The sequence below is a fragment of the Pelobates fuscus genome, chromosome 5 (genome assembly GCF_036172605.1).
Source record: "Pelobates fuscus isolate aPelFus1 chromosome 5, aPelFus1.pri, whole genome shotgun sequence".
In the NCBI taxonomy this organism is placed as follows: Eukaryota; Metazoa; Chordata; class Amphibia; order Anura; family Pelobatidae; genus Pelobates; species Pelobates fuscus.
In genome coordinates this window covers 209143330-209270913 of record NC_086321.1, presented here as the reverse complement: position 1 = coordinate 209270913, position 127584 = coordinate 209143330, and the positions used below count along the sequence as shown (strand labels likewise).

Genomic DNA, 127584 nt, shown 5'->3' with positions numbered 1-127584 from the left:
ACAAACTCATTTTCCTGGCATGTTATAGTATGCATTGAATCAGTGAATGATGATGCAAAGCATTGAGACACTGAATGTCAGTGCTGCACTGACCCAAGAAGTACCTCTATTTGCTATCTGAGTGACTAAAGGTGTTCCTAAGCAGCAATGTAAGCACTGCTTATTCTCTAAAAGAAAAGCAGTGTTACATTAAAAAGCTTGCAGCAACAGGCTATAGACACCAGAACCACTACATTAAGTATTAGTTGTTCTGGTGACTATAGTGTCCCTTTAATTTAAAAAAAACAAAAACTATTTTCTTTCAAAATTTTACAAAAGGATCACTAAAATATAAAATAATTTGTCCATTAAGTTATGTTAATACCTTAATAGACAACTGGAATGCAACAAATACTGAATCTCAATAAAAAGTACAGGAAATAATTATAGTGTATTTTCTCCTATTTTCAAACGACTTAATACTTAGTGCCTGTCTGCACTCTTGAGCCTGTTCTCTGCTTGGCCACCAAACTGAGCAGAGGAGTGAATGATTGGCAACTGATATTCTCTCTTACCACCCCATTGTAAATACTGTACGGTACAATCATAGGCACCAAAAACTTTTCAATTCCCATCTATACTCAGTACAGTGGCTGAGCAGAGAAAGGAGAGGACAGAGTGGACAGGTGCATTGGAGCAGCAAAAACTACTTGCAGTTGTTTTGAGGGAAGAGAGTCCCTTTAATTTATTAATAAGCATTTAAAAAAAAATAGGTAACAAACTTGTTTGTTTTTTTTTTTTTTTGCTTTGCATCTTTCTTTCTTTCAAGCACACAATGAAAGAGACATAATACATAACCATTTATTGCTATACATTAAAGGTGTGCCATAAGGAATAAAGCCTGCAGTAGGTTATGTTTCCAGTATGTCGTTAGAGCTCAAGGTCAAACCGCTAGAAAACCGTTTGACAGATAACTGATTGAAATAAGCAATTTTAGAAAGGGGGTTTATAACTTATTTTGTGGTGTTTTGCAATTTATAGCTGACCTCTAGGTATTCCAAACTTTTGTGGAATGATTTCTAGCAGTTTTAGTGTGTGTTGTGATGAGAGCCTGAGTGACATCACAGAAGGGAGGCGGGGCTGGAGCTGGCTGGCTGAAATAACTGACATTTTTTAAATGTAATGCTGCTCCTGAAGGAGAGTGGTGAAGTACAAGTTCATTTTATTAAGACACGGAGGCTCCTATTACGCTGCACTCTTTCTTTATTTCCCTCAGCAGCAAACAAAAACTTTAACAATGGAATCAACACAGGAAACAGTCAGTAACAGTCAGTATCTTCCATGGCAACCAACAGCCAATCAGGTTCCACTCTCCAGCATAATAGGCGGTATTCCCTAAACTATTTACTCTTTCTTTGCTGCTCCCTCAGTTAAGTACACTAATCCCATGGTTTCTTAACCGTGGGATTGATATTTTATATATTTATATATATACTTATATATTTATAGTATTATTGTCTTATAGCGTGTTCGGGCACGCGTATCATTCGGTACTTTTTGCCATTCGTTGGTTTTCTATAGCTTTTCTGTTTCCCCGCGAATCCGAATCCATGTCCGGTACTTTTCACCGTTCGTGTTCTTCACATAAACAGTTAATTCACACAAGTCTGCGCATGCAATTCATTTCTTTCAGACGTTCTTTCACTTCACAGGAGTCTAATAGACTTTTCATGCGAATGAGCGGTTGTTTCGTGGAATTTTGCGTGCTTTTTTCTTGATAGTCTTGCCACTTCCTGTTTCACCTTGTTGGAGTTTAGTAGTTTTGGTGAACGGACGACTCTTTTGCTCTCTCTGCGCTTGTTTCAAATTGTGAGTTTAATTGTGTGTATTTTCAGCTTTTTCTCCCTTTCTGGGTTACTCAATCCTATATTCAGGTTATTTTATTGCTTAGTTTTATTACAATAAATTCCTTCATTATGCAGTCTGACAGGGATTTAACTTTGCCCTCTAACCCGGGGGGAAGGGAGTCTGTCCCCTGATTTCTCTGCATCTGCAGACATACAGACGCTCTTCTACGCCTCAGTCTCTAGGTCCATTACGCAGGCTATGGTATCTGCTATGGGCGCTGTGTCAACTTCTCTGTCGCATACTATTACCCAGGCTTTCTTACAGGCCCAACAGTCTGCGCAGCAGACGGTTATGTCAACTGCATCTACTCTGACACCGGTCTCTCAAGGCTGTAAAGCTACGTCCAAGAACAAACATTCCTCCAAAACTGTATTGACTGACAGTCTGCCTGCTGTCACAGATGGCGCGCAACCACCACCGCGCAAAAGAGCCACCAGCCGGGCAAAATGGCTAGACTATGGAAGCGGACAAGAGCCCAGCTTGGGGGGGCGTGGTTTGCAGCCGGAGCAAGATGGACATCTCCAAGTGAAGCTCCGCTGGGACCACGAGGCCAATAGCTAATTTTAGCACATAAGCACAAAACTAACCTGAGGAATATTCAGGGGAGCCGACATGGAGAAACGGGCTCTGAAGAAACAGCCGAAAAAGCCGGCGGAACAGGGCACCACTGTCTCCGAAATGTTTGCGGCCTCCCGCGCCATGAGATCCACTCCTCAAGATGGCAGACGGGAGAGCCCGCGAGCGCCGCGCTCACCTCCCAGCCCTGGCGTGGCGGCAGCGTCGGAGGTCTCAGACACGAGTGCTGCACAGATCTTGGCAAATTTGGCGGAGGTACGCTGTTACTTAGCCACCGACATCGCGAGAAATACCAAGGAAGTTAAAGCGGAAATTCAGGCCTTGGGCGCGAGGACGGCTGAGCTTGAAACGCGGGTGGAGTCCACGGTAGTGACTCATAACACTGCTACAGCTCATATTAACAGGTTGTCCTCGAGGCTAACTATGGTGGAGACCACCCTGGATGACATGGGGAATAGATCCCGCAGGAACAATATTCGGCTGCGGGGTCAGCCTGAGAGGGAAGGAGAAGGATCCCTGACGGGGGTGGTTACAGCGATTTTGAAGCCACTTCTCCCTGAGGTACCTGAACCCCAATGGCACATTGAAAGGGCCCATAGAGCACTTAGGCAGAAACGGGCTGAAGATAAACGCCCTAGGGACATTATCATTAAATTCCTGTTCTTCCAAACGAAAGAAGCCCTCATGAGGCGCAGCCGTGAGGGCCCAATTAAATATGGAGATGTCGAACTTACTTTGTTCCAGGATTTGACACCGGCGACCCTTCAGAAACGGAGACAATGGCGGCCGGTGACGGAGCTTCTGCAGAAGCACAGGGTGCGGTACGCATGGGCTTTTCGGCTGCTCGCGTTCCAGGGCGGGCGCACTAAAACCCTGCACGCAGATGGCGATCCGGTGGGGTTCCTACGGAACTTGGGGATCCAGGACACCATTGAGATGACAGTGCTCCCCCTGGCGGTCGAGGAGCTCCAATCCCTCCCGGGTGATTGAGGCCCATGTGGGTTAGCAGGCGGAGTGGCGATCCCGGTTGCAATGGGAGCTGGGTCGGGTTTGTACTTTCAAATTGGGCGGGCAGATGCGGGGGCCAGTTCTAACCAGGGGTGATCCCGATGGGCGGGGAACTGGTGTTTCTCTGTGGGGGGGTGATTGAGAATGCTCTCAGGACAAGCGGGTGGGGTGCTCCAGGGGTATAAGTACCCATCTTGGGCGGGCTAGGGATGAGAGGCCCCGTTACCTGTTTTGGGAGGAGAGGTTCCGCGGAAGAGAGGGGCTTGAGGGTCTCTAGATACCACAATGTTCGTTTTTCTTTTTCTGGGGGGGGGGGCTTCGGTGTAAGGTGTGGAGATCCCTCGACGCGCAGGAATCAGTCCCACCGGGCAGCCCCCACATTTGAGGGCTTGAGGGGTTCGTGCAGACTGAGACTCGTTTTTTCTTTTTTTTTTCTTTTTGCATCTAGTTATTTATGTGTGATTATCTCTGTTCACTGTATTACCGTGTGTTTTTTGCTCAAATTGTGGGGGTTGGGCTGGGGATGGTTAAGGAGCTAATGTTGGTGACATTGCGCGCAGAAGCCCGCATCCTAGCCGTAACATAGCAGGCACACCCTTCGAGGGATTCCCTGTAGGCTTAGCCGCGCATTCTATCACTGAGGATGGTGGTTTGAGGGGTCTCGTCCCGAGGAGGGCGCGGGTCGAGGTGGGGGAGCAGGGGCTGGGGACTGTCCCTTTCGTTTTAGTTTTAATCTGGAGTTTATTTTTCGATTTTCATGGGGGGGGGGGGGGTGATTGTGTTTAAGCGTGCCAACTACCAGTTTGACTGCACAGTGAAATCTAACTGGGATTCCTTGTCATATTGTTAACAGGATGTTTGAAATCAGTTAGTATAAGAGGATGGTGTAAAACATTATAAAAAAAAAAAAGAAACAAAAAAGGGGAAAAAAAACAAAAGAAAAAAAGAGAAAAAAAATCCCCGAAATGGGAAAAAAAAAAATATGTATTTTAATACAACCCGAGCATGTAGCAAATGGTTGTAGGTTATGTGCCTTTATATTATATATTATATGATATGAATGATCGCACTTTGTTAAGCTGCTACTGCCGCCTTCTTTGCGGGTTATAGCCATACAGGTTATAGTGCTTATCCTTTTCGTTTTAGTTGGCACTGGAATAGTGCCCACATTGGCTGGTCCATGTCCCCTTCACCCCAGGGCTTTCTCTTTAGGTACTGGGGGTCAGGGCCGGCCTTAGGCATTTGGGCGCCCTGTGCAAAAAATCTTCACAGCGCCCCCCCTTCCCGTCCCCCCCTCCCCCACTCCTTACCCCTTCCCACACACCCTGTCACACACACACATGCAGACAGTCCCACACACACACGCGCAGACAGTCACACACACACGCGCAGACAGTCACACACACACGCGCAGACAGTCACACACACACACACAGGCAAACAGACACACACACAGGCAGACAGCCACACACACACACAGTCAGACACACACACTCACTAACAGACAAACACACTCACAGACACACACTAACAGACACAGACACACACTAACAGACACACACTAACATACATACACACACACACTAACATACATACACACACACACTAACAGACACAGACTAACATACACAGACACACACTAACAGACACAGGCACACACTAACATACACAGACACACACTAACATACACACACACACTAACATACACACACACACTAACAGACACACACACTAACATACACACACACTAACACACAGACACACACTAACAGACACACACTAACAGACACACACACTAACAGACACACACACTAACAGACACACACACTCACCCACATTAACACATTTTTTTACATTTATTTAGACCCCCCCCCCAGCCTCCTTACCTTTGGGAATGCTGGGGGGGGTCATCTTTTTTCCCTGGTGGTCCAGTGGCTGCTGGGCGGTCGGGCGGCGCTGCTAGGCTGTCTGCTGGGCGGGCGGCGAGGGAGCACTTCCCCTGAGCTGACTGCTCAGCTCCCTCGCGCGCCGCACAGTGAGGCTGGGAGGCGGAGCCCGAATATGACGTCATATTCCGGCTCCCAGTCTCACTCTGCGGCGCGCGAGGGAGCTGAGCATACAGCTCAGGGGGAGTGCTCCCTCGCCAGCCGCCCGCCAGCGCCGCCCGACCGCCCAGCAGCCCGGCATGTCTGTTAGCCGCAAGGCTAACAATACATTTGCCTTGGGCATTTGGGGGCGGCTTTTTTTGCCGCCCCCTGGAAAATGCCGCCCAAGGCAAATGTCTTGTTAGCCTTGCGGCTAACAGACATGCCGTGTGAGCTATGCGGCCGCAGGGCGCCCCCTGCACCATGGCGCCCTGTGCGGCCGCACAGCTCGCACACCCCTAAGGCCGGCCCTGCTGGGGGTGACAGGACATTTACCCCAATCGTGCCTGGCTACAGGTAAGACCAGGCGATTTTTGTACAAAGTTATTTCTTCTCTATCTCTCTTCTATCTTCTTTCCCCTCTATTCTTTCTCCTTTTCACCTTTCTTTCCTCCTTTCCTCTTCTGGGGGGGGCAGGAGGGGGCAGCCCGACACTACAAGCTGACCGGACGTGACGAAAGGTATTTATATTGCGGTGCACCACGGACTGACGCATGCCCATTAAACTAGTATCTCTTAATGTGAGGGATTTGAACGCTCCCAAGAAAAGGCGGCTTATGTTTAGAGAACTTAAACGTCTAAATCCGGATATGGCATTCATACAAGAGACGCACCTGCCAAGATCGGCCAAGTTCGCCCTTAGGGACCACACTTATAACACCACTTACGAATCGAGAGCCCTTAACAAGAGGAATGGTGTTGCCATCCTCATACATCGTAGATGCCTGATCAGAATTAGCAGGGTAAGTACTGACTCAGGGGGGCGCTACGTATTGCTGACGGGCACCTTGTATTCGCACGTGATCCATATTCTCAATATGTACGCTCCCAACGATCCATCCAAAGAATTTTGGGCGGACCTCACCAGCACTGTTAACGCACTCCCGAACGGTATGGTGATAGTGGGTGGCGATTTTAATGCAGCTCCATCCCCGGCAGTTGATAGGGGGCCTTGTAGAGGAATTCCCCGGTCCCACAGGAGAGGCGGACAAGACAAATTATTACATACATTCATGCAACAGTCGGGCCTTATAGACATCTGGAGAGCCCAACATCCGGACACGAACGACTACGCATTTTATTTGCAGCCCCACGACACGTATTCCAGGATCGACTTATTTTTGGTTAACCCCCCCGACTGTTTCTAGAGTTTCGGAATCCGCAGTGGGATCCATAACTTGGTCGGATCATGCGGATGTCTCTATTACTTTAGATAAGCTGAGTGCGGCGACGCCGTGGTCATAGCGGCTAAATAGCTCGCTACTACAAGACTTGAGATAGTTGAGACTGTTCGTAGGGAATTAAATGAATACTTTCTCAGGGAAGCAGCGTCGGAGGTATCCAAAGCCATAATATGGGCAGCGAACAAGTCTGTCATTAGAGGTATACTCATTAGAGAAGCGACATTTAAGAAACGTCGAAAATCTAAATTATTGGCGTCTCAGTTGGAAGCTTTGAGAACGGCGGAACAGAGACATAAGTCAGACCCCTCACGTACCAATTTGAAGACAGTACAAGATTTGAGGCATAATATACGTGAAACGCTCCTAGATGACACCACGAGAGCTATCTTGTGGTCTCGGCGGACCTTCTACGAGAAGGCCAATCAAATGGATACCTTGTTGGCAAGATCCCTTAGACCACGTCAACGGAACACGCATATCACGAAGATCAAGGATGCAACGGGTGTATACCAGATGAATCCCACTGATATCGCCAAAGTATTTTCTGGGTTTTACACTGAACTATACAACCACTCGAGAGGTGAAGACACAGACCCACAAATACAAATGGACGGGATACTGGGTTTCCTCTCTAGGATCCCTCTCCCGAAATTGAGCGAGGTAGATGTGGCAACACTCGGGAATCAGATTTCAGCGGAGGAAATCGATGCAGCGATCTCGACCCTGAAGAGCAATAAGGCACCTGGCCCGGATGGTTTTGACGGAAGCTACTATAAGACGTTTACGGAGGAACTCGTGCCCCACCTTGAATTGTGGTTCAACGACCTCCAGGATGGGGGGATCACAGATCGAGATATGTCACTAGCGGATATAGTCTTGTTGCCCAAACCCGGGAAAGATGACTCCTTCCCGGAGAACTTTCGCCCAATATCTTTAATTAATCATGATTCCAAGATCTTGGCTAAGGTGTTAGCGATTAGACTGAACCCGATTCTCACTAGCCTGGTCCATCCAGACCAGGTGGGCTTCGTACCGGGTAGGCAGTTATTCGAAAATACGCGACGCAACATCGATCTTATAGGGAGACAAACTAGACTGTAAACCCCGACGCTGATGCTATCGCTAGACTCCGAGAAAGCGTTTGATAGAGTCAAATGGCCATATTTATTTGAAACATTACACCACTTCGGCATGCCGGACAGGTTTATCACGACAATCAAAGCCTTATATTCTAACGTCAGGGCACAGGTTAGGATAACGGGAGCGCAATCTATCCCTTTCCCATTGAGCAACGGTACAAGGCAGGGTTGCCCTCTCTCACCGTTGCTGTTCATACTATCATTGGAACCCCTCATGCAAAAGATACGCACCACCCCTGAGATCAAGGAATCACGATAGGGGGACAGGAGTACGTTGTCTCGGGATTTGCTGATGATATACTACTGTCATTGACGGATCCGCTGGAGTCTATGGCAGCTCTGACGGGGATATTGGCAGAGTATGGCACGGTGGCCGGATACAGGGTCAATCTACACAAATCAAGCGCGCTCCTAATAGGGATGAGCAGTGCAGATGCGACGCATATAGGGAAGACGTTTAATGTCCACATGGCGAGAGACCATATTAAATACTTGGGCATTTGGTTGACAGCGGATACCTCCCTATTGCACCAACAGAACTATGTACCACTGATAAGGCAATTAATGCGTGACATGGAGACGTGGGTAGATAAACCGATCTCGTGGATCGGGAGGATACATTCGGTGAAAATGAATATACTGCCCCGGATACTTTTCCTCTTCCAAGCTCTCCCGATCCACTTGACCAAATCAGGCCATCGGCAAGTTTATCTGGCAGAATAGGAAACATAGGATATCATGGAATATACTCTACAGAGCTAAAGATAGAGGGGGACTGGGGCTACCGAATCTTTACTATTACTATGTGGCGGCCCAGCTGGCCCAAAGAGCACTATGGCATACGCCTCCTGATGAGAGGCGATGGGTGGATTTGGAGTCCTCTTTACTAGGACCGGATCTCCCCCAATATCTAATATGGACCCCTCGAGAATTTAGATCTCTAGACAGGGTTCCTTGCCAAGCGGTACAGACCTCTCTCAAGGTCTGGGACGCAAATGCCCTTAAATATGGTCTGACATCTTCCCCGTCTCCAATGACTCCGTTCTTGAGAAATAGAGATTTCCCCCCGGGTATGCAAGCTAGGAACTTCAGGGGATTGGAAAACGCAGGACTGCAGAGACTATATCAACTGTATGACAACGACTCCATGGTCTCATTTGAGGAATTGAATAGTAGGACCCCACTGAGACCTTTTGACTACTTTCGCTATATTCAGCTTAGAGACTACGCCCGAGATGTTAAGATCAAACAGGCGGCCCAAATGGCCTCATCTCCTGTTTATACGCCCATCTGAGTACACACACCTCAGAATGGGGAAATATTAAGTACACTGATCAGTGGGAAGCAGACCTGAACGAGGTGTTGGAGGGGGTTGAGTGGCAGAGCATATGGGAGGCGGCGGCGGCGGCATCTTCAGTGTTCGTGACCCTACAGGAACAATTGTATAAGACCCTTTTTCTGTGGTACACCACCCCGGTGACGCTGTGCCGCACGGGTAAAAACCCGACGGACGTATGCTGGAGGGGTTGTGGTCAGAAGGGTACGTATATTCATATGTGGTGGGAATATCCGGTTGTGCAGACATACTGGAAGAGGTTCGCAACATTGTTGCGAGACGTGTTCGGCAGGGAAGTGAAGCTAGACCCGTGGGTGTTCCTGCTGTCAAGATCCGTGGAGGATTGGACAAGGACGGAACAAACCCTCCTCCACAAAATAACCCTCGCCGCAAGACGTGCCCTAGCGCCGCTCTGGCTACAGAGTGACGCTCCTACAATAGCAATCACAAAACATAAAATAAAGGACACTTTTTTGATGGACAAATTGACAGCTCAGGTCAGGGGGACCACGAAGAAGTTTGAAAAGATTTGGGACCCTTGGATCAATAGCACAGCCAACGACTAAAGACACAACTTGAACCGAACACATACACCATAAAATCGCAGCACTAAAGACACTGAAGAGATTAGTATTAAACCGCCCCACACGAACCCCATTTCTCTTTGAGGTTGCTCAAGGGGATGCTTCGGATGGATAGTCAGTGAGGCAGTGCAATCCTTGCACCACTTCCCGCTCGGTAGCACACACTGGACCACTTGCTCCCCCGCCCCCCTCTCCCACCCCTCTTTTTCCATCCTTCCCACACTTGTCCCTAACTACTTTTCTTTACGTCTTAGGACCCTCAAGAAAGCTTATTTTTTCTCTCTGATTTTCCATCTTTTGAACTATCTTTCATTGCATTTATAACTGTACGATCGTGCATACAGGGACTATAAAGGGTTTGCAGTACAGCTGGGGAAGCAAATGCGATTATCCATGGTACTCTTAATTGCTCTTAGTACAAATCAAAACATGATAGTTCTTTGTTTTATCTATTACCGTAAAAACACCATGTGGGACGTATTGTGATACTTAAAACATTTCAGCACACTTGGAAATTGCAGGCAAAAACGTATTGTATGATTACAGATTCTGTAATATGTAACAAATTGGGATGTGCGTTTGTACGGATACCGTTATGTACAGGGCACTGCTGCGTCTATGCCTAATTCTACATTGTATTCATATTGTTGTGTGCTATGTATCAGTTGTCCTGCTTTGGGAAAAATAAAGAATAAAAAAAAAAAAGAGCCCAGCTTGATTCGTCGGAGTCAGATCTCAGTGACATTGAGGAGGAAATGGACGAGTCTGAAAGGGACGCCTCAGATGGTCAGTCCGAATCAGACTCCAACGGTGCGATTGGAGAGGCATCCGCCTCCTCTCTCAGCACTTTCCCTGCTGCGATGTCAGGGGGCCAGGTAAGTCTGTCGGGGTCTGGTGACAATTCCAGAATCCTGGATCCTCGGGGTTTACCCTTTTTTGAGACATCCGGGTTCAGCGGAATGGTGTCCTTCTGACCATGTGGCAAAATATATAGCTTCCAGAGTTTGTAAGCCATTGGATAAGGCTACTCTGAATAAATTATGGGCAGAATGCCCCCGTCCCACTGTCCCAGATGACACGTGTAAAATGCCTATTGTTGACCCCAAAATTGTCCAATTTCTAGGGAAAACTGGGTGGAAGCCTAGAAAGGGTTTTCTCTAACTAACTGTCAAGACCGGGTCTTGGACATTTTGGGCCTGCGGCAAAAATCTTCGATGCGGTCAAAGACGACCGGGATCTGGATAGGGATTTCATCCATGGTTGGATCCAAAGAATAATTTGTCTACTGGGCAAGATAAACTCAGCGCTGGCTACCAAGCGCCGCAAGTCCATCTTTCTGAAAATTGAGCCAAAGCTAGTTAATATAGCTCTTTATGAGCCAGGTGCCCAGGCTAAAGGGCTATTATTTGGTGACTCCTTTGTAAAAGAGTTGGTACCCTTCATGGCGTTAGATAAAGCCCATAGCAACATGCGCAAAATCTTTCACCAAAAGATTTTTGCTGGGGCCGGAAGAGGAATGAGCCATCTGTCCGGCCGTTTACAGAGAGGGTCATATAGGCAGAACCGAAGTTCCTATTCGGGACGAGCTGGCTTTCAGGAGCAAAAAACAGCACCAGCGTTCTTCCCACAAAGAGACAGACCTTGGGTCGCTAGGGGCATGCGAGGAGCTCCTTCTGGACGACGACCTTATGGTAAATGTCTACTCTCCCCTTTCTTCCCTTCGGGTTGTGTGGGGCAGATTCATACATTTTTCTCATGTGTCGTCGCATCTGACGTCAGATCAAGGGTCCTTTAAGCTGTAACAGATTATTGCATAGATTTTGTGTCGCACCCGATCCAAATCTCCCCTCCCAGAGATTGTTTTTTCCCAGGAAGATACTCTCCTTGTATCCAAGTAAATTCATGAATTGATGCGCAAACAAGCCATCACAGAGATCCCAAACCATACACCAGATATGTCAGCAATCTCTTCCTGGCAGATGGGTGAGACCAGTCATAAATATCTTCGGAACAACCCCAGACCTGATCAAAGAATTGGACGCGAGCTTACACGGATGGGGTGTGCATTGTTGAGATACCTCCACTGGAGGCAGATGGTCAAACCTAGAAGCAACGCTGCATATCAATTGCCTGGAACTTCTGGCCGGATCCTTTGCTGTACGCAGCCTATCTCCGACTCATTCTCAATGCACAATTCTAGTGAAGATGGACAATGTTTCCCCAGTCAGATACATCAACCATCTAGGATGCACAAAATCCAAAGTTCTGACGAACATGGCACGCAATTTCTGTCAATTTTGTCTTATGCACAACATCTCGGTGAAAGCGGAAAATATTCCCGGCCTCTCCAACACCACAGCGGATTGGTTTTCCAGACATCTCAAGGACTTCAGCGATTGGCATCTGGACCCCTTGACATTCAAGAAAATTGCGGACACTTGGGGACTTCTGGGAATAAATCTTTTTGCTTCTTGTTTGAACGTTTGAACGCTCAACTCCCAAGTTTTTTCAGCTGGAGACCAGATTCTATGGCTCTAGCAACGAACGCCTTCTCTCAAGATTAAGCCATGGAGACGAACTATGCATTTGCACTGATTCCTTGTTGCCTTCTTCAACTGTGTCGCCAACAGGGCACGTTGGTACTTGTGACCCCCCCTATGGCCATCACAACCATGGTTCCCTCATCTATTGGAAATGGCGATAGACTTTCCCCGCCTTCTCACATCGTACGATTCTCTCCTCCCGGATCAGGATGGCCAATTTCACACGTTAATCCTCCAGGGTCTCCTTCGACTTATGGCTTGGCTGATTTCAGGGGACCTTGGTCAGTCGAGGGCGTTCCGCAATCAACTCTCAAACTTCTCGAGAATGCATGGGCACCCAGCACGAGACAAGCTTATAAATCTGCTTGAAATGCATGGAATGGTTCGTGCTTGGAAGAAATCTGGATCCCTTATCGGCTCCTTTGACATCCATCTTGCATTTTTTTTAACTCTGTACGGCTTTGCTCCGGAATCCTATGAGACCTCAATTATCTATCTCTTTCCGCAAACCACAACTTCCAGTATCCTCTCCTTCTCTGGCCAGATGGGTCAAATGGATTATGACATTGGCCGACATTGATACTTCCGTATTCTCTCCACATTCTGTGCGAGGAGTTATGGCCTCTAAAGCTTCTACGGTAGGATGCCAACTAGACAATATTTTACGAGATGCCAATTGGACATCGGAATATACATTTCAAGACTTTTATTTTAAGCTGATTCAACATGTCAGGGTATTTATATCGGCAGACATTTTGTGCTATGATAGAAATCAAAAGTGTATATTCTGAGTCACTCTGAACAGACCAGACTCCATTTTGTTATTTTCAAGTTAACAAAGAGACACGAAATTTCTATCCTTTCTGTAAAACTAACCACTTGCCAGAGCTAAAGGAATGTATAGTATAAACAAACCAAGTGATAAGAGACTGTCTAAAATGCTAATGCTAATAAATTCCAAACCCCGACATTTGTGACAGAGAGGATTCAATTATTTAATTTTACTTTCTATATTCACAAGATTCCCATTGTATTGAAGAGGTCAAAATTAGTTTACGAACTGTCATATTAGAAATTACAGTAGGAATTGGAGACACATAGTCTGAGGAAAATTCAAGGAAAGGCTCTTGGTCTATCACACAGAAGACAAAGGGAAGAGAGGGAAATGCAGAGAAAGTCGGAAGCAGACTAAGTAAGAAGCAAGCAGAGCCAGAGCGAGAAAGAAACATTCCTTAATACTTGGCTACCTGAGAACATCTGGTGAGAATATCTATTTAACTAGTAAATATACTGGCCTCATTTAATTAATCTAATTTAATTAAAACATTTCCAATAGCATGATATTTGACTGGATAAATCACAATCAGATTTCAATATTTAGAAATCTTAGTTAAATAAGAAGTACATTATTAAACTTTCTATTCTGCAGATAGAAACAATAATTCTGTATTTATGTGACATATCACATGTTAGCATGTCGTGATATTTATCCAAGTGTATTGATTTGCTCTAAAATAAGATAGAGTATCTGTTTAGGCAAATTAAAATTCAGCTTGTAGAACATGGTAGATTTATTTTATTGGATAGGTCCAGGAAGTGACTAATGAACTGTTTTAAATGTTATTTTATTTAAAATTACATAAGAATAGATCTTAAATGCCTAGAGGAGGTCTAGCCAGCATTGAAAGGGTTATTCTAACTGTCAGCTAAACTTTTACAACTTTACGCTGCACTCTGAGGAATTCTGTTCTCTGTGTGAAACTTTTTCTTTTTCTCTGTGAAGCTCATCATAAATCTTCTTGACAGCTAATGTTATAGATCCTAAGCTGTGTTAACCGTTGGAAAATATATTACCATATTGTATTGCATATTCATGTTATACTGAAATTCCATTGATTATTGTCACGCATGTTACTTATTATTATTTAAAATGTCACAATAAATTCTATTTTTATAACAAATTGTGATTTTATTTATATGAAATACATTTCACTCACACGATAACGATCTTTGGGATCTGAGAATTGAAATAGTGGGCAATTCTCAACTGTTTACTATTATTATCCCATAAATATCCCCACAAACATTTTGCTGGAATGGTTATTTCACAGCTTTAAACCAGCATCATAGGAGCCTCTGTGTCTTAATAAAATGGCCAGATTTTACTATTTACATGACGTAAAGTCATGATTTTATTAATGACATGGAGGCGAGTATTATCCCTCCCATCCTTCCCTGGATGGTGGTGTAATCTGGGTAAGTTTTGATTCGAGCTTGTTCAATATTAAGGTGATTTAGGTTTGAACGTCTCATGTCTGTATCCATCTCCAACAATATGTTGACTGAATACAATTTTAAATCAGATATTGCCTATTCATTTACACAATGTTATTTTATGCATGAATCCAGTTTTATATTTGGGTATTACCATATTCTACTCTCTCCTACAGCTTGACTTGGAAACCCGTTTGCTGTTGGCATGATTCTCTTATTGGAGTTCCTTTTTCCGTTGGATAGTTGTTCGTGTTCAGGATCGCAAGAAAGAGGAAATAGTTTAGGAAATACCGCCTATTATGCTGGAGAGTGGAACCTGATTGGATGTTGGTTGCCATGGAAGATATGTTACTGACTGTTTCCTGTGTTGATTTCATTGTTAAAGTTTTTCTTTACTGCTAAGGGAAATAAAGAAAGAGGGCAGCATAATACTCACCCCTGTGTCTTTAATAAAATCATGACTTTACATCATGTAAATAGTAAAATCTGGTAATTTTATAACCTGACAGGAGGCTTCATATTTTACATGACTTTCTTTACTTATGACTCCAGCAGCACAAGTCAATCATCAAACTTCAACCAATCAAAAACAAGTAACATATTCCATATAAAGTCCTGTCACCCATAGCTCCTCCTCTTTCTTTGCTGCTCCTGCTGTGCACAGGTCAGAATACTTGGTTCTTTTGATAATTTTTTTTTTTTTTTTTGTAAATCTTTCTTTTATTATGGCATATGCGTTATGGGGTACAGAATGGGAAAAGGGAGGCATTGCAGGGTAACACGAGTTATTGATAGCAAAATGGTGTGCAATACACCCCTAAGAAAGACTGCCATATATTTAGGTTTTTTTTGTGAAACATAAACATAACAATACAAGCTTGGTTGATAAAATAAAAATAAAAATAAGTGTTGCTAAACAGTGCTAGATCAACTACACCGATGTAGTCCCAATGTACCAACATGTCTTACAATGTAGTAGTAGCTAGTTAGTACGATGCAGAAAGAAGGCACAATTATAAAAATAACAGGCTAGTAAGCGTTGCTTATAGAACATAATATGCTAGAGTAATTAAGTAGAACGAGTACAACTTTACTTTTTCTCCTATGCGGGGCTGCTTCATTCTATGTTAAAGTAATTCGTTTTATCCAAGTAGTTGTGTAAGGCAAGGTAGTAGGTAGCGATCATGCAGGCTATGTTCAGCGCTGAAAACCTATAGATTAGTATGCAGGAGGGTTACGTTTAGGGCTCGGTATTGCGACTGGCAGTACGTTCTAGGAATAAGCTTATAGGTAAGTACTATGAGATCCACTTAGCCTAACTAATAAGGAGCAGATAATATAGTAAGACATACATAGCATATTTACGCTGGGCAGTTTGATAGGTCTCATTATGTTGGTATCTAATTAGTTTGCCTATGCGTGTCTAGCATGCATAGAAATCAGGCTTCATTATAGATAATATCTAGGCAAAAATAATTACACAGTGGTATTTTCACAGGCTTAAACGTGTAGCTATGGTTGAACGCAAGCTATGTTGTGATCTACAGACATGTATAACTAGCAAAAAGCTTAGCTAGGTCATACATTTTTAGAGAATAAAGTAAAGTATTGCAATACTATAGAGTCTTTTGAACCGCTATTTTAGTGCTGGCAGGCTTGGGTTTGACTGCACGTCCTTAAGGGGACATGGGTACCTTGCACGAGGGTATGTAGCACGGTCAGCCAATACCTCGGCTTGGCAGGTCCATGTCTTCCTCGGGATTTCCAGCAGCCAAGGTGATGCCGTGTTGGTTTCTCCTCCAACCTCTGGCCCATGTGTGGGTAATTGTTGTTAATCCGCAGGCTTGGGTGCTCTGTAGTGCCATGCCCTTCCCTTGACTGGCGTATGTGTGTGCTTGCAGTGGCCCGCTTTGGCTGCGGCGGGAGTGTCTCTGTGTGTGCAGCTGTTGTTGGGGGGCAATACCCCTGGGGGCCTTCACCCCGGGTGGGCGATCGGTTTGGTGGGTACGCATGGGCAGCATAGTGAATCCGTCAGCTCGGGCTCTCTGTCTCTGGGCCGGGTTTCTTTGTGGCAAGGGATAGCCTGTGTTCTTGCTGCGACGTCGCCGCAAGCAGCGGTGGATTCTCATCCTGCGTGGCGGTTGTCGGGTTGGTAGCTTGGGGGCTGTGTGGCTCTGTACGACACAGGGCGCCCCTTTCCTCCGCTCCCATCTCCTTTCCCGCATCCCGCCCGCCTGCGCTGTGGTACCTTACTCTTTTCACCGTGGGGGTATTGCAGCTCGCTTGGCTCCGGCAGGGTGTGCTGCGCTGCCTGAGGTACTTGCAGCTGTTCATTCAAGGCATGCCAGAACCGGGCAAAAGCGGCCTCTATGCGTCGCATGTCCTCACTGTGGGATTCAGTTTCGGGCATGCAGTATGGCTCACTTGGTGTGCAGGTCGCCGCCATTTTGGGTGCCCCATGTGCTTGGCTGCCATTGTGCTGTGTTGTAGCTGGCTCTGTGCTCTGCCTGTGACTGCCACTCCTGATGCCTGTTGTGGACCCAGATGACCCCCTTCGGTCCAGGGGGGGGGGGGTAGATGGCAACCCCGAGGGGTCCGTGACCGGGCCAGTCAGCGCAGGGAGCGGCCGTCTCCCCGCTGCTCGACCTCCAATAGGCCTCAGGGTATGTGGACGGGTCCCTGGGGGGTTACAGGCTCGGTTTTGGTGTCGGGTGATTCCCCCGGGTGTCCCTGTCATTGTAGCTGTCCTCCGGTGGGCGATTGTGCTGGTTTTTCGGGGAATTACCCCCAAAAAGTGTTGAGTAGAGCGGGAGCTGAGGTTCAGCACAACCGCTCAGTCTGGCTGCCAGGCTCCGCTCCCCCTCTTTTGATAATTTTACCTCATTTTATTTACTATTGTTATTAGAGTTTCTGTTTTATATTTAGTATTTCTACACCCTTCTACTCCCTCCCCTTCCTTTATCCCCTATTACATGCCTATGTTTAGCTGTTTTCTCTTACCCAGAGACAGTTTATTCTATACTGGCCTGAGCCTCTGGCTTTGCTGGCCTCTGTACATACTCCCCCTTTACTCGCGTGTTGGGGCTTTATTGCCAAGATCGCTGCGTTTCTGCTGTCCTGCCTTACAGGTTCTGTGGCCGATATTGATTTTTTTTAGAGCCGATACCAATAATCTGTGAACTTTCAGGCCAATAGCTGATAACTTGCCGATACCGATATTCTGTACAGTTACCATTTTGAAAAAAATAAACTATTTCTACACAAATCTGTTAACTGAACATGTTTATTATTTTGTATTTTTTTTATTACGGTAGTTGCACAAAATATACATGCCAGTCAGAATTGTTTATGTTTTCAAGAATATATGTGTGTGTATTCGATGCAGTGAGAGTATTTGATTAGTGAATACAGTGTATGTTTGTGTAGTGGATGCAGTGTGTGTGTTTGTGTAGTGTGTATGTAATGAATGCAGTGTGTGTGTTTGTGTAATGTGTATATAGTGAATGCAGTGTGTGCTTGTGTAGTGTGTGTATATAATTAATGCAGAGTGTGTGTGTTTGTGTAGTGTGTGTTTAGTGAATGCAGTGTGTAGTGTGTGTATATAATGAATGCAGAGTGTGTGTGTTTGTGTAGTGTGTGTGTATAGTGAATGCAGTGTGTTTGTGTAGTGGGTGTATATAATGAATGCAGAGTTTTTTGTATTTGTGTAGTGAATGTTTGTGTAGGTATGTAATGTGTGTAAAATGGGGGGGGGGCATTTTTATTTTTTTACATTTTGTTTTAGCTCCCCCTACCTGCTTCTTACCTGGCCAGGAAGGGGGATATGGCATTCCCTGGGGGGCCCGTGGCGGTCCTGGGAGGCCCAGCACACTCTTACTTACCTTCCCAGTCAGCTCCACTGACTTACTCTCGTTGCCTGCGTGCTGCGCGGAGTGTTGCCAGGGTAACCCGTGGCAACGCTCTGACAGCCGCGGGACTTGCAAGTTTTAGACAGGGGAGCTGAAGTGAGCTGCTGGGAATGTAGTTAAGAGTGTGCTGGGACCCCCAGGACCACCGCGGCACCCCAGGACCGACGTGGGCCCCCCAGGACCCTGATGGCGGCCCTGGTCTGCATTATCGGCAAGATCGGCATCTTTATTGGCTGAAAATACAGAATATCGGCCGATAATATTGTCCAGACTGATAATCAGTTGACCCCTAATATATATATATATATCTGTCCAAGAGATGACCCTCCTTTTAAAATTGGGTTTACCACCCAGGCATTATAAACCCACGGAGGGACTGTCATAGGGGTGACCCCCCTTATTGGTACCATATCTATACTGCATGATACAACAATACTGTCAACATTATCTTCATGATGCAATTGGGGTGAACCATTCCTAATTCCATATGCATACTCTAGGAGGGTGACCCCCTCAGTGGGACTGACCCCACATTATTGGAGCATAACAAAGGTGAATCCTTAATACGATTTTGAGACTTCTAGCGTCTCCCAATTTTAACAGGGCAAAAATCCATATCAAACTTGACTGCTAACCCTGGTCACATAGAGGGTGACCCCCTTTTTTGGCTGACTACCAATACTGCCTCACTCACATTAGTCCTTGGTTGCCTGATACCCTGGGTGAACCCCAGTTGTACTTGTAGGCTCTTGCTGTGTGTTTAAACACGCGTACTACTGTACCTGAACCTACTCTGTCTTCCACAGACTGGAAGATATCACTAATACAACATCATGAGTGACTCAAATCAGTGTCCCACTCAAGACTTTCAGTTTATGATCAATGCTGCAGTAGCAGCCTCAGTGGAAAAAGACACCTCCAAGATGCTAGTACAAGGTCCCCCAGAGGAAATGGGTCATGATGCTCCACTTGCCACTGAAATCATGGGTTCTGAGACCTCTAAAGACCAGGCACCCATGCCCAAACAACACTTGAAGGGCACCAACATGGGCCCTCAGAAATCTAAAAGCAGGCCCCTCTGAAACGAATCCGACAAGTGGAGATTCAGGATCTAGTTTCATTGCCGTCTTCGGATGAGAAAGGCTCTCTCCCTCCACCCTCACTAGCGGTAGTTGATGAATGGAGAGCAAATGATTCACCCTTAAGAGGAGGAAGAGGGCAGGATAATCCACAATCGGAAATCCCAACCTGTCTGAGAAATAGTGATGTCGCGAACATAACATTTTCAGTTCGCGAACGGCGAACGCGAATTTCCGCAAATGTTCGCGAACGGGCGAACCGAGCGAACCGCCATAGACTTCAATGGGCAGGCGAATTTTAAAACCCACAGGGACTCTTTTTGGCCACAATAGTGATGGAAAAGTTGTTTCAAGGGGACTAACACCTGGACTGTGGCATGCCGGAGGGGGATCCATGGCAAAACTCCCATGGAAAATTACATAGTTGATGCAGAGTCTGGTTTTAATCCATAAAGGGCATAAATCACCTAACATTCCTAAATTGTTTGCAATAACGTGCTTTAAAACATCAGGTATGATGTTGTATCGATCAGGTAGTGTAAGGGTTACGCCCGCTTCACAGTGACAGACCAAACTCCCCGTTTAACGCACCGCAGACAACCGCAAACAGTCCATTTGCACAAACGCAAACTCCCCATTTGCACAAGGTTGGATAGCAAGCTAGCCATGTCCCGTTACTTGTCCTCACTGATGTCATGGAAGGTCTCTTCCTCCACCCAGCCACGTACAACACCAAGGGTCCCCGAAAGGTGACAACAAGCCCCTTGGGACGCCTGCTGTGTTTGGTCTTCAACCTCCTCAAAGCCACCTTCCTCCTCTGACTCCTCTTCTTCAGACTCCTCTCTCTGTGTTGCTTCTCTCTGCGTTATTATAAGGTGTGTTAAGTAGTACTATTCCTATCAGTTGGTCCTCCTACTTCAAATTTGGGGCACTGCGCGTGTAATCTAATGTGCCACCAGATAGGAGTGGTGTGTTAAGTAGTCCCCCTCATCAGGCCTTTTTTAGTCAAATGTATTGCCCACTGTCAGTCCCTTCGGGATCCATCCCTCAATCATCTTAATAAAGGTGAGGTAATCTAGACTTTTTTGACCTAGGCGACTTCTCTTCTCAGTGACAATACCTCCTGCTGCACTGAAGGTCCTTTCTGACAGGACACTTGAAGTGGGGCAGGCCAGAAGTTCTATCGAAAATTGGGATAGCTCAGGCCACAGGTCAAGCCTGCACACCCAGTAGTCAAGGGGTTCATCGCTCCTCAGAGTGTCGATATCTGCAGTTAAGGCAAGGTAGTCTGCTACCTGTCGGCCGAGTCGTTCTCTGAGGGTGGACCCCGAAGGGCTGTGGTGATGCGTAGGACTTAAAAAGCTCTGCATGTCCTCCATCAACAACACGTCTGTAAAGCGTCCTGTCCTTGCCGGCGTGGTTGTAGGAGGAGGAGGATTACTTTCACCTCTTCCCCTGTTAGATTCCCGTTGTGCTGTGACATCACCCTTATACGCTGTGTAAAGCATACTTTTTAATTTATTTTGGAACTGCTGCATCCTTTCCGACTTGCGGTAATTTGGTAAAATTTAAGGCACTTTCTGCTTATACCGGGGGTCTAGTAGCGTGGACACCCAGGTCGTTCTCCTTCAGCTTTTTTATACGAGGGTCCCTCAACAGGCACGACAGCATGAAAGACCCCATTTGCACAAGGTTGGATGCCGAGCTACTCATGTCCCGTTCCTCGTCCTCAGTGATCTCACTGAAGGTATGTTCTTCCCCCCAGCCACGTACAACACCACGGGTACCAGATAGGTGACAACGAGCACCCTGGGATGCCTGTTGTGGTTGGTCTTCCTCCCCCTCCTCAAAGCCACATTCCTCCTCTGACTCCTCTTCCTCACAATCCTCTTCCAGCGTTGCCGCAGGTCCAGCAAGCGATGCTGATAAGGCTGTTTCTGGTGGTGATGGTGACCCCAACTCTTCCTCTTCATGATCATCTACGGCCTGATCCAGCACTCTTCGCAGGGCACGCTCCAGGAAGAAAACAAATGGTATGATGTCGCTGATGGTGCCTTCGGTGCGACTGACTAGGTTTGTCACCTCCTCAATAGGACGCATGAGCCTACAGGCATTGCGCATGAGCGTCCAGTAACGTGGCAAAAAAATTCCCAGTTTCGCAGAGGCTGTCCTAGCACCCCGGTCATACAAATACTCGTTAACGGCTTTTTCTTGTTGGAGCAGGCAGTCGAACATTAGGAGTGTTGAATTCCAACGTGTCGGGCTGTCGCAAATCAAGCGCCTCACTGGCATGTTGTTTCGCCGCTGGATATCTGAAAAGTGCGCCATGGCCGTGTAGGAACACCTGAAATGGCCACACACCTTCCTGGCCTGCTTCAGGATGTCCTGTAAGCCTGGGTACTTAAGCACAAAGCATTGTACGATCAGATTACACACATGTGCCATGCACGGCACATGTGTCAACTTGCCCAAATTCAATGCCGCCAACAAATTTCTTCCATTGTCACAAACCACTTGGCCGATCTCCAGTTGGTGCGGAGTCAGCCACTGAGCCACCTGTGCGTTCAGGGCGGACAGGAGTGCTGGTCCGGTGTGACTCTCTGCTTTCAGGCAAGTCAACCCCAAGACGGCGTGACACTGCCGTATCTGGGATGTGGAATAGTACCTGGGGAGCTGGGGGTGTGCCGTTGATGTGGAGCAAGACGCAGCAGCAGAAGAGGACTCAGCCGAGGCGGTTATGGAAGAGGATGGAGTAGGAGGAGTAGAGGAGGTGGCAGCAGGCCTGCCTGCAAGTCGTGGCGGTGTCACCAACTCCTCTGCAGAGCCACGCATTCCATGCTTGGCATCCGTCAGCAGGTTTACCCAATGCGCAGTGTAGGTGATATACCTGCCCTGACCATGCTTTGCAGACCAGGTATCAGTGGTCAGATGGACCCTTGCCCCAACACTGTGTGCCAGACATGCCATTACTTTCTTTTGCACAATCGAGTACAGGTTGGGGATTGCCTTTTGTGCAAAGAAATTTCGGCCGGGTACCTTCCACTGCGGGTTCCCAATAGCTACAAATTTTTGGAACACCTCAGACTCCACCAGCTTGTATGGTAAAAGCTGGCGGGCTAAGAGTTCAGTCAAGCCAGCTGTCAGACGCCGGGCAAGGGGGTGACTTTGTGACTTTGGCTTCTTACGCTCAAACATGTCCTTGACAGACACCTGACTGTGGGCAGATGAGCAGGAACTGCTCAAGGCGAGAGACGGAGTGGCGGATGGTTGAGAGGGGGCAAGGAGGACAGCAGGGGTTGACGTGGCTGAAGATGCTGGATCAGGAGGAGGATGGCGGCTTTGAGTTTGTGTGCTGCTTGTACTCATGTGTTGATCCCATAGGCGTTTGTGATGTGCGATCATGTGCCTTCACAAAGCAGTTGTACCTAGGTGGGTGTTGGACTTCCCACGACTCAGTTTCTTTTGGCACAGGTTGCAAATGGCATCGCTGTTGTCAGAGGCAGACACACAAAAAAAAATGCCACACTGCTGAGCTCTGCAATGACGGCATTCTGGTGGTGGCAACAGCATGCGTTGATTGGCATGCTGTCTGGCTGACCCCGGGTGCCGATGCATGCTGTCTGACTCTGCCACTAGCTCCTTGCGACGACCTCCCCCTGCTTCCAACTCGTCTCCTCCTCCTCCTCTCTGTCTCCCCATCTGAACTTTCCCCCTGTTCTTCTTCTCTTCTAGTGGGCACCCACGTGACATCCACGGATGCATCGTCATCATCAACCGCTTCACTTGTATCTGACAACTCAGCAAAGGAAGCAGCAGCGGGTACAACATCATCATCATCACACCGTACGTCCATGTGTGTAATGCTGCCTGCCTGAGATATATCCCTGTTATCTACATCCTCTGGCAATAATGGTTGCGCATCACTCATTTCTTCAAACGGATGTGTAAATAACTCCTCTGACATACCAAGTGAAGCGGCTGTGGTGCTAGTGTTGGTGGTGGCGGCAGGCTGGTGAGTGGCATCTTGAGAGGTGCCCGAAGCTAAGCTGGAGGAGGATGGTGCGTCAAGGTTCCGAGCGGAAGCTGTAGAAGATTGGGTGTCCTGTGTTAGCCAGTCAACTATGTCCTCAGAACTTTTCAAGTTCAGGGTATGTGGCCTCTGAAAACTGGGCATTATTCTAGGGCAAAAGGGAATCACAGCACCACGACCATGATGGCCCCTGCGGGGTGGCCTGCCTCTGCCTGTCATTTTTTTGGATTAGTGGTACTATGCGTGCAAGCTACTGTGCGACAAGATATGAGTGGCACTGTGCAGTGGCAGAGGTTGGCAGAGTACACGCTGTAGGCCTGACACACCCGCTTGAAGATAACTAACTGCTATTCAATCTATTACAGTGAAAAACTTTTTTCTTTTTAAAGGCACGCTATAGAGACACCAGATATGAGTGGCAAAGTACACTGGCAGAGGTTGGCAGAGTACACGCTGAATGCCTGACACCCAGTCGCTTGCAGACAACTAACTGCTATTAGCTTACAGTGAAAAACTTTTTTCTTTTTAAAGGCATGCTATAGAGACACCACATATGAGTGGCAAAGTGCACTGGCAGAGTACACGCTGAAGGCCTGACACCAGACGCTTGCAGACACTAACTGCTATTCAATCTATTACAGTGAAAAAAAAGTTTTGTTTTTAAATGCAAGCTTAAGCTATTGTGACACCAGATATGAGTGGTGGCACTGGGCAAGTGGGCACAGTATCCACTGTGAGCCTGACACAGAAGCTGGCAGGCAACTGCAATTACATTACACACAAAAAAAAGCATACTGATGTTATAGCCCTAAAAAGGGCTTTTTGGACACTGTAGTGGACACTGAATACCCTAGCCTAGCTATTAATTTCCCTATCAAATGAGCAGCAGCTACACTTTCCCTCCTCTATCTAAGAATGCAGCTTCAGAATGAATCTAAAATGGATGCTGTACAGGAGGTGGGAGGGTCTGGAAGGGAGGGTCTGCTGCTAATTTGCTGGAATGTGTCTTCTGACCGTGAGGCACAGGGTCAAAGTTTACTCAATGATGACGAATAGGGGGCGGATCGAACCGCGCATGTGTTCGCCCGCGGTGGCGAACACGCTGGCGAACAGTTCGGTACATCACTAATATTGGGGTGTTCTTTGGCAGTAATACATAACAGGAGCTGAGAATCCATGCCTAAAGTACAATGTGTGTGAAAAATAACACAAAAAAATTACTTCCCAAAAGGTTGGCAAAGACCGGTGGTAGAATTAGTGCATGGAAAGTGTTAAAATACCACCATTTGAGGGGCGGGGCCGGATCGCCGAGCTGGATGGATGCATGTTCACTCAGCTCCTGCGAGTTACCAAACTTTAACCTCTAAAACCATGCTTTTAAAACCTCCATAACGACCACCAGCAACAGTCCTCAGTGCTGTTTGGAAACTGGATCCAGGGTGAGGCTGGCTTCTCAAGCTGCAGTCCCCTGGAGGAGAGGGCCTTGATATCCCGATTGGGGCCTACTCTGGCGGTGAGTGGGGCGGACGACTGCTGCTCCACTATCCCGCTTCACAGAGCCCAGCCAAAGGCCCAAAGCCGTGTGGACCGAACCCTGTCCCCCCCTCCCCCTGTGGACCGGTGGGGGTGATCCCGGTCCTTACCCCGAGGATCAGATCGCTGCAACAGGGCACAAGCCCAACAACACTACCACCATGCAGCAAAGCCTGGGAGCCTCAATTAAAATGGTGAATGCCATGTGGGCCGAAGCTAGAGAGACGAAAAACTCTCCCCCCGAGCCTGCAGCAAACAACATAGCCTTTAGGCACATTCTGATCCGAAGCTTGCCACTGCGAAATACAAGTACCCACCATGATGCCCAGACAAGACGCCTCCCCAGCCAGTTGCAACGCAAGAACGTGGCTCCACAACATGGGCAAGCCCAAAGCACAAGGGTGGACTGGAGGCACAGCGGTCCAGAGAGCTCAACACAGCAAAAGCCACTGACACCCAGCAATCTCCAACTTACCCTCCGGTTACAACGGGAAGCAGGTCTCTCGAACAAGGTACAGCACTATGCTCCTGGGATCACAGGGGCCGACAAAGCCCCCAACGACATACTCTCAAAGATAGACAGACACTTCTCTAACCTCTGGCGGAAGCTAGAGCGCCTCATACTCCAGCCCGCTCTGCCACACGAAGCTGCCTACCTACCCAAGCGCTCCCCACTCAAGCACACATCTTCTGCGACACGAAAACTAACGGGGCGGCGGAATAGGAGACGCACAGTGCTGAGCCTCAAAATGGTGTTGAAGAAATCATCCAAGCGCACACAAGCAAGACTGCAACTGCAACCAGGAGAGCCGAGCAGCAATATACACAAGACACAAGCCCCAACTCACCGGATCACATCGTCGCAAGCTGACATGCAGTGCAACTCCTCACTCTGGGACTACGTGGTACCCCCTGCTGGCATAGGCTGAGACTGGCCCTGGGACTAATCGGTGAGGGGTAAACCCTAGGATACACACAGCAGCCGTAGTGTTATGTGCAGTCATTTAATATTTATACCAATGTACCCAACATAGAGGAATCTTACTTAGTAGCCTCTTTGCCCACTGGCCCACACCATGGGGCTCCTACCAGAAGTAATAAGCCTGTCATGCCTCTCAGGATTTTCTTTTCCTAGTATTGCTACATATACTGCTTGCGTGTTTATTCTGCTCTTGCCTTACTTCTTACTAATTATTTTGTAAATTATAAACTCGGGGGAAAGCTCAAAGGAAACCCCGCTAGCTCAGAAATACAGCTACTGTATATTTCTTTATGTTAGCCTTAATAAAAGCGACTATGGGTGCCAAGCTTAGTTTAACTACCCAATAACCGCACTCGTCACTGGCACCTTGAGATAGTACATCACGTATCCCCTCTGCCGCTCACCTAACTAGTAACCATAGTTTACAGGTGCACACCGGCTTGACATTAGCTGACTAACTATGCCTGTTAACTTTAACTTGATGCATATGCACAGGGAGGCTTCACACCTTACTTTGATGTAGCATGTATGCCTAACTTTGATCTAGCATGTACACACATGTAGACTACAAGATCGAGGCCTACCTAGCATGTTATTATCTCTTTTGTTCTGACGTTTATAAAAATTATAATTTTTCTATTTGTTAGTTTACTAACTCCTATCTACTATTTGATTGTATTTTTTTACTCTTGTTTTATATTACTCCTTTGGTTATTACAGCTTGGGTAAGTGGATACCTTTTTATATTTTTACTATTGGGTTCCACTTCCTTATAACCAGGAGTTTGTTGATTATTTTATCTTTAAATAAATATATATTTTTTTTTTACCACGGAATTTTTTCCATTTACTGTTTGGAATTTTGTCAGCCTGAATTGGCACCCTTGAGCCTGCTATACAGAGCCTGGTACGGCTCTGTTAAATGTGAGTGGTAGTCCATCTTTATTCAGTGTTTATTTGTATTATACAGTATACACTATGTTATGTTATGTATTTATATTTTGTAGATAACCTTTTGCCATCCTTCAACGTTCAGGTTGTATTTTATGGTTGTTTACTGCCACTTCACCTTTTTTTGGGGCTATCCCTTTTCATGTGGTTTTGATATACACTTTTTATTTACACTTACTAACTCCTTTGTCTAGCATATCTCATTAACCTGCTCATGCTCACTCAACCTAGACATCCCTGACTAATATATTAGAAACTGCATTTAACATAAAAAAATGTGCAAGAAATCTAAATGCCATGACGATGTCAATATATGTATACTGCATGTGTTTGGTCCGCTGTTGTGGCGTGACAAGCCTGTTATGTTCATTATTTGCACAATAAAATACAGAATAAAAAAATAAAAAAAAACACCATTTGAAATACCCTAGGGCCTAGGGTGTCTTCTTTTCAAAAATATATATATGGTTTGATGGGGGTAAATCACAATGGCCTGCTTCAAAAATGTCCCAAATAGGACATGGGTGCATGATGACCAGCTGCGAAAATTCCAAATTGGAAAACTGGAATGCGCACCCTCCAAATAAGGTCTTTTAGCCCCCAGAGAACCCAACACACTTATATATGGGGGTATCACTGTACTCAGGAGATGTTGCTGAACAGATATTGGGGTGTTCTTCGGAATTAACCCTTAAAGTTTTCCGTACATGTATTCTTAAATTTCTATGTGTGTCAAAAAAATAATCAATTATTATTATTTTTTTTAAATTTGGCATAGATTGGTGGTAAAATGGTTTCATGAAAAGAGCATGAAAATAGTCAAATACCCCAAATTTTATACCTTAGGTTGTCTTCTTTTGAAAAATATATACATGTGAAGGGTTATTCAGGGATTCCTAACAGATTCATTAATTTTGAAAAAAGTGGTTTGGAAATAGCAAAGTGCTACTTGTACTTATTGCCCTATAACTTTCCAAAAAAAGATAAGAACATATTGGGTATTTCTAAACTCAGGACAAAATTTAGAAACTATTTAGCATGGGTGTTTTTTGGCGGTTGTAGATACATAACAGATTTTGGGGGTCAATTGTGTTTTTTTTAAATTTTTTCATCATATTTTATAATTTTTTTATAGTAAATTATATGATATGATGAAAATAATGGTATCATTAGAAAGACCATTTAATGGCGAGAAAAACAGTATATAATATGTGTGGTTACAGTAAATGAGTAAGAGGAAAATTACAGCTAAACACAAACACCGCAGAAAATGTAAAAACAGCCCTGGTCCCAAACAGTAAAAAAATTGTGGTCTGGTCACTAAGGGGTTAATTGTAGATCTAAAAGACTCATCTGTGTCTTCTTTAACAAAAAAATCTACAATACAAATATAACATATAGTGTAATACACTCTAAACACCATTTAATAAAAAGGTGGACTTTTGCACTCACACATGTTGGTAGTTAGCAGGCAGAACAAATAAATTATTTAATTTAATACATTTTAATTAATTTTTTTTGGTCAAAGAAGGTCAAGCGTAAGACATATAGTCCCTACTTTGTCTTATATTTTAATGAAAACGAGATCAGATAGAAAGAAAAGAAGAACAGATTCTGAGGGAAGAGGAAACAATAGGAGACAGGTATGCATGTGCAAGTTTAAATCCACATCTAGTGTGTCTTACTGACAGCCACTAGAGGCAGTACTGCTGTAATACACAGTTACGTGACGCAGAAACCCAAAGGAAAGCATTCAGTACAATACTTTACGGGGAAGCATGAATGCACACATTGCACTCTCCGAGCATGCACACTCTCTTTGAAGAGCATTGGAATGGACCATCGCAGAGGAGGCCATGTTGTGGGAGGTGAAGAAGTGAGCGGCTCTGAGGTAAGTTTCCCGGCACAAGCTCCAAAAATCACTCAGAAGAATTCCACTATAATGATAGTGGTGTAAAAGTATGACCTCATCAATAGAACTAAGCATTCCGCAATAGATGTTTAGCCCCCCCCCAAAAAGTCAAATATGATGGAGATGGTGAAGGAAGAAAATGCCTGGTGCATAAAATTGCAAAATACAACACAAAATATCAAACAAAGCAACTCATGATAACAAGGTTAACACGACTTATAGACAATTTCCAATGTATTATTTATTATTTAATAATAATAATTCAATGGTATAAATTCAAGAGAATACAAATACAAAATGAGAAGTCCTGCGCTAAAGCAGCAAGGACTACAACACACATCAGCCCCAATATATAGTAAAAACCAAAGAAAAGAAAATGTTACTTGCGCTTTTTCCTTAATCCCTATGTATATTTAGACAAATGGAGGTCATTTAGTTGCTCCAATGGCCATTGGAGGGATGCCCGCCTGCCAACGTCAAGGCAGACCCCCCTAAGCGGGTCCTAACACTGACCCTTCAGCCTGCTTCCTTGAGCTTCTGGCAAAGATATCTCTAATGAGACAGAAAGGGGTATTTTTTATATACACCCCTTTACTTATTAACCCTTAATAGGGAACACATGGGATGGGTAGCAGCATTGTAACCAGGCTGTGTGATACAAAGTAAATACAAATACAAAATGAGAAGTCCTGCGCTAAAGCAGCAAGGACTACAACACACATCAGCCCCAATATATAGTAAAAACCAAAGAAAAGAAAATGTTACTTGCGCTTTTTCCTTAATCCCTATGTATATTTAGACAAATGGAGGTCATTTAGTTGCTCCAATGGCCATTGGAGGGATGCCCGCCTGCCAACGTCAAGGCAGACCCCCCTAAGCGGGTCCTAACACTGACCCTTCAGCCTGCTTCCTTGAGCTTCTGGCAAAGATATCTCTAATGAGACAGAAAGGGGTATTTTTTATATACACCCCTTTACTTATTAACCCTTAATAGGGAACACATGGGATGGGTAGCAGCATTGTAACCAGGCTGTGTGATACAAAGTAAATACAAATACAAAATGAGAAGTCCTGCGCTAAAGCAGCAAGGACTACAACACACATCAGCCCCAATATATAGTAAAAACCAAAGAAAAGAAAATGTTACTTGCCCTTTTTCCTTAATCCCTATGTATATTTAGACAAATGGAGGTCATTTAGTTGCTCCAATGGCCATTGGAGGGATGCCCGCCTGCCAACGTCAAGACAGACCCCCCTAAGCGGGTCCTAACACTGACCCTTCAGCCTGCTTCCTTGAGCTTCTGGCAAAGATATCTCTAATGAGACAGAAAGGGGTATTTTTTATATACACCCCTTTACTTATTAACCCTTAATAGGGAACACATGGGATGGGTAGCAGCATTGTAACCAGGCTGTGTGATACAAAGTAAATACAAATACAAAATGAGAAGTCCTGCGCTAAAGCAGCAAGGACTACAACACACATCAGCCCCAATATATAGTAAAAACCAAAGAAAAGAAAATGTTACTTGCGCTTTTTCCTTAATCCCTATGTATATTTAGACAAATGGAGGTCATTTAGTTGCTCCAATGGCCATTGGAGGGATGCCCGCCTGCCAACGTCAAGGCAGACCCCCCTAAGCGGGTCCTAACACTGACCCTTCAGCCTGCTTCCTTGAGCTTCTGGCAAAGATATCTCTAATGAGACAGAAAGGGGTATTTTTTATATACACCCCTTTACTTATTAACCCTTAATAGGGAACACATGGGATGGGTAGCAGCATTGTAACCAGGCTGTGTGATACAAAGTAAATACAAATACAAAATGAGAAGTCCTGCGCTAAAGCAGCAAGGACTACAACACACATCAGCCCCAATATATAGTAAAAACCAAAGAAAAGAAAATGTTACTTGCGCTTTTTCCTTAATCCCTATGTATATTTAGACAAATGGAGGTCATTTAGTTGCTCCAATGGCCATTGGAGGGATGCCCGCCTGCCAACGTCAAGGCAGACCCCCCTAAGCGGGTCCTAGTAACATTTTCTTTTCTTTGGTTTTTACTATATATTGGGGCTGATGTGTGTTGTAGTCCTTGCTGCTTTAGCGCAGGACTTCTCATTTTGTATTTGTATTTACTTTGTATCACACAGCCTGGTTACAATGCTGCTACCCATCCCATGTGTTCCCTATTAAGGGTTAATAAGTAAAGGGGTGTATATAAAAAATACCCCTTTCTGTCTCATTAGAGATATCTTTGCCAGAAGCTCAAGGAAGCAGGCTGAAGGGTCAGTGTTAGGACCCGCTTAGGGGGGTCTGCCTTGACGTTGGCAGGCGGGCATCCCTCCAATGGCCATTGGAGCAACTAAATGACCTCCATTTGTCTAAATATACATAGGGATTAAGGAAAAAGCGCAAGTAACATTTTCTTTTCTTTGGTTTTTACTATATATTGGGGCTGATGTGTGTTGTAGTCCTTGCTGCTTTAGCGCAGGACTTCTCATTTTGTATTTGTATTTACTTTGTATCACACAGCCTGGTTACAATGCTGCTACCCATCCCATGTGTTCCCTATTAAGGGTTAATAAGTAAAGGGGTGTATATAAAAAATACCCCTTTCTGTCTCATTAGAGATATCTTTGCCAGAAGCTCAAGGAAGCAGGCTGAAGGGTCAGTGTTAGGACCCGCTTAGGGGGGTCTGCCTTGACGTTGGCAGGCGGGCATCCCTCCAATGGCCATTGGAGCAACTAAATGACCTCCATTTGTCTAAATATACATAGGGATTAAGGAAAAAGCGCAAGTAACATTTTCTTTTCTTTGGTTTTTACTATATATTGGGGCTGATGTGTGTTGTAGTCCTTGCTGCTTTAGCGCAGGACTTCTCATTTTGTATTTGTATTTACTTTGTATCACACAGCCTGGTTACAATGCTGCTACCCATCCCATGTGTTCCCTATTAAGGGTTAATAAGTAAAGGGGTGTATATAAAAAATACCCCTTTCTGTCTCATTAGAGATATCTTTGCCAGAAGCTCAAGGAAGCAGGCTGAAGGGTCAGTGTTAGGACCCGCTTAGGGGGGTCTGCCTTGACGTTGGCAGGCGGGCATCCCTCCAATGGCCATTGGAGCAACTAAATGACCTCCATTTGTCTAAATATACATAGGGATTAAGGAAAAAGCGCAAGTAACATTTTCTTTTCTTTGGTTTTTACTATATATTGGGGCTGATGTGTGTTGTAGTCCTTGCTGCTTTAGCGCAGGACTTCTCATTTTGTATTTGTATTTACTTTGTATCACACAGCCTGGTTACAATGCTGCTACCCATCCCATGTGTTCCCTATTAAGGGTTAATAAGTAAAGGGGTGTATATAAAAAATACCCCTTTCTGTCTCATTAGAGATATCTTTGCCAGAAGCTCAAGGAAGCAGGCTGAAGGGTCAGTGTTAGGATCCGCTTAGGGGGGTCTGCCTTGACGTTGGCAGGCGGGCATCCCTCCAATGGCCATTGGAGCAACTAAATGACCTCCATTTGTCTAAATATACATAGGGATTAAGGAAAAAGCGCAAGTAACATTTTCTTTTCTTTGGTTTTTACTATATATTGGGGCTGATGTGTGTTGTAGTCCTTGCTGCTTTAGCGCAGGACTTCTCATTTTGTATTTGTATTTACTTTGTATCACACAGCCTGGTTACAATGCTGCTACCCATCCCATGTGTTCCCTATTAAGGGTTAATAAGTAAAGGGGTGTATATAAAAAATACCCCTTTCTGTCTCATTAGAGATATCTTTGCCAGAAGCTCAAGGAAGCAGGCTGAAGGGTCAGTGTTAGGACCCGCTTAGGGGGGTCTGCCTTGACGTTGGCAGGCGGGCATCCCTCCAATGGCCATTGGAGCAACTAAATGACCTCCATTTGTCTAAATATACATAGGGATTAAGGAAAAAGCACAAGTAACATTTTCTTTTCTTTGGTTTTTACTATATATTGGGGCTGATGTGTGTTGTAGTCCTTGCTGCTTTAGCGCAGGACTTCTCATTTTGTATTTGTATTTACTTTGTATCACACAGCCTGGTTACAATGCTGCTACCTGTGGCGAAACCGACCTCGCCACGTGTCCTTGGAGGGGGCTGATTGCCCGCCTCTTGCCTTTGGACTATGGACCAGACTTTATGGGAATGTGATAGCCATACCATGGAGCCTATTCATATAATGAAAGACTATGGGAAAGACTTTAGCTCCATGGCAATTGTACTGTGTGAGTAGGATCTGCGCGCTATTCGGTAGTTTTGTGCGTGCAGATCCCAGCTATCTGGGGATAGGTGAAATGTCTGTGTGTTATGTGTAAATGTGACTTTATGTATTTTAAAGTGTTTTATGTTGTTTTGCAACCATGTGGTTAATGGAGTCTGCCTTTAGTCCTGGGTAATTGGATTACTTCTCCAATTAACTCCAGGGCAGAAGGGAGGAAACCAGGGTGCATTGTGGGGATGTTTTTCTGCCAGCCAGAAAGGAACAAAAGATACTTTTAGTAACTTTTGAACGCCTGGTCGGATTCATGCCATTTTTTAATATGTTGTTCCCCTGAATGGATTGATTGTGGATATGTATTTTTATGTGAATGTGATGTATGGTTTTAAAGTTATGAAAGTTGTGTAAAAGTATATTTTACACTGTATGCATAATGGGATTATGTGTCACACTAAGGGGAGGGGATGTGTGGGAGGTAACATCTATGTCATAGGTTCTTTTATGCCTCCCCCTGGGTGTGGCCTGTATGTGTGAGTGGAAATAAAAGCCAGGCTGGATGAGCCAGTCCAGAGTTCCTGTTTTACCCTCAAAGTGATGTGTCGTCTCATTATTGGGGGTAAGGATTTATTGCATGCTGTTCCAGTTGACTGCTAGGAGTACAAGCCTATTCGTATGGTTCCTATTCAATGGTCTACAGCATTCATATGCTTGGGAGAATTTAAAGGTTTCTCGGATTCGGTGATTGTGGTGTCTGCCAGAGTGCTTGGAGTCCTCAGGAAGCACTAGGAGCATCCATTAACGGAGGTACCAAGTCGGGGTGCCAGGTGATCCGTTACATTGGTGGCAGCGGTGGGACGGCGTCCTAGTGCGAGGTAAAGCAGCTCGGAGACACAGTACGTTTGGATTTACAAATTGAGGGCAACGCTAGCAGTCGTGCAGCGCCCCTGGGAGCAGACTAGTATGGAAGGTTCTGGCTCTGGAGATGATTGGCTGGCCGAGGTGAGGCAGCGAGTGGCCGAGTATGGGGATGATATACCCATGGAGACACGCCGGGTGATCTGGAACCAGGTCATGGCCGAGCGAAACACAAGGCTGGACCGAGAATTCCGGTTGGCGAAAGAGAGGAAGTATGCTCAGCAGCAGGAGCGTTACAGCAGCCGAGTAGAGGCTGCATCCGAGGAGGTTAGGCGTCTTTCCCTGAGGCGGCGGGAGGAACCCGAAGTGGGGGTCCTCATAGACTGGTCCTGTGAGGAACCACAACAGGCAGGTAGAGATGGGACCAAGGTCTCTCCACCGGGCCCACCGGGATGCTGGGCAGCCGGCCCAGATCCCCAGCAGCAGCCAGAGTTGCCAGGTGGGGAAGCAGGTGGCCCTTACTCACAAATGTTGAGGGGCCTCACGGATTGGTCCTGGGAAGACCCACAGATGGCAGATGGAGATGGGACTGCGGTCTCTCTACCGGCCCTACAGGGATGCTGGGCAGTCGGCCCAGATCCCCAGCGGCAGTGTGCGTTACAGGGAGTTGAAGGTGCCGTTCTTGCTCCCCAGCGGCAGTCTACGGTGCAGGGAGAGGAGCCTGTTATCCCCTCTCCCCAGTGGCTGAAGGTGTGTAAGGGAGAGGAGTTTGTTATTCCCTCTCCCCAGCGGCAGCGCAGCTCACCAAGGGGAGACAGTAAGCCCCTCACCAGCGCAGATGGGACCGTGGTCTCTGCGCCCTGCCTACAGGGAGTACAGAGGGTCAGCCCTGCTCCCCAGCGGCTGAAAGTGTGTAAGGGAGAGGAGTTTGTTACCCCCTCTCCCCAGCGGCAGCTTAGCACACCAAGGGGAGACAGTAAGCCCCACACCAGCGCAGATGGGACCGTGGTCTCTGTGCCCAAGTTACAGGGAGCTGAAGGGGCCGTCCTCCCTCCCCAGCGGCAGTGTGATTTGTTGGGAATTGGGAGCCCAGTCTCCATTCCCCAGCGGCAGAGTATCCAGCAGGGAATGGAGAGCCCAGCCCCCTTTTCCCCACAGCAGGACTCTGTGCTGGGAGAAGAGACAGTCGGTCTCCCTCCGCAGAGACGGGAAGTATGTATGGGAGAGGAGATTGTTACCACCTCTCCCCAGCGGCGGATCATTAATGTACAGGGAATAGAGAGCCCAGTCTCCATTCCCCAGCGGCAGAGTGCTCTAATGGGAGAGGAGCTGGTTACCACCTCTCCCCAGCGGCAGCTTAATGTACCAGGGGGAGACTGTAAGCCCCACACCTGTGCAGATGGGACCGTGGTCTCTGCACTTCCAGCACAGGGGGTAGGGACGGTCGGTCCTGCCCCCCCACAACAGGGCTGTTTAGCCAAAGGGGAGACAGTCTGTCTCCAGCAGCAGAGCTGTGTAACTAAAGGGGAGACAGTCGGTCTCCAGCAGCAGAGCTGTGTAACTCAAGGGGAGACAGTCGGTCTCCAGCAGCAGAGCGGTGTATTTAAAGGGGAGACAGTCGGTCTCCAGCAACCAGGCTCCAACCAGACTACTCCCGTGGTAGTGCTGGCAACAGGACAGAGTACCGCTGGTCTCTGCCCCCTCAGCAACCTACCAAGGCAGCCTACCAGTCCCCCACACAGCCGTGGTGAGGCACCTGAACCTGGACAAGATTCTCCCTCACCCAGGTGTAGTAACTGTTTATTGTGGGTGGGCTGCTCTGCTGTTTCTGTCTTGTGGGTGGGCTGCTGGACTAACAAGGGCACTGACCGGCAGGAGGTCAAGTACCCTGTTAGTCTGGGGGGTAAAGGGGAGAAGTGTGGCGAAACCGACCTCGCCACGTGTCCTTGGAGGGGGCTGATTGCCCGCCTCTTGCCTTTGGACTATGGACCAGACTTTATGGGAATGTGATAGCCATACCATGGAGCCTATTCATATAATGAAAGACTATGGGAAAGACTTTAGCTCCATGGCAATTGTACTGTGTGAGTAGGATCTGCGCGCTATTCGGTAGTTTTGTGCGTGCAGATCCCAGCTATCTGGGGATAGGTGAAATGTCTGTGTGTTATGTGTAAATGTGACTTTATGTATTTTAAAGTGTTTTATGTTGTTTTGCAACCATGTGGTTAATGGAGTCTGCCTTTAGTCCTGGGTAATTGGATTACTTCTCCAATTAACTCCAGGGCAGAAGGGAGGAAACCAGGGTGCATTGTGGGGATGTTTTTCTGCCAGCCAGAAAGGAACAAAAGATACTTTTAGTAACTTTTGAACGCCTGGTCGGATTCATGCCATTTTTTAATATGTTGTTCCCCTGAATGGATTGATTGTGGATATGTATTTTTATGTGAATGTGATGTATGGTTTTAAAGTTATGAAAGTTGTGTAAAAGTATATTTTACACTGTATGCATAATGGGATTATGTGTCACACTAAGGGGAGGGGATGTGTGGGAGGTAACATCTATGTCATAGGTTCTTTTATGCCTCCCCCTGGGTGTGGCCTGTATGTGTGAGTGGAAATAAAAGCCAGGCTGGATGAGCCAGTCCAGAGTTCCTGTTTTACCCTCAAAGTGATGTGTCGTCTCATTATTGGGGGTAAGGATTTATTGCATGCTGTTCCAGTTGACTGCTAGGAGTACAAGCCTATTCGTATGGTTCCTATTCAATGGTCTACAGCATTCATATGCTTGGGAGAATTTAAAGGTTTCTCGGATTCGGTGATTGTGGTGTCTGCCAGAGTGCTTGGAGTCCTCAGGAAGCACTAGGAGCATCCATTAACGGAGGTACCAAGTCGGGGTGCCAGGTGATCCGTTACACTACCCATCCCATGTGTTCCCTATTAAGGGTTAATAAGTAAAGGGGTGTATATAAAAAATACCCCTTTCTGTCTCATTAGAGATATCTTTGCCAGAAGCTCAAGGAAGCAGGCTGAAGGGTCAGTGTTAGGACCCGCTTAGGGGGGTCTGCCTTGACGTTGGCAGGCGGGCATCCCTCCAATGGCCATTGGAGCAACTAAATGACCTCCATTTGTCTAAATATACATAGGGATTAAGGAAAAAGCGCAAGTAACATTTTCTTTTCTTTGGTTTTTACTATATATTGGGGCTGATGTGTGTTGTAGTCCTTGCTGCTTTAGCGCAGGACTTCTCATTTTGTATTTGTATTTACTTTGTATCACACAGCCTGGTTACAATGCTGCTACCCATCCCATGTGTTCCCTATTAAGGGTTAATAAGTAAAGGGGTGTATATAAAAAATACCCCTTTCTGTCTCATTAGAGATATCTTTGCCAGAAGCTCAAGGAAGCAGGCTGAAGGGTCAGTGTTAGGACCCGCTTAGGGGGGTCTGCCTTGACGTTGGCAGGCGGGCATCCCTCCAATGGCCATTGGAGCAACTAAATGACCTCCATTTGTCTAAATATACATAGGGATTAAGGAAAAAGCGCAAGTAACATTTTCTTTTCTTTGGTTTTTACTATATATTGGGGCTGATGTGTGTTGTAGTCCTTGCTGCTTTAGCGCAGGACTTCTCATTTTGTATTTGTATTTACTTTGTATCACACAGCCTGGTTACAATGCTGCTACCCATCCCATGTGTTCCCTATTAAGGGTTAATAAGTAAAGGGGTGTATATAAAAAATACCCCTTTCTGTCTCATTAGAGATATCTTTGCCAGAAGCTCAAGGAAGCAGGCTGAAGGGTCAGTGTTAGGACCCGCTTAGGGGGGTCTGCCTTGACGTTGGCAGGCGGGCATCCCTCCAATGGCCATTGGAGCAACTAAATGACCTCCATTTGTCTAAATATACATAGGGATTAAGGAAAAAGCGCAAGTAACATTTTCTTTTCTTTGGTTTTTACTATATATTGGGGCTGATGTGTGTTGTAGTCCTTGCTGCTTTAGCGCAGGACTTCTCATTTTGTATTTGTATTTACTTTGTATCACACAGCCTGGTTACAATGCTGCTACCCATCCCATGTGTTCCCTATTAAGGGTTAATAAGTAAAGGGGTGTATATAAAAAAATACCCCTTTCTGTCTCATTAGAGATATCTTTGCCAGAAGCTCAAGGAAGCAGGCTGAAGGGTCAGTGTTAGGACCCGCTTAGGGGGGTCTGCCTTGACGTTGGCAGGCGGGCATCCCTCCAATGGCCATTGGAGCAACTAAATGACCTCCATTTGTCTAAATATACATAGGGATTAAGGAAAAGGCGCAAGTAACATTTTCTTTTCTTTGGTTTTTACTATATATTGGGGCTGATGTGTGTTGTAGTCCTTGCTGCTTTAGCGCAGGACTTCTCATTTTGTATTTGTATTTACTTTGTATCACACAGCCTGGTTACAATGCTGCTACCCATCCCATGTGTTCCCTATTAAGGGTTAATAAGTAAAGGGGTGTATATAAAAAATACCCCTTTCTGTCTCATTAGAGATATCTTTGCCAGAAGCTCAAGGAAGCAGGCTGAAGGGTCAGTGTTAGGACCCGCTTAGGGGGGTCTGCCTTGACGTTGGCAGGCGGGCATAAATTCAAGAGAACTGACAGTTCCCCATAAACCCTCTTTATCACACTATATGGCCAAACCTATGTGTACACGTTTGAAGGTACTGCCCCAATAAAAAAAGATAAAGTTCTGTATTACCGGACCTTAAGGTACGGAGCAGAGAATATAGTCCTAACATAGAACAGGGGTAATAATCGAGCACACAAAGTCAAGGTCAGGTATTCCAGATGTAAGAATAGTCAAAATAACTGAGCTAAGTCAAACCAGAAAGACACACACAATACTATAATGTACTCTCAGGCAACTAAGACGATGGAAGGGTAAGGAAGTGATGTCAGAGAAGGACTTACATCGGCATAGGTGTGTGGTGATTGTTTGGGGAACATTTACGACAATTAGATTTATTAAATATATATGTGTTCAGCACACAAGAGAATTGGGCCACCATCACTATAAAATCAGGATGGAAGCAAGTGCCACGTAATACTATCATTGTTCATGCCCCGTAGCACGTGCATTCAGTTTTGGCCGAATGCCGGGTCACTGCATTGAACAGAGGAGGTTTGGCATCAGCTGAGGAAAGAGGAGCGACGAGAGCAGAGAGGAGGTGTTACAGTAAAATCCCCTGCAGGAACGCCTACCAGAAGGGCAAAAATGGAATCTGGCATGGAAAGCACAGACAAGAAAATGGGAATCCACTATGTGTTGGACCTAATACTCCTCCGGACCATGGACCAATACAGGAGGAGGATGAAACGGGTCTAGTGTATCTATTTCATACGGCTTAAGGAGTGAGGTGTGGAATTGGTTTGCGAAGGCTATTCCAACGCATAAAAAACAGGATTTAACTTTTGTAATATCCTTCACCGACCAATGTAATTTGGGGCGAAAAACGCGAAGGTGGGTATGATGTGTGGATAACCATAACCTATACCAACTTTATAGAATGGAGCTGGACTATGTGGTTGATTGGCGAATGCCTTTTGATTAAGAACAGCCTTCTCTAAGATGGCTTGAACCTTTCTCCACGTCTTGCATTGTAGACATATGCTCTTCCAAGACAGGTATTCCCTTGTTGGAGCTGGAAGCAAGTTAGGATGTTGACCATTAGTGACAAAGAAAATACTATGACCAGAGGCAAAATGTTTGGCATTATTTCTGGCAAATTATACCTAAGGAAGTAGGTCTGTCCAGTTGTCTTGTTGAGATGTAAAACGACGACGATACTGATTAAGGCTTTGGTTAGTATATTCAGCAGTGCCATTAGATTAATGATGATAGGCAGAGGAAAAGGCAAGTTCGAGACTCATCTCCTTGCAAAAGCCCCTGCAGAACTTAGAGATAAACTGTGAACCCCTATCAAATACTGTAACATCAGGCATGCCATGGAGTCTAATTATTTATGAAAATGTGTGCCAGTTCAACATAGAATGGCAATTTCTTTAGAGGTATAATATGTGCCATTTTAGAGACACAGTCCACCACAATCAAAATCACTTTAAAATCCTTAGAATTGGGTAAGTCGACAATTAATTCCATGGACAATTAAGACCAAAGAACTGGTGGTACAAGAAGGGTGGTATAGGAATGTAGAAGACCACAAAGGGTACCAGATGGGATCATTTGGCTTGGGAGCTAATCTTGCAGGATTGGACATAAGCCTTAACATCCTTCCTATGGGCAAACACTATTTTGGAGACCAGTTTCTTTGGTTTAGACATACTCAGCCAAGTTACTTTCATGATACACACACATTTTCTCTTAGATTAGGGGGTATGTAATATTTTCCCAGAGGCATATCCCTAGGGGCCTTAGGCTGGGCTTCCTGGATGTTTTCCAAATGCAGAGAAAAGAGTGTTGTTCTCGTGAAAGCGATGACCTTTTCTAAAGGTACAATAGGCTTGATCTCTTCCTCTTTTTTATCAAGGCTTTCAAACCACCCAGACAAGGAATCTGACTTGGTGTTGATATTTCCAGGAAAATATGTAAAATAATTGAATCAGGAAAAGGAAGGGGGACCAATGTGCCTATCTAGAAGATAGTCTCTTGGTGTCACTCATGTAGGACACTTCTTGTAGGCTGAATGAATCAAGATGGGAACTGTCAATCCTTCTAATAAGTGACACCATTTAATACTATAGCCAACAGTTCCTGGTTACCAATATCGTAGTTTCTTTCTGCTGTACTCAACTTGTGAAAAAAGAAACCACACAGATGTAATGGTACATCTGGTGATGCCCTCTGATAAATAACATCCCCAACACCAAACTTAGAGGCATCTACTTCTAAAATAAAAGGCCTAGAAGGATCTGGATAAACCAAAAACAGGGCCTGATGCAAAAGCAGCTTTTAAAAGACAAAAAGAAGCCTTAGCCAGTCAATGTGATCCGCTCCTTTCTTAGTTATAGTGATGATAGGGGATATGATCTGAGAAAAGGTCTTGATAAATTGCCTAAAATAGTTTGCGAAACCAATGAACCTTTGTATAGCTTTCAAATCAAGAGGGACCAGTCACTCTCAGGATAGAGAGTTTATTTGGGTCCATCTGAAATGCTTTGGCTGAAATACTGTAACCCGAGAAGTGAAAAATGGTTTGATCAAACACTTCTCTAATTTGCAATACAATACTTTGGCAAAAAGAATGGTTCTAACATGTTTGTGATGTGTGTAGATCAGGCAAGTATCAGTATATCGTCTTGGTAGACTAAACAAAGGTATGTAAGTAATCCTTCAATACATCATTAATAAGGTCTTGGAAGGCAGCCGGAGAATTCCACAACCCAAAAAGCATTATTGTGTATTTGTAGTGGTCACTTTAGATGTTGAACTCTGTATTCCATTTGTCTCCCTCCTTAATACGGACTAGGTTGTACACTCCACAAAGATACAATTTAGTAAGAATGGTAAATTCTCTGAGTCTACCAAAGAGTTTGGTTATCAAGGATACATGTTTTTAATGGTGATTTTAATGAACCTCCTATAAATCAACACATGGAAAAATGTAAGCTTTTTTTAAAAACAAAGAAGCAGCCAGTTCCTGTTGTAGAGGAAGAGTGCATGATAAATCCTCTCTGTAGGGATTCCTGGATGTGTTCTTCCGTGGTTTGATTTTCCTTCTGAGATAAAGGGTACACTCTCCTCCTAAGTGGCATAGTAACTGTCTTATGACACTATTGTAAGCCTCTACCTTATCAAACACTTTCTTAAGGGCTGCATATTGAGGAGGAACAACAGTAGACAGAGGTTTGGCTCACATGCATCTACAAGAAGGACTCCAATGAACCACCTGTCTTTCCCTCTAATCAAGGGTTGGGTTATGTTTAAATAACCAAGAAACACCAAGAACCATAGAAAATGACAGAGGAAATAACCTGGAATGTTGTCTCTTCTTTATGCTATATGCCTACTGCTAGATTAACTGAGTTTGGTGGGTTACTAGCGGAACTGGTAATAATCTACAATCTATGGCCTCAATGGCCAATGGTGTTTCTTTCTCTTCAGGGGGAAGAGAAATCGATGAAGCCTGGTCAATAAAGTTGTCAGCAGATCCAGAATCAATGAAGGCCATAGTACGATGACTAAAGATACTCAAGCACAGTCACTAAAAGGAGGAACGTATATGGAGCTGGTTTAAGGGACAAAGACATTACATCCAAGGCAGGTCCATTGAATGAACTTGGGTACGGGAGTTTTCCGTACGGGTAGGGAAGTCGTTACACAAATGTCCCTTCTTCGATAGGTCTGCCTCAGACAGTTTTGTAGTGCCTAACTGTATAGGTTCATGAGCAGGAATAGGATGCAAAACTTGCTGACCTGGAGGACCGTGCGAGACGCAATAACATCCACGTTAGAGGAGTGCTTGAGAACATCCCACCGACAGAACTACCAACCAATATCAGAGGCCTCCTCCACACATACGTACCTGAAATCCCAGCTGACATGCTCCTGGTGGACCAAATGCATCGAGTTCCACGGCCCAGACAAAACCTTAGACCATATCACTACTGAACACAGACATAAAACTGTTCCCAAATATTTTTGCCAACAGGTTAGCAAACATAATTCCAATTATAGTACATTGATGACCAAGTTGGATTTGTGAGAGGCCGGCAGGGGGCGGACGGGACCCAAAAGTTGCTAGATCTGATGCACTGCCTCTGGGGAGGGCAGCGTGTTCCTCTCCCTGGACGCAGAAAAGGCCTTTGATAGGCTAAACTGGTCCTTCCTCCTCGAGGTGCTAAAAATGTTTTATTTCCCGCTGCAATTCCTCACAGCAGTAAGAAAACCCTACACACACACACGCACACACCTCTGCCAGGGTCACCACAAGTGGGTTCATCTCTGACCCACTAGCCATCTCCAATGGATCATGCCAAGGATGCCCACTGTCTCCCCTACTATATATCCTGGCATTGGAACCCCTGACCACTCTAGTCCGCAACCACCCACACATAGAAGGAATAAGGGTAAAACAAGAAGAATACAAACTCACACTATTTGCTGACGATATACTATTCACACTATCCAACCCAAAGATCTCCCTGCAACTGTTCACAGCCATCTTAGAACCCTATAGTAAATGTTCCCATCATAAATTGAATGTGACCAAAACGCAAGCCATGAGTCTCAACCTCCCCAGTATAATGGTGAGGGACCTGAAGTCCCAATTCCAATATGATTGGAGGACCGTTAAAAAAAAATGTATCTCCTGGACCGGCCGAGTAGCCGCAGTAAAAAAGGTGATTCTCCCGAAATACCAATACCTATTTAGGACCCTCCCCATAAGGGTACAACCCTCCTACTTCACAGAAAACCAAACACTACTGAATCAATTTATTTGGGCACACAAGAAGCCCAGAGTAGTCATAACCACGATGTACAGACGTCATACGAGAAGAGGCATGAACCTCCCTAATATACAACAGTACTATAGAGCAGCCAACATTTACCCCATTATCATAGTGCAAACTCAAGAGAGACACCCACAATGGGTAGCACTAGAATCTGGCACAGCTCCAGGGCATCATTTTCTATCGCTCATGTGGACCCCTCCACTCCTCAGACCTAAAGATACAAAGATGTTACCTAGTACAGCCTTAACAAAGCATATCTGGGAGGCCCACAGAGCCACACTATGTAGGACGAAAGCATACTCCCCAGCGATGACGATTATCACATTACAGCTGCTAATTCCAGATTTCAACTCCCGTTTATGGGAAAGACATCACACAACTAATGCAGAGACAGACAATCATACCTTCCACCAGCTACAAAAAGATTATAACTTCCCAAACACAGCTGAGTTCTCATACTTTCAAGTAAGGGCATGGTTACTCAAACACTATGTACCAACTATGAAAAATGTAAGTGAGCTGCGGCTGACTGCCTTCGAACGGGTAATGACAACACAACTGCCAGCTAAGAAAATAATCTTGCCACTATATACAAGCCTAACTAAGGACGCAAATATCAAAACGCTGCCATTTATTTGAGCTTGGGAGCGCGAGCTTAACCTCAACCTCCCTGACAAAACATGGGATCGGCTATTCGCCACCCACAAAAAACTAACCCAATGCTCATCCCGCATAAAACTCTCTAAAAAGCTGCTATATCGATGGTACCTAGTGCCAAAGCGACTACACAGAATACACCCAACGGTATCTGACCAATGCTGGAGATGCCTAAATGATCTAGGAGACATGCTTCACACTTGGTGGGGATGCGCAAAACTATCAAAATACTGGCAAGAGGTGACCAAACTAATGACCTCGGTAACGGGAATCACCATGCCACATAGCCCTGAAACCTTTCTATTACATAAATACCCTCCAATAATTGCAAAAACAATGGAATACTTCACATACCAAATAAATATAGCGGCACTAACACTAATTAGCAGAAAGTGGCGCAACACTGAGCCCCCAACAATACAAGAATGCATTCACCTAGTGAATCACAATAAGACTTCTGAATATGCAGCAAGAATAGCAGCGAACCAACAGTCCAACGTGTGGAGAATAGCCTGGGGAAAATGGTCTGAGGCGATGAAAGCCAACACACCACCCACCAAGGACCCAAACCCATCTGAAGTGTCGACAGCCGCGCTCACATAGGTAAACCGTGTAAGGAATGGACTTATAACTGTGGTATATGTTAAACGGATAAGGTATGTGGGGAATAGGACGGCACTAGGCATCTCCTACCAAAGACTTTGGCCACCACTGAGCTTTGGATCAGGCCTTAATCTAAACAGAAACATAAACAAGCCTGGCCTCCTTAACCCCACTGAAGTGCCCACACAGGCACGGGTCAGGTATACGGCCAGGGAACACGGGCCACACACACGCGACAGATGCACCATAAACCACAAATGGAACGGGTACAGAAGAACTCAGCCCCTAAGAGTTCTATGGTCCAGGGAACCTTTCCCCCCACCCCCCAAAGGTTTAGTTCGAAAAATTTACAACATGTAGTTGACAACTAAATTGTGCAAATAGGTTTGTGTCCTAAGCATCAAAGATGTCTAAGATTATTGTTTTAAAATTGCTGCAATCTAAAATGTCTTTGTCAATGTCACAGTCATGCATGTCTGTGAACAAAAATTGCTCAATAAAAAAAAAAATATTTCAGGCACTTCTCTAGCAGGGACTTCATCTTCCAAGGATTCAATTAAACCTTCAGGGAAGACTGCAGTCAGGGCATGACATCCAAGTTCATTATGAATACTATTTTAGGAATTTAGTGTAATCAAGTGTACTCCCACCTGATTCAGAAAGCCCCTCCATAAAGAGGGATCCCTAGAGTAACAAGGAGGCAGAGTTAAATGCACTGAAGGAGTAGGGTGAGGTGAAGGTGAAACCAGGGCAGCAGCCTGTTCTCTGACCTCACAAGCTTCTGGTTGGAGACAAGCCATTCTAGTTAGTTTGCAAAGCTTGTGCAAACCGATCCAGTCTATGATCAAAATCCTACACCTTAGCCTCACATGTTGCTATTTGTTGGCCCAAGTATGCAGATTCCATGGTCCTGTTGGAATTTCCAGGTACTACCCCAACACTAAGCAAATTCTTTCCACAATATTTTGTGGATTGTGTCTGTAGGAATTTAAGGACAGAACTCTCCTAGATTTGCAGTTTGGCTTAACTCTCCAGTAAGGGTAACATAAGGCATAGGGTATGGCATGATATAACTGTGATGTCAGTCAATACCAATGTGTGAGGGACAAGGTAATGTGATATTTGTTCCAATAGATGTACATATCTCTCAGATCTAAATCACTAGAGTAGAGAAAAAGGGCAGTCAAAAAATATAAATAATTTCCATTATTCTGAAAAATACTACTGAGATCTCGAATGCTACAGTTGTGATCTTAAGCTTTGAATAGTTAAAACTGGATAACCCACAGACCAAAGCTCAGGCAGGAACAATCAACTGCAGTTAAAATCTCATTAAATTAATTGCAATCACTTTTCAAGCACAAAGATCAAAGAAAGTCTATGTGAACATTGTTAATTATAGAGCACTCTATGAGCAATTTTAATATTAAGACTTCAGTGCTTCACCCACTTGAGATAATTCTCCCATTTTTATAACCTCCTAGTCATGTCAAGTAAGCCAAGCCTAACAAATCTCTCGCCTCATTTTGGAGATTTTGCAAACAAGAAAAAAAAAATTTAATTGAGATGTTGGGTGGGAGTAGATATTCAAAATTAAAAACATAAAAAAAAGCCTTGATGAAGAGGCAACACATATACCAAGGCAATTCATTTCATGATTTAATTTGTATTATGTTCCTTTATTTAAAATATTTATAAAGGTTACGGACTGTAATTATTGTGCAAAAACCATTATTTGAGCTTCACGGATATCAAACATGAATGACATGTCATGATTTTGTTCTGCAGTGCCTCTGTAGCAATAATTAATGTTTAGCATATAAAGTAAAATAAAATAAGCTATAAATGGCTTTCACGTTTACTTTAAACTGTAGGGAATAAAAAACACGTATGCAAATGGAAGAATATGTTTTATTTAACATGAAAAACTAACAAAGTATGGCATTTCAACAGCAGTACTTAAACTCTGCAGAAAAGTTAGCGCTTTTAGAAAATGCTCCTTTAGCTCTTCAGGCAACTTGGAAGTTCAAGATCACCTGCCATGATCAGATTCAGAACACCTTTTACCTTTTTTACCACCCTAAGAATAATAAAAAAAAATAAAAAAAAATTAATAAGGTTCTAGACTTTACATTGCAGATCTCTCAATTGCATTTTTTATTTATTTATATTTTTATTGATTTTTACATAAGCAGAAACATAGATACATTATATTACAATAAGTAACATTTAAATACGTACAAACTAACAATACAGACTTATATCGTTTGAGTTTAAACACCTTATATTACAATAAATAACAATTACACACAGACTAACTACAGACTGAGTTTCTCTACCTCAAAGTGAAATGGTGTTAAAAAAAAAACTTATTTTGTCATTAACTTATTACTACCATAAAATCGAGAATAGTATAATAGGTAGTGACCCTCATAATTTGATGATTAATTAAGTAAGCTGATATTAATCCAATTTTACTCAAATACTAAGTGCAAATTACTCATTAACTTATTTCATGTAGTGTCTTAATTAATAAATATACCTACAATTCACAGAATAACGAAAACAGACAAAAACAAATTAAAAAAAAAATCGATTATATATAGATATAAGTAGGTTAGGGTATCGTGTGTGCCATAGGTACATTTTTGTAAGAATGGGCTCGCTGTGTCTGTTTTGATGTTGTTTAGTAAAGTTGGTTATGAGACACCATTTCAATTGTAAATTAATGACTTAAAGAACCACTATAGGCACCCAGACCACTTCAGCTCAATGAAGTGGTCTGGGTGCCAAGGTCCCTCTAGAGTTAACCCTGCCTGCCCTTCAGAGAAACTGCTATGTTTACATTAGGGTTAATCCAGCCTCTAGTAGCTGTCTCTTTGACAGCCGCTAGAGGCGCTTCTTACTGTGATTTTCTTGCCGCGCATGCGCATTCAGCCGATGACGTCCAAAGGAGGAGGAGAGTCCCCAGCGCCGAGGGAGTCTGGCGCTGGAGAAAGGTAAGTGTTTAACCCCTTCCTCCAACTTCAGCACAGCTGGAGGGGGCCATGAGGGTGGGGGCACCCTCAGAGCACTATAGTGGTCCTTTAATTTGTTTGAATGTATAATTCCCATATAGTTTGCCTATAATTCAATGCTCATGTTGTAGTATTTGTGCCATTTAACCCAAATTTTGTTATATTTCATAATGTTTCCATTATTAAAGTAACCTGCTTTTTCCATTTTTCCTTGGTGATTTATTTGGGTTGTAATTTCGATAAAGGTGGTTTTTTTTTCGCTCTTCCAATATCTTGCAATACAGATCTTTGTTGCCATCAAAATGTGAATTAGCAGAAATTTTTCAGAATTTAATGGACATTTAAGATTCATATGAAACAAACTTTTCAGGAGTCAATTGCAATACTTCTAATTTAAAATCTTTAAACTCTTTAATCCAATTCAATTTTGGACAGTCAGATATGTTTAATCGTTCCAAGATCTTTATTGCATCTCCAGCATTGATTGGAGTATTGAGCTTTAAATTTACATAATCTTATGGGAACTAAATACCACCTGTTAAGAATTTTCTAAAAATTTTCCAACATATTTGTACAATGTACCGATTTAATAAGATATCCAATGGATTCAATCCAGGTTTGATGAGAAAAATAAATATCAAGGTCCTCTCTTCCCATCTTAAAATAGTTTTAATTTTTTTCTACATGGGTAGATTTGTTAATAACCTGTCTAAGCTTAGAAGAATTGTGTCTATAGGGGAATGGTCCACTAGTTGAATTTTGTTTTATAAACTTAAGTATGTGAATTTTTCATTATCAGATAGACCGTATTTCTGTTGCATATCCAAATAGGTAATGGGAGATATATTGGAGCCCAATTGACCAATTTTAATTATGCCTTTTATTAGCCAGTTAGTTATGTCAAGATATTTTATAAATAATTGAACCACTTCAAATGAAGCTTTGCAAGAAATTTGATCTTGAGCAAAGAATAACTTCTTAATAGGATCAAAAGATTTGAGAAATGGTCGCATTATCAAACCTTAAATTCTTAAAATTTTTACTATTCAGCCCCCCCCCCCCAAAAAAGGATTCATATATTTTAACATTTTTCTTCTTGATCTGATACCACATTTTTTTTTCTTGAGAGTTTATGTTTCCCCATTCTATTATGAATCAGCTGAATATTGGGAAAGGACAGACCCTCCCTCACGCATGTGCGCTATCATTATCTATTGGGTTATTCTTGCTTTTTTTTTTCTCCGCCCATACAAAGGAATGAAATAGTTGGTCAAAAAGGTTCAATATTTTGTTAGGGACTTTTAATGGTATCGTGTGAAAGAGGTACTCTATTTTAGGTATAAGATAAGCATTTAATCTACCTACCTATCCAGGATATGATTGTGTTGCTTAATTTTTTTATTTGATCTTTTAAATACATAAGAAGTTTAAAGTAGTTTAAGTTTATTCATGTATTTATATCAACGTTAATTAGGGTTCCCAGGTATTGTATTGACTGAATATCCCAATTGCACCTATATGTTGTCTTAAGTAAATCTTCTTGGGTTTGGGAACGATTACAGTGTATTGAGTTTTTTTAAAATTAATTTTATAATTGGAGAAACTACTATATTCGTCTATACATTCTATAGCTGAAGGAATGGAGATCTCCAGGTGGGTAAAGATATGAATTATGTAATCCGCAAACAGTGTTAACATGAGGTCAGCATTATCATTTGCAGTATTTAAAATTAATTATATATTAAATAGAAATGTGTCAGTGTTATTTACTAAACTCCAAATTTTACCAAAATAAATTTGAATGTCAAAACAGATGCTAGAATAGATGTGACTATAACAGAGTTGGAGATCACCTCAATTTTGCCATTTCAATTTAATATACTACATTTGGCTAATAACTCTGTATGTGTTTGTAATCCGTTAAAGGACCACTATAGTGCCAGGAAAACATACTCGTTTTCCTGGCACTATAGTGCCCTGAGGGTGCCCCCACCCTCAGGGACCCCCTCCCGCCCGGCTCTGGGGAGAGGAAAGGGTTAAAACGTACCTTTATTCCAGCGTCGGGCGGGGAGCTCTCCTCCTCCTCCTCTCCGCCTCCGATCCTCCCTTTCGGCTGAATGCGCATGCGCAGCAAGAGCTGCGCGCGCATTCAGCCGGTCGCATAGGAAAGCATTTACAATGCTTTCCTATGGACACTTGCGTGCTCTCACTGTGATTTTCACAGTGAGAATCACGCAAGCCCCTCTAGCGGCTGTCAATGAGACAGCCACTAGAGGATTTAGAGGCTGGCTTAACCCTTATATAAACATAGCAGTTTATCTGAAACTGCTACGTTTATATAAAAAAGGGTTAAACCTAGCTGGACGTGGCACCCAGACCACTTCATTAAGCTGAAGTGGTCTGGGTGCCTAGAGTGGTCCTTTAATGATGACATGATATGCTTATGTTTGATTTAGCATTGCTTTGGTTTTGCTGTGCTGCACAATCAGAGCTGGATACACAATATGGTATCTAAATATTTTTTATTTCAAACCTCTCCAATGTTTTTTTTTTGTTTTGTTTTTTTACATATTCTACACATGAAAATAAAATGACTTAATTTTACCTGGTATTTTACTAGCTCTGCTTGTAAAACCTTCACTTTAGATCGTTCTTGTTCCAATGCAACATGCAGTGCTGTCACCTAGAATTGAATAACGGATTAGATTAAACTACTTTACTTTTTTTTTTTAGTTTCTTTGCATCAAATAATATATATGGCTTCAAATGTCAAAATAAAATTATGGGTAGCGGTTTTAAAGGGTACAGTGATTTGAAGTCGTCACTTCAAATCACTGCAGTGGTCATGGTGGTTGGAGTAACCCTCTAAATGATAGATTTGGATATTCATATATTTTCTCTCTACTATCAAATTACATTTTGTACAGTTGTATTACATTTGTAGGCTAAAAGAGCCCATGGTGTGTAAAGAAAACAACACGTACTGTATAAATTACATGCTTCTTTCTCCCTCCACTATATCTAGCCTGCCTAAAATTTAAGGCAGGCCAAGAATCTATTAGTGACAAATTCTTACTGCTTCTTGCAGTTGAATGCTTCTATCAATCTGGAAAGAAATGTATCTCTCACTATATGAGCAATGGGATCTTTCAACTTATGTTTTTATTTAATTTTTTAATTTTTTTTAGTGCAGCTAATCTAGATATGAACAGAATGATGCAAGCAGAGTTTAATGCACACACTAGAAACCTACCGAATATATTTTGTATTATTATTTTGTCAATTGCCATTTCAATCTATTTTCTAATACTCTGTCAAAAATATGGGTTACTTCCAACATGGAGTGTCTATTTAAATAATTAAACAGTACTATAGTCGTTTAATGAGAGAATGTCTAAACAATTCATACCTGGGAGGTCAATTCATTTTTAATAGAGAGCAATTCATCCACCTGCAGAAGTATTTCTGCTTTGTCTTTCACTGGAAATGAGAAACAAGAATTATTAATAGGATAGCATTTAAAGCACAGTGCAGAACGATAAGAAAAACACTTCTACATATACTCACTTTCACCTTCTTGCAACATTTTAAGAAGCTGTGCATTTCGTGCTTTCACTTCTTTGTATTTTACCTTTGAAGGTAGCAAATATGATAGAATGTTAAACAGGCTAATAAAAATAATCCACCCCCCCCCCCCCTCAACCTCCAAAAACAACACACACTTCAGAAGATATTCACACCCCTTAATGACAAAGAAAAAAAACAAACGAAAAAAAATGATTTTTGAAAACTGAAATATCATATTGACCTTAGTATTTAGACCCCTTGCCATGACACTTGAAATGTAGCTTCGGATCACCTTTTAGAATGTTTTACATTTTGATTGGAGTCCATCTGTTGCAAATTCAATTGTTTTGATATAATTCGTAAAGGTACACACCTATCTATACAAGGTCTCACAGCTGTGTATCCATATCATAGCAAAAACCAAGCCATGAGGTCAAAAGAACTGCATTCAGACACAGGATTCTATCAAGCCACAGATCTGGGAAAGGCTACAAAAACACATTTGTTGCACTGTGTTATTATTCCTGACACTATAGTGTTCCTTTAAGGCTCTGAATACTTTTACGTCAATGTGATATTTCAGTTTTGTTCTGTTTCATATACTTGCAGTGTGGTGTCATGGGATTTCAAGTATGCATTGATGTGAAAAAAAATTAAGCAATTGTAGCATAATGCTGTAACATTTTTTAAAAGAAAATTAATATTTTTTTTTCAAATGTCAGAATTTACAATATGTACAGATCGTGATTGCCATTACCTCCCACTGAGAAATAACAAGCCTTAGCTGCTGTATGTCTGTGTCTTTCTTCTCTATTTCAAGTTTTAGCAACTCTGTTTTTCCATCTTTGAGTACAGGTTCCTAAGTGAAGAAAAAAAGCAAAGAATAAAGGAAACATCAGCACATTTAATACAAAACGTTCGGAAAAACATTAAATTCTCAATGACTTTCATCCTCATAAATCCAAATGATTGACGGAGGTCTTGTGCAGGAAGAAAATGAATATAAAATCTAAAGCTTTCAAGATTGTTTATGTATATTAAAGGATTTTCTCTTGCCTCATTTTGTAACAGTGATATGCACACGTGTGCCTACTCTACAGTTCTTCCTAATTTCCAGAAGTATCTTCAGCAGGGTTTCATTTCCTCACACCAGTAGATTCTATTGAAGCATCATTTACTGGAGTGATTAATGCAAAATAAATAAATAAATAAATACAAAACAAAATAAGACCAATATACTCTGCTGCACCATGAATTATTTATTACTGGTGTTTATAAAGCGCTAACATAGTCTGCAGCGCTGTACAATTAGGGGAGAACGTACGATATACACAGACAAATACAAAAGGTAGAGAGGGCCCTGCCGGTAAGCAGAGATCTAGCCATTAAAGCTCTGTAAGCTTTAGCTAGATAGCCCGTGAGCTTACAATCTAAAGGGGCCTCGAGTGCGCTCATGCTTACTTAAGCATTTACAAATTGCCATATTTGTGTTTACCAAAACAAGTGAGTGTGTTTAAATCAGAATTTTGATAAAAATAACTCAACACCACCTCAAACACGAGAGCATGTCTTAAACTTGCTATAGTGAAGTAATGCATCATACAAACAATTATTGTGAAATAAAAATAAAACACCACTGCCATATTTAAAAAAAACTTTGGTGGTCCTTTAGTAGAGCTAGATTACTGTACTAGCCCTTTTAAAATAAAAACACAGTTTTTACACAACTTTTATCCAGCACTGGGCAATCTCACTGCTACAGTCTCTTCCCCACTTCTGAGATCTGTCTGGATGATATCTATCGGCAGAAGCATTGAGGACCTACTGAGCAAGGGCAGATGCTTCTCATAAGCATTCAAAGAGTTCTCCAGAATGCTGTGCGTGATTACACTAAGTGTGAAGACTTTAAATCTTTTTTTTTCCCACAGTGCCTGTAGTGGAGTGTTTATGGCAGAACTGGTGCTCAGAGTGTCCCCTTTAGAACAATAACAAACCACTGGAATTATTTCTCTAGTTGTTAACACACAATACTATGAAACGTTTGGATACCTTTGTATCCACAGAGAACACTACTCTCTCGTGGGTTTGAAAGAAGGTACAGTCTGAATAGTGACATTACAAGTTATTGCTCTAAGATAATCAAAGAGACTGTGTGCAATAATAGAGATATAGAACGTAACAAATGATCCTTCTATATTATTATTTGTATTATTTTAAACAAGTCTAACTTCACAGCATTATGCACTAATATGGTATATTTTAGTACAGCCAATGGCTGTCAGACAGATAGAGAAAGTATTAGGACGAACTGGAGGACGAAGAACAAGAATGCTATTTTTTTAGACATTAGCAGTAGTAGTATAGTGTGTGTTCATAATAGCCACAGCATTGCTACCAGGGGAAAATAATATTACAAGTCATTTAGCCCTACAGCAGATAGAGCATTGATCAGAACATCTGTAATTACTTTAGTAGTATAGATATGCAATAACATACCGCAATGTGTTCTGAAGAAATAGAGTTTCCAGCTGAATCGTGGAAGAAGTTTTGTTCTTTTCTTTTTTCCTTCAAAATTATTTTGCTCACATCTTCTTCCAACTTATTGAAAAATCCACGGTCTTGAGGTAACACAGGAGAAGATTTTGTATCCTGGAAAGAAAGGAACACTTTTATGGACTATAAATGACTAAATTAAATTTACACAAAATATATATATTTTTTTTTAAATCGGGGGTGGGCACGTATATATCTTGAGCTATTATTAAACAATACAATACAACTACCATACAGCACAACATGCATCATGACATGGCTTCCAATATCATTTCTATGCAGATGACACGCACATTTACCTGTCCTCTCCTGATCTCTCCCCGTCCCTCTTGACTAGTGTCTCTGACTGCCTCTCTGCTATTTCTAACTAGATGGCTGCCCACTTCCTTAAACTAAACTTGACCAAAACTGAAATGCTGGTCTTTCCTCCCTCAAGTGTTGTTACTCTTGTGTCTCCCTCCCTCCAAGTCAACGGTGCTACCATCAGCTCCACCACGCAGGCTCGCTGCCTAGGTGTTCTCTTTGACTCTGACCTCTCCTTCAAGCCTCATGTTCAATCTATCGCCAAATCCTGTCATTTCCATCTCAAAAACATTGTGCGCATCCGCCCCTACTTAACGCCAGATGTGACTAAGGTGTTGGTCCATTCCACTGTCCTCTCGCCTTGACTACTGTAATCCGCTTCTCAGTGGTCTTACGTGCTCCCAACTTGCGCCGTTACAGTTCATAATGAATGCGGCAGAGAGGCTCATCTTCCTGTCCGCCCGCACCTCCCATGCCTCACCCTTCTGTAAGTCCCTACATTGGCTTCCTATAAAATAGAGAGCTCAATTTAAAGTTCTGGTTCTTGCTTTCAAATCTCTACATAATGCTGCTCCCACCTATCTATCCTCCCTTATACACAAGTATGTCCCGTCTAGGCCCTTACGATCTGCTGAAGACTTACGTCTATCTTCTGTCCGTACTCCCACCTCTGATGCTCGCCTTCAAGATTTCTCGAGGGCTGCACCATTCCTGTGGAACTCGCTTCCCTCCTCCGTTAGATGCTCACCCAGTCTCCACTCCTTCAAAATCGTTAAAAACCCACTTCTTCATAAAAGCGTATCAATTTACCTGTTAATAGCTCCTGACTGATTCCTCTTCTGCAACTGTCACTAGTCTAATACTATCCTTACCTTTTTGTGTAATTTTACCCCACTCCCTCTAGCATGTAAGCTCATTGAGCAGGGCCCTCAACCCCTCTGTTCCTGTGTGTCCAACTTGGCTGGTTACAACTCTATGTCTGTTCGTCCACCCATTGTAAAGCGCTGCGGAATTTGATGGCGCTATAAAAATATCATAATAATGATAATGTAGCTCGTGGTTGTACTTGTATTGTTCACTGTTAAAACAAGAGTCCAAACATTCTGACTGTGTATGGAGGCAAACTAATCAGCGTACTTACTGCACTTCCCGAGCTTACCTCTGTTTTTTTGGTATGTTGTTCTGAAACAAACAAAAACACATCAATTTATAAATATGAAACCTATTATGTTGTATCCTTACAACATTAACAGTTAATTTTACTGGACAAAAAAAAATAGACAATTCCAGATGCTAAGAAAAGTAAGCTCAATGGTCCAGATGTTCACTCTACACTCATATAAATACAAATACCAAACCCAGCATAAATGGATATCAAAGACTCTTACCTAGCTGTATGAACCACAGTGAATAACATATAATAATAATAATAACAGTCCAATCTTTAATTACCTGTTCAATCTTTAGGTACTCAGCCCACCTACAAGTTCATAACGATATGAGATTTACTTATCTTTTCTCCATCGCTGCAGCTGTATTGGCCAAGATCATAGATCAATGTTTTCCCATAGGAAATTGAATCAATGCATCTCTATGGGGAGCGTTCAGCATATCCATTAAGTGTGGAGAGGTTGAACTTAGGTGCTGCACACAGAGCAGCACGGAAATAGGAAGCATCTCTGGTGGCTGTCTGAGTGACTGACTACAGGTGTTACTAGGCAGCAATGTAACAAGGCAGTATTTACATTGAAAAACCTGCAGGGACATACAAGATAAAATTCAACTTTCTCTTGGAGGCTAGCAGCTTTTTTGAAAAGATGGGTTTTGAGGGACTTCTTAAACTATTAAAGACTAGCGTGTCTGATGGGGGTAGACAGGCTGTTCCAAAGGAAAGGAGCCGCCGGTGAGAAATTCTGCAAGGCAAATTAGCAGTATGGGTGCGAGCAACGGACAGGAGAAGGTCACCGGCAGAGCAGAGAGAAGAGGTATACCTATGAATCAGTGAAGAAATAAAACAGGGGCTAGAGTTGTTTAACCCCTTAAGGACACATGACATGTGTGACATGTCATGATTCCCTTTTATTCCAGAAGTTTGGTCCTTAAAGGGTTAAAGCTTTATAGGAAAGGGTAAGTATTTTGAATTGACACCTATAGGATACAGGAAGCAAATGTAAGGATTGACAGAGTGGGGAGGTGCGAGAGGCACAAAAGGCCTAGCAAAATAATTCATTACAGACTGTAGCGAGGCAGTATGGCTTCAGGGAAGAACAATTAGGAAAGAATTACAGTAACCAATGCAAATTACTAGATCATGATCAAGCTCCTTGGCAGCATCTTGCATAACAAAGGGGCGGATGTGGACAATCTGTTTGAGGTGACAAGTTTTAGCAACAGACTGGATGTGAGGTCAGAATCAAAGATGACACCAAGACATCAAGCTTCCATGGACTTGCTGATGCAGGTACCATCAACTTGCAGGGAGAGTGAAAGAGCAGGAGCAGTATTATGACGAGGAAAAATAAGAAGCCCTGTTTTAGAGAGATTGTGTTTCACAATGAAGAACGACATCAAGACAGTGATGGAAAAAAAGTCCAGAGAAGGTATACAGGCGTTAGTGGAATACAAATTAATTAATACGTTTACCAATAGGGGCAGTGTAAAGAGAGAACAGAGCTTTAAGGGAATATAACCGAAACAGTACGGGAGGAGGTGGTGTCATTGGAAAAGGATACACTGAATGAGCATTGGGAGAGATAAGAGGAGGACCACGAGGGGACAGTGTCACAGAGGTCAAGGGATTGAAGCGTTTGGAGAAGGAGGACATGATCAAGAGAGTACAAATACAAAAAAAACAAGTCCAGCGCTACAAACTCCCACTATTCTTGGGCAGCAGCAAAGACACATCAGCCCCAATACATACAGTAAAAATCAATGAAAAATGATCATGATGAGTGTCAAATGCGGCAGAAAGTTTTAAGAAGAATTAGTATAGTGGCAATTAGATCATTTGTAACTTTAATCAGATCGTTGTCAGTAAAGTGGAGGGGGTGGAAGCCAGATGAAGAGGGAATTGAAGAATCAAGCCATATGAGTAAAGACTAGTATTCTTAGAAGCTTTGAGGAAAAGGGAGCAGGAAAATGGAATGATAGTTGGAATGGCAAGAGATGGCTTTTTTAAGTGGAGCACAAGTAATGCCAAGCCTCAATATCAAGCCAGTAACCATCCTCATGCTGATGAGTTGCATTAACAACGAAACAGCTGTCCATGAGTGGTTCTCTGGCTTTGCATCTCTTCCTGAGTTGTGTTTCAAAGCTGTTGTATACAGCAAACATGAACCCCAAGGAATCCATGTTTAAAATTGAAAATGGAATGAGGCAAAAATGCGATTTTTTTTTAACTAATCCCTTGCAGTAGTAACATCCCTGCAAATTTGTGATTTCTGTGGGAAAAGCAAGTCATATGGCTTGACTGGTGTGCAGATCTGTGTTTGACATTGTACTGACTATCCACTGACTTCAGGTGGAAGGGGTTTTCAATCACTATTTTTCCCCCATCATAACTTTTTTGGTTTATGCTTTGGAAAACAAATCCATATATTAGCCTCCAAAGTCTATCCACCCTTTCATAATTCTTACATGCTCCCTAAAAAAAAAAAAAACAAAAAAAAAAAAAAACACCTTTCCAAGAGCCTCTCAGATCATTAAACTAACCCCAACTCACATTTCATAGATTTTGTTAACACGTCTTCAATGGTTCTAAATATATATTGTCACGTTCCCATACACACAACTACGATCAGGCATTAACATGTAGAAGAAAGGAAATAAATAAATAAAATCCACAACTAAACAAACACCCTGAAAACAAAGATACACAGCTTACTAATGAAAAATATTCACCTGTGTGGATCACCCTTGGGATTCTTTAGATACCTCAGTAGGGTATTACTATAGCAACATGCACCATATGTAATGATGCAACATATATGCAAATACTTGGTTCTTTTACCTTACACATGGATAACATTTTCATCAGTAGTTCATAAAGTATTTTAAATCAAGCTGCATTTTGTTTCCATTTGAGACACCCCTAACACATTGTATTTAGTGCAGCAGAGTATTTTTCTGCATAATATGTTTAATTGTAATTAATAGTTAATTATCACAGTATTTAATTGAACGTCTTTTTTTTTTTACTTTTTGTGTAAAAAAACAATTGTCTATTTTTACAGTGCTCTGACGTTGAATCATGAGCGATCGAATAGGGTTATTTACTAAAGCAAGAATTGTTAGGATTTCAAAGAGGGTTGCACATGTAAGGCCTAAATAGTCAAATTTGGAAAATGCTTCCTTTTCCACTACTTTGCCCTTAAAATTGAAATGCACATTGAATTCTCACTTTAGTGAATATCCCTGTTAATGTTACAATAAGTACAATATGAAAACCAAATCACTCACCAGTCAAATATAATTGTACACTAGAAAACAGGGCAGGATTAATACCTACTGACTACTTATATTCTCATAAGAGAGTTGTGAGGGACCTTTGGGTCACCTAATCCGGTCTCCCCAACTCTCATCCTCTCCAAAAAGACTAATTTACACTATGTGTTGACCCTCCTTTCTGCGTCTCTTGAGCCAACCAGACTTGTTTTCAACCCCAGAAGCAGCCTTTACCGGATAGGAAGATACAGTGCACCTGACCGGGAGTAACTATAAACTCTTATGGAACTCTATAGCAGAGCTCCGAGTCACTCAGTCCACTGAAACTTCAAGATGAGCGCGCTCGGTCCCTGAACCAGCAAACATGGCGCTTTTTGAAGAGTTAAAAGAGGAAGTGATGAGGCATCCAATGACATCAAGAACTTGGGGAAGCTCCATGGAAAGTGCTACGGTTTTAGGTGACCGGAGATCTGTACCCTGCACTCTGGAGCCTTGTACCGGATCCGGGCACTTTTTGGACAGTTTGGACGCGTTACAGAGACCTTTCTAGGGATGTATGACATGTGGGGGGTGCTTCACTGTATTCTATATGTTTTCTTGGTTCTTAGGTATTCAGCTTTCTGTGTCCGGGAGATAATTAGTTTAACAGAGAGCTGACTCAATTATCTCCCAGACACAGAGGCGCCTGGGTGGGGGTTATGTTACAGTGAATGGAGACCCCATGCTGGGGGTCGGTGTTTAAATTTGGTGTGCCATTACCTAATAGAAAAACAGTTCTTCTTCACACTTCACCAAGTCTCGACTAGTGTTTAGGTGAGACAGCGTTACCTTGTGCAGGAGAGTATAATCACTCTGGAGCTATACACAACTGGGAAGGGACAACCTAGTCCGTAGTCACCCCTTTTCTCGAGGGTATACCGCAACAAGAGTAGTTTGTACAAGACTGCTATCCTATGTTACCTCTGCAGGCAATATAAATCAAAGAATCTTCTTTCCTGCTACTCTTAGATTGATCCCTCAGCTCCAAAAGAGGATTGGTTAGAAAACAACCTGCAAATCCAGGATGATAAGTTAAACAGTCAAACTATCAAAATAAGAAAACTTTGCCATATCTGTGTGTGAGGCTAACCCCTCATTTCTCCAAGTCCAATAATCAAACTGTGCTCTCAGATCAGATATTTGATCTTCAATAGTAGTATAAACAGTGCTGTAAATCTCCCCTGTGGTGAGTGTACCATGGACATTCCATGCAGTGGAAAGTAACTTTTAAAGTCTGACTAGTAATGTAGGACTGCAAATTTTTAAGGGATTCTATAGTACCAGGAAAACAAACCAGTTTTCCAGGCACTGTAGACTCCTGCAGTGACCCTCTCCCATGGTGCTGAAGGGGTTATAACCCCCTTCAGTCACTTATCTAAATAGGTAAATGATGTCCCTCGGCGCTTGGTCAGGCTTTTACAAAATAGAATGCAGAGTTTAATACAAGCTGCAAAATGATCCATAGTCAATAGGTAAACACTTTCCAAATCAAAAAAGGTGGCCTGACAGATCCACATCTTACAATTATTACACATCTATACTGGTACAGCTCAGAACTTTGGGAATGGATATTAAAATTTGGCATTTCTCTGCCATCCCTTTAAATTTATTTGCAGTGGTGAAATCTTCCTTTACTTGTCCTCTATTATCCTATATGATTCAATTTGTTTCATGGATCCCCGAACACATTTAAGTTTGCCATCTTCTCATCTCATCTTCGCTCTTTCTACCTCTCTGACACTGCCCTGTCTCATATACCACACATTTTATGCGGATTAGCTTGACAAAGTCTTAACAGGTTGTTTTTTCTAGCAAAAGAAGAATGGAGTTTTCTGTAGATCTACAGAATAAAGGCACACATAAATAAGCACCTCTGAACAAAACAAAAGTAAAGTAAACCAAAGCGGTCACATGTTAACAAATACACTGGCCTGCGGCTAAAGACATCTTCTGGCAACAGAGGGAATATGTATTATAAGTTCAGTTTTGCATGCAAACAAAAGTTGGACCCAAAGCCGCCAAAACAATTAAAAGAAGACAACATTGTTTCAGGAAACAAATAGGTTTGTGAATTATTAGAATATAGTACTCTCAACCGTGACAGGCCCACTATAGAAAAGGTCTTGCCAAATCCCCATCAGAAAGAAAAGAAGGCAAATTGAAATTGTTTACTTCATAGAATTCCAGTAAGAAGAGCCAGAAAAAAAGTGTACATGAAAACAAAACTATGATAACTAAAAACGTAAACTAATAAATATATATTTATTTTTTTGCTTTTTACTTCTAGATTTTCTTTAATGTGGTTTTATCCTTTGCACCTGCCAATGATATCCAAGCAATCTAGGAAATATAGGTTCTACACAAACGGCAAACAACATCACAAATAGAAAACCCATCACAGCACAGGAAACAGTGTGCAATAGAGTTCATCTACCTCCTAAAGTGCCACATTTATAGAACTGGGAATAAAAAAAATAAGAAAAATCTAGACTTACTATTCTTCTCAGTGCTTGGGATCCCAAAAATCCTAACACACACACAACCCCCCTCCCCCGACAAATTAAAAAAAGCTCACAATAATAGTAACACATCAACACATGAAGGTTTAGAACTCCGTCTCAAGGCACACTGAGTTCTGAGCTGGAGTTCTTGGAATTGTGAATTTTGCCTTTGGGACTCTTTATTGCTCTGTAGAGGTGGTACAAAGGAGATACATGTGCTGCAAACTACTGTATGACTCAACTTAAAGGGCCACAGTTTAATCAAAAGATAATTTAAAAGTGGTCACAAGATGGTGCCAAAGTGACAGTAAAATGCAATGAACCTGACAGTAAAAGGTGGAGTGGACTAGTGGTAGTCCAGGTCAACAGATGGGCTTTTCTGGAGCTGCATACTTTTCAATATTACAGGCCAGCTAATAAGGACGTGAAAGTGTCCACACAGAAAGAAACACTGATTGCACAATACCATAATACAGACTGGTACTGGAAGTGAAGTTTGGCTCACCCCTGAACAATCTCTAAAGTAAAACAAGCAAAAAGGGTGAGAGGGTCAAAACATTTCTTCTTTACTCCTGCCTCCACAGGTAAAATTTGGCATTACTCAGCAGTCCAGTACCAGCTGTACTGTGACAGAAAATAAAAGTGAGCATTTTAAATAAAATCCCTTTTCACTTGACAATGACTCAAAACTCACTCACAAAACTACACTGGAATATAGTAGATCATACAATGAATATGGTCATAAAAACCACTGCATTTTACTGGTTTGTGAACAAATTCCTTCAAAATGTTACCTTCAGATTGGAAGTCCTTCAGTGAAACGGTGAGCGGTTTATCTTTTCCCTGGTTATTCCGTCTTTTATCTTTTTTAATAACTCTTTTTGATTGAGGTGATCCATTTCCTCCACTGTCGGGATCCTTTGAAAGAATAAATGATCATTTAAAATAGTGTATCAAGATCAGGATATATGTCTAAAGACTTTAGCGAATCTAAATACATGACTTTCTACACAAAGTGAGTCAAAAAGAACTATCAAAATGCCTGCAAGATGCTGTAAGACACTTATGGTTAATGCATTCAAGATGGTAGCTCAGAGTTAGCATAGTACAAGTCACAGGTATATTAGTAGCTCTACTACATTATGGTAATTATTAGATCAATAGCATACTACTGGAATTTATGGTGCTTCCTGTCTTAACGCACTCTGTACATGCTGTTAATCAGCTAAGCAATGATCTTGGAGATTTGTTTCGTTCTTATTTGCAATTTGTCTGAATTTGGACAATTCTTTAACTCTAAACCAAAATGTAGTCAAATAACGAACAACGCAATGGTGAAGCATTCATGATTCAGAATTACACCTGTGGCACCCAAAAAAGAAATGATTGATGGGATGTTTGATGGTTAGGTGAAAGGCACTAAATGTTCATTATATTAACAGATCATCAAGTGATCAATAGAAGGGGGGAAAAAGGAGCAGCAAAAAAAAAAGAAAGAAAGAAATAAGACTACATTTATTTAATAAATATACAACATATAGATTACTTTTACTGCTACTTGATAACCCCTACACTAACAGATAAGTGGGGATATGACCCTGACTTTTTATATGATGCCTCCTCCTCTCTACCCTTGAACTGCATGATGCTGATGCCCTCTGGAATCGCAATGAAAGCGTGGAAACAAGCACATAGTGAACAGTCAGATATTCAATGCAATCTTGCTAGACTAGAGATGTGTGCATTAGATTTCTGTTCCACAGCAGGTCCTGACATTCATCTGGGGGGCACCACGCTTTCTCCTAAACATCCTAATGAAGCCTAAACTACTGAATAATATTTTTTTTTTTTTTATTAAAAAGGTGTCTCCTTTGAGAAGCAACAGCCTGATATAAAATTAAACATATCTTCCTGTTCCCTCCACCAATTGTAGAGATCGATGGCTAAAGAACCCCACATCTGGCAATTTAGCCCCTAGCAATACCCATGTATCACATATAGCTCCAGAAACCAAATGGCACTATGAGGCATTGTTAAAAAACAATTAAACATTGAAAAGTTAATTCCTTTGGATCCGACAGCCCCAATACATTCACATTTATAAACCCCTTCAGGTATCCATGAATCATTAACGGAATGTGTGCTCTTTACAGTGTAGAGTCCTTATGATCTCTACAGCCAACTTCTAGCACAATTATTTATTTTAACACAAGACCTGCATGTCTCCCCATAAAAGATACTATTTGCTATTTTACTAGCTGGTGTGAGTTTGAACACAAGTCAATCCTGGTGTGTTACTGCATGGATACTGGACTGCATTTTTGACATTGTCACTCTGTTGTCTCAGCTATAAAACATCCATATTTAAGGTTAAGACACTCTTCCCTTAGGAGACATCTCCCTGTCCAGCAAAGCAACATTCACAAATTTGTGCTCAGGTATGTATCAAAAGTTATTAAAGTTCTACCTCTTCTAATTTACAGCACTCAAACAAACATACTTTCATAAAGAATTGTCTGCAGCTCTAAAATAAACTTCTAATGCCTCTAAAATGGCTGCAACATTTCCCTGCTGCTCCACTAGGAGTTAACATGAGGACGTTTATAAAAATCGTCAATATTCCCAGACAGTTAATCTCCTCAATCAAGCTTGTAACTTGGAAGTCATCTTTAAATTCCGCTCGGGAACTGTTCTAATTGGTACTCTTATCCTTCATTTGCAAGAGTACAAAATTGGAGTCTTTTTCAGATTCTCTGAGATCCACTAAAGATTTCCCTACACATGTGCAATAAGGTGCATGCAATAGGCATTTTTTATTGGCCATCACATAAGGTACCTTTATCCATCAGGCATTAGTCGATTTAAGCAATTATATATTGCCAAAATTATATTCTGTTTCAGAATATATTTAATTTGCATTGTAAATTAAATGAAAATCAACTACAGGATTTTTATAACACAAAAAAATGAACCTGATAAAAGCATTTGGATATTAATCCAGGTAAAAAAAAAATTCCCCATCTAAAACATAAATGTAAAAATATGTTCATCGTGAGCTAAATTAAAAGGGTCTATGATTTCAAAGCAAAAACAAAAAAACGAAAAACCCCACAGATTCTGTGAATACGTCACCTTTTTGAGCTCCTCATATTCCAGTTTACTCATCATTAAGGCCTTCTCCAGATCAGCTTCAAACATATCAGATGTAAGCTAGAATGTATAATAAAAAAAATATTTTTATTGCATTCTTGTTATGACAGCCACCCCCTCTGCTTTTTTTCTTCCTTTCATTCCTTTCTTTTTTCATTTTCCAAGGTCCTCTCATTTTCATTTGCCTTTCTCAATTAGTTTTTGTGTTTGTTTCTTTAACGTAATAGCCATGAGCTATTTTCTTCTGCTTCACTCAAGAATATTTTTCATCATGCCAATGTGATAATTCTGTTATCCTGTTGTACCTTTTATATACAATTAAAAATTATCTTCAAGGTTTTGGATAAAAATAGGTGAACAATTCAGATGTGCAAGAAGAGAAAACAATTCCTACATCTATTTATGAGAATATGAAAGGTACGCATGTTTAAAGAAAGGCAAATAATAAGGATGTTGGAATTTGATGTGGCCATCTTAAGAGAGAGAAATCGGGTACACGTCTGGAAGGGCTGTCTCCTCATATACCAGATGCAATCTATAGCCGTCCTTCAACGACTGCAACTATGCTTTTCGTAGTTCGAACAGCTCAGCTTCATCACCTCTCAGCTGTTTCAAGTGGTTTATTCTAGATCTCAGTTCCTGACATGGCAACTACGGCTATATTGCTAACTTTACCACTCTCCTAATTCATTAAAATTGTGCATTACATAGAGTAGATGTCTGCTGTGAGAGTACACACTGTTACATATTGTCTATTACTTCTTTTCTGATGGACCCTACTAGAACATTTCAGTTCCCAACCAGACTATTTGCCAACATTTCCTCAGATGATGGCACCACTTTATATACTGATCTAGAACGCTATTTACATATTGAAAAACTAAATGATGGCAACATTTTTCCTAACGCACATTCTGATTTATTTTTTAAAGCTGAGGAGACAAAGACAGTCATTTATTTGTTGCTCATCTGCTATACAGGGTAATGATGCCATGCTACATAGTGAATGCCTGGGCCACAACAAGCATACAGCGGATCTTCATTCATGATCTCACTGCTCATCTGTTGCCAAAATTAAGAGACTGCATCATGTTCTATTTCTGTAATATCTCACAGGCCTGCAGATCTAACCTACACAATGTTTGTTTCCCCCCTTCTTCTCCACAGCTGATGCTTGGACTTCAAATTTTTTAATTTTCTTTCCCTCATTATGGCCTGGAGTCTGAGGATCCTTCGCTAGACTAAAACAAATTCTGTGTAGCAGGGTAGATGTGAGCTACTTATCCTCTGCCTTATGTAAATCCAGAGAGATTGTATGGGTTTTTGAAACACACTTTACATTCAAGGTATTATTTTGATCCAACCTTCATGGTTTATTTTTGGATATGCTTGTACAATAGTTGTCCCTTAAAATATCTCCCACCTATGTACTTATATTAATATATATTTAGACATGCATAACACACCACTTTTACTTTATTGGTTCTTTTGTATGGGGTCCTCAAGCATAGATTTTCAACCTGTAAGAAACACGCTGAGGGCAAGCTTACTCTCGACACTCATGCAACATTTTTACATTTTTGTTTATATTGACAAACTACACAGATCCATCCTTTAAAAACACCTTTTTCATATTTATTATTATTTTATATTTTTCATAGTTTTTGATTTATAACGTAATGTACTATGTATAAAATGACATCTATCTTAAGTGTTTGTTACAAGTTGTAGGGGAAATTGAATCAACCAGCATTTACGATATCTAGGTCTTTCTCTATTTTTGCTTTTTATTTTACTCTAAATGGATTTAGGCTGTCATGCATAATGATATTTTTATTATCAAAAAATATATGAACATAGGAAGGCACTCAGGGGTCAAAGGTTCTGGTATCAAAGTGTAACCTCCAAACAAATTCAAATATATAAAAACAAAAAACTATTAAAGATACCGCACTCAAAATAACAAAAATAAAAATAAAAATGCTTGAGCCTTTTCTGCCCAAGAGGTAGCCATAGCTCTAGTTGAATGTGCTTTCAAACATGTAGGCAAAGGTAAAGTAGAGGCAGCGCAAGCCAATTTTATGGTATCCACAAGCCATCTAGCCAGACTAGCCTTGGAAGCTGTAAGACATTTAAATTTCCCCAAAAAATTAACAAAAAGAGGATCAGGTTTTCTGAAGTCAGAGGAACGGTCAATATAAATCCTAAGGGCTCTTCTGACATCTAGCGTATGCCAACTTCTCTCCAGCTCAATGGCCGACGGGTTACCAAAGAAGGAAGGACAATAGGATGATTAATAGTCCTAGACGTGATGACTTTAGGCAGAAATTATGGTTTTGATTGTAGGGTAACCTTGTCTGGAAAAAATATTGTGAATTCTTGAGAAGATGAAAGAGCCTGAATTTCTCCAACTCTCTTAGCAGATGTTATGGCTACTAAAAAAGCTGTCTTGAGAGACAAGAGCTTCAAGGAAATTTCTTCCAAAGGTTTGAATGGTTTTTCACAAAGTCCGAATGGTAGGGCTTTGAACTGAATCTTGGAACTCCTTTTTATGGAAAACCTTAGGCATTTTCTTGATACTTCCTTTATAGAAATGTGCATATATGAGGCTTTTAAATCCAGTGTTGCCATAAGATCTCCTCTCTGCAGGGTATGCGTCACAGATGCAATGGTTTCCATTATGAAGTGTTGAAATGGAATCGTGCTGTTTATATCCTTCAGATCTAGAACGGGACGGAAGGACAGATCTGGCTTTGGAACCAGGAACACACAAGAGTAAACTCCTTGAAATTGCTGGACTTTTGGGACTCTATGACTCCCTTTTTTAATAGGGTCACAGTGGTTGAAAAAAATTGTTTGTTTCTTTAACTTTAATTGGTAAGAGGATACTAGGAAATTTGGTCTTTGTGTATCCGAGATTCTGATTCTGTAACCATTTGCTACCAGTTTTAAAATCTACAGATTTGAAGTGGTTTCTCTCTATCAGTGTACAAAATTTCTTATCCTTCCTCCCACTTTTATGGTGTCAGAATCTTTTAGATCTATCTGTTCTGATGTCTTTGCAGTCATCAATTTTTGGATCTTTTCTTTGTCTATGAAAATAAATAAATAAAATAAAGTGATCTTTCTCGATATCCTCTACGGTTTTTATACTAGAAGTTCTTATATCTAGGCTTCCAGGAATACTTCCAAGAGATTTTCACAGAGGGCCGCCTTAGAGGCTATATCGGTCATCCAGGCTGTAACGGATCGACGGGCACCCCGACTGGGTACCTCCGTTGAAGGATGCTCCTAGCGCTTCCTGAGGACTCCAAGCACTGCAGCAGACACCACAACCACCGAACCGGAGAAGCAAACGAATGCACTCAAGCATATGAATGCTGTAAACAGCTGAACAGGAAAAGCATTCAATCAGCTTACACTCCTGGCAATCAGTATACAATCCAATTCCCCCAATAACGAGACGACACTTCGTTTTGAGGTCAAAGCAGAACTGACTGTATTGGCACATACAGCCTCTTTTATTCCCAATCCACAAACATAGTACTGCCCACAGGGTTTTACAGAACAACCAATCAATCCGTACAATACACACAGACACTCCCACACAAAATCCTCCCCTCTGCCTGTGATATGATTACTGAACACAATAGGAAATATAATTATCACAGACAGAGAAATACAGTTTTATAAAACATATCACAGGGACCCCAAAACATGCAATAACCCCATATAAAGTATATCCTCAGAACTGGGGGATCTGGGTGAACCACATATCCAAAATTCACCCAGATCCGTTGAGTAGTTTGGAAGATACAGTTTAATGCAGATTCCGCAGAACATATACAGATTATATAAAAAATAATTACTGTATAATGTGTCCCCTGTTGTATAGTTTAAAACTACTGCACAATGTCTTTGTGCACCAAATACTGGAGAGATTGCACCGTGTAGAAAAGTCACAACAGTGTCTGAGTTAAAATGGCCGCCATCCATTGTTCTCACCATGTGCTTCATCCATTGTTCTCACCATGTGCCTCTGATACATGAAATGTTGGCCACCCAGTAACTCCACAGTATGTCCCCACATGGTTCTTAAAGGGCCAGTAGCAGCATAATACAATACAACATGCAAAATCCTGTATTTAAAGGGTCAAATCTCCCAGGGGCCATAGTCAGCAGGCAGGAGGCGGGCAAACAATGCCCATTGGCGAGGTTGGTTCCGCCACACAGGCTTTAAGCCATGGGACTCTACGGGAAACTGATCATATCCAGAAGGTAATCATTAAAAAAAAAATTCTGAACAGGTGTACAAGATCCTAGTCTTGTTTTTCTCCTAGGCAATATTCGAATGTCTGAATCCAGTAGGTCTGAGCTTTAGCTACGGAAGCTCCTGCCATAGCGGCTTTACTTTTAAAACCAGCAGCTAGGTAAGCTCGCCTGCAAGAAGTCTCAGCCCTTTTATCCATTGGGTCCTTCAAGACCAAAACTTCCCCAATTGGAATGAGTTTTGTTTTTGTTTTTTTAGACAATTGAGCTACTTGGATATTGACAACTGGCAACTCTTCCCATCTGTGTTCTCCTTGTATCTTGAAAATTTGTTTAAGGTGTCTAGATATAAACGCCCCTTTTCTGGAATTTTTAATTCTCTATTCATGAATTCCAGTATTTGCTGCTGTACTGGCAGAGCCCTTTTATTACCTTCTTCTGATATATCTCAAGGTAAAGCAATATGCACTTCTTTGACAAATCGTTCTAATTCCTCAATCTAGGAAAATCACTAGATGTGTCTGAATAAGCAGATGCCGAACATTCGCCAGAAGACAGCTCAGATCTAGACGAGGATCTTTTCAGTTTGTCTTTCTATAGTTAGTACTTGAACGGGAGCTGGGAGATTTGATTTTGAAGATTCTGCAAAGGATTCAAAAGTTTGAGCAAGGTTGTCTTGAAATCAAGATAAAAAAAAAAAGATTTCATGTCCTGTTGCTTAGATCTTTAATTCGTTAAGTACGAACATTGATTGCAGATTTTTTTGTTCGGTAGAAGTGTGGAACATGGTAAGCAGCTAAAGGGGTTTTAACCCCTTCAGCGACATGGGATGGGGGCACTGCAGGATCCCGCAGTGCCCGGAAAACAGGTTTGTTCCTGGCACTGGAGAGTCCCTTTAAAATTTGCTGATAAAAAAAAAAAAAAAATTTTTTTAACAAAGATGTTGAGATTGAGACAAAATAAATCTCACCTCTAAAACCTCTGACCCGGTGGCGGGGCTGGTGACCCGGGAGATCCGTTATGAGTAGCATTCATACTCTCAGTAGGACCTGCATAGGTTAAATAAGCAAACGTTAAAAACATTTTGCGGAAAATTTTGGAAGTTCCGATCATGCATGTGCAGTAGCACAATTGGAACTTCAGTGGAACGCAAAACCTGGGCGTGCGTTCCTCCGCTGTGCACATACGTTCTAATTGGGACAGTGATTTGCTGCCGCTAAGGATCTTCCACTTGCTTTGCCAGTGGCCGCACTAAGCATAAAACAAGCGGCTCCTACCTGCTTCTTAATCCTGCAGGTTGGAGCGTGGCCACTCAGCTCTCCACCGGGGAGGCTATCAGGCCCGGTCACCCTGGCATCACACCAAGTGTCTCACCAATCTTCCTGTAGAAACAAGAAAAAGAAAGGAAGGATGGCAGGTAGGTGTTTTAGACCTATTGGAGGAGGAACTTTTTTATGCCAATTTATTTCAGATGCTTGCCCTGGGGAAGAGTACATCGACCTAGTGTACTACCACCATATTTTAGGAAAATATAGATAAAAAGGTTAAAAAAAAATAGCAAAATAAAAAAAAAAAATGGAGGGAAAAAAGGAAACAAAAAGTCACGTTGTCTTTTTTTTTTTTTTATACACTGGGACAGATCCAGAACAACCCCAAGTGCTCCCCACCCCCCACGTATTATGAATATATTGTATCACTGTGAAGAAAATTTAAATCATTGTTTTTTCCCGTTTTTATGAAGTTTCTGAATACTTATTTTCCTTTGACTTTTTTTGTGATTGTAAAGGCTACTAGAAAAACTCTACTACTAAAAAAAAAGAGAGAAAAAAAAAGGCATTCATTCTCATTTTGCTTCTTTATAAATCACTGGTAAGACCACATATTGAATATGCTGTGCAATTTTGGGCACCTGTTCTAAAGAAGGATATTATGGCACTAGAAAAAGTGCAGAGGCGGGCTAAAAAATTAAGAAAAGGAATGGAACATATCAGCTATGAAGAAAGGTTAACAAATGTAAACCTATTTAGTTTAGAAAAACGTCGCCTGAGAGGGGATATGATAACATTACACAAATATATTCGGGGCCAATACAAACCATTGTGTGGAAATCTATTCACAAACCGGACTTTACATAGGACACGAGGCCATGCGTTTAGACTGGAAGAAGGAAGATTTCGTCTAAAGCAATGGAAAGGTTTTTTTACTGTAAGAAAAATCAGGATGTGGAATTCTCTGCCGGAAGAAGTGGTTTTATCAGAGTCCATACAGATGTTCAAACAGCTACTAGATGCATACTTGCAAAAACAGAATATTCAAGGATATAATCTTTCAATGTAGGGTAATAACTGCTTGATCCAAGGATAAATCTGACTGCCATTCTGGGGTCAAGAAGGATTTTTTTTCCTAGCTTGTTGCAAAATTGGAAGTGCTTCAACCTTGTTTTTTTGCCTTCTTTTGGATCAACAGCAAAAAACAAATGTGAGGAAGGCTGAACTTGATGTACAAAAAGTCTATTTTCAGCTATGCAACTATGTAACTATGATTATTACCAGCCCAGGTAAATCTAGAAATGACAAAGAACTTTACAATCAATGTAAATTTTAAAAGAAATCATATAAGAAACGGAAAAAACGAATTATAAATGCTGTTGAAGTATCTCAGTCTGGAAAGGTTACAACATAATTGCCAACACTCCATGACTTCAACAAACCACAGTGAGCTATAATCTACAAATGCAGATAACTTTAATTAGTGGTGTTTTTTCCCCAGTAGTGGCTGGCATAACCGTTTCTACAAGGGCACGCTGTTGAATAAACCAAGAATCCACAAAAATCACTAAAGGCAACATCTAAGGAACTATAGGTCTCTCTTGCCTCAGTTATAGTGATCGTTCATGATTTGACAATAAGAAAGAGACTGGGAAAAAGTAGAATTTAAAGAAGAATTGCAAGCTGTGCAAACCACTGCTAACTATTGGAGACATCAGGACACTGGTCACATTTTAAAGAAAGCACACCGATGAGGATTCAAGCCCTAAAGGAACACTCCAATGGGAAAAATAAAAAAAAGCTTATAGCATATTTGCTAAACTGGGAATTGATTGAGAATTTGTAAAGCAAATTAAAACTTTGAGAGGATTATTCACTAAAGTGAGAAATCAAAGTGAATTTCAAGTGTAACTGAATTGAAAGCATAGCTGACTTACAGAAGTTTTCCGAACCAGCTATTTTGACCTTAAACGAATGCATTTAATTATGCATGTTTTCATTGGGTGTATTTATAAAAACAGCTTGTAAAAGTTGCAGTTTTCTTGTCTGCTGAATGTGCAAGCCCTTCCCTCTTACACACTCTTTACACATAAAGCAATTCAGAACGATAAAGTGCTTTAAGTGTGTGGAGTGTCCCACCACTTAACACGCATAAAGCATTTCAGCATGCCCCCCCCCCAGCATGCCTTAGACCAGTGTCTAGTATGCATAAGTATAGTATAGTATAGTATAAGTATGCATGCACAGAGGACGAAGATAGTCTATTTTCCGGTGAAGAGACTGAAAGTCACTTCAGAAAAAAAAAAAAAAAAAAAATATAGAGGAGGGCTTGCAAAATGTAGTTCATAAGAACTGCAGCTTTTGCAAACTGTTTTAAGATATACCCTCAATGAATAATGCATGTATACATTGGATGTGTATCTACTGAACCGTGATTTCTAAATGTTTGCTTATTTGGGAAGAGGACTATTAGTTTAATTTTAAGTATAAATATTAGTATAAAAACTGATTTTTGTGTTTACGTTGATTCTCTGTCATACGGTGTAATCCATTTTGTAAGAAGATCTCCAACCATTCAGTGGGGCAAATATCAAAACAGGAAATAAAGAAGGGGGCAAAAATGGTTTCTTAGCACTGTAAACTCGAGATTACAGAAAGTGACTTAATGGGACACTATAGGCAAATACTATAGGCACAGTAGCAGCTTCATCTCACTGCTTGGACTAATGAGCCTGAGCAGCAATGGGTGGCTTTGATTGGCTGAGTGTCATCTGACAATGTTTAACAAATGACAGTACCAACTGCTGGTATGAATTGGTATGGCTAGAAGAAAAAGGGTAAACCCTGCCCTAGCCATACCTGCAGTGGAGGCCTTGCTGTAGGTGGCCAGGGGACCTTATTTAGTTCAAAACTGCTTTGAAAATACTTGAACACAAAAGGGAGGGAGATTACTGAAGTGGTCATGGTACCAGGAGTAACCTGTTAACATTTCCTTGAGCAATAATAATGTATTACTATGATAAATGTTCTTGTATAAGGATGAGTTATTGCTTAAAGTGTCAGTCTAGGCAGCACAGCCATGTGCAACAATTATGGTGCCTTTAGGCTCTGTGCAAAGCTCCCCAGTTCTTGGTCTCTGGGGCAATTGTGGCATGGTTCCCTGCTCATATAATGCCAACATGGAAATTCCTCTTCCTCATTAACAATATCAGATTCAGCTGTCTATATTTTTATTTTACCATATGTTTATTGGGTTTTACATCATAAAGTGACTCTCCAGTGCCAGGAAAACAAACCCGTTTTCCTGGCACTAGAGAATCCTACAGTTCCCCCCCCCCCCTCCCTCCTGCCCCCCCATCCCGTGTTGCAGTCACTTACCTGAATCCAGCGCCGATTTCCCTGGCGCTGGGTCAGGCTCCGCTCACGGTCCTCCTCCGCTGACGTCCGCCAGCAGGGGAGACCTAATGCGCATGTGCAGCAATGGCACATTGTGTGCATGCACGCATATTAGACCTCCCCATAGGAAAGCATTATTCAATGCTTTTCTATGGGGATTCCGGCGATCCTGAAGGTCCTCATGCAAAGTGTGAGGACGTCCAGCATTGTTTAACCCTTTATGGACTGGACTGTTTTTGCGATGTTGTACATTTGCGACCAGGCCTCTTTTTACACTTTTGTGGTGTTTATGTTTAGCTGTAATTTTCCGCTCTCTCATTTACTGTTCCTATACAAATTATATATTGTTTTTTTCAGGACAAAAAAGGCTTTCTTTACATACCATTATTTATATAATCTCATGTAATTTAATTTTTAAAAAACAAACAAATATGATGAAAAATTTTAAAAAAAAATACATGTTTTTTTGACTTTTACTTGAAAAATCTTTTACTCATCTACAAAAGCAAATAAAAAAAACTGCTAAATAGATTAAAAATATTGTCCTGAGTTTTAAAATACCCAGTGTTTACATGCTTTTTTTTTTTGCAAGTTATAGGGTTATAGGTACAAGTAGGATATTGCGATTTCAAAACAAATATTCTTTCAAATTTATCAATAGTGACATTGTAACACTATTATCTGCCAAAAGTCTCTGAATAACACCCCACATGTACATATTTTTTTTAAAGTAGACAAAGCAGGGTATTCAATATAGGGTATGTCCAGTCTTATTTAGTAGCCACCTAGTCGCAAACACTGGCCAAAGTTAGCGTTCATATTTGTTTTCTGTGTGAAAAAACAAAAAAACTAAATTGAACGCTAATTTTGGCCAGTGTTTGTGACTAAGTGGCTACTAAAAAAGACTGGACATACCCCATTTGCAATACCTTTTGTTGTCTTCTTTTGCAAATGGTATGCCATCATGGGGGTAATTCTCATTCCTGGGCTACCATACGCTCTCAAAGGCAACATAACCAACCTGGCCATTTTCAATGTAAAAATATTTGACCCATATATTTGACCCTGTAACTTTCAAAAACGCTATAAAATCTGTACATGGGGGGTACTGTTATACTCGGGAGACTTTCTTGAACACAAATATTAGTGTTTCAAAACAGGAAAACATATCACAACAATTATATCATCAGTAAAAGTGCTGTTTGTGTGTGAAAAATGCGAAACAGTGAAAGTCACTTTCACTGACAATATCGCTGTGATAGGTTTTGCTGTTTTGAATCACTAATATTTGTGTTCAGTGAAGTCTCCCGAGTAAAACGGTACCCCCCATGTACAGGTTTTAGGGTGTCATAGAACGTTACAGGGTAAAATACAGTGCTAGCAAATTAAATTCTCTGGAATTTCGGCCTGGGTTGGCAGGCAGGTCCCTCAAATTGCAATTAATAAAATTACTTAATTATGTAATAATATTACATAAATATGCACGTAGAATTTAAATATATATGCATATTTATATATTTGAAGTCTACGTGTATATTTATATAATTATTTATGTAATTTTGTATATGGACATATGTATATTTCGTATTATATTTATTTATATATACAATGGCATTCTAAGTGTATTTTGATATAAATATATATATTTTAATATCAAAATACAGTTAGAATAAAATTTCATATAGATATGTAATTTTTAAATTTTTTATTATTTTAAATTTTTTTTTTATTTAATTTACTTATTTGTATTTTATAATAATATATATATATATATACACACACACGTGTGTAATTTAATTATAAGTGTATTTTTATATTAATATATGTACATATTAATATAAAAATACACTTAGCATGACATTATATATATATATATATATATATGATATATAGACGTATATTATATAGGTATAATATATGTATGTATATATATATATATATATATACACACATATACATATACACACACATATATAATTATTAATTTTTTTTATTAACTAACTTTTTTTTGATTTTACACATGCAGGGAGACTGCCTGTCAGCACAGACAGTCCCCCTGCAGGCAGACACATGGACACCTATTGTGACCATGTGTAGATGAAACCTTAAGGGACCAGAAAACAGGGAGGACAAAACCCTACCCTATTACCGTCTCTTAGGTAAGGAATGGTCACCTAGACTGGGTAGAAAGGGGGTAACCCTAGGGTAATGAAACAAAACAAAGAAAATAAATCCAAAGGTGGTCTAACTAAGAGACAACCATGAGGACAATTACCCAGTCCAATTCCAATAGTAAATGTTAACAGGAAAGAAAATAATAAATAACTTTATTAAGGTATATAATACAATGTGTACATAAATACCAATCTAAATAGATAGGGTCAGTTAAGAGGAATAACCCACCATCAAAAATAGAGATAGGTGGCTAAATAGTAGCCTACTGTATATAATCCTTCTAAAAAGAAAAGAAAAATAATAATGACTCAATGATGCTTGGGCTAAGGGTATAGAAACACTCATATGGGTGGAGAGGCTAGGTGGAGAGTAGTGGGTAATGGAATGTGTGGATCATAATCTCACATTCATATAGCCCCACATATAGTAAACTCCTCCACAAGTAGTCACCCTTAGTGTTCCAACCCTATACTCCTGGGAAACACCTTCAAGGGTGTTCCAATCCAGACTTATCTATAATAGAAAAATACACCAAACTTAAAATAAAATAAAAACTAATGGTAACCAGTCTAAATAGAGAGAGACAGAGAGGAAAGAGGAGAGGCCTGTTGAGCGATCACATGGCCACAGGGGTCCTAATCCGCCATGGGGAGACTGTCTGGGCTGCAGGCAGTCTCCCCACAACGGGACCGACGGCGATCAGGTAAGTACATCTGACCGTTAGGACGGTTCAGGACCGTCATCGGTCGGCAACGCAAAAATGAACCGTCCTCGGTCGTTAAGGGGTTAAGTTACCAAAAGGTTGTTTAAGAACCCGGAAGTCCCTCTAGTGGCTGTCTTATAGACAGCCACTAGAGGAGGACTTAATCCTGCAAGGTAAATACTGCAGTTTATAAAAACTGCAATAATTACACTTGCAGGGTTGAGGGTGATGGGAGTTGGCACCCTGACCACTCAAACGGGCAGAAGTTGTCTGGGTGCCTGGAGTGTACAATAAGTACAGTTATGGGCCAAAAAAATCATTACAGAAGTTACACAATAACACACATATATAAACAGAGTAAGACACTGCTCAAGATACATATTCACTAGAATACTCAAATAGTCTCTTGTATACATAATTGATTCCGCATAAGCTTTCAAACATTCCATATGTTCCTATGTGATCAATAAAAGAGGAAAATTGTAAAAACGGTGTCAACTGGGTGAAGGGTGGAATGATGGATGGAGGTCAGCGGCGTACATACCGCGGTCGCAGCTGCGATCGGGCCCGCCACTCCAGGGTATCCGCCGCCATCATCTTCTGCGGCCCAGGCCCACGCGGCAAACCGCCGGGGCCGCCGTTCAAGGGGTCCATCGGGTGGCCCATGCTGTCAGGGCCACCCGATGGATGTGGATTGTAAGGGGGCCCAATCAGCGCTGGAAGCTTTAACAGCGCGACCGGGCCCCCTGTGATTACATCAGACGCTGGGAGCCGCGCAGGGGGAAGACCAGGGAGTCAGAGTGGGAAGTCTGACTCCCATCCACCTGAGCCACCACTGGACCCCAGGGAAAGTCACCCTCCTGCACCTTAAAGGTAGGAAACAGGAGGGTGACTTAAACATTGTGTGTGTGTGTGTGTGTGTGTATGTATGTATGTATGTATGTATGTATGTATGTATGTATGTATGTATGTATGTATGTATGTATGTGTGCCTGTTTGTGTATGTATGCCTTTGTATGTATGTGTGTGTGCCTGTCTGTGTATGTGTGTATGTATGTGCGTCTTGTGTGTCTGCCTGTCTGTTTTTTTTATGTATGTGTCTTTGCATGTGTCTTGTGTGTGTGTGTATGTCTGTCTGTGTGTGTGCCTGTCTGTTTGTATGTATGTGTCTGTGTGTCTATATATGTATGTGTGTGTGTGTGTGTGTCTGTCAGGGGGGATAGGGAGGGGGAGGGGGGGGGGGGGGAGGCCCACAGATAATTTTTGCACCGGGGCCCCATGGTTTGTGTGTACGCCACTGATGAAGGTCCTCCATTTCGAACAGTGAACAGACAAGTTGGAGAGCTACAAAAAAAGGTTAGTGAATCTCGTGTAGGGTGTAGAGCAAGTGGAAATGATACTCCACTCCTTCTCAGCATAAGTTCTGTGTAGGGTTTTCTCCTACTGAGCATGATAATGTTATTTTATGTTCATTCTTTATGAATGTTTTGTTAATCATTTGTTTAGCTAGTGTTACTTCTTTCACTGATAGTCTTTAAGTCGTAAATTTATGTTACTGTTAATGACTTTCACCTATCGGATCCTTCATATCTTTTTAACCCAAATGTTCTCTGTTTTTTTCCATCTTTCATTACCTAAATATCTTCATGTCTCCCCAACCATAATGGTGTTTTTTTTCCCCCTAACCCCAGCCCTTATATTTCAGACTGGGCCCCTAATTACAGCATTGATTAGCAACACCTAGCACTAAGCAAGCAACCAAGCCCTGCAGAAAATCCTAAGCAGAGTTATCGGCTCTGGAAGGCTACCCACCTCAGGTCTATTGTATATCCAGTAATCTTCTTGGGCATTTTTCAAAATTTTAATTATAAAGCCCTGCCCATGCTTTCCGCCTTATAGATTATGGGCCAGTGGTCTTTGATATCACAGCCTTTGAAAACAGCTCTTCCTTTATAACAAAATATGTCAGCCAACTTCATGAGGCCATTAAGTCTATACATTAAGACATCACAACATTTTCAAGTGACTTTAGATTTGACACGCATTGGTTCTCGATTGTCAGGCTGCTTTGTGACTAGATTATTTAGAATACCATGGCCAGAGCCATGGAGCGCTTAATTGGAGCGCTCACATACCAGTTATATCTTTTCGGTTTCATTTAATAAGTCGCTCCCTTGTATGTGACGCAGCCCTACTGTTATTTCATCCCATTGGGTATATTTATTTCTCACTGTCAGTCCATATTACATTTACATTTTGTTTACCATGGCCAGAGCCAGTGTGAAGTCTTGGAATTTATTCTGCTTTGGGTTCACAAGTACCTTAGGGAAATACTCATATCACTATCCAGACTTTGTGATCTAAACAACTTCCATTTTCTTCAACAATGAACTTTTATACAAGCGCCAATGGCAAGGCCTAGTTTTTACTCTCATTTGCTTATTGGTCTCTGTTTTTTGTGGGGTGTTTTCCAGTAGCTATGTCACTGTGTGCCATATTGTTGTATACTGCCTATAAAGCAGTCGTGTCTGGGTCATCCACTCTTTCGGAATGGAAAAGTACCATAAAATAAAAAACTATCCTTTTCAAAGCGTTTCTTCCGATTTACAGAATACCATCATGCTTTGGGATGTTTGGATGTTGATATTTCTTTGTGCATTTTATAATTAAATGGTCCCTGAAAAAGATCCTTAAACAGGAAGAAACAAGTTAGGCCATCAATGTAAGGTAAGGACTTTTGTTATATTAGCTCTTTTGGAAAAGATACAATAAAAAGCTTTTAATACACTGCCGGATTTTGCTTAAACTTGATAACTCGATTTAGAGCAACTGAAAAAAGGTGCGCAAGAGTCTGGAGGAGGATTGGGAGTATTTAGGTGCACAAGAGTCTGGAGGAGGATTGGGAGTGTATGGCCTCCCAAGAGATCTGGGCAGCTACCCTGGAGTGGATTATATACCTTCAATCTTGCAAGTGTATTAGCGCACAATTTGATGTATTACTGTTAAAGCAATATTACACTATTTTATGCAGTTTTTTTTGCATATATTTCACAACTTTTATTATGACTGAATAATTATTAAAACCGATCCATGTTGTCCATTTGCTCACACTCTGATTACAACAAACATACCTGCTCATCTCTTTGCCGCCACTGTTGCCAGTCTTCTTCTTGAGCATCTTTTGGTAAGCTATTTGCCATCTGCTCCTGCTGGACCATACCAGTGATCTGAGATGATCTCTGGGGAATCTTCTTAAAAGCAAGATTCCTCAGCTAGGAAGAGAAAAATACATACAGAAGTAAAAATACATATATGCTATCAAAATAACACTTGATAACTGGGATTCTTGAAGCATAATAACAACAACAACAACAACTCAATATAATTGTTATAGTGCAATGGGTTTTCTGATGCCATCCAACTGCTAAGCGGCAAAATGTTTTCAAGCTGTTTAATGCTTGCCTGGGTCCTCTGAGTGCGAACAGTTCAGATCTTTCACATACATATCCCTGACACAGTTCCCCTTCTACATTAGAAGGAACGGAATAGAAATCATTGGCTGAAGACGTTAGTCAATGCATTCTTTCCATTCTCTGCTCCCTAGGTTTGCCAAAATTGTCAAACAGACAAAATAAGGATCTAAATTGGAGTTTTAAAGCCCTATCAAAGAATTAGGCGCTACACATCCAGGCTCACAGCATGCATAGTGTGCAGACTAGTTATAAAATTGGAAATTGCAATAAGTTGGTCTACTTTTGTGTCTTGCTCCTGTCCTATCCTGGGTAGAGAAAAAATACTAATATAGAAACACAGATATTTAATTATTTTGTACAATGGATAAATAATGCAAACAGAAGAACAACTCACACAGTAATTAAAATGAATTGAGGTACAGAACAAAAGTAAGTCAATAACAGCAAGAGACAAAACACTATAGTCACCAAAACAACTTTAGCTTAATGACGTTTTGGTTTAAAGATCATGCCCCTGCCTCACTGCTCAATTCTCTGCCACTTAGGAGTTAAATCACTTTGTTTATACAGCCCTAGACATACCTCTCTGCATGTTGCATGCAAAGAATCATCTCAGGTTTAGACTTCCTTTATTGTAAATTCTTAACTCCTGTTCTGTTAATAGCTTGCTAGACCCTACAGGAGGCTCCTGTATGCAATTAAATTAAAATTTACAGAGCAGGAGATAAAAACTTTTAACGGGACACAATAGTCACCAAAACAACTAAAAACTTATTGTATTTGTTCTGGTGAGTATAATAATTTCCTTCAGTTTTTTTGCAGTAAACATTTTCATATTAAAGGCAGTGTTTACATTACAGCCTTGAGATACTTCTACAGGCCATCACTGTGCAGCACTGCCATTTAATGTCTCCATCCTCTGCATGAGTCAAAGAATCTCTATGAGTAGATGCCAATTGGCCAGGGCTGTTTGACTTGCGCTGTCTCTGCCTCTGATCTGCCTCCTTGATCGTCTCAGCCAATCCTCTTGGAAATTGTAATTTGTTCAGAGAATCACTTCTGATGATGTCCGACAAGCAGACCGATCAAGGGCAGAGCCTGCAGCAGCAGACATGAATACAAATAAGATTTTTCTATATTTCAGGGGGTGGGGGCCGAGCAGTGGAGCTAGATAATGGTAGTTTTAACACTGTAAGGTCAGGAATACAGGTTTGTGTTCCTGACCCTAAAGTGTTCCTTTAAAGGGACACTCCAGGCACCCAGACCACTTCTGCTCATTGGAGTGGTCTGGGTGCCAACTCCCACTACCCTTTACCCTGCAAGTGTAATTATTGCAGTTTTTTTTAAACTGCAATAATTACCTTGCAGGGTTAAGTCCTCCCCTAGTGGCTGTCTATTATACAGCCACTAGAGGGAACTTCCTGCTCTATAGCACAGGTTTTCTGTGCTAGAGCATCGCTGGACGTCCTCACGCTGTGTGAGGACCTCCAGCGTCGCTCTATTCCCCATAGGGAAGCATTGAAATTAATTTTCAATGCTTTCCTATGGGGTGCGCTAATGCGCATGCGCGGCATTGCCGCGCATGCGCATTAGGTCTCCTCGGCCGGCGGGCGAGATCAGTCTCGCCCACCGGCCGACGTAAGCAGAAGGAGGAGCGGCGGGGGAGGAGGAAGCAGCGACGTGGGACATGTCGCTGCCTCTGGTAAGTCACTGAAGGGGTTTTCACCCCTTCAGCAACTGAGGATTGGTGGGTGGGAGGGAGAGGGACCCTCCAGTGCCAGGAAAACTGATCGTTTTCCTGGCACTGGAGTTTCCCTTTAAAGCAGCGTTTCCAAATTATTTTTTCCCGTGGAACCCTTTGATATGGTATAGCAACACTGTGGAACCCCCCAAACAAATGTGTGCCGTAGAGCAGCACAGCGCAGCAGAAACCTTTCAATGAGCAGAGTGTAATGTTCTCTTTTGCTGGCAAATTCTTTTTATATCTGGTTTAATTGTTGACAATTGTATTCGAATGTCTGCAGTTGCATCAAGTTGATTTCGATACTTTGTTTTTGTTGCAGAGTAAAGTGAGAATCCAGTTTCACATAAGTACGTGCTGGTAAATGGCAACAGAACTTTGATCGCCTGCTTGGACAATTCTGGGTGTTCTTTGCATAAATCACCCGAAAACGCAATAAGAGAAACTTCTTTAAATGTTTGTGTTAGTTGACTGTCAGAAGTTAGATCGATCAGATTCTCAATATCTACATCAGAAAAATTGGCTGGCTTGTTTTCATGAATGGAAAATAATGATTAATGGATGTGATTAAATTGCAAAGATGATCTACACTTTCATTGCGAATTTAATCTTCAAGTTCAATTTCTGATTCTTCAAGAAAATCCTTAAGTGTTGGAAAAGAGTTCAAATTATTTTGCTCAACAGATGAGGTTCAAAACTGCAGCTTACGAGACAGTAAAAATATTTTATCTCTTGCATTAAAAATATTGGTGTTTTCTCCTTGGAGTAATAAACATACATCATTTAATTTTGTGAATATGTCTGCAAGATATGCTACTTTGGATAACCACAAAATGTTTGTTAATCGTTCAGATAATCCAAATTTATGATCCTGGAAATAGGCAAACGACTTTTAATGCAATTCAAACATTTTAACAAGGACTTTACCTCGTGATAGCCAACAAACTTCTGAATGCAAAAGCAGAGCGGTGACTACCCATATCTTCACATATCATTTTAAATAGTCGTGGCTGTAATGGTCGACTTTTTATAAAATTAATAATCTGGACCGATTCGTCAAGCACAGTTTAAAGTGAGATTGAAATATTTTTAGCTACCAGTGCAGGTCTGTGAAGGACACAGTGAGAACTGGTTCTGTTTTTTTCTACATTTCTTATTCGTGTCACAGTGCCTGCCACTTTCCCAACCATTGCTTTGGCACCATCACTGCACACATTTACACATTTGTCCCACTTTATATGGTGTGTGTTCGTGAACTTCTGGATACAGTTAAAGATGTTCTCACCAGTGGTATGAGTTTTCAAAGTTTCACACAGAAGCAAGTCTTCTTTAATCTGTTTGTCAAAATGATATCTAACAAAAACAACAAAATTGAAAGTCCTGCAACATCTGTGGACTTGTCCAATTGCAGTACCCATCACATTGATGCTGCCGAGAAAAGAGTTCAGTATGGGTGTCATAAGCAAGAACATGTATACGGCACAAAACTGTTGTTGGAAAGTGGCACAGCTTCAATCTTTTTACTCAACTTCTCATTTAAAATACATGACACTATTTCGTTTGCACATGGTTTTATTAGTGATTCCCCAAATGTGTGTGCTTCTCCGTCAAGTGATATGCGGCAACTCACTCTGTAAGAAGCCTCTGTGGCTTTTTCATGATCATTTTTAATTTTTTTTGCTCATAAACGGTTTACTCTTCTGATACTCCTTTAGCTTTCGCATAAAAAGTCAATGTCTTTATCTTTGTACTCTGCATGGTTTTGCTCAAAATGACAGCCTAATTTAGCAGGTGCTAATGAATGGTTTGTCAATATTTTATTGCAAAGTAAATATTGTGCTTCAGGACAATCTTCATTTCTGGCACTTGTGAATCCAAATGACAAGAAGCTGTCATCATATATTCTTTTCTTTGTTTGAGAAGAAGATTGGGTAGAATGGTGTGCTTTTCTGTTTTTCTTTGACTTGTCCCTTGTCTCAGCTATTTGAGGAACAGTAGATTCAACTATTTTGGGCATGTTTTCTGGATTTTTAGTTGTATCTTCTTTCTCTGTTTCTAGAAGTGCCAAAACAACTAGTATTAGTAATAATGTTTCTCTGAATAGTTCCCTGCTTTAGCCAGCTGTCCAGATTCATGGTTGTTTATTGAAGAAGAAAAAAACAAAAACAAAAACAAAAACTACAGATCTTGCCTCTGACTACAAAGGATGCCGATTTTTATAAAGCGCTTAGAAAGAACTTAACTTAAGCAGGATTTTTGAGTCAGACTTGGAGCAAAAATATTTGAACACTTTGAAACAGATCTCACTACCTGACTGAAAAAGATACTGATTTTTACAAAGCTCTTAGAAAGAATTTAACATAAATGCCTCAGTCTTGAAGTAATACAGATCTCACTACCTGACTGCACTGTTTTGCTAACAGCTCAGATTTTTGTACCAAAAGCAATGTTTTTTGTGTGTGTATAGAACTGATTAATAAAGATAGTAAGCAGAATGTTTGTTATATATATATATATACATATATATATATACACACACACACACACACACACTATTTATATATTCACCCCTTGAATGTTATCAACCAGGTGAATGTAATTAACCAGCACTATGGTTTTAAAAGGTTAGCCTCTGAAGACATGGGAGAATCTAACAGCTGGGAGAGAGGAGGCAGTTAAGCCTGAGACTCTGAGAAAAAGGTGTGGAGTATGGATCATTATTTAATGTGCAGTTTGCAATATATATGTATATATATTTAATACTAATGTACAATAGGTGTATGAAATATTGCAGGCCCTTTTGCTTAGATTTGAAAAACGTTACACTTTCAATGACATTTCCACAAGGTTAAAGTTAAATTAGAACAAACACATGTGCTGTCAGTTAAATGTATACAAAAACACTTCGTAAGCTAATTACAGGCAAGAGCCATTTAGGGAATATCCCAAACTTAGATATGCAATACATTACATCATGTAACAAGTTAGAAAACCTTTTTGGGAAAATCACACAGGTGGGGGCTGCTTTTATAGAGGACAAAATGCCTATTTAACTGAAGGAGAAAGGATAGGACGTTGTCATTCCTTAACATTCATTCACTCAGGCATACATTCAAATTCTCACTTGCACACGGACATCATACATGCTGTAAGCCACTAAACTTTGGTAAGATTAATTATTTACTGACTATTTTTGCATTCTGTTACATTCATCCAATACACTTTTATCTTATATTTATTTGAGTCATTGTTTCATTTATTACAATATTTTTACAGTGCCTTTTCGGGTCTGCAGACACTGAATTATTTTAGTGATAAATCAAAAATATCATCTAGAATGGTTAAAGAAAACAGTATTTATAAGTAATTTGGAAACGGAAAGGTCTACTCCGTATATAGCTATAGATTGCATAAAGACACGCTAAGCTTAGAATGACCCGGAGTGACCTTTTGTCGGTAAAGGTCCACATCATACCTGAAGCGAGCCATAACTATCAAAATTGAAGTATCACCGAAACCGACATTCTGGGGGCCTCGTCCTTGGGAGGTTTAGTCGTGTCTTTTGCAGTGGAGAACACGGTGTACTCAGTTGCCGGGAGGATTCTCGTTTTGTAAGTATGTCTTTCTTTAAGTTTCCAAATAGGATAGGTAATCTTGAAACTAGTTCAAGTGACCCTATTGATTTAAATGCTGAACACAGATCCGTTGATTCCCCTGTTTTGTTTTCTTTCCCTTCTGTGTTTCAAGAATTTATAAAATGTTGGATTAAAAAATATGGAGGTCCATTTAAGTTGGGCGAAAATATAAGTGATGCACTGTTTCTAGAGGACATTTTTCAAGTATTACCCTCATTAATGCAGCTTAAAGATGACAAAGTAAAAAAGGGTAGAAGTTTGCAAGCTTTACTAGATATGCTATTAATGTCCCTTCAAATGATTGAACAGTTGCAAGTTAGTTTTAATCTGCAAGCTTCTCTTATTAATACGCTGCATGTACAAATAGAAGATTACCGCACCCAGGCACAAAATGCAGCTCACACTGCTGGATTCTTACAAGATAAAGTTCATAAGTTAGAATCCAAAAATATAATTCTTGATCAAGCTGTAGACACCTTACAATGCCTGCGTACTAAGCACTCTCCTTCTTTAAAACTAGGAGGTAAAGCACGGGGAAGTGCTATATTTAAAAAATCCCCTGTTGCTCATGAAAACAAATGGTATCAGATTGCCACCTTGTCAGTCGATCTTCCTTCTGCTTTAATTAATGAAGACGACAATGCAATATGGATGGAGCATAAAAATGAAAATATTGAGTTTCCTTCACAAGTAACTTCTGTCCCCACTGCTCCTCCCACGTATACACATTTGTATCCAGAATTGCCAATTGAACATTCTAAAACTGATCTTGTTCCTTGTAATCCTATAACACGTGGTCCTCAATTAGAGGCTAACGAAGTGTTATCAGATGACAAATTGAAGGAAATTTCTGCACATCATGCTAGAATAGAAAAAGAATATAATGATATGGAAATGACTTTACATAATGTAAAACAATCGTTTTCGCAAGAAAACCAGCAGAGACGAAACTTAGAAGCAGAGTTGTCTGAGGCTGCACGACTATTAACTGAGACTAAAACTAACCTTGAACGTTTTAGGCTTGACAATGACGAGTTACAACGTGTAAATGACAAACTTAAGGCTACTACTAGAAAACAGGAAAAAACTGCTAGCATATTGCATGATACTACGCAAGACCTTAAGTCTACTAACAAACAGCTGCAAAGTGACCTTAACGAGGCTAAATCTAAACGACATGTTGTGATTTCTGATCCCGTTAACGTACACATGTCCCCTACTACATCTATTAAAGCTACGGAAGCCAGAGCTGTTTTATCTGAGATCGGACAAGCTCCAGTGAATAAGGGTACTGTTGAGGATTTCAATAGATTTACACATTGGATCGGAAAACTCCTTCGCTGGGGTTCTTCGGATTCACAATTAATAGAGATTTTTCTAAAAGGTCTGGGATCCTGTTCAGCTGTTATAGAAGGTTTTGCACAAACCTTTCCTCAGCTGTTAGAACGGTGTTGCCATAAGCTATTTCATTTGTCTAGTCCGTTCCAGATTAACAAAGCTTTTATCTCACTTCCTAATGAGTCAATCACAGAAACTGCTAACAGAGTAATTGTTTTCCTAGCTGCTCTTGCTAATGGGGCTACTTCTTCAGAAAAACGTTCTGAAATACAAGCTGACCTTAAATTGGATCCAGCAGTGCGGGAGTTAATTTTCACTCTTGTACCAAGTAACATTTCTCATGTTATGACCATCTGTTACGGTGACATGAGGAATGTGGACTTTAATTCATGGCTTGACCGTTTGCAAATTGAAATGGATAGATGTTTTAAACCCTCTCCGATTTCTGAAATAACATATCAGGCTCAAAGATCTTGGAGAGATGGACAGCAATTAAATAATGCCTCTAATACTTGGCAGACTGAAGGTCCACAGTACCGTGGACGGGGTGGCTTTAGAGGTAGATTTAATACTACAAGACGTGGCATAGGAAAAGATGGTGAGTGGATTCCCTTGAGGGATATTATTGCCTCTCAGAAAGCGTTACAACATTCTGTTGAGCTACTTAGAAAACAAGTAGAGCAAGCTAATTTAACGCCTGTTGCAGCTCTAACACCTTCCCTTCCCCCCCTGTCCTCCTGCTAGGGATGTGTTTTCTCCTCTCCTCTTTGTCTCGACTGGCCTCTGAATCTAGATAAATGGGGACGACCAATGTGTACTATGTTGGTAGATGGGGAGAAAATTAACACTCTAATCGATACAGGGGCAGCTGCTACACTAATATCTGGTACACCTAAAACTGACAAATTTACTACTGCTTGCATTGTGGGGGTTACTGGAATGCCAAAAACAGTGTATGTTGAACCTAGGACATTGACGATTGGCTCTAAGACTATACGTTCTGATGTGTTTTTGGAAAAAGATGCGTTATCTCTGTTGGGAGCTCCGGATATTGTAAAGTTTGGGTTTATCATTGATTTAATAAATCACATGCTTTGGAATATTGTGGAGAGTCCTAGCCCTTCTGAGCATGCTCTGATCGGTTTAGACTCCGATTTGCCTCCTGTGCATGTTGTCTATCCACATGAGGATGTTGGGGCCGTAAAGGGTATTAAAATCAAACACCCTCCTGCTCCTCCTGTGGATACAGAATCTTGGTGGCATGAATATGCCGATGTATGGGCTAAAGATAGTCTGGATTGTGGTAAATCACAATTAATGGTTTCTTTGGATGGTTCACACCACCCATATGTTAAACAGTATCCAATTCCACGTGAGGCAGAAAAAGATTTAGAGGTTATCATTGACCAATTGCTACTGAGAGGGTTAATTCGACCATGCCAAACTGCAGGATCGAGTCCTGTGTGGCCTATTCGTAAAAAAGACAACACTTGGCGTTTAACCATTGACTACAGACGACTAAATGAGACAGTTTTTAGAACAGCACCTGTTGTGGCCTCTTACCCTGAACTGATTGCTAAATTAACTCCTGAAATGCAGTATTATACCGTGTTGGATCTTGCAAATGGGTTTTATAGTGTACAAGTCACTCCTGAAACTCAGTATCGTACTGCATTTTCTTTTCAATCTAAACAGTATTGCTGGACAGTTCTTCCTCAAGGTTACTGTGATAGCCCTGCAATTTTTCACAGCATGTTAGCACAAGCTCTAAAGTCTCATAATTTGCATAACAAAGTTGTTCAGTATGTTGATGACTTGTTAATCGCAAATGATACCCGAGAAAGCAACATTCATCTGTTAAAAAAGGTTTTGGACTGCCTTAGAAAGCATGGCTTGAAACTTAACCCTGACAAGTGTCAGCTGGTCCAACAGAAGGTTAATTACCTTGGATTGGAACTTAGTCCAACAGGCAGAAGTATTCTTGAGGATAGGGTTAAACATATTCTCTCCCTACCAAGACCAGTAGATGTGAAATCTTTACAGCAGTTTCTTGGGCTTACCGGATTCTGCAGAGAATTTGTTGCTAATTATGCTTTGCTTGCAAAACCATTATATGACCTACTGAAACAAAACAAATTTGAATGGAATGATTCTCACACACAGACATTTTCGTCTCTCAAATCTGCATTAGCTAGTGCACCCGTTTTGGGCACTCCAGCATCAGACAAACCATTTTATTTATACTCTAGTGTGTCTGATACAACACTTGGTGCAGTAGTGGCCCAATACCATGGTGATATACTAGCCCCTATTGCATACTTGAGTCGCAAAATGACACCACCTGAATTGAAATTTGGTCCTTGTGAGAAAATTGCCCTAGCTACATACTGGACCATACAAAGACTGAGATATCTTCTCAGCGGTCAGCACATTGTGATTCGTTCACATCATAATCCCCTGCTTTTGCTGAAAAAACATAATTTGGCTTTAAGTGACATTCGGAATGAACGTGTGGTGAGATGGATGACTACGCTGCTCACTGAACACATTACAGTGGAACCATTAAAGGAACCTTCTGTACATGTGTTGGGTGTTCTTATTCAAGGTCAGGATCATGTATGTCATCCTATGCTTGCTCCTAAAGCACATTCTGTTTTTAAAGAAGGCAGCCCTGCTGATGTGGGAAATAACCCTGTTTGGTACATTGATGCTAGTTCATCAGTCATCGATGGTAAGCGCATGACAGGTTTTGCAGGTGTACTTCTTGAAGGTAGAACAATTCTTGATATGTTTCAGTATGCTTGTAAAAGGGCAGGAGCACAGTTTGCTGAATTAGCTGCACTACTGACTTTGATCAGAGACAAAATTGGGAAAGGTGGTACACACTTTGTAGTCACTGACTCTATGTATGTTTTCAGAGGTGCTTTGATTCTTCTTACATTTTGGGTCAACAATAAATGGCAGTCCACTGATGGCAGTATAGTACAGCACAAAGGCTTATGGGAACGCATACAGGATTTGTCTAAAGATCATATAGGCTTTATCAAACTCACCAAGGTAAAGGCACATAGATCTAAGGGCCCATTGGCATACGGGAATAGTCTTGCAGATAAATTTGCAAAAGAGGCTGCATGTCTTCCTGATATTCCACTATGGGAAGAGGAAGATGCATTGTATCATACACCACTTGCACCAGTACAGTTGTATGCCCCTGACGATGATAGCACACAATGGTCTGTACTTAGAGAACATCAAGAGTACGATTTAGTACTCGCTCCTCTTTTTGATGACCCTGCACCTAAGTTAGGTAAAGAAAAATTGTACATTCTGCATGACATTTTAGTCAAAGACACTGAACATGGTCCTGTCTGGGTTATTCCCTCTCATTTGGTAAAATGTTTGCTAGCATGGGTACATGGTTCCATTGCAGGGGGACATCCCAAATTACAAGAATGTATGGATAGGATGTCTAAACTGGGATGGTGGCCTACTATGAGAAGAGATATTCAAGATCACATTGACAGATGTATTGTTTGTGCACACCAAGACCCAGCAAGACAACTAACACGTGGAGCACTAATGCGACATGCTCCTACTGGACCTTGGGACAGACTGCAGGTTGACTATGTAGGTAAACTGCCATTGACAGCCCGTAAAAATCGTTACATATTGGTTGTCATTGACTCGTTTAGTCGATGGATTGAAGCTTTTGCTACCCCTAACAAAACAGCTGGCACAACTGCCAAAATCCTAGTGCAAAATGTTTTCTGTCACTTTGGGATTCCAAAACAAATGGATTCAGATAATGGCGGTGAATTTGTCAATACTATCCTGAAAGAGATCACAAGTTGGTTAGATCTCCCTTGGGATTTCCATATTGCTTATCACCCTCAAAGCGGAGGCATGGTTGAAAGGATGAATGGCCAGATAAAAAAGGAACTTAGCAAAATCTGTAATGCCAATGGTAAAAATTGGGATATTTTACTGCCTTTTGTCCTTGCTCGAATGAGATCTAGAGTTAACAGGCATATTCAGATGTCTCCTTATGAAGTTCTTTTTGGACGCAGTATGCCTTCCTGGGAACGCCTTTTGCTTCCTATGGATTTATCTACCTCGGTAGCACTATGCAATGAAGAATGGGCCAAAGAACATTCTCTATGGCTCACCACTGTACAAGGACAGGCGCTGCACACAGATGCGGTGTCTGCCTTAAAAAGTAAAAGTGATTTTGATAAAAAATCTGACCTCACTGAATACCAAGTGGGAGATTCTGTGTGCATGCTTAAACAAGGACAGAAAAACCCTAGGAAATTTCCTAAAGATTGCTGGGAAGGTCCATATCTTATTGTGGACAAAGTGGGACCCTCAGTTTATCTTATTCAAAAATCAGATGGTTTAAATGTCTACAAGCATGCAATGCAGCTTAAATTGTTTAAGGGCTCTTAAAGCCCTGTGTTTGTTATTCTATATTTACTTTGTTTTTCAGAAAGTGTACAAAGGGACTGAGACTCTAGAACGGCTGTTCCAGACTCTACTGTTCATTATGAATGATCGGCGCCTTTACATCTAATCTTCATATGGACAAAGAAAAATAAAAACAGTCCTACCGGATGTACAAAACTAGCTTTGGCTAGACTACTTTCTGCATGTGTTGCATGTTTTCCTAGCATAGTGTGATACTTTTATGTATTTACTAATAATAAATAGTAACGTTGTGTAATAATCTCCTTATCCACATTTTTCATGTTATATTTGAAGTTTGGTGTCCGTAACTTACAGTTTGATCATAACTAATTATTTTATTGGTTTTCATAACCTACAAATTAGACTATGGCATCTTGGACATGTTGCTTGATGGGATGCGTTACAGTGATATGTTTGCTCTATACCTTTACTAACATTTGGCATCCAGATAATCATAATCTGCAGAAGCGTCTTGTCACTTCTTCTGAAGTACTTGCTCCTTTTAAACCTATATATTTAGTCTCACACCCTACTACCAGCATTGACCTTATCTTTTCCTTATTGTCTAACTTTCAGCGTAATAGTGTTAAATCTAACCGTCCCATATATCATATTTCTCATAGTTCTGCATCCCCACAATTTGTTGCACTTTTTATTGCAAGTGTTCCAAAATTTGACTATGCTCAGCTATGGTTTATTAATAAAACACATCTTCTGATTCCAGAATATGGTGCACTTCCGCATCTTGATAAAAATATTTGTTTGATATGCAGTATTGATTTGCAATCCACTACTTCTGGCATTTTTCATAATTCTAACCGCCGCCCTATGGCTAACATGGATAATATTAATACCTGTGGAAGTCCAGAAGTCCAGTACTCTACTTCGGTTGCAATGCCTGCGACTATTTTGGTTGATACTTCCAACCCCTCTGATTCTGTAGGTGAATGGCAATGTACAGACAATGGTATTCCACAGTTTATAGTTAGAATTGATGAAATAGCTCAACCTTCTACTCCTATAGCTTCTGTATCTCCCTCTACTCCTATACCAGAATCTACCACACCTCCATTTAAGGAAGGTGACCCTATTCAAGTTCGTTTAGACTCTGCTACACAAGTAGCATATGATGTTTCATATCGTTTGGTTACCTGGCACTTACAATTAAATAAATGGTTGGTTTCCACACAATATTCCAATTGTACGCCATTCGTATCAGTACAGGAAAGAGCTTTTCAGTGGTGGTTTCATGAAAGCATGTTATATAATGTATCACTTCGATCACACCATCGCCCTAGACGAGATATTTTAGCTACTGGGTTAGGTACATATGGTAGTGTCATGGGATCAGCTGCACAAATTAATTCAGAAATTCTAAGATATAAACTTGCTTCTTTAGCCTCTCATACTTCTACAGGTCTGGATACCCAATATGGTATTAATACTAATATTGTTAAGCTTCAACGGCATCAAACTCATGTTATGGTAGATACAACTGAGATTATTTCTGATAAGTTTCACACTCTGGTCGACTCAGTTTACAATGTTACGCATGATACTGCATGGGCAATGCTATGTTCACAGGTTCAGGCTGATCTGTCTGCCGATCTTAAACTTCAGTTGCAAAGTTTATGGTCAGGTAGATGGCCTGCTTCGTTGAGTCTTGCTGCTTCAAAATCTGTGACTGATTTTGCGATGACTCATCTTTTGTGGTGGGAAGTTCTTCTATCTGACTGCTCACTTGAAAGATGTGCCATTCAAACATTAATACCATGGGCAGGCAAAGATGCTATTATTTATCGTTTAGCTACAATTGGCCTACCGTCTAATGGTTCATTATTGTTGCCTGAACTTTCACATCAATGGGTAGCCCAGGGTACGGATAGTTCCAACTGGACCCTTGTAGACATTTCCTTGTGTCACTCGAATGCTAATTCTTATATATGTTCTCCATCCCAATATAAAACTACTACTGAAACATGTTGGGTTCATCAGGATGAATGTAGTTTTCATGGTCAATTTAATGTTACAAATCCTGTCTACTACTTGGGGTTAGATCGTGTTTGTTTTCACTTATTTCAGCCTGATCAAATTATTTTTAAAACAATGGATGAATCCCTTCTCAGCACTCACTTATTGCCTGGCACGTGGTGTAATTCCATTCCTGTGTCTTATATTGCTTCTTCAGTATGGAACTTCACTATGCCTCAACTTACTAACATAAGTTTGGATTTATCATGGGAACGTATTGTTGATTTTTCCATGTCAGATTTGCCCTTAGGTATGGGTTCTGAGATGAAAAAATGGTTAACTGACTCAACATCAATTACGACATTGCTTAATTCATTAAAGAGTGTTTCGCACCAAGCTCAAATTACTGTCACACATAAACAAGGGATTCTTCAACAGGTCTCTGCTGCTGTTAAACAAGATGGTCAGACCTCATGGTGGGAATCTGTTTTGGGATACAGTAATACTGCTACACATTTTTTTAATATAATGTTGCATCCTGTTGTAGTTATTTCTCTCTTACAACTGATTTTATTTTTATTCATCTGTATCAGTGGTTGCTATTTCAAACGTTTACATCGTAATCTGTGTAAAAAGGTGGCTGTATTGGAGGACTTAGAGTCTAAGCATAAACGTCTTCTCCCATTATATACACTAAATGGTTATTCTGTATCTTTGGATCCCTCTCAGCTTCCCACTCCTCGTTAATTTTGGATTGTATTCTGTGTCCATGATCTTACATTATTTTTGTTTTCTTTTAGATCTCCATTTTGCTTTTCTTCTATGTCATGACTGGTTCCTTACTTTATTTTTAAACAGCACTTGGGCGTTTCTGTATCTTTAAGTTAAATACTAAGTGGTACATTCTGATGACAGGTTTACCAGCTACACTCTATTATCAGTAACTTTCTCTGTCAACGTACATCCAGCTGCTTTTATTACACTTATCTGTGAAGAATTTCTATTTCTAAGAAGAATTCCTACTGACTGCTCTACTGTCTATGGGTACGATCGGTACTAGGATGAAGACTTTGCATACTACCTCTGACGAAGATTTCCTAAACTTTGCATATACCTAAGGAGTTGAGGAGCTATCATGGTTATCCTACTTCTCAAACTTCCTGTTTGGTTGCTGTGAATGTCTATTGTTGCTATTTTATGGGTGAATCTCATGCTGCAAATTGCTATTTCATTCTGCGACCTGGACTCTAATTCTGAACTCTCCATGAACTATATTTCTTGCTATGTTACTGATATTCCTTCTTTTGGACTTCCAAATTTGATACTGGTATTTGACTTCTTCAATCAAAATCTCTAAAGAACTTTAATGTAGCTTTAACACAGTTTACTACGTCACTCTGTGTTATATTTCTTATTCCTGTGTTTCTGCTGGTACCACTTGTATGCAATTTATTTTTCTCTCTTTCTCTCTTTTTCTTCTCTTTGGCACAAGTGTTGTTTTGTTTTAGATTTTTCAGTTTTTCTCTTGTTTTTTCTTTTTGGTTTTGTCATAGAAGAAAAACAAGTGGGGGAGTGTGGAGTATGGATCATTATTTAATGTGCAGTTTGCAATATATATGTATATATATTTAATACTAATGTACAATAGGTGTATGAAATATTGCAGGCCCTTTTGCTTAGATTTGAAAAACGTTACACTTTCAATGACATTTCCACAAGGTTAAAGTTAAATTAGAACAAACACATGTGCTGTCAGTTAAATGTATACAAAAACACTTCGTAAGCTAATTACAGGCAAGAGCCATTTAGGGAATATCCCAAACTTAGATATGCAATACATTACATCATGTAACAAGTTAGAAAACCTTTTTGGGAAAATCACACAGGTGGGGGCTGCTTTTATAGAGGACAAAATGCCTATTTAACTGAAGGAGAAAGGATAGGACGTTGTCATTCCTTAACATTCATTCACTCAGGCATACATTCAAATTCTCACTTGCACACGGACATCATACATGCTGTAAGCCACTAAACTTTGGTAAGATTAATTATTTACTGACTATTTTTGCATTCTGTTACATTCATCCAATACACTTTTATCTTATATTTATTTGAGTCATTGTTTCATTTATTACAATATTTTTACAGTGCCTTTTCGGGTCTGCAGACACTGAATTATTTTAGTGATAAATCAAAAATATCATCTAGAATGGTTAAAGAAAACAGTATTTATAAGTAATTTGGAAACGGAAAGGTCTACTCCGTATATAGCTATAGATTGCATAAAGACACGCTAAGCTTAGAATGACCCGGAGTGACCTTTTGTCGGTAAAGGTCCACATCATACCTGAAGCGAGCCATAACTATCAAAATTGAAGTATCACCGAAACCGACAAAAGGTACTGTGTGAAACCTGCTAAAAGTGGTGTATTTCATTTTGTTTAAAACTGGGAACTAGCTTAGCTGGCCAGTTGGATAGTTAGCAATACTGTTGTTTAGTAAGTCTCCAAGTTGGAGTAGGATTTATTTTCGTGGGGGAGCACAACCTTGTATATATATTGTGGAAAGTGACAATAAACTGCAGTACTATATTATCCTGACTGTTGAATTTTAAGTATATACCAACAGCATTCGAGATAGAGAAGTAAGAACACTAATTGTTGAGATCAGATTACAGTTTGGGAGATCACTGCACACTGCATGAAACCGTGAACAAGACTGTAAATAGACAGTTTGAAGATTACTGAAGGTTTCCACTCATCCTGAGTTAAGAATTGTTGCCGAGGGCTGAATAAACTATCCCATAAACACTTCTAGACAAGGGTTTATAGAAGAAGAAAACAAAAAGCATGTATTTACCAGAATTAAAAAGCGAAAAACCTGAAATAGGATTCAGTGGTCCTTCTGCTTTAAGTTTTATTAGTAGGTTATCTCCATAATATATTAAAGGGGCCTCATTTGATCTCTCAAGTACCACATAATATCCATTACCTCGTTAGCCTCACTGTGCTGCTGTTCTTTCTTTTTCCTCCTCTTTTCTCTCTTCTTTTCATTGCTGCTGGATTTCCCACTTGCCCCAGACACAGGACGGGACTTTCCTGTGCCTCGTGTTCCTCTGGTCTTCTCAGAGTCTGAGTCACTGCTACTGTCTACTTGCAGAATGGCAAAGCGAGATGTAGTGGTAGGAACCAGGCTCACCACAGCAGATGCCATCACTGGTTATGTAGCTATTATCTGGAAAACAAATTCAGAGCTCACGTTAATCTTTAAAGTAACAGGCAAGTACATTATTTTCAAGGTACATATTGTTTAAAACAGACATGTCACAATGGTCAAAACAGATTCCCATACAATCAGCGAGCAATAGAGGCGCTCGCATTAGGACTTCCCCATTAGGTAAGCATTATACAATGCGACCAAAAGACGCCTAATGACCCGGAAGTCCCTCTAGTGGCTGTCTACCAGTTAACCTATAATAGGTAATTAATGCCATTAATTAAGAACTGAATAATTACATTTGCAGGGTTAAGGGACCTGGGAATATGCACCCAGAGCACTTCAATGAGCCCAAGTGGTCTGGGTGCCTATAGTGTCCCTTTAATGCATGTCCACAACCACATGCAATGCATAGCTATTGGAATTGTTTTAAATTAGAACCACTTTCAATGTCTGGATTTTGCACTCCAAATGGCCCTATATGCATCCAGATCCTTTTACCCTAATGACATCAGTGAATAACCCCCATATATGATGGCTTTGTGAGGAAACTGCTTTCTTTTACAGGAATGATTTCCCCCACATCATTATTTGTTGATGTTTTGTCCAATACCTTTTTTTTTGTACCCACCCTCCTTTAATTAATTTTGCTATTTTTTTTCTTCCATTAAGTATGTCTCATTTAAAAAAAAAAAAAAAAAAAAAAAGACTTTTTCCACGTAAAAGACGATATTTTTTACCACATTTTTCAAGTTTAAATTGTGGGCATCGTCCTATACACGGAATGTTAAAATTAACTTAAATAGGTGCCCACTGGCCAGGGCCGTCTTTAACGCGGGGCAAACAGGGCAGCTTCCCTCAAGAATTCTTTCCCCCTCCGCATCGCCACCAGCCGGGGTCCGACACACTATGTAGGCCCACCTGGTGGCCCATGCACTTAGGGCCACCCAGTGGGCTTATTTTAAACATGCGCCCAGTCACGCGCCAAAACAGTGTGACCTGCCCCTTGCTTTTCGGCAGCCGTCTGGGAGGAAGTGACAGCCGCGAGTCACTTCCTCCGATAGAGAGGAGTTGTGCGGGAGGGAGGAGGAGAAGGAGGCAGTGAGAAAGGGCACTCATTACTCCCATCAGCCTCAGGTTCCACACTGGACCCCAGGTAGGAAACTGGAGGGTGAGTTTAAAAGTTTAAATTTTTCCATGTATGTCAGTCAGTGTGTGTATCTGCGTGTGTTAGTATTTATATATCCATCAGTGTGTCTCTGTGTGTGTCAGTGTATGCAATGTATATGTGTCAGTATGTCTGTCGGTGCATGTGTCAGTGTATCTGTGGGTTGTCAGTGTGTGTGTGTGTGTGTGTGTGTGTGTAGTCATTGTGTGCATATCTGTGTATCTGCATGTGTGTCAGATAAACATACACCTACACGGACAGACGGTATGTCTGTCAGTGTGTATATCTGTGTGTCTGAGCCTCTGCATGTGTGTCAGGTTGTGAATCTGTTTGTCTGTATCTGCAAGTGTGTATGTGTGGCTGTGCATATGTGCATACATCTCAGCATTGATACACCAACACTACATACAAATAAACCACTGCATTCAAATTCCAACACGACATACAAACACACATTTTGGTGTTAAATACCAATAATACATAGGCACACCCCTACATTCAAAAAACAACACTACACATAAATGCATGCTTGCATTCAAACGCCACATATAAACACACAAACATACTCCATATAAAAACATGCTTACATTCAAACACACTGATACGGCTCAGTGCTAAATACAACCCTGCAAGCATTGGAAAATGGTAGAGCCCCAGCTGTCAAAGCATTGTTGGAGTTGCACGACAGATGGGGATCTACCTTCTGGCCACCCTTGCGATTGGGGGCCCCCAAAAATTCTGGCACCAGGGCTATTTCTACTTAAGTCTGTCACTGCGTTGGGGTGGAGGGCTTGATTGCATGCCAGGGAGTGAGGGGGAAGGTGGTGGCGGCAATGTCCAGGGGGCCCAAGCAAATGCTTGCCCAGAGTCCAATCAATATTAAAGACGCCATGCCCCTGGCTGCCAGGTACCCCATTCCCATGCACAGTCTTTTGGCACTCAGGGAGCAGGCGCTCGGGGAGTAAATACGGTACATACTGTAAACGTACGTACCGAGTAAAGTGCACTGGCGGGAGAGATGGAGCTGCAGCTACACTGAGCTGACGGGAGCAGCCGCCATTATACAGCCTGCACACAGTTATTGTATTGTATGTTAAAAAAAAAAAATATATATATATACACACACACAATACAACAATTGTAATACATATAATACAATAAAATCCATACATAATGAAACATAACATATCAAAAAGTAAAAATTAATAGAAAGAGGTTTAAAAACTTTATTTTTTAATTTGGGGCTCAAAAAATAGGGGTTTTCTTCTACATGGGGGCATCTTATACCCCTTCTGCTTGCTCCTGGCAACTTCTTTTCAAAGACTTGTTTGGCTCTGAAGCCTTGCTCTTGTGCTCACAGGTCATACAACTCTGTAGCGGATTCCAAACATCAATGTCAATGGAAAGGACCACACTTTGACACTGTTGCAAAAGGAGTGGGACAACTTCTTTATTTTCAAACTGGGGCCAACCTTCAACAGTGCTACATTTAACTAATGGTGTGAAATTCGAAATAGTACATATACATACTAAAACATAAAAGGCACAGTAAAATACATAAGGATACAACTATCACATAAGGGAGTATTTTAACCAATATTTGGCACTGCATCTGGTCTGTATATGGTTAAAGAGAAACTCCATGCACCATAAGCAATAGAGTCTGCTATAGTGTTTACGGTGCCATCCTAAAGTAAGTAGTCAAACCGTCGTAGTACAATTGGATAATTTAGCTGGGTACAAAAAAAAAAAAAAAAAGTCTCATAAAAAGCATTGTTGGATAATGGTACAAAACCCCTGCATGTAAAAAATGGGTCGCAAGAGAATACGGAGAACGGGCAGCAGCTGAAATAGCCTGCCCTTCAGTCGGTCCCCGCTCAGTTCTCAAGCTGGTTTTTGCTCATCTTGTGCCATTACAGAGAGAACATCTCTGAAACATATCAGACTGGTCCCACCCGTAGGGGCAGTCCAGATCCAAAATGCCAGCAAGTTCCCTCTGCACGAGAGACACAGCAACCCCAGACGATCGTTCCAGCCTTGTTAGGCAACATCAGTGAGGTATAGCTGATATCTCCCTAGGAACCGTGAGCAAGGGGTCCACGTCTGGATTATCCCTTTAAACTTGTGGAGAGTAAAAAAATGGGTCGCAAGAGAATACTAAGAACGGGCAGCAGCTGAAATAGCCTGCCCTTTGGTCGGTGCCCGCTCAGTTCTCAAGCTGGTTTTTGCTCATCTTGTGCCATTACAGAGAGAACATCTCTGAAACATATCAGACTGGTCCCACCTGCATGCAATGAGAGGTTTCCCTTTATAGGCAACAAGGTGAAACGTGCACATACAGATTGGTTGCACCACAACTATTTTAAAAGCAGAAATGGTCATGTTGGTTGGAGTAACCCTTTAACAGGCTAAGATAAGAATGTTCTAGAACAGTCTAAAGAAAGGAAGAATGTAGCCGAACGTCTTCTAGCAACAGGTTTTGTTATGCAAAAATAATTCAACTATAGCAATTTACAATCTTCATTGTGAATATATTTATCACTAGATAACAGATTTCAAGGTTTGTACAAAATGACGGTCACAGGTTTAGGGTGAATGGGCTCAGTGTGCAGAGATTTGGGGACACAGTCTTTAAATTTAAGGTCTTTATTACAAAGCAAATAGATATAATGAAAAAGTCCCAATGCAAAATAGAAGCGGAAAATAAGGCAATATCTTCATAGAAAGTAAGAGTCCTTAAGATAAAATAAAGTATTTTACCAGAGTTTCAGGCGCAAATGATGAAAGGCTTGATTGAAGTTGTAGCAGGATTGCAGGAGTTTATCCAAGGCTGGAACAGGATTGCAGGGGTTAGCCAAGGCTGGAACAGGGTTGCAGGGGTTAGCCAAGGCTGGAACAGGGTTGCAGGGGTTAGCCAAGGCTGGAACAGGGTTGCAGGGGTTAGCCAAGGCTGGAACAGGGTTGCAGGGGTTAGCCAAGGCTGGAACAGGGTTGCAGGGGTTAGCCAAGGCTGGAACAGGGTTGCAGGGGTTAGCCAAGGCTGGAACAGGGTTGCAGGGGTTAGCCAAGGCTGGAACAGGGTTGCAGGGGTTAGCCAAGGCTGGAACAGGGTTGCAGGGGTTAGCCAAGGCTGGAACAGGGTTGCAGGGGTTAGCCAAGGCTGGAACAGGGTTGCAGGGGTTAGCCAAGGCTGGAACAGGGTTGCTGGCATTAACCCACAAAGGAACAGGATTGCAGGGGTTAACCAGAGTGCAGGCAGCCAAAGGTTAATTCAGAAGGACCATGCAGGCGATGGTAATCAGATCACTTCAGGCAGGATCTGGCTCTGTACCCTGTGCATAAAAAGGGGAGAGGTAAAGTACCATGGGTCCTTGCGACTCTCCACAACCAGTAAGACTGGTGTCCATTGTAACATTCAGCCAAGAATAAACACCACTGGGTCACTGATGAATGGGAAATCCATCTGTTGGCAGATTCATATTTAGTAGTTACAAGAGATCCTCAGAATTCCCATGCCACAAGAAGATAAAAGATCCTGAAGGGAGAACGAGTAGAAGCTTTCAAATAAGGATGCCAATATGAAGCCCAGAACCTCCATAGGCATAGGGAGAACTTGAATCTGAAAGCAAGTGGAGCAAAGTTTCTCCAGCTGAACTTCTGGAACAGTTTAATATGCAGTAGAGTCCACAATTAACCCCAGGAACAGCTCTCACATGCAAAGCACCAGCAAGCTATTTGTCAGTGATGCAACAAGAACAGGCAAAATGACTCTGTTGCATACAATAGGGTAAATAACAGTACATACAGTTCTCCATCAAGTCTTCTGCCCATAATGTCTTATTTTTCATGCTGAAAACAACGCTCAGCCCCACCAAAACATGTTTTAACCCCTTAAGGACCAAACTTCTGGAATAAAAGGGAATCATGACGTGTCACACACGTCATGTGTCCTTAAGGGGTTAAAATACTTCGCTCCATTTTGTCCATATAATTCAAACAACAAAATGCCTCTTAAAATTCCCACCCAAGCAAGAGGAACCCCTATCCTACAACCCTGAGTCCATGACAGCAACTATCACAGTATGCATCGATTTCTTCCAAAAGGAAGAACCCCTCTACAGGAACTCGGCTGCGTTAGAATTCTAAGAGGATGCTGTGGCATTAAAAGAGGAGACATTCCGAAAAAAATCAAACACAAGATCACCGCTGGGAGGAGGCACTCTTGCTGCCAATAACCATGAAGTTGATAGCATCCAGACCAGTGACACAAAAGACCTTGCCCTGAAAAGGCAGCGCCTAAGGACTTACTTGGCGCACAAGCAAAGAGTCGCTTTCCAGAAATTGAGATAAAATCTCGAGGGGGCGTGGCTTGGAGGCTGAAAGACATGGCAACATAAACCTTGTGCTCCCCATAGACTTGGCACAAAACCTCATCCATACGCGTTTAAATTCTGAAAAATGGGAAAAACCCATTGTGTTTCCCACGCTGGTAAGCCCGCCAACACACCTAAAGGGGCTCTGGCTTCTTCACTCCGCAATTACCTGCAAGCCCCGACTGACCTGGCTTTAGAGGCCTCCAACACCTCGCGCCCACCCTCCAAGAGGGGACCTGTGAGATGCTACGCACCTATCCCCACATGGAAGAGCAGCCGGACTGGGTAGCACTGATTCGCGAACTGCCTACCAAAGCGGATCTAAAAGGAGGCTAATGCAGAGCTCCACTCCCTCAGGGAAAACTTCCAGGGCCTACATAATAAGGTTTCCCAGCTGGAAGCTGATTGCAATCACCTGACCTCGACACAGAACGCCAGCACAGGCCACCCTGCAGTTACATGCGGCTTAGCTTGGCCAAATGAACCTGGAAACAGGGTGCGCAGATAGAACATAAAGGATCAGGTGGATACCTGAGGACTTGGACCAGGCCACCCCGATAAGCACAACCCTCACAGAACTCTTTAACAAATTGTGACGCCCGAGAACTACCCCCATCGAATTTGTCCGGGCGCACAGGGCACTGAGGCCAAGAGACCCACCGGAAGCACCTCCGAGAGTCACCATATGCTGTTTAGTCAGTTTCCAGTTAAAGGAAGACATATTACGAAAAGCCAGAGACACAGACCAAGTTCTGCTAAATGGTAAGCAACTACAACTATACCCGGACTTATCCCCAGCGACTGGCATACAGGAGGGCCATGAAGCGTGTATTCCAATCCAACAAAGTACGGTATCACTGGAACTTTCCCACAGGACTCCAGGCAAGCACTCCCAAAGGCCGATTCATGGTAAAGAACCAGGAGGACATGGCAGAACTGGTTAAAGAACTACAGCTTCCGCCTATCCACATGACCCGATGGCCTTTTACACCTTTCACCCTGGGACTCACACCGTAGCACCACAGCCTCACAGACTGCGGAGATCCCGTGCCCAGGCCATCTGACCCTCTGGGGTCACCACCTAAAACAGAGGGGTCCGCGAATGCCATGCCTAACCGCAAGTATTAATGTCTGTTCCCTTGGACTGAAGGCCTACACCCTTCCACGCTACAGGACACTATAGTAAAAGACATGCTAAGTATATATGTTTGCAATGGGTCGGGAGGGGGAGACAGGGACCGAAATGGACGAAAGAGTAACTCTATACCCAGCCCTGCCTACGGAGGCTTCCTTACACACGGCCATGTGTTATCACAGGCCATTTTAGAAACAGACTAGGAATGCTTACATACGCATGCATAACTATTAGACCCCTACAGGGGGACGTGAGACTTTGACGAGGTCCGGTTTTGAGAGACAAGGGCGAAATCTACGGTGCCTGGCATAGTTGAGATCTTGGGTCTCTCTGACTAGATTGGCGCTGAGGCTCCCAGCTTCCTCTGGTTTCCCCATAGGACAGAGCGTCTGGAGATAGATGGAATGGACCCGACGGACAACTGGTTGGCTCAGTGAATCTCTGTGCCCCTCAACCCTCTCCTTTTTCCTATCCTCCTCCCGCCCCCAGGCATCCCTGACTAACCCTCCCCAGAATCTGACAGTCCGAACTGCTTTAGCACCCAAAGAACGCAGCGCACCACCAGGACTGAGATGACGCTTACATCGAGCAATCTTACCATTCGTTCTATAAAACGCCAGAGGGCCTAATAAGCCAGCTAAAAGGCCTGGAGCCATAAGATTTCCATGCAAAAAGGGCCTCTATAGTTATGATTCAGGAGACTCCCTTCCGAGAGGATGACAGACCAAAACTGGCCAACCACCACTTCCCACTGGGGTATTACAGTGACTTCCTCGGGGGAAATCCAGGGGCACGGCGATATGGGTTAGCAAGAGAGTGCCATTCCAGGAATGTATGGTGGACCGGGCAGATAGATACCGATTTCTAAAGAGCGCGGAACAAATCTACACATTTGCATCCATATAAGCACCAAATGGTAGACAGTATTGTTTCTTCAAACGCACCACACGTAAATTACAGTCCTTCGCCGAAGGGGTTCTCATCGTATTGGGAGACCTCAATATAGCACTCGACCCTAAAATGGGACTGCTCCACAGGCACGTCTCACATCCCCACCCAACAACTGAACTTGATCAAATCTCTATTTACCAAACACAGACTCATTGACTGCTGGAGAGCACACCATCCAGACGAAAGGGACTACACTTTTTACTCACATCCACACCATTCCTACACCCGACTGGACTACTTTCTCATGACGCAATATCTCCAATTGATGCAGTGCGCCAAACTCTGGGTGGCGACGTGGTCGGATCATGCCTCGGTCATAATCACTCTTAAATCCCCTCTCTTCAGACCCACGAACTCCAAATGAAGGCTGAACGAGTACCTACTGCCCCGCCCGGACCTGACCGACCACATCAGGAAGGTTCTTACTGATTACTTTCAGACAAACGCAACTGACGAGACCTCCAAGACGTTTCAGTGGGAAACGCATAAAAGTGGGATAAGGGGACACTTCATACAAAAGGGAGGCAAACAGCAGCTCGACTTAAGGAGAACATCGATGACATTCAGAAACTCGAAGTGCTAAACAAGCACTCAACACCCATCCCACCAGGCAGCGTTGCTACAACTGCGACAAGACCTGACCTCACTGTTTAACTCCAAATACCATAGGGGCGTAGTTAGACATAAAGCTTTCTTTTCCTCAACGGGAATAAGAGTGGTAAAGCTGCTAGCCAGCTAGACCTACATAGACAGGATACAAGATGAGCAAGTCACCCTACACCGCCTACCGGCTAAAATCCGACGGGCTACCACTCTGTTATTACAAAACGCTTGTACCAGCCATGCTGGCTTCATTTAATGCCATGAGGGAGGGTCACCACTTGCCCAAGCAAGCACTGACAGCGCACATAACCATCATCCCTAAGGAGGGCAGGGACGGAGAGCACTGCGGAAACGACAGACCCATCTCCCTCATCAACTGCGATATATAATTAATGGCGAAGGTCCTGGCCATGCGCCTACAGATGCACATTCCCTCACTGGTGCACCCCGACCAGGTGGGATTCGTAACGGGATGCGAGGTGTAATACTATCCGTGCTCTCACTCTCATGCAAGGGAGGGATGGGGGCTTCTCTTGCTACCAACTGACGCGGAGAAGGTCTTCGACAGGGTGTGCTGGGAATAGCTCTTACAGATCTTCGCCCACTTCGGTCTAGGGCCCCACGTGCGAAAATGGATCCAAGTCCTGTACGACGGGCCCACAGCCCACAATGGGGCACTGACAGCCGAATTCTCTTAACATAATGGTACACGCCAGGGTTGTCCCTTATCTCTGCTGCTCTACGTCCTTGCCCTCGAACCCTTCATGACAACCATTAGACAACACAGGGACATCATGGTAATAAAGACGGGGGAAACACAACATAAGGTGGCTGCATATGCAGACAACCTTCTCATTTTTGTCTCCCAACCGGAAATCTCCCTACCGAACATCCTACAAGCTTTTAAAGAATTTGGAGCCATCTCCAACTTCTCAAAGTCATATGTCTTAAACTTTGGCTTGCCCACCCCCCTATGCCTCAGCTTCACTTTCCAGTGGGCGGACCACAAGGTCCGCTACTTGGGAACGTGGTTAACTAGACAAAGTGGCGATTTATTTAACCCCTTAAGGACACATGACATGTGTGACATGTCATGATTCCATTTTATTCCATATGTTTGGTCCTTAAGGGGTTAAAGATAATATCGCCCTTCTTACTGGCTTCATTCCGTCTGGAAATGGCGTAATGGTCTCACCCACACATATCTTGGCTAGGAAGGGTTCAGGTTATTAAAATGAATTTTCTCCCACGCTTGCTTTACATGCTACAAGCTGTCCCCATCATGGTCCCCAAACCCTTCACCTCCCTGCGCTCAGCGATGGGACACAACGTGTGGAATGGGACATGGAAAAGACCGAGGGTCAAGCTCCCAGCTCTCATGCAACCTAAGGACAGAGAAGGCCTGGCAATACCAGACTTCTATCTCTATTACGTGGCATGCCATCTTCAAAGGGTGATGGAGTGTACCAAGACAAACGTGCACAAACAGTGGAAGGTGGCAGAAGACTCGGGAGGCAGGTAGACCTGTCTCCGTCCTTCCATGGCGCTCCAGAAGGAAGAATGGACAGGGATGTTCCACGTTCACAAGACACACCCTACGGGCGCTACGCGTATGGCGGAGGGCATCCGGGACATATGGATTGACACAATACCCATCGGCTCTGCTACCTTTAACGCAAAACAACAACTTTCCACCCGGACTGGACACACTGTCCCCTACCTTTCTATAGACTTTATATGACAGACAAATATGAACGGTTGAGGAACTTTTTTGACACCCTCCCCAAAGGACAAGCGCTCACCAGACAACCGACCACATTTGAGGAGTGCCGTATGCACCCAGACCCACAGCCCCATGTGATCTCCTTTCTGTACTTAATGTTGCAAAGGGAGACCCCGCCAGAGAAACCTGCTTTTATAGGTAAATGTGAAACCGCCCTGGGAAGGACATTTACTGACAGTGAATGGGAAAAGATATGCTACCTTATGCACGACTGCTCTGTATTCAGGACGCAGGAGACGGCTTTTAAACTGTTGACTAATTGGTATCGCACACCGGCAATAGACCCAACTCACTCCGACCTCTGCTGGAGGTGCGGTAAGGGGGTAGGCACCACACTACACCTCTGGTGGGACTGTGAAAAAATAAGACCTTTCTGGGTGGGTATACATAAATATTCTGGGGAAGTTCGCTGATGCACCACCACCCATGGACCCGGCGGCAATGCTCCTGCATCACACCACCAACCCCAGGTCCCGGTATAAGAAATTCCATGTCCATTAGAAGTCCTGAACATAACTAAACAGGTCCTTCCAAAGTATTGGAAACAGGCGATCCTCCCCCCACTCCTGACATAGTTCGCCAAAATGGAGGAACTTAGGGCAATTGAGGAGCTCCACAAGGGGGAAGCCAATGCCCCCACAGCGTATATGGAGACTTGGTCACACTGGATCCTATCCACTGCAGCGGCAGACTTCACATCCCAATAACAATAGCAACTTCACCTGACGGACATGATGACCACAGACTTACACCTCACCTTTCCTTCCCCTCTTATCTTCTTCTACTGTATTTCTCTTTGGTTCTAGAAACCTTCCCGTAATGAGACCAGAGAGGTGATTCCCCGAAGCTGAAGGGTCTAGCTACCCTGGTCAGGGTAAGCTGCTGACAGCACTGGGCTCAGAGGGGGGAAAACAACCTTACCGGGCACTAAATAACTTTAACAACGCACCCACAGCACTGGGGTCTGCAACCATTGATCTAAAAAGTCAACCTCCCCACATGAGCCATGAGAGATAAGCCAACCCAAAATTCTCACCATATCGGGGGAATCATAAATGCCGTATCCAACCGGTATTAGAGGGTACTGTCTACTTGGGTCTATATGCTATAGGACCTGCAAGCCCTCCATGTGAATGCTATATGCGTTATATTGTGACCTGCATGTCACCGATGTATGCCTAAAAGATCATCATTTTTCCAGTATGATTGTTGATACACGAGTTTAATACGACCAGCGTGTTCATGCTGAAGTTTTCTTTCACAAAATTTTGAAAAATATAAATATCTTGCAACTGCATCAAGGATTCAGACTTGATGTTAAAAGGAATATCCACAGTAGAGTTGTCACACGGGTGCTATGGATGGTCTCCACTTACTAAATCTGGTATTTCCTGACAGTGCTTCTTCAGCCTAAAGGAAGACTTGTCCTGCAAGGACATGGCGGCCAACAAGCAAGCCAAACAGACAGTATGGAACTCCTTCAATTTCTTGTACATAGGATCCTTAAACAAACTATCCACCAAAGAAATAGTATCCTTCTTGGCCAAGGCAGCAATATCCCCATCTACCTTAACAGTAGGAAGAAATATCTATCAAAGTTAGGGGAAAGGACAAATGCAAAATTCCTTAGTTAGTCCTGCATATTTCTGGTCAGTATACATCTGCAAAGATGCAATAAAATCATGTGGAAACCAGCAGCTTGCTGGCTGGCTCTGAAACCTAGGAGTAGGTATTTGGCTATGAAATAGCAGGATCTGCAGCAATTAGTTCACTTAACTGTAAATTACCTGTCTGAGTCTGAAGGAGCTTGGATAATCGTTTGTTTTTATAATTTCTGTAGTTTGTCGGAGTGTCTTTTCAAATACTAGGAAAACCTACTAGAATGAGCTGTGAACTGCTCTTTATCTGCAACATGCAGACCTTGGATCAGCTGAACTGATAGACAGCCAAAACAGACACTGATGCAGGGAATGTATGCTTCTTAAGAGAAGCTGTGGTCCAATAACATTGCTCAAATTACAGACTAGGTAAAGTGAAGGAATAACAATGCAGAGCCTCCAAGGTCATTTATTTGCATCCTACAGTGACAAGGGGCACACTGACAAATAATCTGGCACCTGAGATACACTTCAGATGTCTGCAAACAGAGAGGTTATACCCTACCTGGAGATCATTCCCAGATGTCCACTGTGATGTAAATCTGTGAGATCTGATGAAGTAGCAGATTTTACATGTTTCCCATCAAGGTACAGAACTAATTAGAGGATCACTGCAAACTTTATGAACTCCTTGGTCAGTGCTTACAGGATTTAGCAGGGGAGGGGAGACAGGTGCCCCTCAAAGATGAAAACATCCTCAACATCAAGCTAATGCTGCATCTTCAAAGGCTTTTGTCCAGGCTGCAGTTTAAAAATTCTGTGGAGATACATAGATCTTTATAACCCATAATGTAGCCATAGCTCTGGTGCAATGAGCTGTGAGTCCAAAAGACGATTTTACAAAGGAGGAGTAGGCAAAATTAGTCTTCTTAATTCACCAATGACTGTTCTCCTGATGTTCTACTTGATATGCCAAGGACTGTTTAGATGATTATTTTCCTTAGGCCAAACCGTGACACAGAACCAACAACTGTAAAATGGGAGGAACTGGTTCTCGGAAAGTAGCTGCGCAAGGTTATGACTGATAGAAGTGGAATTAGAGAGAGAGAGAGGAAAAAGGGAGTTGTAAGTGGAGAACCACTTTGCCCCTAAAATTCAATTCATGAATCGACTTTAAGTACAAACATATTATATCATATTTACAGCCTCCAAAATGTTCCCTTTGGCTTTCAGCAGCTCTGAGAGCCAAACCTTCCTGGGTTACAATAGTCATGACACCAATTAATATAACCCTGCCCTATCTTTTGAGGAATAAGACACAGAAAAAAAAATATGTCAGCTGAAAATGCCAAGGTGTTGCTTGGTTTGACATCTGAAAAGAGAAACAGGGGGAGAGGGAGGAAAAGGGGAAAAAAATGTCTATCTTAGAGAGCCTCTCAGTATCCAGTTGGGCAGATATAGCATTCTAAGTATGCAGAATTGTTCCTTGCATGCAGAATAATAAACATGGCTTAAAGTGTCCTAGTTCTGCAAAATGGCTGTCAAGTGCAGCAGAGTCGCTACATGCTCTCCAATTACTATAACCTGCCTCTTCCAATATGGCCATCACTAGGGCCAGCCACTTTCTTAAACCTGATGGAATGCATATGCCCCTGGCATGTATTCAATCCACTGGAACAGGAGGGAGAGTTGGAAAGGATGAGAGCAGTCAATTGACACTCTGCCACATCAGACTCTGGAGAGTTCTGTAGGAAAGCATTTGGATGTGCCTCCCAAAAAAAACCTGTGCTGTCCCATTAGCCTCCAAATAAAACTATATGTCTAAGTTACAGTAAATATATGTAGTATAATGGGATTGTTGATGGCCAACACAAGTCAAACGACTGTTTGGCAACCCACAAAGCAGCTCCATTAAACTGCTTGAATATTTTTGCAGTATACATGTAACCTTCGATGTACGTTATAGCCTGTGAACACTGGCTGGTAGTTTATTTACAGCCCATCACTACCATCCAAACACCCACATTATGCAAGTGACAGTTGTTGAGACTGTACAGGTGTGGAGCCAGGCTTTGGGTTTCTGGAAAATAAGTATATTTTTGGCCTCAAACTGCATGGAAACAGTTTAACATAAACCAAACAAAGCACCCCCCAAAACAAAAATTATGGATAGCATCTATACACTTTTTGCACTATAAACAATACACCAAGCTGTGGTCATTATGGCCTAATTTTAGTGAATATAATGCCATAAGTTTATGGGTGCACCCGCCCGCCTCCCCCCTTTTGTCTACCTATTTTTGTAGTTCGCTGGCAAATAAAAAAATGACTTAACCCACCCCCTTCAGTCTCACTGATTATGCAGCAGATAAACTACATTTCCCAAAGTAACACTAACAGTGTTTATAGGAAATTTTAGATTATAGGCTTCCTTTAAAATAAAATTTAAAAAAAATACTCATATTTTATCCTGTACCAGGCAGTATCCACTGGGCAGCTGTAACTCTTCTTCTGTGATCATTGCTCAGATAACCTCTAATCCAACTCAAAGCTAATGGGCATTTGCAGTATTCACATCTTGCAGAGGCTTCATGCTATGTTATGTCGCAGAATAAAAAAAAAATCTCCAAGCACAATTACCAATTAAGCGTGCTTTAACCCCTTAAGGACCAAACTTCTGGAATAAAAGGGAATCATGACATGTCACACATGTCATGTGTCCTTAAGGGGTTAATGGTCAGTGCCTGGAGTGTCCTGGCATCTGCCCAGGGTAAGCAGTCAAACTGTTTGATAACTGACCACTAAGTGCCACTACACCTCCGTTGTAGTATGAGAGCTCTATACTAGTGCACAGAGGCCCTTATGGGCGGACAGCTCACAGCTGACACATGGTAGGTTTAGCGCAGTTCCTAAAAGGAGTTTCCAGCTCCAGAGGAGGAATGGAACTAGACACATTTGGCCACAGGTAAATTGCCATACCATTCTTAAATAGTTTCACTACTTACTCTGATAGAGCGCCAGAGTGCTCCTGGCACTAAGACCACTACACAGACTTTAGTGCTTATGGTGCTTGGAGTGTACAAGACTTTCAGTCTTAAAGTTTGTGCACAGCATCTGGAAGTGGACATGAAAGAAGACAGGGGTGTAAGGGATGGTGTTCCTTACAGTTTTTAATTAGGAGGTGTTCCTGTGCATCCATCTGTAGTGCTTCCATGAAATATATCCCGGACAAGCAAATAACGGTTAGGATGATTTAATTTTCAGTTTTATAAATGAGAAGTGAAAATTTGATGACAGTTATCATTCGATTTATTGCCATTTTGGCAATATGTACAAAATTGAGAGGGAGTGCTTTGTAAGTGCTCCCTTGCAGTCCCAACACTCGTTAAATGAGTCAGAGCTCTCGCAGTGGGTTGCCTTGGTAACGCATTGACTCATTAAATAGACGCTGACCAGAAGGAGTGTGTAATGAGTTCTGTACCCTGCAGAGGTGTATCTAAACCCAATATATTCATCAGGTATCCTGCCAACATGCAGTGGACCACCAGGGATCCAAATAACACTCCCAAGATCACCAGAAATTAAAGGGACACTATAGTCACCAGAACAACCACAGCTTATTGAATTTGTTCTGGTGAGCAGAATCATCACCTTAAGACATGTTGCTGTAAACACTGTCTTTTCAGAGAAAATGCAGTGTTTACATTACAGCCTAGTGATAGCGGTTAGAAATTCTTCCTGGGTCATGGCTGTCTAAAATGCATCCAAACATTCAGTGTCTCCTCCCTCTGCATGCAGACACTGAACCTTCCTCATAGAAATTAATTGATTCAATGATATCTATGAGGAAATGCTGATTGGCCAGGGCTGTGTTTGAATCATGCTCTGCCCCCGATCTTCCTCTTTGTCAGACTCAGCCAATCATATGGGAAGCACTGTGATTGGATTAGGCTACCACTTCTGATGATGTCAGCAGACTGATTGTTTTTCTGAAGCAAACAACATGTAGAGTTACAGCTTCAGGCTTGAATACAGTAAGATGTTGCTATATTTATGGAGGCATGAGGGGCCTAGGGGGGCTAGATGGTGGTTTTAACCCTATAGGGTCAGGAATACATGTTTAAGCCATAGTCATGTTTTACACCCTATAATGATCTTTTAAACTCCCCTACCCCCATAAGAAATAGTCATACTCCCATACACAAGCACAGTCTACCAAACCCATACACAGTCACACTTGGCCAACTGCCAAAAAAGCAACCTCAGCCAATGACACAAAAAAAAGGCAAGAGGTATAGTGAGGGGGGTTTAACGTATGCTTGCAATGACCTAAAGTTGTGTTTAGCAGTATATTCACTTTGCGACCATTGTTTTAAAATGCATTATAACCACTTGTACTTTGTGCCAAATAGGGGCATATCTCCATCACGGTCATACCACCAACTAGGTATGTTCAATTCCAGCGATACCCGCCAGACAACCCCTCTCTTACACTTACCTTGTGTTTACTTTCTAATGTAGCAGCTTCTTCCACAATATCTTTGCACTTTGGGATCTGCAAACAATAGAAAAATATATCAAGAATAGATCTGCACAGAGATACAGAAGACACAGCCAGATACCTATTTTCTTACACACAAATGTCAATGTTACTGTCTACCTCCTCAGAGATCAGCGTCCAGCCCTTACTAACAGGCTATGACTGCACAGATGACTTGCCTGGGCACTCAGAGGTTTCTAAACTACATTTCCCATAATGTTCAGCGCTGGCGGAGAATCATGGTTAATGTAGTTCAGCAGCATCTTTGCTCTATATATTCACCTTTCCTCATGTAATATAAACATTATTTTGTTAGTCTCAGTCACGGACTGTAAGTCCCCTCCTCCCCCTTTGCCGGTGTCTTGGTTGCCATAGCTTGCTATACACATCTCTATACATACTGTCAGACACAGGCAGGGTGCGGTGACGTCACGGACGAGCCCTGAGGTCGGGGTTAGAGGAGGCGAGATGAGAGCTGATCAGTAACTCTCTACAGACACCTGCCAGGACCCACTGTACCCAGCCGCAACACTACGGAAGCCGAGCGGGGACAAGAAACCCTACAGCGCGCTTTTTGTCTGCACCGCTCTCCCTGCGTGTAGGAGTCAGCCCTGGGCTGTGGAAGCAGTGCAGTGATAGAGAGACAGGGAGTGGGACACTCTATCATGATCCCTGTGTGTCTCTATTACTGAACTGCTTCCGGTCCCAGCTGGGAGAGCACAGAGCAGGCAGGGGGAGGAGGGATTACAGCCTGCTGATGGGGAGACCCTGCTCCTCCATTGAATGCTGTGTAGCTGCAGGACTGCAAGAGGATGTTTTAACCCTCAGCTTCCTCAGGATGCACTTTAACCATACATACATTACATACATGGGCTTCGCACAAACATCAGTTACACCACACATTTTCACATGACACATGTTAAACACACATAACATACATCCTATTTACATACATACACTCCACCTTTACCTCCAGGTCTACTATATTTCCATCTTGTTTGGTGGCTGCCACCCTTGCTGCCCTGTTGTGTATTTGTACCCCACCTCCTCTACACTGTTAGCTCGTTATAGCAGGGCCCTCATTTACCAATTGTTCCTGTGTCACTGTGTAATTGTCTCATTTATTGTAAATTTCCCCCCACCCTTTCACAATATCGTAAAGAGCTGTGGAATTAGTTGGCGATATATAAATACCAATAATAACTAGAAAAGCTACAATTTCTGGGGAAATTGTGTGAAGTGTTCTTGCCTCCACCAGTAGTCTACAACTGGGTGGAGTGGCTTGAGTAACTGTTGTGTGGTTGGAGTAACTGTGAAAAAGGTTGGAGTGTGGTTCACTCACTCTACAGCAAGGGCAGAGAAGAGCATTCAAATCCCTCGAACATTTCACCAACTACCAACAGGAACTAATAGATTTCAAATAGGGCAGAGAAGAGCGGTTAAAAACAAACTGCTTCAAATTGCTCACTTCACTGGCGGTTGCCATCTTCAAATGGTCCTACCGTTAAATAAATCCTACCGCAAAGAGCTTTATATTGTGAGAATCACAAGATCCAGACCTACATACTGGTGCATAGTATGTCTCTGAAATATTAAAAATGAAGGCACAGTCGCAGTTTAGATATTGCACTTCAAATTTAAGGTGGCTAGAGTGGAGTTTCAATGAATGTCAATGGACGGCGTGAGTTGCAAACAAATGGTCATATTGTGAAAACTATCAGGACTATGGCTTAGCCGTGGACATTTCTAGTGGCAGCAGGGATAGCTGAACGTTTTGATATAAGATTTGTGTAGGTGGGCTTGAAAATGAGGGAGTGGTGGCAGTTTAGAAATCATGTCCTGATTTTTCAGCTTTTGCCAGCTCCCACTCTAGTTTTGAACATTTCGCCATTCATTCCTATGGGACCAATTTCGCCATAAGAACGACGATATTCCGTGAACCATTTCGGTATATTACTGTCTATGTAGTGTAAAAACTGTGGGAGGAGTTAGGGTGGTATATTTGAATATAATAATAATAATATATATGTGAGATAACATTAAGTGGTCTTGCTATGCAAGAACACTTAAATATATATGGGAGATAACCAGTGGCGTACATACCGTGGCCGCATGGGTCGCAGCTGCGACCGGGCGCGGCACTCCAGGGGGCCCGGTCGCACTGCACACTCCTGCGGCCGGGTACCAGCTGCCAAGTTGTGTGGCCCCGGCCCGTGCGGCAAACCGCCGGGGCCGCATGTTAAGGAGTCCATCGGGTGGCCCATGCTGTCAGGGCCACCCGATGGACATGGATTGTGAGGGGGCCCGGTCAGCGCTGGGCGCTTTAACAGCGCGACCGGGCCCCCTGTAATGACATCACTGCTGGGAGGAAGTGATTCCCCGGTCACTCCTCCCAGCATACAGAGAGCCCGTGCGGGAGGAAGGAGGGAGTCAGAGTGGGAACTCTGACTCCCATCAGGCTGAGCCCCCACTGGACCCCAGGTAAAGTCACAAGGTAGGAAACATTTTCTATATGTGTGTGTGTGTCTATCTGTATGTGTGTCTGTGTCTCTGTATGTGTCTGTCTCTCTGTATGTGTGTCTGTGTCTCTCTGTATGTGTGTGTCTGTGTCTCTGTATGTATTTGTGTGTCTCTCTGTATGTCTCTGTATGTATTTGTGTGTGTCTCTGTATGTACGTGTGTGTGTGTCTATGTATGCAGTGGCGTACACACAATCCATGGGGCCCCGGATGTATGTGTGTGTGTCTCTGTATGTGTCTGTGTCTCTATGTCTGTGTGTGTGTCTGTCTGTATGTATGTGTCTGTTGAGGGATGTATGTGTGTGTGTGTGTCTGTATGTATGGGTCAGGAGGGATAGGGGGGCATGGATTGGGGGAGAGAGGGGAGGGGGGGGCACAGATCAGTTTCGCACTGGGGCCCCATGGATTGTGTGTACGCCACTGGAGATAACATTAAGTGGTCTTGCTATGCAAGAACACTTAATAAATTACACACATGACGTGCATGCCTGACATTTTACATACATAAATGCCATGTATTATACACATAACATGCACATACGTTACATGCACATATTCCAAAGTTACATACACCACTTACACATGCTTTATATGTTTTACATTCATGCTTTACAGAAAAAGTTCTAACAAACAGTACATTTTTACGTAAATGATTATTAATGTTCGTGCTCAAAATACAAAAATTCTCTTAGTTGGTTCCGATTCTGATTATCACACATATATACATAGGCATGCTCAACCATTTCCTTAGCGTGTGCACCTTGGAATTCCTTCCCTTTTTTATTTGATAAAATGTAAATATTTATTAAAGAAACCACTGTTGTAGTGGTTATGTGCTAGGAGTGCCCTGGTGCTCCTTCAAGGGTAAGTAGCGAAAACCATTTAAAAACAGTATGACAACTTGCCTGCTGTTAGCTCCACTGATCTAAGTCTTGATCTGCACTGACAGCTGAGCAATGACAGCTTATTCTTGGAGTGTTCTAGAGGTGCACGGCCAAAGCTAACTCAAGAGCAGGAACAGCCGACAGCAGTGGGCGGCTGGCAGGACCCAGGTAAGTTGTCAAAACAATTTTGAACAACAGGTGTAGGTTGGCTTTAAATGGACACCATAGGCACCAAAACCACTACAGCTAACGTAGTGGTTCTGGGTCATAGAGACTGTCACTGCAGTCCCACTGTGCAAACACTGCATTTTCTGAGAGACGGCAGTGTTTACACTGCTGCCTAAAGCCACCTCTAGTGGCTGTCACGTAGACAGTCACTAGAGGGACTTGAATTCACTCTGAATTATAGCAAATTTAAATCTAAATGACAACATTTTGATAAAAATTGCTAATCTGGAGCAGTTATCTAACTCTTATTCCATGATGGCTATTTGAGCATCATTTTTATACTAAGATTTAAAATCTCTATAATTTTTAGTGAATAAACCTCATTACATAAACATACATTACCTAAACGCTTACAAGGCTGGCATGATATATAATTTTGCCAGGTACGCCATTATTTCTTAGACACACATCACTGTTCAAATGTTGCAGGAAGAAAATGCAAAGAAGCAGGGTAGCACTTTTTATGTGCTGTCTATCAATGTGAGGAAGTTGTGTGCCTAGGAAAATACAGTGGATCTGGCATTCCTAAGCTAACAAAGCTCCGCAGTCGCACAGGCACTCTATGTATATACCATTTCACTTATACCTACACACATACACCAACATTCTGCACACACACTTTACTATTCAGTTACAGTGACACTCCTCGCTATTACACCTCAACATGATGCAGTATGGAAATTGTATTGCAGTGGAACTCAATTCCAGAAATGATCACTATTACAATTTAGTAAATCACACAGTGATGTTCATTGGTAATAAGTGTTGTTGTTTTTTTGGAGGGGCAGGGGGGGAGGAATGCAATGCTGTACAGCAATTATATTATTTTCAGTGCACCTATCTCCTGAGATTGGGCACTAGATTTTCCCTTGCCAAGCACAGGGGATCTACACAATGGAGCACAGGCCTGGCAGCACGCTGCCTGCTCTCATTTATGCTTTACATTCTATACTGGAAAAGCTTGCAGCTGGCAGCCCTAAAATAAGTTAACCAGTTGGCCTTCTGTCTTCCTCCCATCCCATGCTTGAAGACAACCTCGGCAAGGTGCTGAGAAGGGAGTCAGTATCTTTTTATTGTGTGTCAGTCTTTGTGTCTGTGTGTGCCTGACTGTATGTTTGTCTGCCTGTGTCTGCTCATCTGTCCATGTCTATGTGAGTTTGTAAGTAACTGTGAGTTAACTGTGAGGAAGTGTATCTTGTAGGTTTCAAAGAACCACTACACACCTATAAACCATTTCAGCTTGCTGAAGTGCTTTATGCGCGAGGAGTATCTTATTTTAACCCCAGATTATAAAAGTAAAAAGAAATTAGCACTTTTATAATTAAATTATGGAACACCAAACAAAAAGCAGGGAGAGCCTAGGGAAGAAGAGGAGCAGGGGAGCCTAAAGCAAATGAAAAGGAGTGGAGCTATGGGCCGAGGGGGAGCAGGGGAGCCTGAGGCAGAGGAAAACCAGGGAATGGAGGAGCAGGGAGAGCCTTGGGCAGAGGAAAATCAGGGGAACCTTTGGCAGAGGAGGAGTAGGGGAGCCTGAGGCAAACAAAAAGCAGAGATAGCCTTGGGAAGTAGCGGAGCAGTGAGAGCCTGGGAGAGAGGAGGAGCAGGTGAGCCTACGGCAGAAGCGGAGCAGGGAGAGCCTGCGGGAGAAGAGGAGCAGAGAGATCGTTGGGCAGAGGAGGAGCATGTGAGCCTGGGGCAGAAGAGAAGCAGGGAGAGCCTGGGGCAGTGGAGCAGCAGGGAAAAGACAGGGCAGAGGAGGAGCAGGGAAAAGACTGGGGCTGAGGAGGATCATGGAAGAGGAGAGGGGCAGAGGAGAAGGATCATGGAAGAGCCTGGGGTAGAGGAGGAGGATCAGGGAAGAGCCTGGGGCAGAGGAGGAGGATCAGAAAAGAGCATGAGGTAGAGGATAAAGATCAGGAAAGAGCCAGGGGCAGAGGAGGTTGATCAGGGAAGAGCCTGGGGCAGAGGAGGATGATCAGGGAAGAGCCTGTGGCAGATGAGGATGATCAGGAAAGAGCCTGGGGCAGATGAGGATGATCAGGAAAGAGCCTGGGGCAGAGGAGGAGGATCAGGGAAGAGCCTGGGGCAGAGGAGGAGGATCAGGGAAGAACCTGGAGCAGAGGAGGATGTTCAGGAAAGAGCCTGGGGCAGAGGAGGAGGATCATGGAAGAGCCTGAAGCAGAGGAGGATCACGGAAGAGGAGGGCAGAGGGGGAGGATCGTGGAAGAGCCTGTGTCAGAGGAGGAGGATCAGGGAAGAACCTGGAGCAGAGGAGGAGGATCAGGGAAGAGCCTGGGGCAGAGGAGGAGGACCAGGGACGAGCCTGGGACAGAAAAGGAGGATCATGGAAGATCCTGAAGCAGAGGAGGGTAGTGGAGTCTGGGGTAGAGGAGAAGCAGTGAGAGCCTGAGGCAGAGAAAAAGGGGAGATGGGGCAGAGAAAACGTCTAAGTTTGAAATAAATATATACTATATTAATAACAAACATTTCTCTAATATGATGGGGTACAATTTTTGGAAATGGGCTGCCAAGGAGTACTCAAGTGAAAAAAGGTTGGGAACCACTGATCTAGGGAAACAAGATCCAAACTCTTTGCAGATCTTGGAAAAAATGTTGGCATTTCTGTTTGGATCATGGGATTAACCTCAAAGCGGAGTATCTTGTACAAAGCGGTTGCGGACTGGAACTCCAGGTTCCTGACATATAGATTGTATTTGAAAATATTTGAATTATATATTTGATTTAGGATTCACATGTGATAACTGATTTTATTGCAGGCAGTATGCTCCTCTTATGCTTTACTCTATTTACTACTCCAAACAGCAGCAATAAAAGAGTTAAATAACAAGTCTAAATGCACTAAAACATTTACTGGTACAACCAAACATAGAACACAGGTAACCAATTTGCATGCAGCATACGTAATCTAAGTCAGAAGCAGGTAATCCAAGTCCTCTTGTAATCCAACATTACCAGGTTTTTCTCAATCGTCTTTGGGGTCCCTTTTAAATTTACATCTACCGTGGTTCTTCAGTTGGCATCCAGAGGCTTCTGGCTTAGATGCTTTTCTAGAAGACTGGTCCCTAGGCACAAATTATGTGTTTCCTCCGTTCATCTTGTTTCCTCATGTTTTATCCCAAACACTCAGACAGAGAACCATAATTCTTGTAAGAATTCCATGGTGGAGAACTCAACCATGACTCCCACAGTCGTTGGGAATGTTGATAGATATTCTCAGAATTCTTAGAATATTCGACAAAGTTTTGATGGATCCATACAAGAAACCTCACCCTCGAATTCTGTCCCAACAACTTCAGCTGGTCGCCTGTTTAATATCAAGCTGTCGAAAAATGATTGTGAATTTTCAACATCACTAAAGACATACTGTCAGATGCCTGGACATTTGGAACATATCAGCCAGGCAAATTTGCGTTCATTGGTCTTAGACATCTTACAGCGACAATTTACACCTCAAGGGGTTCAGTTTCAAATTTTCATATGTACCGAAAACAATATTAAATCATTTTTTATGGAACACCCTCATATGTGTGTGGTCCAATGTCTCAAATGCCATGAATCCAAAACATCATTGATCAGGGATTCAGATCAATCACAGTTACTAATTGTAAACCACACCTACCTGTTTCCTTAGTTATGGCTAGATGGATTTGCAACACAATCTCTTTAGCAAGGATTGACATTACCAAAGGTGGCCCTCATTCCACTTGGGGGAGCTATTTCTACCAAAGCTTTCCAAACTGGATGGTCAATTTTTGATATTCTAAAAGCTGCTGGTTGGTCTTCTGATTCTACTTTTAAAACGTTTTATTTTCATCCTATTTCTCATGTGTCTATGGTAACCAGGGCCGGACTGGGGATACAAAGCAGCCCTGGGAAAAAAAATCTATGCCAGCCCCATAAGTCATTGCGCCATATATTGACGCATGTAATATGTAAGGCTATGTCTTGCCACCCCAGATGATTGAGTAATTATATATATATATATATATATACATATATATATATATATATATGTGTGTGTGTGATGTAATTCCAGTAAAATACAAGTTTAGCAGGCTAAGATTGCCACAAGGCATATGTATGTATATGTGTTTGTAGTATCAGTTAGTTAATAACACGTAGCTAAGATACTGTTATCACTGTACTGACCAGGTGCAGGAATGTAAGAACTGGAATTACGCGTCCCTCTCCTTTGTATCAGATGAGCCACGTGGTTAGACCGGATGGATGAGTTTAGACTCTATTCATTAAATAGGTTAAGGGTATGTGTGGGTGTAGTTAATTGTGGGAGGAGCTACAGTGCTATATAAGGAATGTACTCTATGTATTCAGTACTCAGACTTTGCTGTATTTTGGTGACGCTAGTCCCTCTGAGTCCCGATCGGTGATCCAATAAAGAATCTCTTCCTTCCTGAAGAAACCTGTGTCCATCTCTCTGTGCTTGGCTTCCGTCAGTTTCTCCGGTATCATTTGGTGCATTGGCCGGGAAGCTCATCGTTCAACGGTAGCTGAGAGGCAGAGGCGTGAGACGGTCTATCTTTGCCCACGTTCTCTACGGCTGCACCCCTGAACTTCTGCGTGGACCTCCCTTCGTCTCGGCGCCACTGGTCTGTTGTCCAGGAGATCATCGGCCTCTACGTGAGAAGTGCTGGGGTGTCCCCGTCGATGAGTGTGAACTCAGGTTCAGGAACGAGGAGGTAAGATAACTGCTGTTTTAGACGGCAGGACCCGCTAGGGGTATACCGATTGTGCGGTAGGCCCAAAGGGGTTTTTGAATCTGTATCTGCCCCCTCTGTCGGAGGGAAGGAGCGAAGGCGCACCGCTCGATCGAACGCTCTTTAGTCAGACCGTTTGATTTGGTTAGTCAGGCGGGGTCCTGGTGTAAGATAGCCCTAGCCGGACACCGGTGTCTTGTCTAGACTAGCGTTCTAGGGTGTATATTACGTTCGCTAGGTCGGAGGGACCGGGAGACTAAGCGGCGCCTGTGTAAATTCGGTTCGCTAGTTCTCATCCTATCTGGGCTAAGTGGGAAGGCGTGTAAATTTGGAACCCACTAGACTTTTGATAGTACGACTAAGAGGCGCCTGTGTAAATTCGGATCTCTAGCTCGTTGTATAGTGCGACTAAGAGGCGCCTGTGTAAATTCGGTTCTCTAGCTCGCTATGTATATGTGGTGATTGGGCAGTGTGGCTAACCAAAACGGGTGTATATAGTTTTAGGTAGTCCATTCAAGGTACTGGCCAATAGTTTAGTTGGGAATTGTAAATGTGTTAACGATTGTTTTAGTAAAGTGTATATCTTGTTAGATAGCGCGAGCTCAGCCGTCTAGCGAGAGTGTTAATAGTGTGTTGCTGTATTATAGTGCACGGTACCATAACCCTGTATATTTACTGACATTATATAATAAGTACTAATCATTGTCGTCCATTGCATGTTTAACACCATAACCACTAATAATTGTATTGTGACCTTAACTTGTGCTTTGACCTATGCTAACCGTACTGTAACCGCTATTTGTAAAAGACGATGTTACTGGGGTGTGTTATAGACGGGTAATTCGTATATAGAGAATTATAGCGTGGGTGACTGTATAGTTACGCCAAAGGGCATAATATTGATTATATAGTGACTGGTGTAACAGCTGTGTGTGTACGGGAATTCCCTGAGTGTTTATTGTTATTGTGTACGTTTCACTTGGTAACCGTACCACGTGGTGCTGTTGCCAGAGGAAACGGGTGTGACTGTTGAATAGTACGCGTGTATAGTAATCGTTGTCAACGACGTTCCACTGTTAAATATGGGTGCGTCGCAGTCAACGATTCCGGATCCCTTAGGATGTATGGTTAAGAATTTTAAAAAGGGATTCAAAGTTTGTGATTTTGGGGTTAAGATGTCCCCTGTACGTTTGGTCACTTTGTGCACTAGGGAGTGGCCTACTTTGGTTGCGGCATGGCCGCCACGTGGCAGTTTGGATCCAACTCTGGTACAGCGCTTACACGTGGCTGTATCGGGTAGGCCTGAACTTTACGGCCAGTTTCCTTATATTGACTGTTGGAGACAGGCCGTAAATGACTCGCCAAAATGGCTCCAGACATGCCACGAGGAGCAGTGTCGCCTCATGGTAGCTAGGACTTGCTCGTCCACTAGGACTGGTGTTAGGCCCATTTTGGACACGCCCCCTGAGTCCGAGATCCCTTTGCCGCCCCCTTACTTTCCGTTAAGAAGAAGTGACGCAAACGCAGGAAGTCCTGCACCCCTCCCCTCATTACCCTCATCCACTTCCGCTTCCTCCTCCAGTACAGGATCCACCCCCCCTCGTACTAAATCTCCCCTTCCGGAACCAGAATCCACCCCCATTAGAAACGAATATCCTGATTTGGCGCCACTTCAGACTTCCGGTCAAGCTTCATCTAGCTCGGCTCGAAGTGTTTTATTTACGACCTTTTCCCAAAACCAACCTCCCACATCCCCATACCCTATCTCTCCCCGACCGGAACCCATGACTGACGCTTCCCTACGTAGCCCCATCCAAACCCGACAGTTGACTGGTGCCCAACAATTAAAGCACTATCAGATGCCTCTTCGCTTAAATCCCGGGTCAGCTTATATCGATGCCGCAGGTCAAATGGCACACGCTGACCCTGTCTTCGTATATGTCCCTTTCACCACTACCGACCTTTTAAACTGGAAGACCCATAATTCCTCGTATACTGAGAAACCACAAGCCATGACTGATCTGTTCACCTCAATAGTACAGACGCATAATCCGACATGGGCTGATTGCCAGCAGTTACTAATGACTTTATTTAACAATGAGGAAAGGACAAGAATAAATCAAGCAGCCATTAAAGCATTAGAAGATAGAGCCCGTGCTTTGAACCAAGCTAATCCAGCAGCATGGGCCGCAACACATTATCCCAACACTGATCCCGATTGGAACGTAAATGGTGCTGATATGGTTCAACTCAGAGCCTATAGAGACGCTATAATTGCTGGCATGAAAGCCGGAGGAAAGAAAGCCATTAACATGTCGAAGACAGTTGAGGTGATCCAGAAAAGCGATGAAGCGCCCAGTGTCTTTTATGACCGATTATTGGAGGCGTACCGCTTGTACACCCCCTTTAATCCGGAAGACGCAGACAATTCCCGAATGGTGAACTCCGCCTTTGTCAGCCAAGCTTACGGAGATATTAAGCGCAAGCTACAAAAGTTAGAAGGGTTTGCAGGTATGTCAATCACCCAACTAATGGAGGTAGCTAATAAGGTGTATATGAATAGGGAAACAGAAAGCAAGAAAGAGGAGGAGCGCAAGATGCGTAAAAAGGCTGATATGCTAGCGGTAGCGATCGCAGGCGTAGATAAACGGGGCCCAGATAGAGGCAATAATAGATGGAGTAGGGAGCCTTTGAGTAGGGATCAATGCGCGTATTGCAAGGAAGAAGGGCATTGGAGGAACGAATGTCCGCAAAGAGAGCAGTACGAGAGAGACCAACCCAGGGCAGGCTACGGAAACTTTAGAGGTAGAGCGAGAGGTAGAGGAGGTCCCGGAGGGAGTAATGGTTATAGAGGGAGTAATGGGAACAGAGGAAGTGTTAGGGAAGACAGGTATATTCCAGCAGCGCAAAGGTCCCGCGATAGAGAAGGTAGGGACTTTGTAGGATTGGCTGACACTGTCATGGAGGACTATTGATACCGACCGGGCTCCATCCCCCTTGGTCGAGCGGAGCCTATGGTCGATGTATCAATAGGGGGGAAAAGGAGTGCGTTCATGATCGACACTGGTGCTGAACATTCAGTGGTGACTAATCTAGTTGCTCCTCCATCTGGAAGGACTATTACTGTGATAGGAGCAACTGGAAGAAGTGCTGAAAGACCGGTTCTTAAAAGTCGACTCTGTACATTGGGAGGCCACGTAGTAAAACACCAATTCCTTTATATGCCTGAATGTCCAGTCCAATTGCTGGGACGTGATATGCTATCCAAATTACAAGCGCAGATTACGTTCCTACCAGATGGAACAACATCTTTAAAGTTTAATGGACCTTCAGGTATTATGACTTTATCCGTACCAAAGGAAGAAGAGTGGCGACTTTATACAGTGTTGACTAGCCAAAACCCTAGGAGTGATGAGACATTGTTTAACATACCAGGAGTTTGGGCAGAGAACAACCCACCAGGACTGGCCCGCAATATTCCACCAATAAAAATTGAACTGAAACATGGGGTTTATCCAGTGAGCCTAAGACAATATCACATTCCGCAGAAGGCTAAGAAGAACATCCAATCCTATCTGGATAAGTTCATACGGTATGGTATCCTAAAATTCTGTACTTCCCCCTGGAACACCCCATTGCTGCCTGTTCAAAAGCCCGGCACAGATGAGTATCGACCTGTGCAGGACTTAAGAGCAGTCAATGATGCGGTTGTTAGTATACATCCAGTTGTACCCAATCCATATAACCTGCTTGCTTTAATTCTGGGCGGGGCTACTTACTTCACAGTTTTAGACCTCAAAGATGCCTTCTTTTGCCTCCGAATTGCCGCAGAAAGTCAATGTATTTTTGCTTTCCAATGGGAGAACGCTGTAACGGGCTCAAAACGCCAAATGACTTGGACAAGACTGCCCCAAGGGTTTAAAAATTCACCTACCCTATTTGGTTCAGCCCTAAGTCAAGATCTATTGGATTTCGAGTCCATCCCAGGAGAGTGTGTATTGTTACAATATGTAGATGACTTGTTGATAGCAGCAGTTACAAAAGAAATCTGTCAGCAAGCAACGCACGATCTACTACACATTCTCTGGAAGGCAGGATACAAGGTGTCTAGAAAGAAGGCTCAGTTGTGTTTGCCAACTGTCAAGTATCTGGGGTTCCATATCTCTGAAGGTCAAAGAATTATGGGGCCAGAGAGAAAAGAGGCTGTCTGCCAAATACCAATACCCAAGAATAGAAGACAAGTGCGAGAATTCTTGGGGGCAGCAGGCTTCTGTAGGATATGGATTCCCAGCTATGCGATACTGGCAAAACCTCTGTACGCAGCTATCAAAGGTACAGAGCACGACCCCTTCCTATGGACCCAAGAACAGCAAACGGCATTTGAAGATGTGAAGAAGGCTTTGATGAGTGCCCCAGCATTAGGTCTACCTGATCACACACGACCATTCTACCTGTATGTACACGAGCAAAGAAGAATGGCTGTGGGAGTATTGACACAGTACTTGGGATCATGGCAAAGACCTGTTGCCTACATGTCTAAACAATTGGATGCAGTGGCCAGCGGACTTCCACCTTGTCTAAGAGCCGTAGCTGCAGCCGCCCTGCTAGTAGCTGAAGCCGATAAACTCACTCTGGGTCAAGAACTTTATGTACGAGTCCCACATGCAGTACAGACGTTGTTGGATTACAAAGGAAATCATTGGTTTAGTAACAGCCGTATGACCAAGTATCAAGCAATGTTGTGTGAAAACCCAAGAGTGCATTTAGAGACTGTAAACACCTTAAATCCAGCTACCCTTTTGCCGCAACCTACTGAAAGTCAACATGATTGTTTGGAAGTAATGGATGAAGTATTTTCAAGTAGACCAGATCTTCGTGATTTTCCCATCCAGAACCCCGATGTTCAATATTACACCGACGGCAGTAGTTATGTGAAAGAAGGGATCCGCTATGCAGGATATGCAGTGACAACAATAGACAAGGTGATAGAAGCTCGGCCACTGGCGAAAGGAACATCAGCACAAAAGGCAGAATTAATAGCACTAACACGAGCGTTACAATTGGCTGAAGGTTTAAGAGTAAATATCTATACGGACTCTAAGTATGCGTTTTTAACCACTCATGCCCACGGAGCTTTGTATAAAGAAAGAGGACTACTGAATTCAGAAGGCAAAGAAATCAAGTACGCAGCTGAAATCCTACAACTATTGGAAGCAGTGTGGGAGCCGAAAGAAGTCGGTATCATACATTGTCGAGCGCATCTGAGAGGAGATGGTGATGTAACCAAGGGAAATCGGATGGCAGATAGTGCAGCTAAGCGTGCTGCTGAATCAGGAAGACAGGAGTATGTGGGGCATATAGCTGCTCTTATACCAACTCCACTGTCCCAATGGACTCCAGTTTATACAGCTCAAGAAGAGGAGTGGTTAAAGACTGAACCGGGAAAGTATTTGGAGAACAAGTGGTATCAGCTAGAAGATGGAAGAATAGTCATACCAGCATCACTAGCGGTAGAAATTGTCCAAAATTATCACAACGGGACACATTCTGGGAGAGACAGTACTGAAGAATCTCTCAGGAAACATTTCTACATACCAAGATTGTCCAACTTGACTCAGGCCATTGTACGCAGATGTGTAACGTGTGCTAAGAATAATGCAAGACAAGGACCAGTAAAGCCACCAGGAGTTCAGTTTATGGGGGGACTCCCCATGTCCGATCTACAAATAGACTTTACAGTGATGCCTAAATCGGGTGGACATCGTTACCTGCTGGTAATTGTGTGCACCTATTCAGGCTGGGTAGAAGCATGTCCTACTCGTACAGAGAAAGCAGGAGAAGTTGTGAGATTCCTGCTACGAGAAATAATACCCCGATATGGACTACCCTGTTCTATAGGATCGGACAATGGTCCAGCTTTTGTTCATCAGTGCCTACAACAACTGACTCATATGCTTGGTATAAAGTGGAGGCTTCATACTGCATATAGACCCCAGAGTTCTGGTAAGGTAGAGAGAATGAATAGAACTATAAAGAACCAGTTGGCTAAAATGTGTCAGGAAACCCAACTTAAGTGGAACGTTCTCTTACCTATAGCCTTATTGCGAATCCGCAGTACCCCTACCAGAAGGATGGGCCTCTCTCCTTTTGAAATCATGTATGGGCGACCACCTCCCGTACTTGGTAACTTAAGGGGGGACTTGAGTCAGTTGGGAGAAGGAATTACCCGGCAGCAGGTTGTAGAGTTGGGTAAGACTATGGAGGAGGTACAGAAATGGGTACAAGATAGATTACCTGTGAATATTTATCCCCCTGTTCATAGTTATCATCCAGGAGATCAAGTGTGGATTAAAGAGTGGAATAATGTACCGTTAGGGCCCAAGTGGAGAGGTCCTTATGTTGTTCTTTTGTCTACCCCTACAGCGATAAAAGTAGCAGAAGTGACTCCGTGGATACATCACTCCAGGGTTAAACCAGCAGCAGTCGATTCTTGGCAAGTTACAGCAGATCCAGAGAATCCCTGCAAGATCCGGTTGAAACGCACTACTCAGTCGGAGTAACGAGGAATTATTGTGGATTACAAATTTTATTGTTACAGGTGTGAGTGAGAAGGCCATAATAAAGCCTGTCCGCTTACCATCACATAGTGTATAAGCCAGGAAAGTCTCGAAGGGACACCTGTGAAGACGAGCAGAACTCCATTCCCTGCAGCCCTCACATCCTGGAAGCTGAGGTTCCATCGCACGGACGAAGACTGAGGATGACGGCGAAAGATGTGCTTTTGATTGTGTTTATTTATATGTGTTTTTATATTCAGGAAGGTAGAGGTACCGACACTCCTAGCTGTGAGGTATGCATTAAGACTACGAGAACAGGTAACCATATTTCCCAAACCCTAATTTGGCATTCACAATACGAATGTAAAGGAGAGGTATCAAGATGTAGATACCTAAATATAGACTATAGTGTGT

General features: G+C 42.5%; 1 protein-coding gene across 2 annotated transcripts; it reads right to left on the bottom strand.

Moving 5' to 3' along the window:
* Positions 1-46764: 46764 nt before the first annotated feature.
* On the bottom strand, positions 46765-112888 carry GKAP1 (G kinase anchoring protein 1). 2 transcript variants are annotated; one of them, XM_063454999.1, is made up of 13 exons: positions 112648-112886; positions 112205-112261; positions 95871-96113; positions 79389-79529; positions 64429-64506; positions 62091-62214; positions 55473-55495; positions 53954-54106; positions 52215-52316; positions 51458-51521; positions 51300-51370; positions 50496-50573; positions 46765-46953 (listed from the first exon to the last, which is right to left on the bottom strand). In XM_063454999.1, the coding sequence occupies exons 3-13, from the start codon at positions 96090-96092 to the stop codon at positions 46906-46908; spliced, it is 1104 nt and encodes a 367-aa protein (XP_063311069.1). In that variant the 5' UTR covers positions 96093-96113; positions 112205-112261; positions 112648-112886; the 3' UTR covers positions 46765-46905. The 2 variants fall into 2 exon arrangements, with proteins under 2 accessions (XP_063311069.1, XP_063311070.1); XM_063455000.1 differs by lacking the exon at positions 64429-64506 and having other exon boundaries at positions 112648-112888.
* Positions 112889-127584: the final 14696 nt, after the last annotated feature.

Coding starts and splice junctions, on each gene's coding strand:
- GKAP1 (XM_063454999.1), bottom strand. CDS start 96,092: ATGGCATCTGCTGTGGTGAGCCTGGTTCCTACCACTACATCTCGCTTT. Junction 55,496..62,090: donor GAAGGACTTCCAATCTGAAG/GTAACATTTTGA, acceptor TGTTTGTTTCAG/AACAACATACCAAAAAAACA. Junction 52,317..53,953: donor TTTCTTCAGAACACATTGCG/GTATGTTATTGC, acceptor TTCTTCACTTAG/GAACCTGTACTCAAAGATGG.